Source organism: Zootoca vivipara, chromosome 3, assembly GCF_963506605.1.
Source record: "Zootoca vivipara chromosome 3, rZooViv1.1, whole genome shotgun sequence".
Lineage (NCBI taxonomy): Eukaryota > Metazoa > Chordata > Lepidosauria > Squamata > Lacertidae > Zootoca > Zootoca vivipara.
Genome location: NC_083278.1, coordinates 95,731,448 through 95,840,875, shown reverse-complemented (window position 1 = coordinate 95,840,875; position 109,428 = coordinate 95,731,448). Strand labels below are relative to the sequence as shown.

Sequence of the window (109,428 nt, the reverse complement as noted above, 5' to 3'; positions counted from 1 at the left end):
CTTTCCCCTCCGTCTGTCCCCTCTGCCCGGACTCGCCTCTCAGCCTCCTGCACTTCCACGCCACCATGCCTCTCAGTCTTAGAGCCAGCTTGTGCTGAGGGTCGCCCTACAAAGTGCTGGCCCGTCCAGAGTGTCCTCTCTGCTTGTCCAGCCTCCGCTCCTCTGGCTTGGCTGTGTTCCGAGCTGCTCGGTTCACTAAGCTTGGCTTCCCCTGTGCCCGGGTGCCTACCTGGTGCTTGAGCCGTTCCATAGTTGCAGGGTGCTGGCAACTCATGCCAATCCTCCCTCGGCATCTCTCTCTTCTGCTTTAGATGCTGCCAACTTCATGCCGGCTGCTACATTTGCAGCCCTCTTCCCTCGGGGTAGCCATCAAGAGATTGTGGGCTTGCTGTCACAGATGGGGTGTTGGCTACTCCCGAGTAAGCACTCCACATATCCTCTGGATTTTCATAGTTTTATTGTGCATGCTATATACAGTGGTGAGATGTCTCAAATCATGTCTGCTCTGCATGGGGCAGAAGCCCACAATGGCGTCTCGTGGGCTCTGACCCCCCTTTTAAGACTCCAAACGCCCCTCCTCCTTGCTCTATGGGTCCTCCGTGGTCCCAAACCAGGCTCCTGAGGTGCCGTTCTCTCTCCTCCCTCCTTTCCAGCCCCTGCTGAAGCTAGCTCCTCCCCTGCTTCCCTGCTACCAACCTGGAGCTGAGCCACCAGGACTCTGCAGAGCCCTGGACCCGTCTTAACCCTTCCTGTTCCTGATTTGAACTCCCAGACTTGCTGCTGCTCTCCCATCTGGTGGAAGTAAGCAGAGTGGGCTGCTCTCTGCAAGCCCTCTCTCTTACACTAGGGCTTGCCGATCAGAAGGTCGGCAGTTCGAATCCCCTCGACGGGGTGAGCTGTGGTTGCTCGGTCCCAGCTCATGCCAACCTAGCAGTTCGAAAGCACGTCAAAGTGCAAGTAGATAAATAGGTACCGCTAACCACAGATCCTTGGGCTTGCTGATCAGAAGTTCAGCGGTTCGAATCCCCGCGACGGGATGAGCTCCTGTTGCTCGGTCCCAGCTCATGCCAACCTAGCAATTCGAAAGCACGTCAAAGTGCAAGTGTAGAACAGAGCAGGAGCAATTCAACGGTATGCACTAGTGTGCTGCTTGTTCATAGTAAGTCATAGTTTAGGGCTTGCTATGATGAGGGACACAGATGGCGCTGGGGTTGGGGTCTAAACCACAGAGCCTAGGGTTTGCCGATCAGAAGGTCAGCGGTTCAAATCCCCATGACGGGGTGCGCTCCCGTTGCTCGGTCTCTGCTCCTGCCCACCTAGCAATTCGAAAGCACTTTCAAACAACAAGTGGATAAATAGGTACCACTACAGCGGGAAGGTAGGGACCCAGGTGGTGCTGTGGGTTAAACCACTGAGCCTAGGGCTTGCTGATCAGAAGGTCGGCAAATCCCTGTGACGGGGTGAGCTCCCTTTGCTTGGTCCCAGCTCCTGCCAACCTAGCAGTTCGAAAACATGTCTAAATGCAAGTAGATAAATAGGAACCGCTACAGCAGGAAGGTAAACGGCGTTTCCATGTGCTGCTCTGGTTTGCCAGAAGCGGCTTTGTCATGCTGGCCACATGACCTGGAAGCGGCCAATAATGCGAGATGAGCGTGCAACCCCAGAGTCGGTCACGACTGGACCTAATGGCCAGGGGTCCCTTTACCTTTACAGCGGGAAGGTAAACGGCGTTTCCGTGTGCTGCTCTGGTTCGCCAGAAGCGGCTTTGTCATGCTGGCCACATGACCCGGAAGCTGTACTCCGGCTCCCTCGGCCAGTAAAGCGAGATGAGCGCCGCAACCCCAGAGTCGGTCACGACTGGACCTAATGGCCAGGGGTCCCTTTACCTTTACCTCTGAATGATACCTCTTCAAGTTTTCTGCCCAATTATTTATGTATCAGTGGTCACTGTGCACTTGGACTTTTGCATCCCTGGTGAGGAGCAGCTATGGATGAGATGGAAAACATTATTGGTCTTCAGGCACTGTATATCCAAGTGGTCATCAAACTGCAGGAAAGGTAAAGATTAGGTCACATCTGGAAAAGTTAATGAGTGACAGAATTGACACCCTTGTGGTCTTGGCAGGAGTTTCTGTGCCTTTAATTCTGGGTACTTTCAGATTACCTGTTCATTGAGCATTCATCTTGATTTATTTGGAGGGAGATTAGATGCTGGCTAGTTAATGAACATTCACTGGAATTTGTTTGCAGGGAGGATAGCTGATGTTGCATCAAAGCCAGGGGTAGCTCACATTTTCTACTGTGTTTTCCTGTGACTTTCCTTATCACAAAAAGTTTGATCCTTTTCGGAAGCAGGTCTGTTGCATCAGACCTCTCAATCAACGATCAAGCTGGAGGTTCCCTTAGATCCCAGGTTCTTTGAGGCAAAGAGCTGTCTTTTGTTATGCTAACCTGTTAAGCACCATGTCCACAGATCTGAACAGGAACAGTAGCACATTATGTTTATTGGTAGTAACTAAAAATGGCAAGGGAGTTAACTTCGGTGATTCACTGAAATTCTCTTCGGGTTCAAAAAGTGGGCCATGGTTTGGAGAGGAAAACAATTGGGAGAAAGGCCCATTTGACCCAGTGAGCCTAAGGATAATTGTTGCTATTTTGAGGTGGGATACAACTGCATATTGGCAAAATTAGGTGTGCGATTATAGCGTATTGTGAGCCCTTGTGCCACAAACCAGTTTCCCTAAAAGATCAGACGTGTGTGTGTGTGTGTGTGTGTGTGTGTGTGTGTGTGTGTGTGCAATAATGCTTATTTAAATGAGCCACCATAGCCACGAGAGGGCTGTGAAAAATTGTGCCCTGGGCTTTTCAGGCACCTTCATGTGTCCATTCTTTATGGCACTGTTTCCCAAACTTTCTTTGTAGGGTTTTAGATCAGTGGTAGAGCACATGCTTGCATGCAGAAGTCCCAGGTTCAATTCCTGTAATTAAGAAGATTGCATGTTCCCTGCTGGAAGAGCCTCCCATTCTCACAGTGACCAATTAGATAATAAAATAATAATAGAATAGTTGAGCTGGAAGGGACCCTGAGAATCATCTATTCTAGTCCAAACCCCTGCAATGCAGGAATATGCAACTCCATGAGGTGGACTGAGGCAGCCGCCTCGGGCGGCAGAACACCAAGAGCAGGCACCCTGTCCCTCCTTGGCCGCTGGTGGGGAAGTGGTGGCAGCAGCATCTTCAAGGTCTCACAAGATCTCGCCAAAATCTATCTTGCAAGCTCTCACTGAAATCTCACAGGATCTTGTGCATGCCGCGAGATGTTGCAAAAGCCCTGCAAGATCTCACCAGAACCCACCATCGCGGCTGTGCAACCCAGAGAAGTGAGATGGGTTGCCAGACTCAATAGAGGACAGGACTTCTGTGCCTTTAATTGCCCTGCTCTCTTTTGAGTCTGGAAACCTTAAAGAGAAACCAGCAGACCCTTTGTTTAATTTCCAGGCAAAGGATATGCTGGTTTCTCTTTAAGGTTTCCAGACTCAAAAGAGAGCAGGGCAATTAAAGGCACAGAAGTCCTGTCCTCTATTGAGTCTGACAACCCTAGAAGGGAGCCTTTGGTGACAGCAGGGGGGAACCTTCCCATTTCACCTCAAGTAGCGGAACAGGATGCTTCCCAAATGTGATTCCCAGTAGCTGGCATTCTGGAGAAGGAGCATAACCTTCGGGGGTAGTAGCCATCAATAGCTTTATCCTTCATGAATTTGTCCAATCTTCTTTTAAAGCCCCACCACTGCTTTAATGGGAAGTGTTAGGACAGGAAGGATTTTTAAAATATTTTTTTCACGGGAAATGTGCTTTTGGGATTGGTGTGGTGCAGATCTAGGAATTCTTTTGTGGCTTGGATTTTAATCTGATAATTGTAGGTCTTTAAAAGGTTACCTCCGCTATCCTGTGCTTGGGGAACTAGATGTTGTTATAAGAATTTTGAGGTCATATATATATATATATATAATAATTGTTCATAAAACATGTACATGAATGTACAGTACAGGCACATGTCTGAAGCAGCACAGGAAGACAGGCCTTTCTGACACCATTTTGACTCTCTCAGACCTGGCGTTCCTCTGCAAGGAAGAAGGGGGGGGAACCTTCTCATTGTCTCAGGAATTAAAGTGATAACCTTGGCATCCTGATACCTGAGTGCCAGACAAAAGGGTGTGATTAACTTGGCTGGGAAACAGGGAAATGTAAATATCTCTCAATTTTGTTGATTAGGTTTTGGGGGCAGGGGGCAGGGTCCAGACTGCTCAGATTACTGCCACCAGACCTCCCCATTCATGATGTACCTATGATGAATCTAGGGAGGGGGGGTCTTGGGCTACACCCCTTCTGTGACATATGGATGATGCTTCTGGGGGGTGGGCTGAAACCAATTTCAAATTTCTTTTTAAGGGCAAGACATCTTTGTTTGGGGGCCTTCCTTGTTCTCCTGCGTGAGAGGAAAGACCCTGTTGCAACAGCGAAAATAAAAGTGCCTTGCTTCGTACGTCCTGGTTTGGTCTCTGTTATTTGGTGGGCAGGAGACGCTTAAAATTGTCTGCTTGCCTGGATCCTTGGGCTCTCCCTGGGTCAGGATCCATTTCTCTGGGTTCATAGGAACCAGCTTAAATTTTACTACAATGTGTTGTGCATATACAAACCCTACCAAATTCTGACCACCACTCCTGTTAGGCGGTAAGGAGGGATATATGAGGCAGGGCCAAATTTCCTGCAGCTAGAACAGGATTCCTAACCAACAGAGAATGAATGAGGCAGGCAGCCAAGCAAATAAATAAGTAAAACTAGTCATGTGACACACTTTGAGTCTGTTTAAATTAAATATTATTATTTTTTAAGTATTTACAAGTACGTGAGCACTTAGGCACCAATATGCTTTGCAGTGAAAATATGGCCATCAAATTAATCAGGGACACTGAACAATCAAGTCCAAACTAACAGACAAACATTTCAATTACTTGGGGTCATATAAAACAGCAGACATCAACATGAATTTGCTGCAAGCAATGACAACGAAGAAAATCTCAAGTTTCCCATTTGCCAAATGACTCGAGGGCTGCAAATTAACTTTGCATGCTAATCATTTAATGCGTATGAACAGCAAGCAACCTGGGAAGACGATTGTAAGTGCTGGTTCCATAAATCATGTCTTGTTCCATTTTGTTTGAAAAAGCCAAACAAATGCTTGATGTGGATCTGTGCAGATACTGTATACACAGTGGACCAGGCCCAAAATCACAAGCACTCTAAATTCCATCAGCTTCAAATCTGAATCAATATTTAGTGACACGGGCCTGTTACTGATGGTCACAGAAAACGACTTCCCAGAGATTATATGCAGGATTAAGTCAAAGAAATTCCCAAGCGTGGCCTTTATCCTTCTGCACCATCCTGTGTCAGATACAGGCAAATCTTTGCTGTTATCATACTAACTTTCCAGTCTTGTTTGGCCGAAAAGATTAAATGGAAAAGCAGTGTAAATGACGCACAGTAGTAATGCAGTATTAATATCAGCCTATCAACTGTTCCGCAGTCGTAAAAATTAATATTTAATCTTTGGCTGTATTCTAACAGTGATCTGAAATAACCTTTAACAAATTAAAGCTATAATCCACCCTATAAACACTTATATAAGGATAAATCTCATTCAACACAGCGTTTGAAGTACACATGTATAGGATGGCATTGCCTGCCTTCAATGGTTTATGACAGGAGGGGGATAACCCGCCAGAAGTTGCAGAACTACAACACCCATCATTCCTAGCTATTGGCCATGTTCGCTGGGGCTGATGGACATTGTAGTTCAACATCTGAAGAGTCAAAGGTTCCCTGCAGCTGCTATATATGTACATATACATACATACATACAGGGCAGGCCTATAGATGTCTGCTCAGAAGTAAGTCCCATTGACTTCAGTGGGACTTTCTCCTAGGGAAGTGGGTATAGGATTGCAGCCTTAACCTGGAAGCCCCCTGGAGGCTTGCTCTGGAGTAAGCATACCTATGCAAATTCAAACTGTTGACCTTTAAAGCCCTAAATGGCCTCAGTCCAGTATACCTGGAGGAGCGTCTCCACCTCCATTGCTCTGCCCGGACAGCGAGGTCCAGCTCCGAGGGCCTTCTGGCGGATCCCTCACTGCGAGAAGCCAAGTTACAGGGAACCAGGCAGGGGGCCTTCTCGGTAGTGGCACCCACCCTGTGGAACACCCTCCCACCAGATGTCAAAAAGAAAAACAATTACCAGACTTTTAGAGGACATCTGAAGGCAGCCCTGTTTAGGGAAACTTTTAATCTTTAAGAAATTAGTGTATTCTAATATTTCTGTTGGAAGCCACCCAGAGTGGCTGGGGAAACCCAGCCAGATGGGCGGGGTATAAATAATAAATTATTATTATTATTATTATTATTATTATTATTATTATTATTATATGAATTTCTGTTGGTTTTGATTAAAACTACAATAGGATTGAATGTAACCATTTCATTTTAATGGTCAACATTGGGGCCTCCCCCTGCATTTCCTTGGGTTTGTGCCTGCTGACATTCTGACTGCTTCAAAGATTTGCACATTAAGTATACAATATGGGAAGATTTTGCTATTATGGAGGCTACAATTGTATGCACACTTAATCTAGGAAAGGAACACAGTAGGATTTGGTCCTGCATAAGCACACATAGCAGTGGGGTGCAAGTCCCATGGAAAACAATTGAATGGGATAGGCAATTGAATGGGATTTGCATAGGGGTACCGTGGAAATTCAATCAGAGGTAAATCTCTTTCAAGACGGGTGTGAGCCAACGTAACACAAATGTGCATTGGCTCGGGCAGTGTGCCTTCTCCTCACAGCAGGATTGTGACTGTAGAAGAGCGTGTGATTTGCATGCAAAAGGTTCCATGTTCTGTCCCCTCCTTCTCCTGGTAGGGCTGTGACACACACATCTGAATGAAGCCCTGGAAAGCCACTGCCAGTCAACAGACCCAATACTGAGTTAGATGGACTAAAGGTCAGATGCAGAAGGAGGCAGCTTCCTCTTCTGCCCAGTGCAGCTGCCCCTTCCACAAAATCTTCCCTCGATTGGGCGGGGTGAAATCTCTGGAGCAGATTTTGGGGTCACGTGGGAGTTCTAGGGAGATGGTCCCTGCTATCACCAGGTGCAGCAGGGACCAGAAGTCCTGTTGTGCAAACAGAAAGTGGGCAGACATTGGATGGTGCCCAAGGATGTTTGCTTCCAAATGTAACCTTGGAATACAATGGGACTTATTTCTGAGCAGACAAGCAAATCCTCAGCAGGAGGTAGCAGTAGCATTGCTGGCTTGGATGAGGACCCTAATCCTAGACTCCCTCAGCCCATTTCTGCTGCACCTGGAGAACAGCTTCCTGTTGGCCAACTAGCCACACCCACAAAGAGCAAGAACTTTGCTACAGCTGTAACGAGTTTTCTGCAGAAAGCCTATTTATTCTGAGGCCACGATAGGCTGGTGAATACTAGTCTTAGGCTCCCCAGCCTTTCTTCGCTAGACCATAGGATGGCAACATGGAGAAACCAGGTTTGGTAGGTTGGTTAGACCTGCCACTGAAGAGCAGGAGGTTTGCCACAGTTGGTTGTGGGTTGTTTCTGGGGGTGCAAGGGAGGGTAGCTGCCATTGCCCCTTTGGGCTGATGTTAAAGGAACACCTCATGGGGGGTTGCTTGTGAGTGGGTTTGCTCCTAGGTGAGAGACTGGAACGGATAGGGTGAGATATTATTTCCCCTAGGTACCAAGACCAAGGTGGAAAGCTGGGGAGCTGCTGTGTGGGGAAAGCATAACTGCAGCTCATGAGTGGGATTGGTGGGTGTTCCAGCACTGCTTTTTCTAGAAAAATAGCACTAGATGTAAAGAGTACTGCAAGGGTTTGGAAAACCTAGCTATTCAAGTGTCAGTGGAACATGTTGCTATAACAGCTTAAAATTCACATTTCCAGTTACTTTTGTACAGTAGTTTGTAAACTGGTATGCAAAGGGGAGGCACAAACCAATGGAAACCAAGCACTTATCTGGCATAGTTCTCACTGAAGATAGATAAGCCATTTCTAGGCTGTAATGCAAAATTTTGTGTGTGTGTGTGTGTGTCCATGTGTGTGAGAGAGATTTAAGTCAACAAAAAGCCTGCAACTCATGTGCCATGTGCATATGACCAGGCTGCAATGAAGACAACAGCTATCCCATTAATTCAGAACATGCATGTACAGTGGTACCTCGGTTTACAAACACAATTGGTTCCGGAAGTCTGTACTTAACCTGAAGTGTACTTCCCCATTGAAAGTAATGGAAAGTGGATTAATCCATTCCAGACGGTCCGTGGAGTACTTAAACTGAAAATATTCAAACCAAGGCGTACTTAAACCAAGGTATGACTGTATTTCAGAGGAACTGGGTGGCCAAGCTTTTCTAAAATAGTGTGGCATGTGAATATAGGTTAAAGCTGAATGCATGGGCCAAATTTATTTGACAGTAAGCTCTACTGAAGCAGAAAGGAGTTAATTTCACATATAGGCACTTGCAGCTGAGGCATAAGTCTGGATCACCACATCAACAGAGCAAGTGCACCATCTTCAGGCCACTATAAAATTAAGCTATTTAAATTCGATCCAAAGTTTTGGATTAATGAGAGACCAAAAGTGGCTTCATACATTCATCACAAGGTGCGAAAATGACAAAAAGGCATAAAAGACTATTTACACTTCTGCTTTTAATAACATGTTGCTTCATCCAACGAGTATGTATGCATCCTGACCTCTAAAGTCCACATATCTCCTGGGAAATTTATGACCTTCCTTCAGACGTAAGAACTCATATACAACCATATTTAATGTATAAAACCTCCCATGAGAAATGAATCTTTAAACAAAAGGCTACCTGTAGATTCATTTCCTCCAGTCAAATTTTGGTATCTACTCCGTTCTGTGAGGATGTCCTGGAACACATTACATACTTGGCTCTTTTTTAAACATTTTTCATTAAACAATGTAACATTACAGAAAATTTTGGAGGGCAAATAATTCAGCTAATTAGAAAGAAGGAACAGATATTGTGCTAGGTGCAACATTATGCTTGTAAAACATCCAACTATTATATGCATCTAAATTAGAGACTCAAAGAGAATCACTTCCTTAAATCTCATATCCAGTGTTGTGCTATTTGTTAAAATCACATCGTAATCATTAAAAAAAATCTAGCTAACCACACCATGAATATTTATATTTAGAACTGGCCTAGCAATGCAACACTAGCAAGCCAAATGCACAAGAATGCAAACTCTAAGGAAAAGAGTTACTCGCATACAACCACACAATTATTTACATTTATTTACATAGAGTTTAAAAGACTATTTTAGCACCTTTTCTAAAACAATCCTACTCAGATTTTCATCATAAATGCCACAGGAAACATCAGCTTAAATGACACTATTGAAAACATCACAGTTCTGTACACGATACGCACAAATATTCAGCGCATTCCGAGAAGCTGGCGGCTTTTGAGCTGGTAATGTTTCTCCAGCTCACAAAGGGCTTGAGCCCGCAGATTGGCAGCATAGAGACGCTTCTTCAGATTACAACCTTTTTCTTTCGAGGGGAGGGAATTCTCCAGGCTGTCCTCAGAGTGAGCATTTTCTTTGCTTTCGTCACCAAACTGAACCTTCTTTTTTCTCGTAAGAAAGACTGGCAGCGCTTCATCATCTTTAAAAAACAGAAAGATGCTTTTCAAATACTAAACTCTCACTCACTGAATATTCATTTATTCTTTACTCTGGGGGTGGATAACTTCTGGCTCTCTGATGTCGTTTGGACTCCCAACTCCCGCCATTCCTTATTGGCCATTCCATGGAGCTGGAGTCTGACAATGTCTGGCAAGCCAGAGGTCAGCCACCTCTAGTTCACTTCCTTCCATTTTGAGTTTTCAGCAAAGTCTACAAGTGTTCATACCCCTCTACAGGGCGAAATTTTGATTACAGTGAAGGCTCCACAGCTGCCACACTCCTTGTAAGAAAAAAATTCACCGAGATCACTGCCTTTTGTTTGGGGAAGTGTGTGTACCATGCTAGTTACATGGGCAAAAGCATTCAGTACTACGAATACTGAACCCAGCCAGATGTGCAGGGTATTATTATTATTAGTAGTAGTAGTAGTAGTAATTATTACTAGTAGTACTGGTAACAATTGCTGCGGATGCTGCTGCTGCTGCTGCTGCTGCTACTACTACTACTTATACCCTGCACATCTGGCTGGGTTCAGTATTCTTATAGGGCTCATCTGGGAGAAAGTGCCTTCTAGACTGTACACATTATTGCGAAGGGAAGGATTATCATATAGAGATCTTCTGTGTGTGAAAGACAGAAATAAATCTTGTTTGCCTTAGGAGAAAGAGCCAACGGATGAGGGGCCTTGTTTTTTACTTTTAATTCACCCCTGAAGGACAATATTGGTCAATGCACTTTTATTTTATAAAACGGAAGCAATTTGCAAGTATGAACCAGTTTAAAACCATGTCAAGTGGGTGCAGCATAAACATGCTTAGTTGAAGAAGCTAAATTTCATGTGTGGCAATTGTTTATACACAAGAAATTGGCAAGTGAGCACTTTTCATCATGTATATATTCTCCTTACACCCACAGTATATAACACTGCTCCTTTACTGAGTTTTAGTGTTATGTGTTTTTATTATTTTACACTGCACAGGAGGCTACATGTTCCAGATAAAAGGGTGGTTTCACTGAATGCTACAGGTTTTGATTTTATTACGTTTATACTCTTCGTAGTAACTCAGGCCACATCCACCTATACATTTAAAGCAGTATCAGACCACTTTAACAGTCACGGCTTCCCCCAAAGAATTTTGGGAACTGTAGTTTGTTAAGGATGCTGAGTCGTTAGGTGATCCCTATTCCTCTACCAGAACTCCAATTCTCAAAGTGGTTGACCAATCAATTGTTCTTCCCACAGAACTCTGAAAATTATTGCCATTGGAGGAGATATGGGGAGTTCTCCTAACAACTCTTAGCATCCTTAACAAGCTACAGCTTCTAAGATTGCTTGGAGGAAGCCATGACTTTTAAAGTGGCATCATAGTATTTTAAATGTATGGTGCACACATGGTCTCAGACTGCATACCCCCCCCACACACACATGGTCACAACCAGCTTGGGAGACAGTTTATGCCAAGAGAAACTGGCCCACGATTACTTAGCAAGTTTTGTAGCTGAGGAGGAATTTGAATACAGGTCTCCCTGTTCTAAGAGCTAGAAGTCGAGCAACATCTGGAGGTTCCCCATCCTTGATCTAAGAGCAATGATTAATCATGGTATAAGTATCTCAAGCTCAGACTTCAATTTGGAAGCAGATTTCTTCTCCACTGGTCAAGGGAAGTGTCAGATGTCAGCAATGATGGGCAGCTGCCAATGCCCATGTCCAAGGAGAGCACCCCACTGCCAATGCATGGAAGCCTCAGGCCCACCTTCAGCTGTCATCTTCTATTAATGATGCAACAAGGAGAGGTAACATCCACTGACTTCATCCTCTTCTTTGGGGAAACTAAGGGAGAGGTCAGTAATTTGGCAGTTTTGAAGGAGTGTCTAGACCCTGGAAGTAGCACTGACCCTGCTTATCAACTGATGGACATAACCTAAGATTCTACTGGAAGCAGCAGCAATAATATTTTTATTTATTTGTTCAAGTCATGAGAGAACTGAAGGAAATTGGACAACTAGAAGGACCCAGGGGAAAAAACAGCCCAACTTTCCTTGCGTTAGGTAAAAGCAGTCTTCTCCAACCTATTGCTCTCCAGATGTTTTGAACAACTCTCAGCTGCCAGCAGCATGGTCAGAGATGATCAAGTTATAGTCCAACACTCCTAGTGAACAGCAGGTAGGAGAAGGTCCCAACTCTGAAGATACTAAATACTATGCTCTCATGTCTGTTCCAGAACTTGGGAATGCACTGCCAAACTGTGGCTACAGCATTATATTTGTCTTTATCCCCAGCCAACCAAACCCCAAGTGCATGCCATTGTATTTTTTTTCTCCCACTCATCCATCCCTTCTCTGACCCACCTTTGGACAATGTACCATTTACTTTGATAGTGTCAGGATTTTCTCCTTTATTTAAAACAAAAAACAAGCCCACAAATTGTTCAGCTTCAAAACCCATTCACCCATGGTATGTTAGCCCGCTTCAACTGCAGCATATATCTAAAACCTGAAAGTAATCCCTGCACTATATGTCATGGAACCATATCTAGATTTTGGGTACATCTAGACAATAGCTGAAGATCAGTAATAAGAAAAGCACCAATAGCTGCCTTTACTATGCCTCTTTTTGAGGAGTCACTGGGCCTCATTTGCACATCACAGTAAACCATAGTTAACAGTTTATCATGAGCATGCTGCTCCAGGGCACTTTGCTCCTTGATGCTAGAAAACAGGAGAAACAGACCATGCTCTTTAGCTTAGCATTATGCTAAGACAGATATGTTGGTCTGCTTAGCTCCAAGAAACACGGGATTAGTAAGCCAAGAACAAACCTAACTACAGATCTTTACTTCTTAGGAGTGAAACAAACTATGATGCCTGACTTGAACATAACACTAACTGTGGGATTGTGGAAGCGCAAGTGGAGAGCAGCTTGCTCATAGCAAACCATTAACTGTGGTTTACTGTGATTCACAAGCTGGACCAATATCACAAAGAATTGCCTGAATGTAGAAGTAGATATTCAAACAGGCAGACTTATGCGTTGAGCTGTAAACAAATAAAAAGTAAGGCTTGTTTAAGGCTGCTTGTGTTTTGCTAGTCTGTGGCAGCCATTTGCCAGAAACCATGGGCAGGGTGGAAGTAAGATAAGAGCATTTTTCTTTCCTCATTTGCCTTTTGCAAAGTTTCAGAGGGCTTTGTCGTCATTTTAGGATCAGAATTCCATGGTTGGCAACGCTTTAGAATTTTTTTTCAACAAGAATCTATAGCAATCGTTGACCAATTACATGAACACTCACCTAACAAATTATTTCCTGAATATGCATTGTGTTTGGAGAGTGGAACTGGTGGGTATACAGCTTTGCTTACCATGAATGTTTTGGTAGTAATTTAGCCAAGCAATTTCTCACATCAAAAATATATTAAAAAGGTGACTAGTGGGCATGAAAATGAAGATATTTTGCAAGTTAAGGGGGATTCTTATGTTAAAAGAGCCTACTAGTCAGGCCTCCTTTACAATAGTTTTGAATAGACTTTAATACCTCATTGTAAGGCACAGAATACCTTTTTGATGCAGCTTAACTGCAATGCTTTCAGATTTCTTTGGCCACAGGAGATGTGAAGGCCCAGAAAACACTGGGAAAACTCAGCAAGCCCACCTTTGAAGGACTTTCAGTCAAAGTCCCCCCCCCAACCAAAAATTACATATTTTAATGATAAGTAAAGCCATAGAATGCAGCCTACATATGGAACAATAAAAGGCTACTATATGCAAGAGCTGTATTATTACTGGACAGCATCCAGCTAGGTAATATTCTGAATGTACTCCCTGAAATCAATGGACTTAAAGCCCATTAGTTTCCAAGGGGCATCACCCAGATAATGCAATTGTTACATTATTACTCAAGTCAAGTGGGTTTGCCCAGTGATGCAGGGCTGGAGTGGAAAAATATCAGTTGCAACCACAGTGGCTTTTTTTTTTTGCAGAAGCTTCATTTTGATTTGAAGACTACAAAGAAGTTCACTTCCTGAAGATGCTTTGATACCACACCATTCCTTTTTGATAAGTCAGATAAATAAGAATTCTATCATCATTTAAGTTCGTGGTGATTAGCGAAGACCTGTTTGTGATTTTGAAGGGAAAGCCATTACCCACAAAGAAAAATGGTATTTTAAAGAGGCTACATTATTTGCTGGATTTCTTTACTACGAGTATTGCTCAAACAACATACTAGAATTTGCGTTTTGCATTGAGTAGACACCCCTTGGCAGTTACTCTGGTAGGCTTCCAGAAGTCCACACAGCTAGCTGCATGGGGTTTTAGGCTTCTGTTTATTATAAAGGAGCCACTCATGCTGCCTAACAGCTTTTGAAATGAAGAGGGAGGGGGGGTCCCAAAGAAAAGTAAAGGTTAAAGAAAAAAAATCAAGCTGCATCAGTTCATGGTATCCCAGACTATATGCCTAGAAAACAGCATAGAACCTAGAATTGCAGTGTTTTAAAGCAAGATATATGAAAATTGACTACAGTCAAAGAAAAGCTACCTGTATTTTGGCTGCTTTTGAATGAGGCTTAAATCCCCATCTAGTTTGGATATACATTAGGATGTACAGCCCATTCTAAATGGCCTCCAAGAACAAAAACCTACTAACTAGTAAGTCACCACCATATAAACCCCAAGGTAGCCTAAATTAGCCTCTTTGCACAGCCATTTACAAAATGGTAAGTTAAAATATATTTTATTTCAGGATTAACTTTAGAATTCAAGTAAGCCAAGATTGGCTCCAAATCGTAAACACGTAAGGTGACAGAGGTATAATGCACACACATAGATCTGGCACTAGAAAGTGACAGCTGAATTGTAGAAAATATTCACTGTAGTCATGATGCCTCCCATCTTGGGTAGCAGTGGTATCTAAACTAGGCTTAGCAGTTAAGTAGCAGCAGAGGCAAAGAGAAGCAGAGGTTTAGGTTGTCCAACTGTTCATTTGTCTGAGTGGCAAAGATGTTAAACACCTCTGCCACTGACCAAATCTTCAAGGAATTCACAGTATACAGCACTTCAGAGGCCTCCTCTTAAAGTCATGGTTTACCATACAGATGAGAAGCATCAACAGCTTGAAGTATCCAGCATTTACTACTGACAAAGGGAAGTACCACCACAGTGGGCATCCAATCTGGCCCCTTCATACACATATTAAGCCCAACCTAAGCTGCCGCCGGTATTAAAACATACTGGAGCTGCCAGGAAAGCTAGCTTAATATCCACCATAGAAGGAGTGTTACTAGAGAGGTCACTAGTACTAAGGCTGGTAACATCTGGGGATTCCTGGTTTAGCAGTCCGTTAAGAGCTTCCAACATCTTCTCCTACCTGGGCATGTCGCTGGCTGCAATAGCTTCTGGTCCTTGAATAAGTTGTAATTCTTCACCATGTTCTCAGCCCTGTTTAGAAAGGAGCTGGTTAATAAGAGAAAAGCCTTTATCCAAATAAGACACCTTTAGACATTTTAAACCAACCTAGCCAGTTTTTCTTCTGCCAGTCTCTCTCGAACACACAGTTCCCGCTCTCTCTCTGGAACAAAAGACAAGCCATGTTATCCAATTGCAGACAATGTGCACCCATGACAGCTTTTTATTTTGACCAGTAAATGCCCATAGGGAAAGCAGCATGCAACCTGCATAGTATGTGAAGGCCCTCTGCTTCTATGAAGTGTGTCCTTGGCTTATTATAAAAGGATGAACAAGATCCATAACGGAAAACACACGCAAGCAAAGTAGTGTCACTGCATCCATGTTTAGGCACCATGAAACTATTAGTTGAATAGTGCAGGTGCATTCCAAGTTACATATGACTTAACCCTCATTCATTCCAAATGGGCTGCCACATCATGCATGCAAGAAATGAGGGAGGTTGCAGGTGGTGCTGTGGTCTAAACCACCGAGCCTCTTGGGCTTGCCAATTACAAGGTGAGCAGTTCAAATTTGCAAGGCGGGGTTAGCTCCCGCTGCTCTGTCTCAGCTCCTGCCAACATAGCACTTCGAAAGCATACCAGCGCAAGTAAATAGGTACTGCTGCAGCGGGAAGATAAATGGCGTTTCCAGGCGCTCTGGCTTCTGTCGCAGTGTCTTGTTGCACCAGGAGTGATTTAGTCATGCTAGCCACATGACCCGGAAAGCTGTCTGTGGACAGACTCTGGCTCTCAGCCTGAAAGCGGAGATGAGCACTGCACTCCATTGTCAAATTCAACTGGACTTAACTGTCCAGGGGTCCTTTGCCTTGCAAGAAATGTATTAACGTTTCCTTCATGTCACCAAAGGGAATGCATCCCACTCCCCATTGAAGGCACTGCCGGAGCAGGATGGAATCCAAACCCCCGCATCCCATTGCTGCATTACTTCTTACGTTCTAGCCTGTGTTCTCTCTCTTTTATGGCTCGCTCCCTCTCTTGTAGCTGCTGCTCTTTCAGTTTCAGCTCATTCACTGGAGTTCCTGAAAGTCTTTCTACTTTATCTTGCTCTCCTGATCGCCGCCCTCTTCTCTCCACGTTTCTCCCTTGCTCCTCCAATACCAGGTTGGCTATCAGAGGGTTCTGCAGAATTTCTTCAACTGAAGGCCGACAGTAATCCTTGAAATCAGGGAGACTTATTATAGTCACTGTGCAGAAATGTTACGTTTAAAAAGCCATTACAATTCTTTTTCGGGCAGCAGCACATTTGGGGATCAAATTACCTTTAGGTGCAGCATCTTTGTGATGAGTTCATTCAGCTGATCTGAATAACGGTATGGGATCCGCCTGAACTTCCCTTCCCTTATCTTTTCTGCCAACTCTTTTTGGTTAAAGGCTGTGAATGGAGGCCTAGAAAGAGTGAACAAACATGATCTTCCACTTCACCCCAGCATCAACTTGAAATGAATTCTTATTTATTTGTTCTTTCTAGAATGTTTTGGTGCCCATGTTTTGATTTAGTTGCTTCTTCTCAAGAGCATGACAATACTGAGAAATGAGTTTAAATGCTGCCAAATACCTGCCTAGAAACTTTTGGCTGGTACTATACTTACGACAACGCACACAACTCGTAGAGAAGACATCCTAAAGACCAGATGTCAGATTTCTCATTGTAGGACATGCGATTTATTTGTTCCTAACAGGGGGGAAACAGAATATATTAGTTGTTGTTGTTGTTGTTGTTGTTGTTTAGTCGTGTCCGACTCTTCGTGACTCCATGGACCATAGCACATAGCTGCCAAGTTATCCCTTTTTTTAAGGGATTTTCCCTTATGCTGAATAGGCTTCCTCGCGAGAAAAGGGAAAACTTGGCAGCTATGCCATAGCACGCCAGGCACTCCTGTCTTGCACTGCCTCCCGCAGTTTGGTCAAACTCATGTTCGTAGCTTCGAGAAAATATATTAGTATTAGGCGCTTAATAATTAGTTTGCAAATTAGATTATATGTGGCCCCAAAATTGGTTACCAGTATGCATTCTGGAGTATTACTTAGGAGTTAAGCATTAAAAAAACACATAGTAAGTATAATAAGATGAAAAAATATTTTTTAATAATTCCAGTGGCACCTTTAAGATCAACTAAATATAAGCTTTCAAGGTATGAGCTTTTGTGTGTAATAAACACTTCTTCAGATACTCTGAATCCTACGTAGTAAGTAGCATTCCATAATGGCAATAACACTTTTAGTGCTAACTCAGACTTGCTGCTTACTGTATTTTAGGACTGTCAACTTGTCCACCTTTTGACTTGACCATGTCAATATAACACTGAAAGAGCAAGGTCATATTGGAATTCAAACCTGTCTCCAGCAGTTGGCGTTAAGAGGGTTAAGGCTTGCTTTTCTTAGTGAAATTTACCACCATTTTTTCCCTTTTCTAGAAATGCATTCTTTCATAAAATTAGTAACAATGAATGATACGAAACCAATTAAACTGAGCAGTTTCTAAGCTGCAATTCACTTTTAAGACTCCCCCTAGGAAGCATATATTAGTATGTTAACATTTAAATATTAAGAGAAGATTGAAGGCTCCAAAATCGGTTAAGGAAGCACATGCAATTAAATTTCCATGACTTTATGAGTTGACATGTTTTAAGCCCCCTGCTGATTTTAGGTATGTTTTGCATTTTTAAAAAAATTACCTGCTTTTAACTTTTCTTATGGACAATTCCAGTGTTGTTCTGTTTTTTTGTAAACTACTTAGTTTTTTATGATCAAGCTGCATATAAATATTGTAAAACAACCGTGTCAGTATTTACAAGTTTTACCATAATTTTAAAGCAGAACACAACATTTAAACCAGTGTAATTTATTTAATTCTTCTCTATTAAATATTTCAGTTGTTATTTCTGCTCTCTGAAAGATATTCTGGTGATATTTTACACAGTATACAGCATGGTATACCTTGACTTGTATTTTGTAAACAGAACAAAACATGCTATATACCAATTAATTTAAGGCACTGCTGCTGAAAGGTAACTTAGATCTGGCAATCACAAAGTAAAAATGCTCAAAATGCAAAGCAGTTGCTTTCATCTTGGGACACTTACTGGAGACATATAATATGGTGTGCCAACAAATGTTTTTGCAAAACTGGTATCATGGTGAAGTATCCTGGCCAGGCCAAAGTCACCAAGCTTCACATTCTTCTTGCCATCAAGGAAGATATTTGCTGGCTTTAGGTCCCGATGAAGCACAGTGTGGCCACCATCACTCCTTCTGTGGCACTCCTTCAAAGCCAAGGTCAGCTGGGTGAGGACGCGAAGGACAAAGTTTTCTTCCACATAATGTCTTTTGAAAGAGGAAACAAGTGGTTATTTTGAGTACCTTTAAGCCAAAATCCATTCTCTCACTTTCAGCCCATTTTCAAATATTCCATTACTTTAGTAAAGAAATTCGTGTTCCCCAAGTGCAACAATTTTCCCATAGAAGTGAATGGTTGCCATTCATTTCTTTGGATAATGTGCTTTGGATATATGTGTTTTGTTCACAAGCATACATGAAAGTAACTGAAAGCTAACTATAATCCCCTGAAAGAATCCCACAAATATTGCCTTGTCTTATTATCTAAATCCCATTTGTCCTTGGTATTATCTCCCTGCTCCCTAGTCCTTTCTGAGGCAGGAATTTCCCAATTATGCTAACACTGAAGAAAAGAACAGGAGACATTCTTGTTTCTCTTTGCCACATTGCTGAACCTCTGAAGACCTCCAGTACTCGTAGAGCACTTGGAAGAGAGACAGTCTTATCTAAATCTGCATACATGCCAGACAAGGAATCTCTCCTTTGCTAGTCATTATCTTATTCAAACTTCCACACAAGTGAGAAAAATCCCCACCTCTTTCCCCAAGTCCAAGAGGCAGACTCTTGTCTCACTTGCACAGCTGTTCAGAGTAGATCAGAATCTAAAGTTGCTGTTTATTTTTCTACAAACCCAAGAGAAGCATGGCTGCTGCTCCAGGCCCTCTGACAAAGAATTTGGGAGACAGCTTTTTCTAATATTACTCACCCAAGCATGGAACAGGTAAAACTGCAGATCACTGGTAATCCTCATTCTATTATCCCAATGCCAAAACTGTAGCTATCCCAAAAAGTTTAAGTATAAAGGATATTCTATCTCTGGGCAACTACCTGAAAGCCCCCACAATCATTTCATTACTTGCTAGGCAGATTAAACTTTTCACCAGTTTTTTTTTTAAACACGGGAAAAATGCAGTGCCAAAACAGAAGGATTCCAGCTCAACAAATTAGACATTTTATTTATTTAATTTTATAAAGCCAAGTGCAAGACATTACAACTTTTAGGCTATTTTACAGAGGGACATGGGTTCCTTGTGAGCAAACTGTAAACTGTATTTTTTAACTCTTAAATCAAAGATTTTGATGCATTTCAAATTTAGTACATCATGTTGTAATTTTAGGATTATCACAACTGTATTGTAGTGTTCACTACTGACAAGGGTGATATCCAAGGCTAAAACCCCTCTCACTGTATATTTTTTTAGTTGCCAGGACAGTCAAGTTAATGTTTTAAAATGCACAGGACATTGTCCTCATTTCCTTGATACTCTCTTGTAGATTTCCTATTCTAAAGCAAACAAACAAACAAACTGAAGTAATAAAAAAATAAATAAAAGAATGCACAGGAATATTCCTCCTGAGGATTACAGGGAATAAAGACAACATTTACTAAGTATGTAATTACTTAGGAAAGCGGTCGTCCGTGTCCAAGCAAACTGTTATTTTCCCACAAGCAGGCAGTTTGTGTAGCAAGTAATCTTATTTACCACATGGTAAAGCAAACTACTTGGTTGCCTGTATGGTTTAACATCTAGCCAAGTGGAAAAGAAAATTTCGCCAGTGTGGTAAAAATGGTCATCTCTGCTCAGCAATAATCTTGCACCTTTAATGACAGTTGGCTCAAAAATTAAAAATCACAATTATTTCCGGTTGCTGGCTTAAAATACCTGTGACCTCTCATAACTAATTTAATAACCTACAGCACCAGATAATGTCATGATAATCCAGAAGTTTTACATGCCTTTCTTTTGTACATTTTGCAATCAGAGTTGCCAGGTCTCCACCTTCACAGTATTCCATCACAATATAAAGTGTTGTATTTGTCCTGTCAATTATACGGTCATAATAACGGACAATATTCGGATGTTTTAGTTCACGAAGCAAGTTCACTTCAGAAACAAGCATTTGTTTTTCAGATTCTGTCATAGATCCATAGTCAAGTTCTTTCCAGACCAAGACCTGAAAAAAGGAGCAAGTCATCTCTAGACAATAAACATATAAAAAAACTTAAAACAATACAATGATTTAAAAGCTCAGTGGACTAGCATCTTACCGTACTTTAAACCAATATAAATCTCACCCCCACTCCCGCACCCAACAGCAGCAAACCTGACCTCATCTCTCCACTGCAAGAGATTCACACCTCATTTTATTAGTGTATTTTATTACTTGTGGTAGCTTTGTAATTTGAGATTTTGCTCATGGCAAATCTTCCCATGCCAAACATACTAATAAACGAAATCTGCAACTTCATTCTAAACATCTAGCCAACCTAATGCACAACTGCAGAATTAAGAGCACAACACAGTACAATGTTCTAATGAGGTTGGGGAATCCTTTCATGTGCCAGAACCAATCTGACGCTTTTGCTAGTGTTATAAGAATTTTGAGGTCATATATATATATATATATATAATAATTGTTCATAAAACATGTACATGAATGTACAGTACAGGCACATGTCTGAAGCAGCACAGGAAGACAGGCCTTTCTGACACCATTTTGACTCTCTCTCTGACTAGGTGTTCCTCTGCAAGGAAGAAGGGGGGTGGGGGGAACCTTCTCATTGTCTCAGGAATTAAAGTGATAACCCTGGCATCCTGATACCTGAGTGCCAGACAAAAGGGTGTGATTAACTTGGCTGGGAAACAGGGAAATGTAAATATCTCTCTTTTTTGTTGATTAGGTTTTGGGGGCAGGGGGCAGGGTCCAGGATGCTCAGATTACTGCCACCAGACCTCCCCTTTCATGATGTACCTATGATGAATCTAGGGAGGGGGGGTCTTGGGCTACACCCCTTCTGTGACATATGGATGATGCTTCTGGGGGGTGGGCTGAAACCAATTTCAAATTTCTTTTTAAGGGCAAGACATCTTTGTTTGGGGCCTTCCTTGTTCTCCTGCGTGAGAGGAAGGACCCTGTTGCAACAGCGAAAATAAAAGTGCCTTGCTTCATACGTCCTGGTTTGGTCTCTGTTATTTGGTGGGCAGGAGACGCTTAAATTCGTCTGTTTGCCTGGATCCTTGGGCTCTCCCTGGGCAGGATCAATTTCTCTGGGTTCATAGGAACCAGCTTAAATTTTACTTCACTAGCATATGTATATTTATTTATTTATTTATATTTATACCCCGCCCATCTGGCTGGGTTTCCCCCGCCACTCTGGGCAGCTTCCAACAAATACCAAAATACATTAAAATATCACAGATTAAAAATTTCCCTAAACAGGGCTGCCTTTAGGTGTTTTCTAAATGTCAGGTAGTTGTTTATCTCCTTGACCTCCAATAGGAGGGCATTCCACAGGGCAGGTGCCACTACCGAAAAGGCCCTCTGCCTGGTTCCCTATAGCTTTGCTTCTCGCAGTGAGGGAACCGCCAGAAGGCCCTCGGCGCTGGATCTGTGTCCAGGCTGAACGATGGGGTGGAGACGCTCCTTCAGGTATACAGGACCGAGGCCATTTAGGGCTTTAAAGGTCAGCACCAACACTTTGAATTGTGCTCGGAAACATACTGGGAGCCAATGTGGGTCTCTTAGGATCGGTGTTATGTGGTCTCGGCGGCCACTCCCAGTCACCAGTCTAGCTGCCGCATTCTGGATTAATTGCAGTTTCCGGATCACCTTCAAAGGTAGCCCCACGTGTTGTGGTGCAGTAGTAAAAACAGGAAAGGGGAGGGGGGAGCTCAAAGAAATGTTTTTTTTTTTTTGCACCAGGGCTGAGCTCTAACACTGAAGACTGTTTCTGATTCCAAGCTTTATTTTGCATCAAGCTTTCTTTGGTGGTATCCCTATGCATATGTTTTAAGACAGGGATAGTGAATTTGTGGCCTTCAGCTTTCTTTAGACTCCAACTGCCTTCAGCTCCAGGCTACATGAGCATTGATAAGGCTATCGATTCATCATGATGGCTGCATGCCACCTTCAGTGCCAGAGACAGCATATCTCTGAATACCAGTCACTGGGGAACAATAGCAGGAGTGGCCTTGATTACTGGCTTCCCTGAGGTATCCCATTGGCCACTATGAGAGAAGGACACCGGATGAAACCCCCAGCAGAGAAAGGAGCAACAGGAGCAACTGCAGGGCAGATAAAACTTCTTCCTGCACTGTATTTGCTGCTCCTACTGCTATGTTTGCATAAGAGAGCTGCTGGACTATTTTTGGAGAACGATACCCCTGCTCTAATTTACAGCAGCTGGCCTTGACACTGGAATTCTGGGTGTAGAGACCTATCTGATGACATATAACTAAATACTGTAAATTCATCATCATCATCAGTGTTTTTTTCTGGGAGGACGCAGGAGTATGCATATCCCTAAACATTTTGTGAATCTGTACTTTTGTCCATTTACTGTTTATTTTTCCTGATTTGAACTATAAAACGGTGATTTTCTTGAGTCAAAATGAATAGCCCTAAACATTTTAAATAGGGGGGAGCATTGATAATAACACTAATAATATAATATGGCCTTTGGCCTTATCCAGTAGGGCTCTTCTCATGCTCATAGAGAATCTAGGGAGTTGTAACACAACAACATCAGGGGAAGCACAGCGTTCCCACCCACTGGCCTAGCCCCCGCCCTTACGCGGGGCATCAGAAGGGCTCCCACAATCCTCCGGGTTTCCCACAATCCTCCGGGGCTCCCCCCTCCCCCCGCTCGCAGCCTCTACTCACCTTGCCGTCCGACCTCCGCCGCACCTTCTGGCACCTGCCGTAGGAACCGGCGCCAATAGTGAGAAGCACCTCGTAGTCCTCCGGGCGGCTCGGCATCGCTCCGCGCTCCGCGGCGGCCAAACAACCCAAACACAGCGGAACACGCAGCCGTCCCCCAGCGCAAAAGACGTTTAAAACACGCCGCGCCTGCCGCCGATTGGTCTGCCGCTGGCTACGCCCGGCCGCCCGCCCTCTTTCCAATTGGCACGCGCGGCTGCCGAGGTCACGTGGCTCCCAACGGCTGCTCCTCTGCCCGGTCGCTAGGCAACCGCAGCTGCCGCTGGCGCTCGAGGGCGGCGCGAGAAAACTTGGGGCTGAGGTATTTTGGGTACGTTGCTTGGCACGCGGCGGAAGCGGGTTCCAACTTGCGCTTTGATCGTGCCCTGCCAGTCAAAAGACGTCATCAGGCAGGCGACGAGAATATATTTTTACCAAACCGAACAAACCCAAGAGTCGCACATAAGTCGTTACTTTTGGTTTCATATCGCAGGCATTCGACTGTTCGAGTGACCTAGTCGCTACTATGGACAGAATGGAATATAAATGTATACTGTATATTGATCATACCCAGAGTAGACCCATTGAAATTAATGAGAATGTCTGCTAATTTCAGTGGAGCTACTCTGAGCAGGACCCTAACGACCCAGGGAAGGCGAAACCCCTTTATTTTTAAATGACACCCTTAGTCTCTCATGGAAAGGCAAAATCAAGTGCATGTAGCAGGACATAAGAACTGAGCCAGGGTAAAGTGGACAGTGGGAATCACTATCTTAGTATATTCAGCCACCTCTCTCTCCCTCCACCACCCTCATTTGCCTTTGGGGTGCAAATAAATTGCTCTTAAATAATCATAAGCTGCCGTTTATTGTTCCTTCCTATCACACTTCCTTTCCATTTTTAAATTGATTACTGTACAGTTTTCCTTGCATTAGCCAAAAAAGATACAGTATTCCCATTTTCCAAATGGAATGAAGGCTGGGAGAGAGTTTCATGCTCCACCAACAGCTATGGGTTGCGACTTTGTGATTTGTCCACAATCAGACACAACACCGTTCATGAGACTGAAAATGGCTTTTAATTCCCAATTTCAGATCCCAATTTCTTTCGGAATTCATAAAAAAATTAGGAGCTAAAGTTTTGCATTTAAGCAGACCTGGCTTAGATGCAAAGCTTAGAACTGCAGTAAGCAGGACAATGCACTGGCAGTTTGCTGCTAAGTGGTTACATCTCTGAAGACACTGCACTTTTTGGTATCATTGCAATCATCAGAGGATGGGATTTTAGCCACTTAACCTTGATTTGCTGCTAATATGCTATGGTAGGTTTTCAATCATTGCAAGTTGATATCCCAAAAGTAACCCGTTGTATATACGGTATCCTGCAAAGGGGGCACAAGAAAAAAATGAAGAATGCCAGAGTAGGTTCTGAAGGAGCAAGATCCATGCCATATCTATTTTCCCACCTTTGCTCTAAACATGGAAATTATGTTGATATCACTGATTACCAGAAAGAATGTTCTATTGGGGAATATTTGGGAGTGGTCTGTAAGGTGGTTTGGTCATACTGATTTCAGTCAAACAGATTTACTGTATTCGAGTCTAATGCGCCATCAAATCTAATGTGCTTCTCAATTTTCAGAACCTTGAAACCAAAAAAAGTATTTGCTGGTGAAAGTAAATGTGCTATCAAATCTAATGTGCACCTTAATTTTCACAACGTAATTTGGCCAGAAAAGGAGAGCATTAGATGTGAGTAAATACAGTAAATGCAGTCACTTTGGGACTTAATTAATTGTGAATTGAGCTGAAAATCTGAAAAACTGATCTCTTGAAAAATAATGTTAATGAAACCTTTGCTGGTTTAATATTGGATGCTGTGCTACAACATTTCCATTAGATGGCACTTGGCCATCACTTCTGATATTGAGGGAAAACAGCAAAATTGGCACTTTCAGGATTTACAGATTTATTGTGGCATGAATTTTTGTGAACTCATTTTTTTAGATGTACCGTGTGCCCTTACACGTGTGTGTATATCTCACCTACACAGATTGAAAAGTGAGGTCAGAATGACATGAAATATAAGAGGCACAGATGATCTGTGACATTCTATGGAAAAGCCAAAAGCACAAAAGATGAATGCACAGTGAGTCATTTACAACAGCAGTCATAGGTCATAAAACTTGTCTTTTCAACTGCTTTGCTGTTTTAACACCTTTGGCCATGTTAGCACTGTGCAATTGATTGAAGTTGTGAATGGGTTACTGTGCTTCCGTCTAACAGTTTTCAAACTTTTATTTACCGTGGTCAATTTGAGATCTCAGTGTATCACAACTTTACAAATCAATGCATGTATGTAACTTATTTAAGTAACTATACTTTAGTCTTTCTAATTCAATGGACGAAGAAAAATAAAACAGCAACATTGCATTACCCCCCCCCCCTTCAGCACTGGCATCGTTATCAAAGCCAGCATCAAATTTGTAGATGCTAGGCCAGGCTACTGAGAAAGGCTCTTTTAACTGGACCCTAGGCAGTATTGGTCTGTTTGATAATCCAGACCTGCTTAAAACAGCCTTGATATATTGTCCTATTAAAAAATCAAATAGAGAACCAGGTACGGATATTATTGACTGCTTCACAGCCTTTTTGTGGTCCACCTGAATGAGACTCTTGCTCCAGAAGTTTGAAAACCTCTGCATTGGCATGGTACAGAAACAGCACAAACCTTTTTCAGCTCCTTGCATTACCATTCACCCCTTTGAATCCATGTGTATATTATATCTGCCAAAGGCAGTTGGGGAGGGTCCTAATCCACAAAAACTGCTACCACACTCAGGATTGCGATCTTATACACACCTGGGGGTAAATTTATTTGAACTTATTGAAGCTTACCACTGATGAGACATGCATAGGATTGCAGTGTAAATCTGTTTAGTCTTTAAGATGCTATAAGATCCTGAACTATTTGTCTTCTGGAAATGATCCATAAGGCAAGATTAAATACATATGAAAGCTTCACATTTCATAGCTGAATAGCTTTGTGTATTGATTGGGTTAAAATGCTTTTCCTGTAAAAAAATTACATAGCATACTTTCTGCCATGCTGCAGCTTTAACATGTTTGTGTTTGTATTAACATACATCATAAATGGTCAAATTTAATTAAAAATATACTAACAAATATCAGTGATTCTCTTAAAAATTATTTTTCCAAACAGAAAATGTCTGTATCACATTTGCTGTTAAATTTATTGCAATTTGTTTCCAGGAGAATGAAAGTTCATAATAACATATATTGGAATAAATTAGATAGTAAGATATCTCAATCTCAGCCAAACAATACTGCTGTGTCTCCTTCCTGAATTATGTGTGGGGTTTGTGTGTCTCCTTGTTGCAGCATTCTCAGAAACTATGTGAAAATATTTGTGAAATGTAGCCTTGAATTCATAATGGCCTGATTCAGACAATTTCCCAAAGCCTGGACCCATGCCATGAAATATATTTTTTAAAAAATCTCCGCAAACTATGGTTAGAGCTTTTCTCCAGGCAGAATCAGAAACCCATGCTGAATCCCACTGGGGAAGGCAGAGCCATAGCTACGGGAGGGATGTTGAGTTTTTTTTTTTGCCGTGGGTAAAGCCTCCAGAGGGGCATCATTGAGGCTCCCAGCCTGTATATACATGGGTGGGTGGGTGCCAAATTGGGTCTTTGACCTGGGTGAAATAAAGCCTAATTTCATCCCTGGGGAAGGGCTGAAGCTCACTGCTAGCACATCTGCTTTGTATGCAGAAAGTCCCAGGTTCAGTATCTTCAGGTAGAGCTGTGAATGGTTCAACTGAAACCATGCTCTAGATCAGGCATCCCCAAACTGCGGCCCTCCAGATGTTTTGGCCTACAACTCCCATGTTCCCTAACTAACAGGATCAGTGGTCGAGGAAGATGGGAATTGTCGTCCAAAACATCTGGAGGGCCGAAGTTTGGGGATGCCTGCTCTAGATGGATCAACTATGCTCTAGAATGGATCACTGGTCTGACTCAGTATACAACAGGTTTCTATGTTCTATTAAGTTCAATAAGTTGTATTCCAAAATAAGGGTCCTTCAGAGTACAGCCTCAATTATGCTAAAGGATGCTCTTGCAAGATTTTTATGAAGTCGGGAAGGCTGTAATTCTACGCATGGGTATTTGGGCGCAAGCCCTTCTGAATGCGCTGGGATTGACGTTCCAAGTAAGCATGCATAAGGTTGTGTTATCTGTGCGTTGCTATTATTGCCTACAGCTGTGGTCCTGAACACATTTTCCTGGAAGTAAGCTCTTACCGGATGAAGGCCTTTATGTTAATGATATAGGTTAGCACCTCCACACACCCATGCTCAGCTGGTTGGAGCGTGGTGCTGACAACATTAAGGTTGCAGGCAGTGCTATTTTTCTAGGACAAGAGGTGGCAGAACTCACCAGGAATGCCTCCCTTGTTCTCTTATAATGGCAATAGCACCCACCTGAGAGGTGCCGGAACTGAGTTCTGGCTGGAAAAAAGCCTGGTTCAATCCCTGTAAGGGACAGCTGCATATTCCTGCAATGCAGGGGTTGGCCAAGATGAGCCTCAGGATCCCTTCCAATTCTATGATTGTATGAGATATCTATGCGTGTGTGTGTGTGTGTGTGTGTGTGTGAGAGAGAGAGAGAGAGAGAGAGAGAGAGAGAGAGAGAGAGAGAGAGAGAGAGAGAGAGAGATTTGGATATATGGTTATAATTCTGTTGTTTAAATGCTTTCAGACAAAAGTTGTTCCAACCACAGATCACATGCTTGGGCAGAAATCCTAAATACACTTACTAGGAAATGAAATTTGTTTCAAAGTAATTTATTTAGGAGTGGCATGTTGAAGCAGTAATTGCACCAAGACCCAGAGCATGGCCATAGCAATTTGTTCAGACCTTAACTGCCACTCAGTTAAAAATAGTTTGCAATTTCACAATGATGAGAATGTGAAACGCACATTTCAGATTGTCTTTGAAAGGAAGAACTTAAAAGGTTTCTTGGTTGCTGTTGCATTGCTGCAGCTGGGTAATGGGTGAATCACTGACAATTCTGGTTATAGTGACCTTACAGAAAGGAGGATTGTCTTACCTTATTAGCATCATAAATAGGCAGTGCCATTAGGAAATGAAATTACAAAAACAAAACTTTACCACATATATCTGTCAGGTTAGATTAAATTGTAATGGTCAACTTTAAATATATAGCTTTAAACGTCTCCCATGGAACAGAATCTCAAGTGTGATTACTCAAAAGTAAGCCCTATCTGAGTTCAATCTGACTTATTGCCTTGCAGGTGTGCTTAGTATTGCAGTTTGAGCTCATCAAAAACCATGATTTATCATGATGGGAATGAGCCATGGCAAGTCTTAGCTTCGCACACTCCCCACCCCCTTCCTCTTCCAGTGAGGCCAGTAAATATTTGAAAGCTTTTAATCCCGTTTTTATTATTTCAACCTGACAAACTGTGAGCTTGCAGTATCTCCAAATCTGGGAGAGTTGTGTACAGCTATTAACCAAATGAAAAACAACAAAGCCAGTGGACCTGATGGGATACCTGCCGAAATCTTCAAAGTGGGCGGAATTGAATTTACACAACAACTTCACAAGCTCATCGAAAAAATCTGGGACAGAGAAGAAATCCCAGCAGACTTTTGGGATGCCAAAATTATCAGTCTCTTTAAAAAAGGTGACAGAACTGATTGTGGAAACAATCGAGGCATCTCTCTATTAGCTGCTGCCGGCAAAATTCTTGCAAGGATCTTAGCAAACTGTCTCGTAACAATATCTGAGGTGACCCTTTCTGAATCCCAAAATGGTTTTCGGCCTTCTAGGGGGACAGTGGACATGATCACTGCTCGACAGCTTCAAGAAAAATGCAGAGAGCAAAACCAGCCCATGTATATGGCGTTTATTGACCTGACTAAGGCTTTTGACACTAAATCATAATGCCCTATGGACTGTCCTTCTGATAATTGGCTGCCCAGGTAAATTTGTAAACATCATTCGGCTCCTCCATTATAATATGACAGCCACAATTGCAGATAACAGTGGCTCTCAAAGTGAACCATTCACAGTGGGATCAGGTGTTAAACAGGGTTGTGTTATTGCCCCAACTCTATTCATTATTTTCATTGCCATGATCCTACACTTTGTCAAAGGGAAACTCCCCACCAAAGTAGAAATCATATATCAAACAGATGGAAAGCTCTTCAATCTGAGCAGGCTAAAAGCAAAAAGTAAGGTTACCGTAACTTCCATCATAGATCTTCAGTATGCTGATGACAACGTAGTGTGCGGACGCTCAGAGGATGACCTCCAAACCATCCTAAATATATTTGCAGAAGCTTACGAAAAGCTTGGCCTATCACTCAACATCCAAAAAACTGCACCAACAAGTACAAAATAACCCCTCTGCAGTGCCACAAATCCAACTCAGTGGTGTAAAATTGGAAAATGTTGATCACTTCTCCTACCTTTCCACAAGGGCCAACATTGATGCCGAAATCCAGCATCACCTGAGCTCTGCAAGTGCGGCTTTCTCCCGATTGAAGTGCAGAGTGTTTGAGGACCAGAATATTCGCAGGGAAACCAAAATGCTTGTTTACAAAGCTATTGTACTACCAACCTTACTATATGCTTGTGAAACATGGACCACTCATAAATGCCATCTCCACCTCCTCGAAAGATTCCATCAATGGTGTCTCTGAAAAATTGTACACATCACTTCGGAAGACAGGCAAACTAATATCAGTGTACTGGAAGAAGCAAAGATCACCAGTGTCGAAGCGATGATTCTTCAACATCAACTTCGTTGGACTGGTCATGTTGTGCAGATGCCTGATGATCGTCTTCCAAAGCAACTACTCTATTCTGAACTTAAAAATGGAAAGCATAATGCTGGTGGTCAACAAAAGAGGTTAAAAGACTGTCTCAAGGCAAATCTAAAAAAAGTAGTATAAACACTGACAACTGGGAAACACTGGCCTGCGAGCGCTCCAGTTGGAGAACAGCCTTTACCAAACGTGTCATGGGCTTTGAAGACACTTGATCTCAGGACGCAAGGGAGAAACGTGCTAAGAGGAAGGCACACTTGGCAAATCCACACTGTGATCAACTCCTACCCGGAAACCAATGTCCCCACTGTGGAAGGACGTGTGGGTCCAGAACTGGCCTCCACAGCCACTTATGGATTCATTGTTAAAACCATGTTTATGGAAGACAATCTTATTCGGCTACGAGTGATCGCCAAAGAGAAGAGAGAGAGAGAGAACCTTAACCATGGTTTGTTCATAAAGATTAACCACAATGTAGAATTTGAACAGAAAGCTAAGCTATCATTGATATAAAATAATTGAAGTGAAAGCTTCTGGTCTTACTGGAGGAGGAGAGGAGAGTGGGGAGGTGCACAACCCCAAGGCTCACTTAGATTAATTCCTGCTCACAATAAATCACAGTTTAGCACAACGTCTGAACACAGCTCCTTTGTCATTCTGCTTGTATCTCTCCATTTATTTGCTTCAATCAAACCTTTATCACTGGACATTGCAACTTCACCTTCATAAACTGGTAATTATTAACTGCAAGGTAGTGATAGCTCAGTTGGTAGAGCATGAAACTCTTAATTTCAGGGTTGTGGGTTCAAGCCTTACATTGGGTGAAATATTCTTGGATTGCAGAGTGTTGGATCAGATGACCCTTGTGGTCCCTCCCAAGTCCCAACCCTATGATTCTATGAAATCTATATTCATGCATGCACACGAAAGCTCATACCAAAATAAAAACTTAGTTGGTCTTTAAGGTGCTACTGAAGGAATTTTTGTATGAAATCTATGTGCTTTTTTAGACTGCAGAATAGGGTCCAGTGGGGCTGCAATTTTTTGAACATGGTAACTGTGCCTTTAACAGCAGTTTAATGGGCAGACTTTGACAGGCAATAATGTTTTATTTCCTCGTGAAAATATTCACCCTACTGTGCTGGCTGGGGCTGATGGGAGCAGCTGCAGCCCAAAACAAGCCCAGTTGCAGCCCAAAACAAGCACCAAAATGAGCTGTGCTCTTGTCCTCAGTTTCCTTCTAGTGAAAGGCAAATAGAGCAGACAGCCTTAGGGCTGTCGTTTGGAACAAATCTAGTTTATTATCCTTTGCAGATACCACCAGGCAGATTCACCTAGCATAGAAGAAGTAACTTGCAAATAAGTACCCTTTATATAAGAATTTGTTGATGCATAAAGCCTAGGACTGCCAACTGACAGGCTGGATGGTGGGGGGGGGGATGTCAGGCTACTCTGAGACCTTTACAAATTGGCCTCTGAAACCTTTCACAGCCTGAAAATAAACGTTATCTCCGTCTGGTGTCTGTACATAAGACTTATGTTAAAGATTCTTCAGTGCATATTTAACCCTAATAAATACACAGGCTTGCCTACAGCACGTTATACTAATGACATTCCCACCCCCGGGGGGGGGGAAATGTTTTTGATATAAGAATTTTAAGGTCTTAGATATATAATAAATGTTTGTAAACGTACCAAGCAAACACGTACATAAATATATAAACCACATGTCTGAAGCAGCACAGGAAGACAGTCCTGAAACCATTTTGACTCCCAAGCTGACCAAGTGTTTCTCTGCAAGGAGGGAGGTGGTGAAAAAAACCTTCCCATTGTCTCAGGAATTAAGTAATTACCATCTCAAAGGAATGGCCAGACTACCAGGAAAGGCAATCAGATAAATCAGATAACCTGGCAGACAGGAAAAACAACAACATTCAAATTTCTGTTGTAGACCTCCTTTTCTGTGATGTATGTATGATGTTTCTGGGGGTGGTCTTGGACTCCAGGGTGGGCAATTTAAAATGTCTATATAAGGGCATGCACACCTTTGTTCTGGGTCCTCCTCCTCTCTCCTGTGTGTGTGGGGAGCACCCTGTTGCAACAGTTTAATAAAGATCAGGCTTACTAGCTGCTTTGCTTCTCAATATTCTCTGGTTGGCCTCTGTTATTTTCTCCTACTGATGGAGAACCTACAAAGGACTCTATAAGGGCTCTTGTGTACCCCATAAGGGGATAAGGGCAGATTTTGTTTACAACAGATTTCAAGAGTATTTTTTAGAGGTTGTAGAGATGCAAAAATGGTAAGACAAAAGAGCTAGCCCAACAATGTAGGTTCATACCAATTTATCAAGCGATAGCATTGTGCACCACATTTGAGCAAAAATGTCAAGAGAGCTGGGAAGATAATTTTTTGCTTTCGGAAGTTGATTAAGATATGTGACCTGTTGTCCCCAGTACTTGGAAGCCTGCCTACCAGAACTTTAACTGGGAAAAGGAGGAAGTAAATGAAACAGATAAAAAGCACAAAGCAGGGGTTTTTTTTTAATAGCATGAGAAAAAAGATTAGAAACCTGTACAGAGGCAAACGAAGCAGACATTTCCCTTAACAATAGGCATGTAGGTTTTTGTTTGTTTATTCCCTGACCAGTTTTTCTTGTTTGATCCTCTATTATTTCCAGGTACAGTGATCTCAAAAAACAGATATAGGATAACCATCCCATTTAAACCAGTAGAGTAGGCTTCCCCAGCCACCTGCCTCACCCCAAGGATTCCAGACAAAGAGTTGTTTAAAACCAACAACATAATTATTTGAATAACACGATCCAGCCATCCTCTTAGCTCCATTTTCTAAGACGCACTGCTTTAGATCCATTTACATCCACTTCCATCTTCATAATCTCCCACAAGGGCTATTGTCCATTGTTAAAGCACACGTCTCAAATTTCTGTTTTGCCCTGGTAATGCTGAGGAGGGAGTGGGGATGTCTCCCTGAGACTTTAGTTTCAGTTCATTTCCGTGCACAATACAAAGTGTTGGTGCTCACCTTTAAAGCCTGTTATAGGAATTCTAAGGTCTCATATATATAAATCATATGTTCATAAACTTACAAGGCAAACACATACATAAGTATATAAGTAATAGTATAGGAGAGCAATCCTGAAGCCATTGTGACTCTTCCAGTGACCTGAAATATTCTCTGCAGTAAGGAAGGAAATAGCAAAGCTCCCCATTGTCCCTTTGCTCAAATCCTGTCTTAAGGACGTATTTGTATATGAATAGGGTGAGTTTGTGACCTGGATTCAGGAACTAAGTATTTAGCATCTCAAAAGGAATGGCCAGGCTGCCTAGGTGGAGCAATCAGTGACCATTGTCAGGTATCCTGACAAACAGGATTTCTGTGGTAGACCGCCCTGTTGGAGACTGCCTCCTTCTGTGATGTATGTACAGTGGTGCCCCGACTTACGAATTTAATCCATTCCGAAGGCACCTTCGTAGGTCGAAAAATTCGTAATTGAAAAGCGCCGTTGGAAACGTGATTTCCCATAGGAATGCATTGGAAACGGAAGAATTCGTAAGTCGAAGCAACCCCATCTAAAAATTCGCAAGTCGAAAAAACCCTATCTAAAACCACCGCGGTTTCCGTTCGGATGTCGAGAAATTTGTAAGCCTGCGGCCATTTGCCCCATTTGTAAGTTGAAAAATTCAGTTGTCGAGTCGTTCGTAAGTCGAGGTACCACTGTATGATGTTTTTGGGGTGTGGTCTTGAGCTACAGCGTGGGCAATTTCAAAAAGTCTATATAAGGGCTTGCACACCATTGCTTGGGGTTCCTCTGCTCCCTCCCTGCGTGGGTTTAGTGCGGGATCCTGTTGCAACAGTTTAATAAAGATCAGGCCTATTAGCTACTTTGCTTCACAATATTCTCTGGTTGGCCTCTGTTATTTTCTCCTACCGATAGGGAATCTACTCTATACAGGCTCTTGGATACCCCATAAGGGAAAAGGAGCAGTTGTTTTTTTTTCTTATAACAGTTCTAAACGGCCTCAGCCCAGTACTGTATACCCAAAGGAGTGTCTCCACCCTCATCATTCAACCCAGACACCGAGGTCTTCCTCTGAGGGTCTTCTGCTGGTTCCCTCATTGCAAGAAGCTAAGTTACAAGGAACCAGGCAGAATGCCTTCTTGGTAGTCATGCCCGCCCTTTGGAAAACCCTCCCTTCAGATGTCAAGGAGATTAAGAACTACATAACTTTTATAAGACAGTTGAAGGCAGCCCTATATTGGGAAGTTTTTAATGTTTGTTGTTTTATTATGTTTCATATATGCTGTAAGCTGCCCAGAGTGGCTGGGGAAACCCAGCCAGATGGGCAGGGAAATAATAACAATTACCGGTATATAAATAACTAGCTGGCCCTGCCACGCGTTGCAGTGGCTAATCCCTGTGACTGCCCCCACCCTGTCCCGATCCATGACCTATTCTGTTCCTTCCCCCCCCCCTCCCCGGCTCATCCCTGTGAATCTCCCAACTCTGTCCCGACCTACATCCCATCCCCTCCTCCTCCAAACCCCCACCCAGGTGAGTCAGTACCTCCATTCGGCCTAGTCTCTAAAGGCCTGTTTTTAGTTGGTTGCTGTGGAATGTTGTGATGTCACCAATCATCTGAAGCCAATGGAGACTCTGCTTCTCCGTTCTATTTCCCAGCATGCACTTTTATCTGTTTGGTGTGTTCTGAAACATGGGGTTTTGGGGGTTTTATGTTGCACAGGTGTGACATCTGTTTTATCAAACTTTATAGGAACCTTCGGACATTTGCTTTGGACATTGTGTCAAAATTTGAGCGCAAGCGGTCAAGCGGTTCCGGAGAAAAGTGGACAGAAACCCACATGCCCTTTTTACATTTTTATATATACAGTATAGATAATAAAATATAATTATTATCATAACAATAAAGGTAAAGGGACCCCTGACCATTAGGTCCAGTCGTGACCGACTCTGGGGTTGCGCGCTCATCTCGCATTAACAATAGCCAAGCCTTTTTTTGGTCTGAGGGCCACATTAATCTTTGGTCAGCCCTCCAGGGGCCACATGCCAGTAATCAGCATGGCCAAAACAGGCATGGGGCACCCCACACTCTCACACAAACACACTCATATGCCTCGTACAGATCAGGTCACTACAGGGAGTGGATGGAGAATTGCACCCTCTCCTCTCATCAATCGTCATTTTGGGCGCTGTGATCTTACACGATTTCACACAGCGTTTTCCCCCTGGGGAAAAAATAACACATTTTGGGATGCCACGCAACGTCATGGCCCCCTAAAAAGCACTTTTTCAAGGGGGATCATGGTGCGAAGTTGCCTGAGATCATGGCACCAAAAATGGCTGCATAGCTGCCAAGTTTTCCCTTTTCTTGCGAGGAAGCCTATTCAGCATAAGGGAAAATCCCTGTAAAAAAGGGATAACTTGGCAGCTATGAATGGCTGCCATCTTCCCACAAGAAAAAAAGAGGGATGTCTCGTTTTTCCCTGGGACGCTTATGGGGTATGATATTTTTGAAGTGCTACAAGATCCAACAACAGCAGTGAACCCAGACTGGTGCCCCCATCCTTGTGCATTAGCTGTTGGGGGTGGGAAGAGTTGAATTCTGCATTGTTCTGGCGCACAAGCAGTGCAATGGCTACACATCACTAGGACTAACCCTGGAAAATCACAGTTCTAAATGCACGGGGAACCTACATGGATACAAAAGACTCCACATGAGTTTCCACAGCCCACCCCCCAATGTTTATATTAGCGTAACTGTAGGGCCTGAAGAAAAATTGCATCAAAATGGGTTTCTCACTTTTTTAAAAAATGGAAACAATGGGTTGGTTCACAAACACACCATGAAAAACTGCCAGGTAGCCAGCCTTCTCTGCTCTCATTAATGCTGGAGGCCGCAAGGAAGAAACATTATTAGATTAGGGTGACCCCCAGTCTGCAGAGCACAACTTAATCATAACATTTCTGTGAAAAATCATTACAAGGGATGGCAGGCAAATGAAGTCAGGCTAATTAGAACGTTGCCAGGCCACTTAGCGCTGCATAGCACGCACGCACACACACACACACACACTTAAAACTCAACAGCAAATTTACGGAGGGTGGGTTGGAGGAACTTGTTCTAAACCACAGTGCTCTGGAAAAGATTAGTTCTTACCTTCTTTTAAGCTAGAGAGAGAGACAAAAAAGAGTTTTGTCGGGACAAATAAAGTGGTAGGATGGTGTCAGGAGTCAGGCATAGGTCAGCAATAAAGCACCCAGTGTCGGTGATGGTAACACTTTATTCAAAGAAACAAAACCAGCTCAGTCCTAGTGCTCACAGCAACCCATCCCAGGAGGTCTTGCCCCATTGAATCCGTTGCAAGGACCGCTCCCTAAGGCTTCTCTCTCAGTTCCTCAGAAGGCTAAGGTTCTGTTGCCCTTGTGGTTCCATCCTCGTCTCCCTCTGACTGTGCATTATTGTCCCATCATCAATCCCCTGGGCTCTGAGCCTTCTTCCCTTGGGGGTTCCCCAGCTGGTGTCTCCCACTACTCCTCAGCATCCAGCCACTCCATGACAGCTAGAGCTGCTATTGGTACCGATGGCTTGCGGCCATCTCACTCCATCTGCCACTGGTTCTAGTTGTTGTTGTTTAGTCGTTTAGTTGTGTCCGACTCTTCGTGACCCCATGGACCAGAGCACGCCAGGCACTCCTGTCTCCCACTGCCTCTCGCAGTTTGGTCAGACTCACGTTGGTAGCTTCAAGAACACTGTCCAACCATCTCGTCCTCTGTCGTCCCCTTCATGGATCACTGCCTTGTCGTGGCGAAGGGGCTTGAATAACACAGAGAAGCTATGAGCTATGCCGTGCAGGGCCACCCAAGATGGACAGGTCATAGTGGAGAATTTTGACTAAACGTGATCCACCTGGAGCAGGAACTGGCAAGCCACTCCAGTATCCCTGCCAAGAAAACTCCATGGACAAAGACAACAGGCATATAAAAGTTATGACGCTGGAAGATGAGCCCCTCAGGTCGGAAGGCGTCCAACATGCTACTGAGGAAGAGCGGAGGACAAGTACAAGTAGATTCAGAGCTGATGAAGCGGCTGGGCCAAAGCTGAAAGGTCGCTCAGTTGCGGATATGCCTGGAAGCGAAAGGAAAGTCCAATGATGTAAAAGAAAAATATTGCATAGGAACCTGGAATGTAAGTACCATAAACCTTGGTAAACTGGTTCTAGTAGTGCTCCAAAAAGTACAAACAGGCTCTTCACTTTAAAAAAAGGTGCCTAGCTCTGCTGTCCATCACCGTTCCAAACAAACTGGTGGATAAATTTGTGCAGTGGCAGACCTTGGGTTCTCAAATTTCAGCGGCATAGGATCGCTGCCTTAAGAATCTTATAGCTGCTATTCTGGTTTGTCATAATGAGAGCTTGATGATGGATTGCAACAATGAAATCCTGAGGCTCGACGACACCAGCAAGCTGGCAGAATCATAGATCTGTTGCCTGCATGCCTCTAGAGCGCAGGCGAGAAATGGGTGCCTGGATTCTACCTGGCTGCCGCAGCACAACTTGGTTTCAGCCGTAAGTCTCCATGTCTCGAGGACCCAGCTCCAGAAGTTGCTGTACGATTCCCATCACCCTTGGCTGAGTTTGATGAGAGTTGAAATCCAAAAGATCTGGAGAGCCACAAGTTCTCCATCTCTTCTCCGGCTTGTACAGTGCAAAGGTCTGGGGCTCAATGGCAAGTGGCAGCAGTCATTCCTCAACTCCTGAGCCATAATAAACTTAGCTTGAAACCAGTGTTAGCAATTTTGGGTTAATACATTCTTCGGCCAATTCCACAGCCTATGGAGTATGTCTAATTAATTTAATCATCACCCTTAGCAAGAGAGCATATTAGCTGCATGACCTCTCAGGATATCAGGATTAGCAGATTGCATAGAGGAGTTGCAGGGCACCGAGGAAATTGAATTAGCAACGCTAACGAAGCTGGGGACTTTCCACACTCGTGAGCATTAGGGGGTTCTGTGCCTTGGGGATCAGGGACACCAGGCGTATTCTTTGCCAGATTGTGCAATGTGGATACTTCCTTAGGGATGGGGAGTAAATGTGCATTTGAGTTTTGTATTTATTGAGCAGCTTGTGATTCAAATGACCTAATTAACACACACACACACACACACACACATTCAAATGAAAATACATACAGATCCAGGAACCAATCGGCAGTTTCAGATTCAGCTTAATAAAGGATTTTAGTTTTCTTCCCCCCCCCCTTGACCTAAACAGTGCACCTGATTCTGTCTAGCATAAAAATTCTATTCTGATTTATGCCCACTGAATGAAGGTGGGTTAACTCTTAAATTCTGGATCTCAGAGGCATGCCAATAATCCGCAGTAGTGTTTTGACACCCTTGCACTGCTACTAGGGCAGGCTGTCTTCAGCAAAAAAAAACCATATTGTGGCAGGACAGCAGCAGCACAGTGGGGAGAAATGGGCAAAGTTGGAGATGAGAGCTGAGGTGAAACTTTATCCTTGCCTACGGCTACTTCCTACCCCAGCGTTAATGTAATGTCATACCTTGCAAAAGAGGTGCTATAAGTTAAAACCCTTCACACCATCCACTGGAAGCACCTCAATACTGCTTTAGCAGTGGTCTCTTCCAATCTGTTAGAGCAATACCTCTTCCCAGGAAACACTGGGAATTGGTCGATGGGCCTGAATCTAGGGCACCATGAGGTGCCTCTGCAGCTGCCTCAGATGGCTGGGGGAACATAAAAAAGGAATGTGCTAATTAACAAAAAGACCCAATGTTTTCTGATGGGTGCTTTTAAAAATTTTTTTATTTTAAATAAGACATTTTAACCGAGCACATTCCAAATTAAGATGAGGGCAGCACAGCACAGCTCATCACAGCACAGGAAAGGAGGAAAAGTTGCTGGTACAGCAGCGGATATTGGAAAACAGCAGCAGAGAGATTCAAGAAAAAGTTACAATTTGGAGGATTGGGGAGGGAAACTCTGAAAGCACTACTTCCAACCTGAAATATGAAATGGGAGATTGTTCAGTTAAGTCCTGAGGGCACAGAGAGGTTTATTACGGTCATCAGCTGTGTCCCATTTATATAAAACCCAGTAATTATATTATCTTGTCTGTGCACCGAAAGCATGCCATCCACTGTTCAGTATTGTCGTGTTGTGGGCATGGCTCCAAAGCTTTTCTGGCTGCCAACCACGTTCAAGGTAGGCAAGAGGTGCAAGGTCATGCATTGGCTCAATATATTGGACTTTGGCTATAGGAAAGCTGAACTGTAGCTACAAGGCAAAATAAATAAATAAATGCTAGTACAGTGTTATCATTTTGTTCTCCATTGAGTGGTGGGAGTTCTCTTTAATCCTCGTGAATCTTTTTAAGAGTCAAATGTTTGACCCATGCATCTCTAAGAGCAACTTAATTGTTCTAGAAGCTGCACAGTGCCACCCTGGGACCTGTTACTTGGACACAGTCAAATGTGACACAATGTTCATTTATTAATTTAATTTATAAAAATATTGATAGACCGTTATTCTTTTTAAATAAAAAATACAAACAAACTGAAACAAACCATAGCGGCTTACAACCATTGTACACAAAACCATATAAAATGTTAAAATCAGAAATCAGCTAACTGTTGTATTCTTAGGTAAAGGTAAAGGGACCCCTGACCATTAGGTCCAGTCATGACCGACTCTGGGGTTGCGGCGCTCATCTCGCATTATTGGCCGAGGGAGCCGGCATACAGCTTCCAGGTCATGTGGCCAGCATGACAAAGCCGCTTCTGGTGAACCAGAGCAGCACACGGAAATGCCATTTACCTTCCCGCTGTAGTGGTACCTATTTATCTACTTGCACTTTGATGTGCTTTCAAACTGCTAGGTTGGCAGGAGCTGGGACCGAGCAACGGGAGCTCACCCCATTGCGGGGATTCAAACCGCCGACCTTCTGATCGGCAAGCCCTAAGCTGTGTGGTTTAACCCACAGCGCCACCCACGTCCCCGCGTTGTATTCTTAGTTGCCTGCATAAGCCCGATGGCATAGAAAACTTTTCAGCAGGCATTTAAAAGTTGGAACGAAAGGTGCTTGCTGAATCTTTGTTGGCAGAGTATTCCACAATACCGGGTCAATGACACTAAATGCTTAGTTTTGTTGTTGTCAAATGAGCCTCACCAACTTGGGGAACAACCTGTGATGCTCCCCTGCGACTGAGCTGGAATATAAGGGTTCAGGTGGTCCATTGAGGTACCCTGGACCTAAGCTGTTCAGGGCTTTGTAAATAACTATAAGGACCTTAAACCTGGTTTGGTAATAGATGGGCAGCCAACACGCTGTTTTAACAATGGGGTCACCTGCTCTGATGCTCCCATTGGCCACAGCCTGGCTGCCACATTCTGCACCAGCTGAAGCTTCCAAATCAGGCCCAAGGGCAGCCCCACAGAAAGCGCATGGTAGTAATACAGCCTGCTGGGAACTCTCTGTTATACATTATTATGAGACAGACAGAACAGCCACAGTTAGGCTTATCTGCTATGAAACGAACAAGTTTACAATTGTGTTTGAAGCTGGCCATAAGCTGAAGTCTCATAAAGATGAAAATGGAGAACGCATCTCTTCCACATTCTAATTTCACCCTCTTTCCCCACAGCAGGTAATGAAATTATCTGCGAAGCTTCATGGTAATAAAAGGTTCTTATTTAATTAGCTGTATCTAGAGATGTGATATGCCTCTTGCCCAATCCCCCACCCCTCTTTATGTCAAGACAGAGGCTGGTGTTTTCAAGGTTGACGTGTATTATATAAAAACAGCAGAAATGAACAAATCCAGACACTCTGGTGTCTTCGGCTGAAGCAGTTCGCTAAGAATGAGCCAGCCGAAGCTGAGCACATTGAAGATTTCAGATGTCGTATTGCAACTTCCGAGCATTGGCCAGGCTTGCTAGGGCTGATGGGATTTGGAGTCTAGAGACACCAGGAGAGCACAGGTTCATCACCCCCAATGTAAATAATAAAGCAAGTTGGCATCTATCTGTTGACTTCACGTAATTGATTCTTCTCTGACTAGCTATGGCAAGGGCATGATGCTTCATTTTTTAAAATTAAAATGGCCCTGGAAGTACAGCTACTTCATTTTCTGCTCCTTTATTTCCTTTCCAAGTAACAGTCAAAGAAGGAAAAAAGATATTAACATGTTAATCTTCAGAAAATAAAAGGTCGGCTTCAATATCCCGAAACCATCTGGGATCCATGTTTTCAAGATCCAAGTGTTCTTGCCAAAGCACAGGGTATGTCAGCTTCTGATGTCAGTTACCCTGCTTTGACTTGTCTTCTAGTTCAGCTGATACTGGAGTGGGGGGGGGAACTGTTCAGGGCTAAACCATGAATAACTATTCCTCTTCAGCTTTAGGGAGCCAGCCCTATAGGGCTGGACTCAGGCGTAGGTCCACAACAGAAACAATAAATCGCCCGAGACCCAGTGCAGTCAAATCTTTATTCAAGGAAACAAACCACAGCTCAGACCTAATAGTCTCAGCAACACTTTCTATGTGATCTTGCCCCAATGAGGCAGTTGAGAGCACTTAAGGTTCCCACCTTCCCAGTGTCCACCAGGACTCCTCCTCTTCTGGGTCTTTCCCATGCAGTCTCAGTCTGTGTCTGCGCACAACCACCCTCCTCCTCTCTGCGTGTTTCGTTTCCCTGCAAGTTCTAAGAGACCAGAGAGGAGAGGAGCTGGTCACAGCAGGAGGGGGAGACTCACTGGATTCTTCAGCAGCCTGCCTCATCTCTGTGTCCTGGCCCCTCTCCCCTCCAGCCTCAGGGTCTGAACTGCTCTCTGCCACAGCCTCTTCCTGCTCACTAAACTCTGTTGCCTCTCCAGCTTCCACCACCACCTCCTCCCAGTCTGCTCTCTCTTTTCCCTCTGGCCATTCATCATTGTCTCACCCAGTGCCGAATTTACGTATAAGCTAAACAAGCTATAGCTTAGGGCCCCACTCTCTTGGGGTCCCCGAAAAAAAATTGGATTCCAAAATACATTTCCAAAATATAAGATAAAAAACAAATAAAATAAAACCTACATACAGCAACAGTGTTTTGTGCTGTGTAGGCTCCTATGATGTAAGTAATGGGCCCCGGCTGCTAGCCTGCTCCCTAAAATATCACTGGTTTGCTCATTTCTGTATATAGGGTGCCTACATTCTGCATGTGCAAATGGCTTTTGATACCTATTAGGTTCATAAATTACCATATAACATATATTCAACACAAAAAACAGCAACAATTTGGTGTTGACAAAGGACAGCTGGACATATAAAGGGCCCATTACCTCCAGTGGCTTAGGGCCTGATCAAACTGTTATGTACTGAGCTGAATCATAGAACAATAGGATCCAGAATCAGCAGTCTGATTGGTCCGCAGGAGCCACCCAATCCAGCTCCAGGTGGAAGTGAATCCGCAACCTGATTGGCCTGCAGGAGCAGCCAATCAGGCTGCTGGCAGAAGTCAATCCACAAACTGATTGGCCCACAGGTGTAGCCCTGAAGTAGCCAATCACGCAAAGCCCATTGTGTAAATAATGTATATAAGCAGATGGTTTTGGGAATACAGTAGGGCATTCTTCTCCTTGATGACTACGAGCTGAATAAAGAGCATGAAATTCACTCTCGACTCCGAGTATATTTCACAAACCTAAATCCGGCTCTGGTCCCACCACCAATCCCCTGGCTCAGAGCCTTCCCCAGCTGGTGCCTCCCGCCCCTCCTCTGCATCCAGCCAGTCCATAACACTGCCTTCTTACCTACAACCAATCCAGGAGGCAGTACTGCCTATCAGCTTCCTCCTTCATAATTCCATTGTTTTCCTTTTTAAGCTCAGCAGAGAAAGATGGGGACAAAACTGGAGTTAATTCGGTCTGCCTGTCACTGGCTCTGACTATTGTGGGCCTCTCCGCCTTCTACCCAATGGGCACCAGCCATTGCTGCCTCCTTAGAATACAGAAGGGAAACGAATCTGTATGCTCCCATTTCTACAATATGGAGGTGGGCTGGGCATGCACTCTCTCCTGTACAACCCCTTTCCCCCATTTAGAAATAGAAAATCTCGGAATGGGAATCAAGGGAGCTTGTATTTCTTCATTCCAGATAGTGCCATAACCCCTAAATTGCAACTCTTCTGAGCATGCTCAAATATGACTCCAATACTGTTATGGTAAGTGTAGCACTGATACCAACTGCAATTTATTTCCTTTTGCAGTCACCTTTAACATTGTACAGAGGGGGCCTTATAGAAAATGTGGAAATACACTTATGCATTATGTTTGTAGCTGGTGTGCCCAGAACACCTATTGCCATATTCCATACATTGTGGTCAACTCATGTTTTCATACACTCTGAAGATTTTAAAAAGTGGAAGAAAACAGCTATAGGAAAAAGCCATCCTCTGAGGCTTCCAGACTGTTTTGACAGCTTGACCATCCTTTATCTGTTTGCAGAAAAGTGTGAGGAAATCAGCCGGCAGCTATAATATTGGGCAATATACAAATATTTAAATGTCGAATCCAGAATGAAAAAGAACTTGTACCTTGTACCATTTGCCAGGACAATCATGGTGTTAAGTCAGTGTAATGTAATGGTTAAAGTGTTTGAATAGGTCTTGGGAGACCACAGCATTCAACTCTCCCTTCGGCCAAATAGCTCACTGGGTAAACTTTCGCCATACAGTTTCTCAATCTAATGCCTTTTATTGGAGGAAAGCTGGAGTGTAAACACAATAATCTACTCTATATTTTGGGAAGTTGTTTGTGTATCAGATGAGGGAGCAGATTTTCATCTATCTTTGAATGGGTGCCGTTCTGAATCAAGGTGATGGAATGGACCTTTCAAAACGGCATTGATTTTAACTACAGATTTCAAAATTGCCCTGATGGCTTGGTTTCCTGGAATTTTCCCAGCAATGCCTGGTATAACGTTGCTAGTAAATAAATAAGCAAGCAATCTGGATGTTATCCCCAATGACCCCATGCTTCCTATTGCTCGATAATGTTATTGTTATTTATTTATTTTTTAAGATAACTGTTACACATTTACAAAAAGAGAATTTTAAAAAGAAACAAAGTAACCCTCAGTTTGAGTCTTGGAATTGGTACTTGATAGTATTGTATGGCATTTTCACATGCTACATATATCTCGTTTTTGAAACCACATGCAGCCTAATTAAAAATGAGCTACTTTCTTGTTTGCAGCTTTACATTTAACTTCTGAATAAAACACAATGATAAAAATAGACGTGCTACCTAAACTCCCTAAATGGATGTTTGCATAAACAGCAAGAAGCATGTGACTGTGTTCTTAAGTCAGTGTTGGTGCTAATTATTCCAACTGGTCTCCTGACTTTGCTGCATGTACCTTTAACAAACACTCATGTTTTGCATTAGGTTTGTCCTTCCTATCACATCAAAAAGGCTGAGCTAAAAGACTTGATGCTTTAAGTTTAAAGGATTTAACATTTCAACCACTTATTCTCCATGTATTCTTCTACCTTGCATTGGATGCCCCCATCATCAATTAAATGAGAATCTACCTTCTCTTCTTGAGTGTAATGACACCCAGAAGCCCCACTCCAAAATAGGCACATTGGTCATTTCCATACAGTTTCAGTTTATTGAGCATTAATCCTGGTATGTTTGCACAAACTTTGTAGGGAGGTTCAGCAGCACCGGATATTTATTAAGCATGCCTTTGGATTAGCTGGCGGGGAGATTATAGGACATTCTGTGGTGGGGAGATTATATGACGTTCTGAGAGCCAGTGTGGTATAGTGGTTAAGAGCAGTGGACTCGTAATCTGGTGAACTGGGTTCGATTCCCTGCTCCTCCACATGCAGCTGCTGGGTGACCTTGGGCTAGTCACACCTCACAGTGTGTTTGTTGTGGGGGGAGGAAGAGAAAAGAGATTGTTAGCTGCTTTGAGACCACAGAGCCTAGGGCTTGCCGATCAGAAGGTCGGTGGTTTGAATCCCCACGAGGTGAGCTCCCGTTGCTGGGTCCCAGCTCCTGCCCACCTAGCAGTTCGAAAGCATGTCAAAATGCAAGTAGATAAATAGGTACCACTCCAGCGGGAAGGCAAACGGTGTTTCCGTGCGCTGCTCTGGTTCGCCAGAAGTGGCTTAGTCATGCTGGCCACATGACCTGGAAGCTGTACGCCAGCTCCCTTGGCCAATAGAGCGAGATGAGCGCCGTAACCCCAGAGTCAGTCACAGCTGGACCTAATGGTCAGGGGTCCCTTTACCTTTACCTAAGGAGAGTGAAAGGCGGGATATCAAGTCTAAACTCTTCTTCTCTCCAGCAAGTGTTACCCCACACACAGAGGCGTAGGGGGACGCTGCGACACCCGGGGCAGCAAATTGCCATGCACCTGGGGGCACGGGGGCGCTACGTAACAACGCATGCGCCGTTATGTAGCGCCAGATCTAGCGCGTGCACAGTCAGCACAGGGTCACGGTGACCCTGTGCTGACTGCGCACGCGCTGGATCCGGCGCTTGTGCAGTCCAATCGGGGTGCCGCTGGCCTGCAGCGGCTCCACGGAATACCGCTTGTGCACAGCATCCCATTAAGGGGTGCCATGTGAGAGCGACACCCCGTAAGGGTTGCCAAGCGCGTCCGGAACACCGTGGAGCCGCTGCAGGCCAGCGGCACCTCGATCGGACTGTGCAGGCGCTGGATCCAGCACGTGCGCAGTCTGATTGGGGTGCCGCTGGCCTGCGGCGGCTCCACAGAGCACCGCTGGTGCACGGTGACTCGTTAAGGGGTGCCACCCCAAACGGACTGTGCATATGTGGGCGGAGGCGAGCCAGGGAGGCCGAGTGTCTGTCACCCCCCCCCCCAGTGTCTGTCACCCCCCCCGCTTGCTCTGCCCCTGCCCACATTCCAGGTGCAATGCCCCATTTCTTTCCTAATTTCAAAGTGTCTGGATATTTTTTTTTTGGGGGGGGGGAAGCAAGTTTGTTGTGCAAGTGTGCCAAAACAGCTTTAATTGCGCAACCTGATTTTGTTGGTGTTGTGATTGAATCTAACCCAAAAATAACAACAGTGCAGAATCCCCCCTGCTCTGTTACAATCAGGACACCTATTTGCAGAGCTTTGAGGGCATGGATCAAGGATAGATACAACTGGCAACAAAGGAACATAACAAATTTCTCAGACTTTATGTCTGTCAACATATAAATACGCTTCTCCCTCCTTTGTTTTGTTTGGCACATCTATGCACTTAGAATTGCATTGCACAGGCAGCTACAGTAGGCCATCGATTCAGGGGTTTCAGACCTAGTCTCTCAAAAAATGGGTGGCAGTAAAAGGGAAACAGGAAGTTTAGCAGCATTGCCTATTGTTGCTGTTTTGGTACTATGGTAACTCATGAGCGCTAATCCTTATTTCTAGTCCACGCGGAGTAACAGTGATCACAACGGGAGTTTTCCCTTCCCCTTCCTGAACCTGTAATTTTAGAACACCGATCATCTACAAATATGTTTGAGTAATTTATCAGTGGTGTAAAAATGAAAGTGAATGCCCCTCCTCGTAGCTCACTCCTTTTCTTGGTTCTCAAACGCCTAGGATCTCGAACAACTTGAAACCCAAACACTGCAAACCCGGAGGTGTTCCGATTTGCACTTTTTTCAAAAGCCGAATGTGCTCTGTTTTGAGTTTTACTCTTCTGATTTGAGTGCCACACGTTTTGAGTGCCACACGTTTTGAGTTTTACTCTTCTGATTTTGAGTGTTATGTTTAGGTCTGTTTTTGCTATTTATTTTGCGTTTTTGCAGGCGGTTTTGTGACTGTGGAACCCAGTTCAGCTACTGATTGTGTTACTGCAGGACATTGTTTATTGCTTTCATTTTATGGATTAATGGTCTCATTAAGATAGTAAAATTTATGTTAAATTTCTCTTTTAGGGGTTATTTTTAAAAGTCTGGAACAGATTAATCCATTTTGCATTACTTTCTATTGGAAAGTGCACCTTGGTTTTGGAACAGACTTCCGGAACGGATTAAGTTTGAGAACCAAGGTACCACTGTGCTTAGATCTAGACTGGCTTGTAAACTCTGGCACATACTTTCCAACTTACTCCTTTGCAACCTCTAACCTCATTTCCACTGTGCTCTTTGCTATTTTTCCAATGCCATTCTGGTACTCGAGTCAACAAATTTGTGTTAGTTTCTGGCCAAGGTTCATTACATAATTCACATGACCTGAATCAGTACATCACTTTCTCTCTGCCCACATGTTGGAGCATGCCAATAGATTACCCAAAAGACCAAGCACAAAGAGTCCTGAGAGGTATAAACTTTATTGATTTATATCCAATCAGCATGTTATGATATGATCACACCTGCTCATACAGCTGACATTCTTACAGCCAAAAGACAGATTCCCCCCCCTTTTTTAAAAATACATATTTCCCCCCTAGCAGGAAGGAACTTTACAAACATTATTTATATTAGGAATTAAAAACAATGGCTTTTGTCAAAGACGTGCAGAACAGGGCTGGTCAGCACTGGATCTTGTAGTGCTTTAAACTTCATTCCCCCTACGTTTTGATTTTGATTTAAAAAATAACACTTTCATCATCAGCACAAAGAACAAAATCCAAACCCAAACAAAATCCAGAGGTGAAACAAAGAGGTAGACAGTAACCACAATGCACAGTTCTTTGGGCTGCGCAATGTGCTTCGGCTCGCTCCTAAGAGTTCCATTTGTTTCTACTTTCCTATTACGGCCACTTTGCTTAAAACATTGACACCACTTGACTAAGGGTTCAGACTAATGGCATCTCTGTGCAAACAAGGGCTTCCGCCAGGTTTGTGTAGGACTCAACCTCACAATGGTGTTCTTATAGCACGCCCTACCCAGCCACATGCAAATCTGAGCTACAGTGGCAACTCACAAAAAGGGTCGTGTAGTTGCATAATCACGGCCATAGAGGCAACCCTCATTTGCGCTTGCAAAGTAGTGTCTCTACAGAAGTTCTGTCAGCTTACAAAGCCACACCTTCTCCCTGTGGTGTTGCTTTTAACCTGAACCAGGCCTTAGTGTTACTAGAGCGCTGCATCGCAGGGCTGTAAGTCCATGGCACCATGGCACCCTGTATTGCTTATTTTAAGCTAAACGTTCTTCAAAGTGGTTGCATACATTTCAAACAAACAAACAAACAAACAAAGATACGTTATGGCAGCAGCCTTCTTCTTTCCCTTAAGCAACTCTGAAATGTTCATACCTTTATATTGGTCACTAGATCCCTGCAAACATCTATGCAGTTATTACTGTGACTGAGTTAAAATGGCAGGTGACAATCCAGTCCCTTCTTGCAGAAAAAGACGAGTCTCTATGCTATTCCTGAGAACTATAAATAGAACTATTCCAGCTGGAAGCAGAATTAACAAACCATATATTTAGCTAACACACATACAAACTTGCAGCAAGAACAAATAACACAACCGATTCAATGTTTTATGGGAAACAAAATGAACCCAGCACATTATTTCCCTTTCTTGTCTATTAACAGCTGTAATATGGAAAACAAAAACTCCAAACCCAATAATGCCATATATTTGCCTGCGAAGATGAAAGCATTTTTGGTATCTGCAGAAGTATAAAAAAGAAGAATGTTGATTGGTTATTTATTTTGATAAAGAAAACGTTTCTGAGAGAAAAAAATCAACTTGAAGCACAAAATCCAAATGTGACCAGTCCTTTAACAGAATCACCCCATGGTGCCTGTAGTCATTCCAATCACATATGGCATAAAATAAAAGGGGAAGAAAAAGATACACAAAAGAGAAGGCAAGAGACCAAACTAAAGAATATGGCATCCCAAACCCCATCATCTTCATCACCATCAAGGAGGAAATTCAATGCAAGATTTTACTGGACATTTAAGAAGTATAACAATAAAATGCATAGACTTTCTCAAAGCCACCATATGTTTAAGGAATTTTCGTAGGCAGGTATTCAACAGGACAACCTACAAGTTTTGTACAAGAGCAACAAAAGTAATTCACAACTAATTGTGATGACCTTGCAGTTTAATCTTCCCTTTCCAACTCCCTCCTTACAAAACCAAGCGTATAACTCTGCAAAACATGGTTATTTCATATGTACTTTTTCATGTGGCTCCCCACCTCCCCTCGCCAGTATGGTAGCTTCAGCTGTAAGCTTTGTTGTGTTTGTTTTTGGGAGAAACAGAAATCCACGGCCAAAGGCCAAGTGTCAATACCATTCATTCATTCATACCAACCTGTATGCTGAGAAGTCCAGAAAGAAATTCATTAACTTTGGTCCCAAGTGCATGTAACGTTTTATCTAGAGGAAATTCTCAAAGCCTGAACTGCTGCCCCACACAATTGTTTGGTATCCTTGTTTCCAGAAAGCAGCTTTGGGGCACAGAACACCAAGTGCTGCAGCGTTAGGATATACTGTAATAAGGGGGTCCCCATTAAAATGAAAAGAAGCCGTGGAGTAGATATAGGTAGGTTAGGCATGGTTTGCATAATTGTATTAGACTGGCCCAGTTCACAGACGCATGTTCTATCTCTCAATGAGCCATCACTGACCACAGGCTCAACATTACTTCGCAATGCAATGCTTTTCCATAAAAGCAGTTCGCACATTCAGTTATGAGTCACGTGCTGAACAAACCAAGTCGCAAAAACGAACGTTTGCAGATCAGACCTGACATCCACCATATTTTGGCTGGATTTCAAAGGAGTATGGTCTTGCTTCCTGAACACCACAAGACCTTTGGATCTTTATAAAGTAAGGTTTACAATTGTAACTGTAACAGAAGTTCTTGCTAAAAACAGCATAACGCGCAAACGTTAAGAAAGCTTGCAGAACAGTGACTTTCAACTCAAAGAGTGGGGAGGAAGGGATCTGTGTGAATGGCACGCATCACCTTAAAACGGTTAAGGCCATGATGGTTTCTTGTTAATAAATGGTTAGCCTTCAAAACGCTTAAAATCTTCTTCGGTTGATGTTTTACACTACCTAGTCAACATACTGATGCAAAATTGCAAGACTAAAAATAGGTTCAGCTGAATCTCCAACACCCACACCAAACCTGAGAAAGCATCGTAATTTTTATCCTTGTGTTTTCTACTGTTCCATAATGTTGAAATGAAACTGTCTCATGTAAAGCAGTTAGATTTGTTAAAACAATGTTCTGCTGGGCATATTATTCTACACAAACTATTCTGGATAGAAAATAAATACGCAGGGCATAGTAAATCGAGCTTTGTGAGTGGGTGTTTGCCATCCACCATTCAGGCTTTGCCAAAGAAGCCTTCATTATCGTGGAATGCTCTCCCTAGGGAGGTTCAGCTGGTGCCTTCATTATACACCTTTTGGCGCCAGATGAAAGGGTTCCTCTTCAACCAGGCCTTTGGCCAACTAACATCTGATGAACTTTTAAGTGTGCTCTGTGCGTGTGTGTGGGATTAACAGTTTGTTCTTGTTCTTCTTTTTATCGTGTACTTTGTGTTCTTTATGTTGTAATTCTACGGGTGAAGGGCAGTATACAAATTTAATAATTAATTTTAAAATAATTATGATTCAGAGTCTAACATTACATCCTCCAGTCACGCTGATGAAAAATGCATGTGTGTGTTAGAGAGTCACAATGTCTGAATTGCCAGGAGAGTTTTGCATGATGACCCCAACGCATCAAGGTATGTCCCACAGCCACCAATCCCCGTATGATGGCATACAAGTATGGTAAGCTTCAGCATGGGATGAGCTGGCTCTACACTATGTTTTTGGAGAGAAAGCAAGGGTGCCTATTGAAGTAGTTCGACACAAATTAGTGGTCCCTTTCTAATCTTCAACTATTCTGATACCATTATATAAATGCACCTCTTTCATTGTATGCTTACACAGAGGAACATGAATTGTAATGTGAGCTAGCTGCTGCAAAGATGGAACTGCGAGGTGCTCATCTAGATGACTCGAACCAATGGATTCAAGTTACAAGAAAGGAGATTCCAACTAAACAACTCTGATGTTTTATTATGTTTTTAGATGTGTTGGAAGCCACCCGGACTGGCTGGGGCAACTCAGATGGGCGGGACTTAAATAATAAAATTATTATTATTAATATTAATATTTTTATCATCATCAAGAAGAACTTTCTGATGGTAAGAGCTGTTTAACAGTGGAACGGACTCCCTTGGAAGTTGGTGGGCTTCACTGGAGGTTTTAAAGCAGAGGTTGGATGGCCATCTGTAAAGTGTGATCTAGTTGAAATTCCTGCATTGCAGGGGGTTGGAATTGATGACCCTCGGGGTCGCTTCCAACTCTACAATTTGGATACAGAATTGTAAGATACTGTCTTATGTCGGATTAGGTGATGCAAAAGATGTTGAGGAAGTTCATTATATTCCAATGTGCAATGAATCCTCTGTCTCCTCTTTGTAAGAGGCAGACAACCCAGGACAATGTCCACTCATAAGAACAAAAGAGCCTGCTGGAACAGGCCAATGACAGCATCCTCTGGCCAACCAGATGCCTATGTTGAACCCTCACTCACTATGAAATACTTCATTAAATGGAAGGCTCAAGCCAACATTAACACAGGGCGTTTTCAACTGAACTACTGTACTCAAAAGGACACAGGCGGCACTATGGTCTAAACCACAGAGCCTAGGGCTTGCTGATTGGAAGGTCAGCAGTTCGAATCCCCACGACGGGGCGAGCTCCCGTTGTTCAGCCCCAGCTCCTGCCAACCTAGCAGTTCGAAAGCATGTTAAAGTGCAAGTAGATAAATAGGTTCCACTCCGGCGGGAAGGCAAACGGCGTTTCCGTGCGCTGCTCTGGTTCGCCAGAAGCAGCTTAGTCATGCTGGCCACATGACCTGGAAGCTGTCTGCGGAAAAACGCCGGCTCCCTCGGCCTATAGAGCGAGATGAGCGTGCAACCCCAGAGTCGTCCGTGACTGGACCTAACGGTCAGGGGTACCTTTACCTTTACTGTACTCAAAACTGGACCAACCTACTGCGTATATACAGCATTTCATGTATATATACACACATTTTAAAAATGTTCTCTTAACTAACTTTCCATTTTTCTGTATTCCGCAAACGTACTCTGGATTTGGTTCTGATGAATTCAATGCAGCTATAGCAGAACAAACAGGAAGTCTGATGAAGCAGCACAATGCATACCTAATTTTCACTACCTACATTTAGATGCAAGCATGGGCATAGCCAAGGAGGCAGGGAGAGCAGCAGCAGCAGCAGCAGCAGCAGCACCCACCCCCACCCCCGATCAAGTAAAACAATAGAAATACTTAACTGACCAATCATGTCGGTTCTGCCTCCCCTAACAAAAGTCCTCCCCCCCCCCACAAAAAATCCTGGCTACGCCCATGGATGCAAGTCTTTGTTTTGAGAATAATCACGCCCTTCCTAAAATAGGTCGTATGTCCAAATAAATTATACACTAAAACAGCAGCTGCTGCTTTGCATCCCAGTTCAAGATGTTTGTCATTCAGGATCGAAGCTACATACATCAGTACCAGAAATGAAGCAAACTGCTTGCTATAACTCAACAAGGCAAGGAGGATTAAAAACCAAAGAACTCTGGCCACTCCCCCCCCCCAAAGGCTTCCTTCTGTAAGAAGTGCTTTATTTAAAATGGATTTTATTTCTATGTTTTATCCTTAAGTTTGCATGAAGTTCAAAAAGCAGGTCTGAACTGCCAACTGACTTTTCCCATTGTATCTGCAGTGGTCTCATTCCAGTGAAATGTACTGGAGTTATCTTCTAGAATGAATGGCGGATGTTGCCATCATCCATGCCAAAATGCATTTCATTATTTAAAAACACTATTCGCCTGTATTCGGTAAGGTGACGTTTCATTCCCATAGCTAGGGGAAATTCATCTCTTCCCATTCCCCCTCTTCCCCACTCAAAGCAAAAGAAAAAAGGATGATGCTGTGGTTTTATATTTTTATTTTGTATACTACTCACCAAAATTGGTTCTCATGTGACTTTGGGGGGGGAAACCAGGAGAATATATACCTCAAACTTAGCACAGACAACTACTGTTGGCTTGGCTTGGCTCTTAGAAAAACTTACAGTCCATAAAAAGACAACATTCTGTCATTCAAGCTTCGTTTGCGCGTCTGTATGTGGAAATTAGGAACTGTTTCCTAGGAATGGTTCTTTTTAAATATATCTTCATATAGTCATACAGACAGGATGCCAAACGTTCCAAGAGTGATAGGTAACAAATATATTTCCTTCAAAACCATTATAAAACTGTAACGTTATTACCTGAAATCCTGCTTTAGTGCCAGTCTGCCTCTTAAATTGAAATTCCCTTTCTATGACAGTGACATTTTTCAGCAAGATGGCAGATTTCGTAATGCTCTTCATGGTTCAGAGAATTTTTACATTAGTTGAGGATGGTAAAGCAAACGTTTTACCCAATGACTAGATATACTGTTTCATGACTCTGCTAACTTCCTTTTATATTTCCCCCCTATAAGCAAAGAATTGTGGTGCTTGGCATAAACCCTCACATGGATGTTCCAGTACTGTTGTGTCAAATGGAAAAAGGCCTCTATAAAGGTTAAAAACAACGCCCACCCATATCACCTGGGCTAGACTGTGGCAACAGGTACACTTTAGGGATGGCAATCCACAGACCTTTCTGAACTGCTAATAGCTATCAAGAATCCAATTTGTCATGGACAGCATCAAAATTCCTTTCAAGCTATGCTCTTTTCTACCACTGTATTGCATTTTCAAAATTGTTTTGCAAAGAAAGAAAGAAAAGATCCCTACCAATTTACAAAATGCACCGTAAAACCAGAACGGAAAGCGGGTTATGTGATGTGCCATCTTTGAAGTACCTTTACACAAGGAAAGACAGAAAACATGGTAAGAACAGATGGGTCAATGAGGTATGCACAATTTCTTCAATACTTCATGGCACAGTAATGCCTTTTGCAGAGCGCTTTTCCTTTTCTAGCTTTCCCATACAAGATCTCACTGAGATATTTTTTTCCAGAAGAAGAAGAAGAAGAGAGAGGTCTCTACTAAACAGGTAACATGGGGCACTCACAATACCATAACCAGGTCTGCAGAGTACATTAAACAGATCCAGCATGATTAATTACAATACAACTTGAGCTTGTGCAGATGAGGGATCTCTACCACAAGACTTGCAGTACAGACTACTGGAGAGAAAGTTGCTGAAGATTCCAAGTTTTTACTAATGCTGAATACTACCTGCGGTGAAAGCAATCTTGCTGCAGATGTTCACCTGTGGTGGTTGTATAATTGTATCTCCTGTTCAAACACCGAATTTGCTGACGTGGATGTGCGAGGAAGACACACCCTTTAAAAATATGGACAGTTCTTAAAATACATCATTAGGTTGCTGTGTTACTGATTCTCTCTCCTAGCGGAGTTTAAAATTCCCGAAGGGGGAGAAAGTCCATCCAGTAATGTTCCTTTATCCTGGTATATTCACATTTGAACATAACATGATGCACTCTGTAAAGTACCAAGTTCCTCCTTTTGTTCTTAGGTCCCATTCATTCACCTTTTAAAATAGGCATTGATAAAAATACTGAAGAACACAGTACCACATACCACCTGACAAAAACGCAAACAACTGTACGAGTATCAGCCACAAATTGCTAAGGGTCATCTCCCGGGAAACAATTTCTGTCTGTCCCTGCAAAGGGGGGAATGCTCCTGGAAGAGAAGGAACAGTCTGTTAGTTACACATTCAAGCTGCCTTTTCAGTGTGTTGCCACATCATGGACAGAACAAGAACTCGGTGCAATGCAGATATAGCACAGCACTGCTCTAATTAATCAAGATAAGGGTTACTCAACAAGCCATCTCATAACATAATTAAGTTTCGCTAGTGTGTTTTCTTCTTCTCTGCAGTAGGAGAAAAGGACAGATTTGGATCTACAGGATTGCAGATTTGTTTAGCTTCTTAGGCCCTCCATAATTTCCCCGAATTTCAAGTGAAATTAAGGAAGCAACAGCTGCGCCATTTTTGCAATGAGACAGCATGACAATGGCTTGGCAGATTTGTATACACATTAATATACTGGGTGCGTGGCATATGTAGTAATTAGAAACATAGAACTGTAGAGTTGGAAAGGATCCAAAGGGCAGGTAAAGCTAATTATTTGTAAAGCAGCCTCCACCTACAGATGGTATCAGATTTCCCTAATGTGCATAGGGTGGAGAGCTGATTGCTTGGATCTTCCTAGTAGACCTAGAGAAAAAGGGCTCAATCGGTTAAGCCAGGCTTCCTCAAACTCGGGCATCCAGATGTTTTTGGCCTACAACTCCCATGATCCCAAGGTAGCAGGACTAGTGGTCAGGGATGATGGGAATTGTAGTCTCAAAACATCTGGAGGGCCGAGGTTGAAGAAGCCTGAGTTAGGCTTTCAGAATGAGATTTGTAAACATTTGTTAAGAACTACCTCGGGCAGCATGGTAGCAGCATATAAAGTTAAAATAACATGTGCATTTTAAAATGCTTTAATTCTCACTGGGGAATCTTCCTCCACTTCAGCATTACCACTCTTTACAAGTTATGCTTTCCCCTCTTCACATGTCAGAACATTCCCTCCAGCTACTGTGGAAGGAGAATTTTCCTGTTGCCCTTCCCAAAGGCTCATGCCGCTCTGTATCTCGACTCCCATGCAATAGCATCACGAAGTGCAGCAAGACGGTAAGAGAATATGTAACGCCAACTTTTGCAATACCCGCATGGCTGATCCCATGCCTGCAATCTTAAATTCATGCTGCAATAAAAGCCCTACTGAATTCAATGAGGCTTACTTTTGAGTAGACATGTAGAGGACTGGGCTGAAAGTGGCACGTTCAATACTTTTTAAAAAGAATCATTTTTGAATATGTTATTTATTAACTGGCACATAACAAAGCCAACAATACAAAAAGAAAAAGAAAAAGTTGCGCAAAATTCAGGTACATTAGAAATGCAATGCCCAAGGCCTGAGATGATAACTAGAGATGGGGTGGCTTGGGGAAAACCCAGAAAAATTGGGAGAAACCATAGGGCTTTCCCAATTTTTCTTTTTTTTGGGGGGGGGGGAGGGGGAACAGGAAAATAGAAAAATTGGGAGAAAACGTCCACCTTCACATCTCTAATTATAGTGGAAAGCTTAATCCTGGACTTCTAATTAGTTGAACATTAAGTGAAAACATGCATGAAAGGAGCCGAATTTTAAAAATGCTTGCTTTTTATCTTAAGAAAGTGTTACCTGTTTTGTAAAAGTGTGACAAAAGATCCTCCTTTTCGATGAACCGTTGATACAACCAAACGGTGAGGGCTGCAGGCTCAACAGGTACATCTTTAATTGGAAAAATCCTGCATTTCAAAGACAGACAGAACAGTACACTAGACATATGGAATAATTTTCCATTTGTAAGGTGAATCAGGTGAACTCTGGAACAGGACCTGGCATATTCTCCACTACAGCATTTATTCATTCTATTCTCAGAAGAACTGTTTGCATAACTTTAAAAAGTGACCAATTTGTTGGACTCATCTCTTACAACAATATTTAGGGGCACACTTCAAATATATTAGATTCAGGTAGGTAGCCGTGTTGGCCTGACGCAGTCAAAATTTAAAAATTGTCCAGTAGCACCTTAGAGACCAACTAAGTTTGTTCTAGGTATAAGCTTTCATGTGCATGCACACTTCTTCAGATACACTTCTTTTTCAAATACCTTAATTAGTCAAGTGCAATCAATCTGAGGGCATGTCTAAGCAAAAGATTAAAGAAAGAAAAAGTCATCACCTGTTGGTAAAAGACTATAAAGAGGAGGCAAAACAGTTCTCCTTAGGAAGGAAGATGCAGTCAGTGCAGCCACTAAGAAAGCTCTTCTACCACCTTGTCAATGTACTTTTTTTGGGGGGGGGGGAATGCAGACTCTGAAAGTTCTTATATTCAAACATTGGTTCCCTGTACCAAACCAGTCCAATTCATATTTCACAATGAGGAGCGTCCATCAAGCATATTTATGTTGGCACATTTCTTCTCCAACTTTCCTCTGCTCCTTTCTCAAGGCCGGTTCCCATTGCATCTTCAACATTTATAATTCTATTCATATGTAAATAAAACATGTCTGCACATATGCAGTGCCTTCTGTTCCTGAACACATTCTAGTTCCCTGGATTCAGAATTTCAATTTAGTAAGCGAAGTACGGACAACTAGTATTACCCTATATTCCCTCTATCTGCTGCAAAGGAGAGTGTTGGGGGGGGGGCAATTGTGCACCAAACAGGACTTTTCCTTAATGTCAGAACAGCATCATTTATGCCACAACAGCCAGGGTCAGTCCTCAAAGGAAGAGCCAGGGAAAAGCATCCTATTGTGCTATCACTATAGCACTTAACTCTATGCCTCAAATACTCCAAAACACAAGATCAAATTGCACCCCCTCAAGCCTTCATTATACATATCATAATAGGATGGCTAGCTAGAGGAACATCGTTTCATTGCCCCATGACAAAAAGTTAATTTACTGAATGGAAAATTTCACGCTCACTTCAACCGCCAAATATTTATCTTACTCATTTCACCAACAAATTTCCATTCACATCATCACGGCCTCTCTTTTTCTCCAGGATCTTGCTATTACGTTTTAGCTTCAACAAGCCTGGAAGATATCGAAAGGTCAAGAAAGTAGCTGCTCTCCATTCTCATTAGCGATCTCTTTAACGTAAGTGCCTTTTGGCTTCTCTTACGTAAGACTGCTGTGCATTGGCCTTCCAGTTAAAGGCATGAAATGACTAGTTGAGTTTAGTCTCCAAAAGAAAAAGTCTTTCATAATAGGATTCTGTTTGCCATTCCACCTTTCATTCGCCCTTCCTACACTGTTATGTTTTCATTACCTTCAGCAGATTTCTGAGTGCTATTTAAACTCTAATGCACAACACTGAAAAGATTTTCAGGAACAGGCTGCAGCTGTGTGTGCAATGTTTTATATACAATACATGTTCTCAAGGGGGACCTGGGAGGTGACTGAATAGGATTATGAAGTGCCAGGTCTCAGCTCTGTTCAAATGTTCTCCCCCACCCAAGCATTTCCCCCACTGATCTGTCATCCTGGTCTCCTGGATTCACAACTGCATGCATACCAGTAGATTCCTGACTTGACCTTTGGTCTTACCTCTCTCCCTTAATGCTTCAAGTGGAAGGTTCACCTTTTTAATGTTTAAAAACTGCTGCATGCATTTCAACTGTCACCAAATAAAGCACAAAACTGCTCCAGGGGTTACATGGGAGGGTAAAATGTTCCTTGATAGTATCACAGGCAATTTAAACTGTGCACAGCTGGCTTCTGCTGAAATTACACAGAACATTTTCTATGGAGCTGAACTCTGGAACGGTAAGTGGACTTGTCACAGTGGCCGGAGTGGACTACTTCAGAGTAACGACGCTACGCAGCTCTGCATTTTATTCTTTTATTGGTGCTGCGTATTTACAGTGCTCAAGTCATTGCTATTTACACGGAGCGATGTTGTCAGTCGGTTTCAGAACCTCCTAATGGCTTTTGGCGCGTCTTTCTCCAACACAAAAGCTTTGGCAGACCCATCCTCTTGCCCCTCCTCTTCCTGCGTAATTCTGGAGTTGGGGGGATGGGTCTTCCCCCCTTACTTGCCCCTTCCTGTCCCACCTGGGACCCTGGCTCCTCTACCTTGCCTGAGCCTCGGACACGACTTCCTGCTTCCCCACTGGAATCGGAACTCTCCCTGCTTTCCCCTTTGCTCGGGGACGGGCTTGAACTCAGGAGGGGAGGGACTTCGCGATATCCCCTGTCCCTCACATCCACCCCCCTCCCAAGCTCTCCTTCACCCCTCCCCAGGCCCCCCCCATGTGTCGGTGACGACTGGAAGCCTAAAAACTCGGTGCTCTCCGAGCCCGTTGGTGTGAACACCTCCCCCCAGTCCTGCGAGCCCCCCCCTTCCGCCTGGGAGGACGGGAATCCCAAAAAGTCCGTGGCGTCAGAGCTGGTGGGGGTAAAAATGTTTTGCCAATCTGCTCCTTCCTCTGACTGGGTGGATCTTGGCGACACCCATACCTCATCCTCTGGTTCCTCAAACTCCGCTTCCCAGCGCCATGGTGAGCTGTTCTCCCGTGCCTCCTCCTCCTCCCCCTCCCTTTCCATGTGCCAGGGCTTGGGTCTGTGGGGAAAGAGGGCGTGAAATTCTTCCACCAAGAATTCCTCCTGTATCTGCGTGGCGGGAACCCATTCATTCTGGGACGGTGGAGCATCCTCCCATGCCATGAGGTACTCCAGGCCCCCCACCCCCCACCTTGAATCCAGGATGGCCGTGGCCTCATTGAGTTGCTCCCTGCTTTCCCTCTCCCCCCCTCCCTCGGGGGTTTGTTCGCTGTCTCTGAGCCTGCTGCTTTCCCTGTACGGCGACAGCAGCGATCTATGAAACACTGGATGCACCCTCATGTCCTCTGGCAGTGCCAGCCTGTATGCCACCGGGTTGACCTGTTGCGTGACCGTGAAGGGGCCCAGCCATTTGGGTGCCAGCTTTTTGCACCTCCCTCTGGTGGGAAGGCCCTCCGAGGACAACCACACCTTGTCCCCCACCCTGATGACCTCCCCTTGTCGCCTGTGGCGATCTGCCCCCTTTTTGTACGCTTCCTTGGCCCTCTCCAAGTGTTCTCTGAGCTGCTGGTGCACCGTCTCCAGTTCCTCTGCCCAATCCTCAGCCTGTGGGCCCTCCTCCTCCTCCTCCCTCTCCCTCTCTGGGAAAGATCTGAGGTCGCGCCCGTAATTGGCCTTAAAGGGCGACACCCCTGTGGAGACGTGCACTGCATTGTTGTAGGCAAATTCTGCTAGTGGCAAGCGATCCACCCAGTCCGTTTGCCGCTGGCTGACGTAGCATCTCAGGTACTGCTGCAGAATGGCGTTGACCCTCTCCGCTTGTCCGTTGGTCTGCGGGTGTCTAGCCGTCGACAAGCTGACCTCCACCTGCAGGAGGTTCATGAGCCGCCGCCAGAACCTGGAAACAAATTGGCGGCCACGATCCGAAATAACCCTTAAAGGCAATCCATGCAGTCTGAAAATGTGATCAACAAACAGTTTGGCTGTCTCTTCTGCCGAGACTGCCCTGGCACACGGTATAAAGTGACACATTTTGGACATGAGGTCCACCACCACCAACACTGCAGTCTTACCCCTGGACGAAGGCAGATCTGTGATGAAGTCCATGGACACCACTTCCCACGGCCTGTGTGGTGTGGCTAAGGGCTCCAGCAACCCTGGTGGCGCTGCTCTGACCACCTTCGCCCGCTGGCAGGTGGTACAGCCCCTTACATAGTCTCGAACATCTTCCCTCACCCCTGGCCACCAGAAGTGTCTCATGACTAGGTGAGTGGTCTTGTCCCTTCCAAAATGCCCCGCTGTAGGGTTGTCGTGCATCTGCTTGAGGACCGTACGTCGAAGCTGGGTGGTGGGTAGGTACAGCGCACCCTTGTAGAAAAGCAGCCCTCTGCGTTCTGCAAAGTCTTTTGCCTGCTCCCTCCCCCCTCTCAGTTCTCTGAAGATGCGGTTGGCAAATTCATCCGCTGCCGTCAGTGCTGTGAGTTCTGCCTCGCTCACCACTGCTGCTCCGCAGGACCATGCCGACGGGGGGAAAATGTGCCTTGGGGCTGGTGGCGCCTCCTCCTCCATGTACTCTGGCTTGCGGGAGAGGGCATCCGCCCTGACATTCTGCTCTCCTGGGATGTAGTGTATGGAGAAGTTGAAGTTCGAGAAGAACTCCGCCCACCGTATCTGCCGCTGGTTGAGCACCCTGGCAGTTCTCCAGAACTCCAGGTTCTTGTGGTCTGTGCACACCTGGATGGGGTGCTTGGCGCCCACCAGGAAGTGTCTCCAGTGCTGGAACGCCGCGTGGATCGCAAGAAGTTCCCGATCAAAAACTGTGTAGTTTCGCTCGGGCTGGGTCAACTTCCTGGAGAAGAAGGCACAGGGTCTCCACTCTCTGTTGGCGTCCAGTTGCAACAAAATGGCGCCCACAGCCTTATCAGAAGCATCTGTTTCAATGCGTAGGGGCGCGTCCTGAACCACGTGGAACAGGTTCTGGTCTGAGGCGAACACCCTCTTGAGGCTTTCGAACGCTGCTTGCGCCTCTGGTGTCCACCTGAACTTCTGCTTGCCTCTCAGGCAGTCAGTGATGGGAGCCGTAACTCGAGAGAAGTTCTTGATGAACTTCCTGTAGAAGTTGGCAAAGCCTAGTAGGCGTTGGGCATCTTTGCGCGTCCTGGGGCTGTGCCAGTCCAGGATGGTCTGCACCTTGTCCTTGTCCATTGCCAGCCCCTTGTCTGACAGCTTGTAGCCCAGGAAGTCCACCTCCTTGGTGTGAAACTTGCACTTCTCCAGCTTCACATACAGGTGGTTCTCCTTCAGGCGCTGTAACACCTCCCTGACGTCCTTCACGTGCTGCACTGGGTCGTTGGAGTAAATAAGGATGTCATCCAGAAAGACCAAGCATTTCCTGAAGAGTAGGGACCCCAGGACGTGGTGCATGAAGGCCTGGAAGCATGCTGAGCCCCCTTGCAACCCGAAGGGCATCACCAGATATTCAAAAGAGCCCAGAGGCGTGAACATCGTGGTTTTCCACTCATCGCCTTCCCGGATCCTGATCAAGTTGTACGCCCCCCTCAGGTCTAGCTTGGTGAAAATCTTGCCTCTGCGTGCCGCTGTCAGGAGATCATCCACTCTGGGCATGGGGAAAGCCACTGGCTCTGTCACCGAATTCAGCCGTCTAAAATCCACCACAAGACGGCGCTGTTGCGTGTCTTTCTTGTCCACCCAGAAGACCGGGCTGCCCCCTGCTGCCTTGCTTTCTCTGATGAACCCCCGCTTGAGGTTCTTGTCGATAAAAGCGCGCAGATCCTCCAGTTCCTGGTCTGACATGGCGTACAGCTTGGCTGGGGGTATAGTTGCCCCAGGCACCAGGTTGATCTGGCAGTCAAAAGGCCTGTGTGGGGGCAGGTGGTCGGACTCCGCTTCACTGAAGACCTCCTGCAGGTCCCAGTATGGTTTGGGTATCGCCTCACCCCCTTTGACGTGCATGGTGGCCACCGTGGCTATCGGAGGCCCCTCCCCTGGTTGGTGCTGCATGCAATGTTCCAGGCAAAAGTCCGATCCAAAAGTGATGCATCTCTGATGCCAACTTATGGAGGGGTCGTGGCGCGCCAGCCAGCTCATGCCCAAAACGATTGGGGGGTCTGAGATGGTGGTGACGTTGAATGCCAGTGTCTCTGAGTGCCTTCCAACCGTCATTCTCATGGGGGGGGTTTGATGAGTGATGGCCCCTCCCAGCAGCTCTCTGCCGTCAATGGTTGCCACGTGCAGAGGAAAATCCAGCTGCAGAAGCTGGATCTGGTGCTCTACTGCAAAGTTTCTCGAGAAGAAGTTGGCTGAGGCACCACTGTCAATTAGGGCGAGGACCGTCAATGGATAGCCATTTGGGAGCGTGAGCGTCACTTCTAGAACCACTCCTGCTCTGGGAGGGGTGGGCTGGCTCTGCTCCTCTCTGTGCGGGTGGGTGGGCTGGGGCTGTTGTCTGCTGACTGTGCCTGGCTGCCGCCCCTTGTCTCCTGCAGCCAGGCTTTCCCGTTTCCCTGCTGTGGTGCTGCGTCAGTGGGGGAGGGCACAACCGTTCCCGCCTTTCCTTGCCACTCCCTGCAATGTGGGCAGTCTCTGACGAGATGCTGGGGGGAGTTGCAGAGAAAGCAATTCCCACCCCTTCCCTCCTTGCGTCTTGGCGCCGCTGGGGTTTGAAAAGCCCGCGCGCGCGCGCTATCAATCTGCATGGGTTCCTGGTCCTGACTGGCCCCAGGCGTGGCTTGAAAGGGTTGTTGAGGGAGTGGCTTCTCCTGCGACCGTGGGAACCAAGCCCGCTTTGCGCGCGTTGCTTGCTTGTCGCTCCATCTGGATTCCTGCCTCACCCCCACCGCCAGAGCCGCTTTGCTCAGTTGATCCATATTACTGGGCTTTGGACCTCTCGAGAGCTCATCCTTCACCTCCTCATGCAACCCCAAGTAAAACGCCGCTTGCATTGGGGCAGACTCCAGATCCCACCCCAATCTGTGCACCAGCATGGTGAATTTCGCCCAATACGCGCGAACTGTCATATTTCCTTGGCGTAAATTATGAAGTTCCTCCTTAGTCTGGTCCATATGACTATCGGACGAATACATCGTTTTCAAACCTTCTAGAAATAGTTTGACATTCTTCATGCAAGGATTCCTTGTTGCAATTAACGGTCTTAGCCACTCCCTGGCCGCCCCTGTAAGGTGCTCCACAATAAACGCTACTCTGTGCTCATCATCAGGGAACTCATCGTGGTGCAGCTCAAGAGCATACACAATCTCAGTCTCAAAGCCCTGAAACTCCTTCGGGTCTCCATTGAACTTGCTTACTAGGGTCCCGGCTCTCCTTCCTGGCAGCACTTGGACTTGGGGTGCCCCTCCCGCCTTGTTTTTCTCTGCATCCAGCTTGTTTTGGAGGTCTACCGCCACCGCCCTTAAATGCTGCTCTTTTTCCTGGAGCTCTCTCACCTGTTCCGCAAGTTGTAGCCGGTCGTCCTGGACCTTCTTAGTCTCCTCTTTAGCTGCCTTCAATTCTCCCTGCGCCTGCAGCGACAGCTGTTGCAGTTCTAGCTGGGCTTGCTCAGCGATCTGCCGCCACTTCTCCGCCTCTGACACGCTCATCCCGGCAACTCCAAAGTAGCCCAAAAATGATTAGGAGGTTGCTGTCACAGTGGCCGGAGTGGACTACTTCAGAGTAACGACGCTACGCAGCTCTGCATTTTATTCTTTTATTGGTGCTGCGTATTTACAGTGCTCAAGTCATTGCTATTTACACGGAGCGATGTTGTCAGTCGGTTTCAGAACCTCCTAATGGCTTTTGGCGCGTCTTTCTCCAACACAAAAGCTTTGGCAGACCCATCCTCTTGCCCCTCCTCTTCCTGCGTAATTCTGGAGTTGGGGGGATGGGTCTTCCCCCCTTACTTGCCCCTTCCTGTCCCACCTGGGACCCTGGCTCCTCTACCTTGCCTGAGCCTCGGACACGACTTCCTGCTTCCCCACTGGAATCGGAACTCTCCCTGCTTTCCCCTTTGCTCGGGGACGGGCTTGAACTCAGGAGGGGAGGGACTTCGCGATATCCCCTGTCCCTCACAGGACTGAAGAAAAGGGGGAACATACATTTCTAAATTTTAATAAATCCACTTGACTATTTTTGTATCAAATATCATAACCCTCCTTAAACCCTTCTCTCCTTCCGCTGTGTGCCAGCTTCAGCATGAAGATCTTGGCTTGTTCTAAAGCAGAGCTTTGCATTGCACAAAAAGTGGGGGAATCTGGCTTAATGCAGGTCAGGATCTTCATGATGAAGCCAGAGTGTGATGGAAGGAGCAAAGGGGTAAGGGAGGGAGGAGCACTTGTTACTGGATTCATAAACAAGACAGGAATGGTTGTCCAAACTGGACCCGAGAAAGAGAGAACAGAAGAAAAAAGTAAATGCTGACCCTTCTCCTCTTCCAAATATATTTCTCCCAAGCTATTTCAGGCAACTCAGGCAGGTTAGCAGCCAGACTTAGTGACAGGTCACTGTGGAAAGGTGGGCTCAACCCCCACTCTCTAGCCTGCACTCAGTGGTCTGTTAGTTGTAGGCTGTATGCATTAAAACTAAATGTAATTGGCCCCCAATATTCAGTAAATTTTCCAAAGCCTCTATCTACTTGCTTCGTGCCATTATCTGAGGACCACTTTATGCTGTGTGTGGCAAATCCAGGCTAGATACCTTGAAAGCGAGTCTTGTAGTAAACACCACTATTGTTTGCAGGGCAAATACATGTAAACGCATGGTGGGCATATGGCAGGTGAACGCAAGACTAACCAGACTTCTTTGGCAAATGTGCATGACTGATGTCTGACGTCACACCTGATGGGCAGAGCCAAGTCAGATCTGGCCAGCCCAGCTGCCCCACACAGGTCTTGGTGATACACCTGCTCATCCATGATCAAAGCATGGATCCGCATGGTTTATTGAAGACTGACTTGGCATTCAGCATTCTTCATTACAGAAGTCATGGGCAGACCCAGTAAATGTTTGCCACACTTGCAAGGGCCATATCGTATGATGGTATGTAAGATCACCATGGATGGGTAGATAGGGTCTCTATGTCCAGTTATTAGCCAAGCGAGGAACAACTTCCTTGCTTTGGTTTTCAAAAGACACATTTGACTATAACTGAAGTACTGGCTTTAATTCAAGGAGTATGCTGTTATAGTCTGACTTTCTTATGCTATTGGGAGGTAAAAAAAACCTCACCTATCCCCACAGCAACTTCTATCTACCATACCAACATACCCCCCCCCAAGTTACCTTATTGAAAGTAATTTGCCTGTCCAAAAACAAAGAATAAAGTAATGTGAAAATTTTATTTCAAGCCAGTCATATTCCAAAATGTCCTACAAGTACCTAACGTATTTGTTCCAGGTCTCGATTCAAAATTAACAGAAGACAAACATATTTTTCCTACCTGTAATGTACATGTGTAATTGTTGGTCGCCTGTAGCCAAGAATCCAGGTCTGGATGTCTAGGGGTTCAGCTTTGGGATATGCAATGGTTGTATCTATCACCCACTGAAGACCTTTTGATTTACTTTCTAAGAAAGGGAATTACAGAACAAAAGAAAGGAAACAGAAAGAGTAAGATTTTCAATTGTTAGTATCCTACTTCTGTTCTAATACAGTACATCACGCCAACTCATTTGATAATCTGCATTCTATGATTTGATAAAGTACCATCCTACCCTGTTTCTCCAAAAATAAGACGCAGCCATAAAATAAGCCATAGCAGGATTTTTAAGCATTCAAGGAATATAAGACATCCCCTGAAAATAAGCCATAGTGTGTTTTTTTGAGGAAAAATAAATATAAGACGGTGTCTTATTTTCGGAGAAACACAGGTACTACACGATGCCAAAGCAGGTTATGTTCAGCTCTTACTTCTCAAATTAGAGAATTAGCAGAAAACTCCCTTATATTCCAAATCATAATATAAAAAAATGGCTACCCTTGATCATGACTTCATACATTTCAATTACAGTGGTACCTCTAGTTACGAATAACTCTACTTACAAATGTTTCTACTTACGAATGGAGCTCCGTCCGCCATCTTGGATGCAGTTTAGATAGGATTTTTTTCTACTTACGAATTTTTAGATAGGGTTGCTTCTACTTACGAATTTTTTCTCCCAATGCATTCCTATGGGATTCGACTTACAATTTTTTTCGACTTACAAATGTGCGTTCGGAACGCATTAAATTCGTAAGTAGAGGTACCACTGTATTTAAATTCTGGTTATCCAAAGACCCCACTCCATCCCCTCCCCAATCCCTCTCGCCCTGTTCTCTTACACAAAATCTACCGTGTATCCTCCAAATAGCCCTAGGAAAGAATAATTCAGGGTATATTATTAGCACTGCTGCTTGCTTTAAAGAACTTCTCTTATTGAAATACATAGATGTTTCTATGGCTATATGTACATTAGTAGGATTATTCAGATGTACAATGTGAGGATGCTTTAATAACAACATAGAATCATAGGATTATAGAGTTGGAAGGGAACCTGAGGATCATCTAGTCCAACCTCCTGCAATGCAGCTGTCCCATACGGGGATCAAACCGGCATCCCTGGCATTATCAGCACCATGCTCTAACCAACATGATTTAAATTATCAATAAGCATTAAAGGCACACCATTAAATATCTGGCATTCTGTCAACAAGTGAGATGCTAATTAAGCCAAGCACTTAAAAAGCTTAACCTAGTGCCATGTTCGGTGTAGGAGCACTTTCTCCCTGGGCAGAGGAAATGACATACGTCTGATACACTGCTGAAGCCTGCAAGTGCTTGCAACCTCTGGTCTCAACAGGCTTAGTACACAAATCTGTTTTCAATACCAGGATCAGCATGGAATGTATGAAGTAGTATCAAAGAAGACATGGCAACCTACTAATATATTTGTTTTGGCATAAGTTCTCATCGCCTAGAGACCTTTCTTTTCTTAGTTACTCATTCTGTTTCAGGCTTTCAAAAGCTTCTTCATCACACTTTCTCAATGCAGACTGAGCCCTTTTCAAAATATTTTTTAGCAAACAAAATAGTGGCTATTATTTAATAACTCTTTAACACAACAATATATAGATACACATTTTAATTTATAGCCCATTTACATCAACACTTCATTACTATTTAAGTAGAGGTTTTAAATCACAGGAAACCATATATTCACAATCAATGACTAGAGGATATTCTCACAATGCCAAGGAGAAAACCATCACCATACCTAAGAAAGGAAGTCTTCATAGAAACAAGAACCAAAGTACTATATGCCAACTTGGTTTATGACAACAAAACTACCATGAAAATATTAAAAGAGAGCAACTGAGATAAAGTGAAGCATGTTTTATTTTCACCCAAATTAATTGGCTAACTTATTTGAAATGTTTATATGTTGCCTCTCAGCTAAATAGCATTCAAGGTATCTTAGTCACAAAATAACTCAACCACCATAAAAAAAATACAAAACAGGAGAATAAAATACAGGTGGCAACCATTGTGTGTGGGGGCTTCCATTGCTGGCCCCCACATATGTCGGTGGAGTGCACAAATGCCCTCGCTGCCCTGTTCTGTCCACCGTTTTGCCCTTTTCCAGGTCCAAAAGGACCCCTTCATTGGCACTCGTGTGTCAACTGGACACACGCAAAGTTGTCACAGCCTGTAGTGCGCAGACATAAAACTACGGACAAAAGCAGCAGTTAAAATAATATAAGCATGTGTCACATTTTAACTGTATGCTTTATTGTCCACATAGTGCACTGGCCCGTAACTCTGTGACATGTATGCCTTTCAAATGCATATAATGGACTGCTGAGAAACCTTAGGCCAATTGACAGGTTGATTTGTTTCCATAAATATGTGCAATACATTAGGATTTCTGCCAAGAGCGAAGACGTTGCAACAGGAAAGAGATGGTTCCTAAACCCCTTCCTTACATTCTTGACACAGAGATCTCAAGCAGCCAAGCTATTTTGATCTTTCCAATTAGAATACTTTTGCTCTGCATTAGAAGACACTGAGAGTTTCTTTTCAGCAAATGGTCCAATTACCCTGGTGTGCTGGACTTAGCAGCCAGCTATGTACATCAACTTTCCTCTCCAGGGACTGCTTGCTTTGCTTCAGGTTTCATCCTGGCTTTCACTTCTTCCATGCTATATATGTTGATATTCAAGCAACCCTGGAAAATTCCCCCAAGGATCCTCTATACACATTGGAAGCCAGTATAGGCTACCTTGCATTGCAGGAAAAAAATTACAGCATGAAGAAAGTAGGTCTCATCACTCTCTCCATTTCTGTTCTTAAAACCAGAAGATAGAAAAGGAGGTGTTGCAAGCAACACTAGCTCCAACCTACATGTACACACTCTGCAAACAGTTGAGGGTGTCACTATAAAAGCAATAGCCACAGTGCTGAAGTGCCCTGACCAGTGACCTGATCTGCACACTCTGTCTCTGCCAGAGGCGAAAGGGGAAGAGCGTGAGAGAGAAAGAGCACACATGCACAAGCTCCATAGCCACACTGAATTACTGTACTTCCCCAACTAGAGAAGCAAAAAGAACGGTTGCCACATCTTCCACGCTCTTCCTCTTTTCTGAAAGCAGAGAAATATCTGTGTCCTAGTGTGCAGTGATGGGGACCATGAATGTAAGACGCTGGCTTATACAGAGTCAGACCATTTGTCCATCTAGCTCAGTGCTGTCTGTGAGACCAGTGGCATGTCAAGGCTGGACCACAGGCAGTGAGTGGCCTGGAGAGTCAGGATTCGAGGACCATCAATACCTGAGGGCAATCCAGAAAGCTGCACCAGGGAACAAGCCAAGGGTCTGGACCAACAAACAAGACCACAGAGGCAAGTTGTGATAGAGTCAGGTAGACCTTGCGGTTTGAAAAAGGGTCAAAAAATCATTGATTTTTATCCACCCTGGATATCCTGCTTTATCACTACCGGAAGGAGTCTCAAAGCGGCTAACATTCTCCTTTTCCTTCCTCCCCCACAACAGACACCCTATGACGTGGTGGGGCTGAGAGACTTCAGAGAAGTGTGACTAGCCCAAGGTCACCCAGCAGCTGCATGTGGAGGAGCGGAGATGCGAACCCGGTTCCCCAGATTACGAGTCTACCGATCTTAACCACTACACCACACTGAGTCTTGGCCATTCCCTCAAAGGTTGCATCTGCTTGCATGGGGTAATTCTTATGCTTTGAGGGCCAGGGGTGCCCTGACTTCAGTCTTGCAAGGTCTTTTTAAAAGGTCAGATTGCCCACGGCCCACCAATTTGTTTTACAATTACAAAGCATACTTTTTTGATTATTTGATTTCTATGCCATTTAATATATTAAAAAATACCTCTAAGCAGTGTACAAAAAACTGAAGCAACAACAGACAATTTAAACAAAATATTGGAAAAAGACATTGTTGTTGTTGTTGTTGTTAATACATATAAATCAGTACCAATTCAGTTTTCTCCTAACACACCCTACCTTTCAGCCTTCGGGTTCTCAGCCAGGGTCCAATCAAACCCTCAACTCACTCATAGAAAGCTCACAACGAGAAGTTGTGGAAACAGTGGATTTTATCCTAGTCTCTCACTCTAGACTTGCTTTTGTCCTCTGCCCCTCACCCTGCCCCTAGTGTGTGTGTGTGTGTGTGTGTGTGTGCGTGTGCGCACCCATCCCAAGCAGCACAGAGACATGCTCTACTGCTGCCCCTTGGCTCTTAGCGCCCTCACCTTTCAATTCTCATGCCCCTGCTTGCCTCCTTCTCTCACTGTGCAAGCACCTAGAGGGCCAAGCAGACGTTCCCTTGGCAATTGCACCCTGAGTGCTGCAGCGGCCCTGCCCGCCGTGCTACAACCTCAGAGGAGAAAGTGGAGAGCAAACGAGCCAGGCAGCACGAGCCAGAGTGTGGGCCTGGCAAGGGTGATGGGGCATAGGCCACATGGGCTTCCACCTCGCTACCGCTGTCGCCATGATGCTGCCATAAAAAACCTGGACATTTTGCAAAAAAAAATATATGAAATTAAAACTCGCTTGGAATCTTTAACCTAAAAAACGAAGACGTGTCGGGGGGTGGCAGACACATGGCAACCCTACCATAGGTCCCAAATAGAGGTGGGTCCCCTGCCTGCCTCCTCCCAAAACACCTGAGAGGGTTCAAAAAACCCTGGACAAGGCTTGGTCGTATGTGCTACTCTTGGCCAGCTAAGGCCCAAAATTTGGAGAGATGAATGGAAAGAAGTGGTTCACCAATTATTCCTCCTCAGTCCAGCAAAGAAGTACTTAAAATTAATTTGGGGCCAAAGGAGGGCCAAGGCTGCTCATCACTCCCCCCCAATCCTTCCACTTCAGTCCATAACTCACTGTAGGGTATATTATTATTATTATTATTATTATTATTATTATTATTATTATTATTATTATTTACATTTGTATACTGCGTTTTGTCCAAAGATCACAGGGCGGTTCACAATATAAACAAACAAAATGAGAACACAAAATACAGAATAAAACAAAAGCAAAAGCAAACCAAAAGACCCCCTTATTGTGTCCTTAGCTTCTGAGCCCAAGACAAACCTGTGCTATGGCATCAGAGCTGAAGGAGACAAAGGAGCAAGCTCACCTCTGTGGCCTCCAGCTTTTACCACAAAAGTGCCAGAGTAAAAAGCGGATCAGAGACTAATGCTTCTGAAGAAATCCCAGTTGTGCTCCCAGAAGAAATACAATTTTGTAAATACTTCAGAGACTATTCCTAAAAAGATTTTTTTTTACAGCGTTGCTCCACTTGAGAATACTCTTAGCCTTCTCTTCCTCTGGAAGCAAGTAAATTAGCCCACGGGGATTTGAATGGAAACCCTGCAGGCTGCGGCATGTATTTATCTATCACTCTCTACAGGCCCTTCCTTCCCTCTGGGTTCCTTGCAGTCAGGGGCTGCCAAGTGCAATAGCTTGGCCTAGCAGTTCTGAATGTACTCTTCAGTAGGGCTGCTTTCATCCAGTGCCAAGGCAAATTCTCACAACACTCAGAGCAATCAAAGAAACAGAAAAGGAAGAAACATCTTTTAGCATTCGAGGGTAACATTTTGGGCTACACGAATCCCAGCCAAGAAATAAACAAATATATAACACACATACACAATCTCCTTTTAGAAGTTTAGCAACCAGAAAAGTAAGGCATCTTTGTGCCACCACCAATATAATTTGGAAAGGAGAAAAGGTGTAGTATTTATTAAATACAGCAATAATAGATATATTGCTTTTCTCCCAGAAGCCCATCTGACACTTAACAGTATAGCTCAGACCTCATCTAAATGGAAGCATTTGATTTAAATAAATTCCTGTGTCTTGATATTAAAAATCTGCCAAAATATTGTGGGATAAACACTGAATTGACAAAGTGACAGAACTGCTGGCATCATGCCCTGCTTGTGGGTTTTGTGGAAGTGAATGTCTGGTCTAATGCTGGACTATAAGGTGGATTCGTGGTCTGATCCAGGATGTTTCAAAAATCATTTGCCCCTTTGAATATCCAACATGATGAAAAGATTTTAAAATAATTATAGTTGGTTGAAATAAAAAGATATGGTCTCACTCAACTCTGTTTCTCATTTTGTGGGACCTAAATGCTTAAAAGCACACAGTGTGGGCTGTGCTTGATATCTAGAGCCAGGATAGGATTCATTGGTTATGCATGCTGACAGACCAGAAAAAGCAAACTCAAAATCTTAAAATGAAGAGCATATTTATCTTACCACATAAATCAAACAAGACACCCCTTCAGTTGTGAACTGCAGTGAAGATTACAAAATGTATTCTACCTGCATTCAATGGGTAAACATCAAATTGATGAATATAAATAAGCCAGCAGATTATCCAATATCTGTCTATCATTACCCAATTTTATCATTAAAAGCCAGCAATATTTAACACTGCATTTCAAGCGAAAGCTCTAAAATATTAACAAACAAATAGCCGGGCACATCCTAGCCCCATCTGATACGATTCAGGAAGGCATATAGCATATTGCTGCTGCCTATAGACCAAAATAGGTCATACAGGTGTTTTAGACTGGATATTCCATTCATTTGTTCTACAGGTGGCAGTAGCACATTGTAGCAGTGACTTGAATGTTTCCCTATTAATTTAGATTTCTCAAATACTGTGCCCACTTCTCACTCAAAAACTTATCTTATTTCCTACTCCTTCACCTCCTGTACTGTCCATTTCTTATACTATCTCTACTTCTCACTCCTGGTTCCTCTTCATAGGCTAACTCCAGCCAAGTAACTTAGAAATATTGGGCTGATGCTCTTTGCAGGATTAGAACATAAGCAAAAGGTACTATGAGTCTACAGAACAACTAGGGCTGGGTTCATAAAGGTAAACAATTAATTTTAAATCAATTAAGCCTGGCCAAAACTAGAATTAGGCAGAAAGCAGCATGTTCGAGGGTGAGGGGGCATATATGCATCTATCTGCATGCAGTATATAACAAACTCACAAATTTAAACTGGGTCAGCTATTGCACACAAAAGAAAACACTTCTATAAAATGACACCAGAGTTCTATCATATGAGGTCATAATTCAATAAATAACACATGCCGATCTATGTAAATAAGATCTATTCATTATCTACATTAATAAAAACTTGCATCGGTATCAGCAAGTTGTGCATTGCAACAATTTTTTGTGAACTTCAACTATTTCATTCCATTGTACCTCTGTCACTGAACACTTAATTGCTCAGGTTCAATGTTAAGGTAACTGCAAGCCCATTTTGATCCAATGAGGATGTTACTAATGAGACTTTCTATCGTAACACATCAGGAATAATGCATACACACAATACTCCAAAAGCAGGTTTACAACAACCAGTAATCACAATCTTTAGCAGAAATGTGCTCCTGAAAATTGACTCTTCAATGTGATCATTTTAAAGAGCCCAAATGAATCATGACACACAAAGGCATATCTTTAAAAAAATGGACAACTACTGGAAACTGCTTATACTGCCAAAGTCCAGTATAGTTTCTGTTAGTCCACATTGCCATTAAAAAACAAGATAAACCTTGAAGCAGTGACGTGTGAAAACCAAACTTACATATACTGTATCAGACACTATAACCATGTAAAATGCTGTCCAGGTGAAAAACAGAAAATTCTCATCCTGAGGAATCCTATATAATAATGTCCAAGATATCCCTGCGTCCAAGCTGTCCCGTGTGTCCCTGGGTCACTGCGCATGTGCCCCAGGGATACAGGGATTGGACAGCAGAGACTGCGCGCGCGCACTCTCCCCCCCCTGCCTCCTCCAACCGCCGCTCCTGCCGGACACCGCCTCACTGCAGGGCACGTCAGGGAAGCGAGGGTGGAGGCCGGTGAAGGCCTCCTCACAACCCTCCCTGGCCGTGAGGAGCGGCGGTTGGAGGAGGCGGGGGAAGGACAGGTCCCAGGGTTCAGAGAAGCGCTGCGCAAGCGCTTCTCCGAACCCTGGGATGTCTGCTTGCTGTCGGCGGCTGCGGGAGAGGAACGGAGGAGGAGAACGCAGCGCTTTCTCCTCCTCCGTTCCTGTCCCCCTGCCGCCGACAGCAAGGACAGGTCCCAGGGTTCAGAGAAGCGCTGCGCAAGCGCTTCTCCGAACCCTGGGATGTCTGCTTGCTGTCGGCGGCTGCGGGAGAGGAACGGAGGAGGAGAACGCAGCGCTTTCTCCTCCTCCGTTCCTGTCCCCCTGCCGCCGACAGCAAGGACAGGTCCCAGGGTTCGGAGAAGCGCTGCGCAAGCGCTTCTCCGAACCCTGGGATGTCTTCCTGTCGGCAGCTGCGGGAGAGGAACGGAGGAGGAGAATGCAGCGCTTTCTCCTCCTCCGTTCCTGTCCCCCTGCCGCCGACAGCAAGGACAGGTCCCAGGGTTCGGAGAAGCGCTGCACAAGCGCCTCTCCGAACTCCAGGATGTTCTAGCGCCTGTTATTAAACGGGCTGAAATACACTAGTATCAAATAATTGGCTATGTATGCACCACATTCTTGACAAGATTAGGATATCCTGTAGAGTTATATAAAACAACGAAAGGAAGGACTGTAGACAGGACACTGCTGGCAAGCCCAATGAAAGTGCCAAGCAACTACAATATGCTTCATCAAATACTGCGCAAGACCAACTGTCAATGTCAAGGTCTCAAGAGAGAAGAAATCGCATTTGGTGTGCCAGAAGCTGGCCAGGTAACAAAGAACTGCACGCAAATGAATGAATATGCCTTTTTCCTTGTAAACTCACATTCCTACAGATACCCAAATTCAGCTGAGTCTCAGATCTTAAATAAGTAATTTCACTTACATGGTGAACATAAATTGCTTGTTAAATTCTGCTGTATCTCCAAAAAGTCAGAGACTGTTTTGCAAAGCAAAATGCAAAGAAAGCTCCCCCAGTTTCTCATATTAATTTTGAACACAGCTGAATTTTGGAAAGCATACCTCTAAAGCCCCATTAAAACAATGCTACAAATTCAACACACCTTCACTCTGAAATAATTAATGTAGAAAAATAATGTGGAAATTCTTCTTCCGATGACAAGGCCACGCACAAGTAACATCCACGCTACATTACTATAATGTGCTGTACAGGAATTGCCAAAACACAATCATTATATGCTCAATTGGTGGAAAAAGGAAAGTTGGATGTTGCCAGTATGTGGATAGTTGTAACTCAAATAATGTACAAGCATAGCAAGAGAGAAATATATCATATGTTTATTAAATTTCTACCCCCGTTTTCTTCTGGAAATTCAAAATAAGTAGCAGCACAAAGGTACAAATAATCTAGGCAATATCAAACAGCATGATAAAATATCATAACAATGGAATCGGCAAACACAACAGATTTATCAGTTCAGTTTCGCACAAATACTTCTTTAAAGAGCCAAGTTTTCATCAGCTGCTGACACTACACAGGCCTCTCTCTAGGGAAGAACATTCTACTACAGCATCAGCACAACCAAAAGGGCCCATGAAGAACCCATCTAAGAGAAGGTGGCAGTCCTTTAGATGCACTAGGTTATGAGTGATGGAATAGAGGTGGCAAAGAAACATACCCAAAAGGCTTCCTTTGTTCTTAACACGCAAAGCTAATTAACGGATATGTTGCATCCAGAGAAGCCTGGCTGCAAAGTGTGAGTGTGTGTGTTGCTTTGCAACTGAGTGGGAAAAAATAACTTTCCTTCAGCCCATGTTTCTTCTTCACCCCTGGTCCAGAATTAATTTGTTCATACAAAGATGCCCAGACAGTGTTATTAAACCAATGGAAAAGAAATTTCTCTTTTTAGGGGAGTTAACGGAAACTTATTTTTAAAGAAGTTGTTTCCATGAGATAAAGTCGGCGCTTTTCATTTTCTAGCCCACAGGCTCCATGGTGGATATCACTCCTGTAAGGTAGGAGGAAAGGAATGCAGTAGAAGTGTTTTAAATGCAGCCTACAGCAAAGAACTTTGAATTCTGTAACGCTGCAGGTGAGAGCTATATATTCTCCTTCCGGCAATCAGACTTATAAAAGACGCACAATAGGGGGAAAGTCAACAATATAGAAGTAGTAATTTGCACTTCAGTCTCTAACACACTCACAACTTCCCCTCCTACACTAATAGGTGTATACAGTACTCTTATGATCCCAGAACAGTTAAATGTATGTGGTTAGATAATCCAAGGAGCATGAGATATTTTAAGGCATTTTTTTCAAAAAGGAAAAAAATAAGCATTTGTTCATTCTGGGATGACTTGAATTTGCTATAGCTTGGAAGTGCTATATATTTTTGGATGGTCCAAAAATCCCCCCCAAAATCTATTTTTTAAAACCGTTACATTAAAAAATACCTTTATGTAAAACATAAAAACTAACACTCATTTTGACCTGACGCTGATTCTGAGATCCCAATCAGCTGGCAACTGGTTCTTTAAAAAGTTTAAATGACCCATACCTGCTTCTGGAGCATCGCCACCTGCCAGAGTTCCATTTTCTTGCTGAGCTATCAGGTTTTTCAATATAACTTGTGTGGCCCCCAGTCTTGGCAGTGTAACATGTGTAAGAAATGGCAAATTGTTTTTCTTGCCAAATGCCTGACTGGTTTCTCTTCTTTTTCTAAGAAAACCACCTTCTGGAAACAATACAATCCACTTCCGATCGCGGCTCCTATAATGTTTTTCTAGATGTTCTTGGAGAAGCAAAAGCTGCCGGTCACGATAAGCTTTTCCCTAAAATGCAAATGATAAATAGGGACATGTAAGTGCAACTTTCTAAGAAAGTTTATTTTCATGATGCTATTGTTTACTTAAAGAAGTAATAATTTGTTTGCTAGATATTCAATAAACCATTTCCATTCTTTTATTTAAAAAAAAAGTCATCTTGATTTCTTATTCCTCTGATAAGTTTCACAATTTCTGCGTAATCCATAAGTTTTTGTATCGATTCATCTCTCGTCAGGATTTCATTGATGAAGTTTGTATATTCATATCACATCTCAGAGGATGATGATTAGGTCAATGCTAGCCATTTTTTACGGACATGTATCCCACAATATCCCACAAGCAACACAACCTTTTGCTTCAGACATCCCTCTTCACCAGCTATGCAACACTCCCAGATCCAGCAATTCTAGTCAAATGGCTAGATCAAGCAGCTGAATTTTACTGACTTGTAGCTTATGTCAGTCAAAAGGTCCTATCAGTAATACCCCTACCAAATTAGGTGCAATTAGGCTTGAAAGAATATTGCACCTGAGGAGGAAGCGTTAGGCTTATGCCTGCTCATACCATGCCTAAATAGCCCCAGAGACTCTATAGCAGGCATCCCCAAACTTTGGCCCTCCAGATGTTTTGGACTACAATTCCCATCTTCCCCGACCACTGGTCCTGTTAGCTAAGGATCATGGGAATTGTAGTCCAAAACATCTGGAGGGCCGTAATTTAGGGATGCCTGCTCTGTGGCCCTCTACGTGTCATTGGACCCCAACCCACATTATCCCTGATCACTAGCCATGTTGACTGGGGCGGATGGGAGTGGAGTCCACTATGTGGAGGGTCACAGCTTTCCCACATCTTCTCTATAGAAAGTGTTGACTACTTTCCAGGAATGAAGAGGCAGGCTCAATTGCCCTGAAGACATTTCTTTACATTCCATTTCAACTACTATATATTTAGGTATTGCCATATGTTTCCTGCATTCTCTCTTCTCCCCTCCCCTGTTCACATTTAGCCACCTGAAGAATTTTTGGGAACAAGTAGGATAAAAGTACTCCTAAATAATATATTATCGTTGAAACATTAATTTGGGGATAAACAGTTGGTTTTGTGCCAAGGTACACTGTGGACATGTTTTTATACACTATGACTACCTAGCACAGTCGATGAAATGGGTGACCACTTCGAAAGCAGGTTTTTTTAAAAAAACAAAAACAAAAAAACCCATTACCTGTCTTATAAAGAAGTCTCCATGAATTAGAGATACAATTCCAAAGTTTGTATATTTAAAAATATGATCCATCAGCCACATCATCTTACGAACAACCTGGGGAAGTTCAGACAATAACCCTGTCAGTGCACTCCAAAGTAACACAACAAATAAACAAGCCAATGTACAACGTAAAACATGGTAACCCTTCAGAACCCATTAGCCGGCAGAAAACCATTTTCCTTACTAAGAAGTCTGAATATAGATGCCATCATCAAGAATATCTCTGTACAGATGTAACCACTAAAAGACCTTTCAACAAAGTCTTATTTGCAATAACAAAATCTCCCAGAATTCTACTCCCACTCAATCCAGTATCTTCACTGTTTTCATTTTACAGAGGGGGGAAATACAGATTTGATCTCTATTTGTTAAACATCTTGGGTAAATAATTTGATTCTTGAAAAAAAATATCAGTCACTTCCAATTAAGCTGTATTAACAAGCTTTTACTATGACTTTCATATGCACTTTTAAAAAATTAGTTTTAATAGTCCTTACTTTCAACTGAATACATTCCTTGAATTGGTTTGATTAAACAGATGGGTTTGCTTTCTTGCAAGGGGGAGCAAGAGAATATAAAGGAAAAAATCTAAGATGGGATTCTCATGATACAAGAACAGCACCTATTCAATGAATTATCTATTGTATTCTCATCCAATGTATTATTTATTTTAAAAACAACTCTAAGAACAACTTTAAGACAGAAATAACCAATTTTTGCTTCATTATTAGAAGTTTATTTGGTTTTTGTTATACTTCCTTTCCTGCCTTTTTGTACTTGAAATAATTTAAAGTCAGGAAATATAAACATATCACGTTTAAGCAATTATCAAAAATAATAAACTCTGTTTCTGTAGATAACCAGCTTTACCTTATTGTGCATTAAACTAACATGATGGTATGAATATTGCACTGTGGGTTTTCATGCTTCTTTGGAAAAATGGTTCATTATTGACTTCAGTGAGGATTTCTTTAAAAATGGCTCTTTGATGAAGGTTTGGTCTTTTCTCCTTCTTCTCATCTTTCTGCTTCACGTCTGCTGCTTTTGCAGTTGCTGCATGATATGTGTGCTGGGAAGCCCCAACTGAGTTTTTAAGGGTCCACTGGCTACATCTTTTGGTATCTGTGACAGGTTCAAATGAACATTCTCTGTTGTCAGATTATTTCTGCTGCCTGTTACAATCCTTCCAGCTGTGCTGAACAGACTCTCAGAGTGGATACTGGTGGGAGGGCTAGCAAGGGAGCCCAAAGAAACAGTGTGTGCTGAGCGCTGCAAATGCCACTTGTGTCCCTGATAAAGCATATAGGTCCTTAGGGCTTTGTTAAATTCTGGCAAATCCTCCCCCTCGCAAGTTCCTGCCTTGTCGCTGCTGCAGCTTCATGTCTGGTATAAGGTGAGGAATCATTTTCATTTACGAGTCCCAGACAATCCACCTGGGACTTCTGCAAGACGAATGAGGGATCAATCTCAGTGTCTCTGGATGTTGCAGAGATTTGTTCTGTAACCTTTGAAAAATTGCTACTGAGTGCATCAGATACTTTATGCTGTACCTTACAAACACCTAGTGCGTTTCAAGACAAGCCATCACAGTTTCTCCCACCAGATACTCATTCATCCTACCTAACTTCTTTTAAACAGGACCTTCCTCCCTATATAGTTAACGAATCTTGGGGTAAGGTAACCAGCAGTCCACCAGATAATCTCCCCCTGAACTGTCTTGATATGCCTATTAGTCAGAAAGCTGCTTGTGAGAAAGGTCCTTTATTATTCCTATTGCCTTGGAATGAAGGGCAAGTTGTAAAAACAACTGATTTGTGTTGTTTGCAGAGGTACAATACCACTTGCAGCTTGCTGTTCCAACTTGTAGGGACATCCTGCACAGTGGTAAGTTGTGGTGGTGGTCTCCATCTTTCAGTCTTGTTTGTGAAGATACCGTTTGCTTGAATTAATCACTAATACTCCTTGCAGTTTTAAGTGTGGCCTGCCCTTCACAACCATGTTTTAGCAATGAGGTATGTTGGAACCTACCATCATAGAGTGTCTTCATAACGTTTGTTGCACTGTCTGCTTTGAAATCCAGGCTGGGGAATCAGCACTCAACTGAATGATTGCTGTCAGTTTGCACGCAACACTGACTGCAGCATGTACACAGCCAAATCCAGGTATGTTTAGAACCACCTGTTGTCTCACCAGACTACCCATATCTGCAACTGTAAACCAATGAGTAGGAATAGACATGTAGTCTTGTACTCATTAGCTATTGCAAATATCTATGGTGAGATGTATGGTCCCACCAATGCCATCTTCAAAGTTTGTACTGAAAGCGGGGTATCAAATCCAAACTCTTCTTCTGAGAGCATATTGTGAAGAAGAAGAAGAAGAAGAAGAAGAAGAAGAAGAAGAAGAAGAAGAAGAGGAGGAGGAGGAGGAGGAGGAGGAGGAGGAGGAGGAGGAGGAGGAGGAGGAGGAGGAGGAGTAGTTTGGATTTAATATCCCGCTTTATCACTACCCGAAGGAGTCTCAAAGCGGCTAACATTCTCCTTTCCCTTCCTCCCCCACAACAGACACCCTATGAGGTAGGTGGGGCTGAGAGACTTCAGAGAAGTGTGACTAGCCCAAGGCATAGCTGCCAAGTTTTCCCTTTTCTCGCGAGGAAGCCTATTCAGCATAAGGGAAAATCCCTTTTAAAAAAGGGATAACTTGGCAGCTATGGCCCAAGGTCACCCAGCAGCTGCATGTGGAGGAGCAGCTGAAAGTGCAAAAAACTGCTGTTTGAAAAGTAGTTCCTTCCAGACAACTTCTCATGATGGATGAATGCTCCAAAATACAGCTTATCAAGAAGGGATAATGGTTCACTCCCATGGTGATTAACTATATAAGCCACATAGACCATAGAACTGTAGAGCTGGAAGGGACCAGGAGGGTCATCTCATCTAACCCCGTGAAATTATTGAGTTCCACTGACCTGGGGTCATTGGGATACCACGTTTGCTTCCTAGCTAGCATTTGATGCAGACTGAACTGAACTCCACATGCTACAATTTTGTGTGGAGATGGTGTTGGGGAGGACAACAGGCAGGAATATATGCAAGTACCTGTACTGCAAAAGGCTGAACAAACAGAGACTGCACTGCCTTTCTCATCTCCTTCACAGTGCCACCCAGAACCCGAGGCAAGTTGTACTTTACTTACCAAAACAAAAAACGAAACTTTATATTTGATACTTTTTTGTGGGGGATCAGTAGTAATGTAACTAGCTGGAGAAGAAAAGAATGCCCAACCACGGGCAAGAAAGAAATGGCGCAAATCAACATGTCTGATTCTCCAAAGTGATTGATGGTTCTATACTTTCAGATCCAAACCTTTAAACTGCTTTGCTATACTTTGTCAAAAGAACCAAAGTGGTAAAAGGAAAATTTCTCTGAACCTGTACAACATGGCATATTTTCATCACCTTCAGTAACTAAAGGGTTACAAAAGGCAACATCTGAGCTTGCTAAAAGATGGAGTTCCACGCAGATGACAGAGGCACAGAAAAGAGAGTTTAGCTTGTAATAAATTTCACTGGCTCCAAGTCAGGGTTCATTATGCAAACAGGAATTATAAACCTGCTAGGTTTACCATTTGAACAGACCAGAATTCTGGTATCATCACAATTACACGCACGCACACACACACACATACACACACACTACTGGAAGCATTTTCATTTTTGGACTGATGTTCAGAACCATTTATTTCAACCCACGTTCATTTGATTAAAAAAAACAAATGGATGGCATGTGTTCCCTTTTATAGCCTTGCACTAACTAGAAATAAAACACTAAATCAAATGCTTCCCATTTCAACCATCTTGAAATAAAGACCATAAATATTCCTAAACAAATATTGTTTGCAGGCCATATCCCATTTTCAGAACTGAAGATAATGGGAATTCCCATTTTATTACCTGAACATAGCAGTCAAGGTTTATGAGCATTTTATCATGAAAGACTAAAGCAGTGCAGTGCGTTTTTATTCAGCAAGCAGTGTCTACAATATATGAAGGCAAAATTAAAGGGATGTTTGCTATCCTTGAATGCCCCCTGCTTTGCTTTCCATTCCTGGGTAACATTCACTGTGCAACTTCAACTCCTTTCCTCTCCAGAGGTGGAAATGGGGAAGCATCTCTTACTTTGTGCCTTTCCTCAGTCACTTAATTTGATCTGCTTTTCTGGGCCACTTGGATTGCTAAAGGATTCCTGCCCTGCAAACAACTCTGGTGTTTGTATGCCCTGCTTCTATAGCACAGCCACCTGGAGGATCTGGGCCACTCTGCAGGGGAAGAAGGGCAGCTAGATCCATTAAATGGATGTGAATTTGAGTCTCAGGACTAGGTACCAGACTTGGCAGTCGTCTCCAGTGCTATGATTCGGAGCATATTCTAAATATCGCCTACCCAGTATGAAACAGCAGTGAATACAAAAATAGCATACCGTGCCTTTGTCCTGAAGGCACATCATTAGGGTGCAAATGTCTCCTGTTGCTTGATGGTTCACCAACATCACAGCTTCATCTTCTGAGATGGTATTAATATCATCTCCCCATTCTATGACTATTTTGAAAAAAAGGGAAAGAAAAAACTTACTTAAAATCACATGTTTCTAAAAGTTACAAATTCTTTTAAAATGTTGTTACAAGCCAAGTTAAACTGGTTTTATACACACACACACACCATAGTTGCCAAGTTTTCCCTTTTCTCGTGAGGAAGCCTATTCAGCATAAGGGAATTTCCCTTTAAAAAAGGGAGAACTTGGCAGCTATGACACACACACACACAAAAATTATTTTCTTCAGCACAAAAGAACCAGTCAATTTCATTCAAAAGGCATTCTAGCAGACCACGTTAACTTACAAACTTAGAAGAACAAACATAAAAACCCCAATAATCTTCAGCAGTAAGATAAAACTGAATAGCAGTTCCCGAATTAAACATCAGGAAGAACACATTCACAAATCAATACACTGGTAATGAAGTAAGGAGGACAATATTGGTTACAGAGCATACTATCTTTAAGTGGGGGGGATCATTATAAAATTGACACAAGCACTTTAAACATGTCAATTCAGAAACAGGGATCGGTATTCTGACACCTGGATTTTAAATGCACTAGATAGCAGAAAGGATACCAGGCATTGCCTAGTGTTGCACGAGGAGAAGAAATCACAGTGACCCTTGGCCTTGTAGGCTCCCCTCTCTTCCTCTAAAGTGGACTAGTTCAGAAGCTTTTCACTTCTGTTTTTACTTGTTAATGTAAAGTATGTTTGGTTTAAAACAAGCCAACTTAACCACAGTTTAAGGCAGAGGTGAGTGAACAATGATTCTCCAGATGTTGTTGGCCTACAACCCCCATCACTCCAGCCAGTGTGGCCAAGGGACAGAAGTGATCGAAGCTGTAGTCTTGCAACATCCGGAAGGCCACAAGTTTCCCAGTCCTGGTTTAAGAGTTTGGCTGCCGTGTTGGATGTGTTTAATGGAAATCAGCAGCTCACTGCAATCATGCCAGAGAAGCAAAGGGCAGCAGGTAAAAGGTCCCCCCCCCCAAGGAACTATTAATGCAGGGGGGGGGAGACTCGCAATAGTATAATTCCCACACTTCTTGGGGACAAGACAGCAGTAGCAATCACAAATAATTTATCAGCTACATCTAATGCACAGGCTGTGCTCACTCTTGGAAAGGTGGGACCCCACCATTGTTTTCCATTCTTTTGTAATCACAATGATCAATTTAGTATTAAAGTACTGTAAACAAACAAACAAAATACAGCAAGCCCACAACTTATGCTCCTTTAACTTGTGCACAGTCAGCATTATGTGCTTGGCAAAAAATAATAAATTTAAATGAGGGGGTGGGGCAGAAAGGAAACGGGCATCCGTGTAAAAAGACTTTGACAATCTCACCCGCCACTGAACCCAATGTGTTTTGACCATACGTGAATTTTGTTTTAGGCACTATTCCCAGAATGCAAGCCCCGCATAGGTTATGGGTAGTGATATGAGGTGAGAAAATTCTCCGGAGAATGAGAATATTCTCAAGTATATTCTCTGCTAGAAAATTCTCTGGAGAATATTCTCCACAAATTATAAATTCTAATGTAAGAACCAGTTTTACAACCCACATTTTAAAAAATCTAGTAAATAATAAGTCAAGCTGTGATATTGCCAATATAAGTAATGAATAATTATTTTTTGATCCAGTTACATTACTGGGCATTGTGGCATTCACCATAGGCAGTTCTGAAATGTGAGCTACAGAAAACATTTTGACGTTTCTATATTTTTATTTAGTGCCAGTAACTGGTTTTTGCAGTGCCATTCAGTGGTTGTTGTTTAGTCGTTTAGTCGTGGCCGACTCTTCATGACAGCATGGACCGTAGCACGGACCATAGCACACAAGGTGCCATTTACCCGAGAATGACATACTGAAATATATTATCATATAATGATAATATATTTAATGTTAATGGCTTCTTTTTTATATGTATGCATATAGTTTTGTTAATCAAGCTGTGTTTTAGTCACCAAAACAGTTATTAAGTGTTAGAACTATTAGACGCACAAGATAGTTTATTACAGTTTTTGGTTGCCATCTGAACAAGTTTACCCATGAATAAACATGTATATTAACTAATTATATCATTTTCAATGCATTAAAATGAAAATTCTCTAATATTCTCATTAATCAACAATATTCTTGAGAATATTCTCCAAAAGATTATTCTCGAGAATTTAACATCACTAGTTGTGGGTACTGCAATACGTTCTGTGTATATTTGCCCTTGAAACTAGCCTGAAAAGGATAATGGTCCAGAATGCTGTGGCAGATAAACATGTTTAAGCAATATTGCAAAAAACTTGAGAACACTTCATAACCTGGGAACTTAGCAAGCACCTCTATCTGCCTATTGTCATCATTATCAACAGACCAGATTAAGTGAAGTAAAGGAATGTGGTGTTCGAAGCAGGGCCCCCAGTGGTGACTCGGGGCTGTGGAATGACCTCCAACAGGAATTCTGATTGTATACCTCCCTCTCGGCTTTCTGTCAGTTATGTAAAGCTCATTTATTTAGGAAAGCTTGGGGGCATGAGGAATTGATGGCTTTAAAAAAAGTCACTCCTGAGTTTTACTCTGTAGGAAAGCTTGGGCTACGTTTCAGCTGCACTGCTATTCTGTGTTTATAGATGTGATGTTCCCCTAAACCTTGATTGCAAAGCTGCCTTAAGCAGTTTTAGAAAGGTGGGCTAAAACAGTAGTTTAACAAACAAACAAACAAAAGTGCCAGAAAGTTGCTGCAAAAGCCAGAGAGACTATTGTGGCACCTTAAAAGCCAACACATTGATGACTGGACAGGTCAGGGGTTCTCAAACGTTCTATCCTCAAGTCACTTGAGATGCTTACTAAGGCCCATCAGACAGAAAATGGAGATACAGGGGAGAAGCCAGTCGCAAAACAGTGGCAGGTGGAGGCAGAGCTTGGCATAATCAGCTGGCAATTACTGACACCACTTGTCATGGCTCTGTGGTCAAACCCTCCCTTCCACAATGTCATGCTCGCAAGTGACCCTTTAGCCTTCAGACCACTGGAGCAAGGAAAACAAACATAGTTCGAGAGATGTTTTTTGTGCTTCTTTCCATGCATAAAGGCGTAAAAAAACAAAAACCTCAATCTATCAATCACCATGAGTGCAGCAACTAAACAAGATGTGTTCCCCTGTGAAATGGCCAAGGAGCATTCAGAGGTAAACAGTTTAAAGGGCTACTGAACAAGAACAAGCACTTCCATTACAAATTGTTCCTATTGCCGGACATTTGAAGACTGCGCCTACAATCAAGTAATAAATTACAGTACACCAAAGAGAGAGAGAGAGAGAGAGAGAAATGTCACAAATATTTTGGTTTTTGTTTATTTGTAACCATGGACCTGAGGGCAGGCAACTATAGCTCTGAGTTCAGGTGGCTCACAACAGAGGCGTAATATAAATAGATCCATGAACCAAAAAAGCAAAATAAGAACATTTTCAAATACAGTATTAATGATTTAAAATACAGATAGGCAAAGTGGGGAAGGCCACTCTCATTTTTTGCCAGGTGCTTCTACCTTCCTCACCCTCCTGCAATTTCTTGGTTATTAAAGGTAAAGGTAAAGGTACTCCTGACCGTTAGGGCTAGTCGTGGACGATTCTGGGGTTGCGCGCTCATCTCGCTCTATAGGCCGAGGGAGCTGGCGTTTGTCCGCAGACAGTTTTTCCAGGTCATGTGGCCATTATGACTAAGCTGCTTCTGGCAAAACCAGAGCAGCACACGGAAACGCGATTTACCTTCCCGCTGTAGCGGTACCTATTTATCTACTTGCACTTTGACGTGCTTTCGAACTGCTAGGTTGGCAGGAGCTGGGACCGAGCAATGGGAGCTCACCCCGTCACAGGGATTTGAACCACCGACCTTCAGCAAGTCTCAGTGGTTTACACCACGGCTCAAAGTGGAGAGGTAAACTTGATGAGAGAGAGGACTGGAGGTCCATTATTAGATCTCCCACGGCTCCCCCCCCCCAAAAAAAACCTTAAGCAGCAGGGAGACTGGCCCAAAACATTTTGGGACCTGAGGCAAACCACAAAATGGTGTTTCCTTCCACCACAGAAGAAGGGATGAGTGAAGATCTACATCAGGAACAAGGATGGGAGGAGACCAGTACTGCTTCCTATTTGCCAAGAGGCTTGGGGGGGGGGGGGGTTTGCTGGCCTCTATTGCTGCCAAGGCAGTGGCAGCGGTGGAAGGTGATACATTCCTTAAAGACCAGATCTTCTGCCCCTGTGGATGCTGCCACCCGAGGTAGTAGCCTCACGTTGCCTCATGGGTGGGCCAGCCCTGGAGTGGGGAAATGGAGCTGCAGGATAGCAACTTTTAATATTATTCCCCCCTGCATATACCTACGTGCTCGCTCCTATCTCATTATAGCTCAGTTGGTTAGAGCATGGTGCTGTTAATGCAAAGGCTGCAGGTTCAATCCCCATGTGGGACAGCTGCATATTCCTACATTGCAGGGGGCTGGACTAGATGATCCTCAGGGTCGTTTCCAACTCTACAATTTTATGATTCTATGATCAGTAGTGTAAATAGCAATGGGGGCATTCAATCCCCCTTCCTCTGTGCAGCAACCCTGGAACAATTACTCCATCTTGCCTCATTTGAAAACTAATCTTTCTAAAGTTCTCAGTCAAAAATTAGTTATTCACTCAACTCATTTGTAACCCTCTACTCCAGGTAGGGCAAACTCCAGCCTTTATCAGTAACTATTTCTGAAACCTCCCTCCCTGTATCATGTTATAAATGTTAATGGTTCTGCCTTGGGCGATTTTTGTGCTATTTCTGCCTAGTTTGACTTTCTTCCTCCCACCAACCTTCAAGCTCCGTAAGTCAAAGTCCTACTCTTTTATTACAAATGCAGGCTGAGGGTTTGAGGAATGTCTTTCATTCCTACCTGCCTTGAAACGTATGCCATCTCTAGTCTCTTCTCTGTTGCAGAGAGGAAATAAGAAGACAGCTTGCAGCCAACTTCCACAACGCTCCCTAGCTCTCGAGTCTGATTTACTGTACACACAGAAAAATAAGCTCCCGAGAGGAACCTTGCTTACCCATATGTTTTGACAAATAATTTCTTCAATTAAATGTGCTCTTATTCGTTAAGTTTGTCCTGAGAAAAGAATTATACTGTGCAGCAAGCAAATGTTTATAATCCTTTTTTAAAAAAAGAGAAGCCCAGTAGTTTGAACAAGCTATGAAGGCAGAAGTTCATATCCAACTGCAATTAACAGTTTTTTAAAAATACCTAGCTAACTAATAACCCTGATTGCTCAGTGAAAGTCACAACATGTTTAAAACCAAAGCATGAAAGTAAAATATAATGTTACAATTCTTTGTATGAACAAGGAAGAAGGCTAATGGTTATACTGTATTACTTATTCAGCATATAATTAGAAGCATGTTAAAAAGATCGACTTTTAAAAGGATTCATGTTTGAATAATGGATCAGCTTAATGCATGCTACCTATTACAGTGCACATAATACAAACTGACCCAGTTTGCACTCCACATTAAACTAGAATTTATATACTGCTTGACTGTAAAAAAAGAAAGAAAAAAGCATCAAAGCAGTTAGCTAATGGTTTACTATGTATGCACCTATCTGGCCTGTTTGTCTTCTCTTCATATTCAATTTAAAACAAACAAACAAAAAACGATCTGAACCAGAGATTGTGGTTTTGTTTCATTTTTTAATTACTGGTTGTGATTTATTAGAACAAACTTTGCCTAGAAATCATGATTAGTTGGAAGCAGAATAATTATGATCCCTTGGTGTGGACATCAAAGGGATCGTGACTTGTTTTCTACCAGTGCCCAGCTAACATGAACGGGGAGGAGCAAAATAATGTTAAGTCATTGTTTACGTTTGTCACTGTGATGGAGCATAATGAGAACATAATGAAAATACAGAACACAAAATAAAAACCCGAACCAGCTCTTTCACTTCTCCAAGAAGTCCACATTTGTACGACACAACCAAAGGAATTGAGAAGATTTCCTTAATTCAAGTGGACTTTGCCTCCCTGGACTTGCTCTACATGTGGTCTGAGAGATGCATTGCAAAATTTGGAGAAGATGAAATCTAAAGCAGAATTATGTTCCAATTCATGGATTAGTGAGGGAGATGTGAATTATATCAGTTCACTTAAGAACACAGACCAAGCAAAATTCTACTCTATCCCAAGATTTATGTTTTTAATACCGTATTGTGGATTTTAACACTGTATGAGCACGGTTCTGAAAAGCATTTTAAATAAAAATAAAAATAAAGGCATAGTATATAAATTCTGAAAGAAATACTGTCTGCTGCTTTGGTTTGAAATCAAACCAAAAAGGGAAAAACACAGCACTCTGGAAGCCTCAATGAATCTGATCATCGGTGCTTGCAGAGTCCAGTGCACAGGGCTTTGCAGGCATTGCCGAACAGCTGAATAATGGTCCCTGCAAACCCCTTTTGGCCAAAGTCTGTCTTTACCTGTCCCCACCTGACATCATAAATTACATAAGGTGCAAGTCAAGTGGGCGTAACTTGATCAAAACAGTCCGGTATATTATTTATTTATTTATTTATTCATTCATTCATTCATTCATTCCCTGCCCATCTGGCTGGGTTTCCCCAGCCACTCGAATCATAGAGTTGGAAGAGACCACAAGGGCCATCCAGTCCAACCCCCTGCCAAGCAGGCGGCTTCCAACAAAATATGAAAATACAATAATCTATTAACTATTAAAAGCTTCCCTAAACAGGGCTGCCTTCAGATGTCTTATAAAAGTCTGGTAGTTGTTTATCTCTTTGATATCTGATGGGAGGGCGTTCCACAGGGCAGGTGCCACTACTGAGAAGGCCCTCTGCCTGGTTCCCTGTAACTTGGCTTCTCGCAACGAGGGAACCGCCAAAAGGCCCTCGGTGCTGGACCTCAGTGTACAGGCAGAATGATGGGGGTGGAGGCGCTCCTTCAGGTATACTGGACCGAGGCCGTTTAGGGCTTTAAAGGTCAGCACCAACACTTTGAATTGTGCTCGGAAACGTACTGGGTACACCTTATTATACCTGATCTATGGCAGAATATTTTTAAATGCTTCAATCCAAGTTGTTCTACGATGTTTACCAAATGTTTGGTTTTTTAAATTAAGATGTTCCATGTAAAAAGGCTTGAAATTCTTCTATCAATGCAACAATTGAAAAGTTCAGTGATATACAAGCAGCTAGTTATTTAAAAGCTTAGTTGCAGAACAAAGTTTACTTTAGTCTTGACTTTGATCTGCTTCCAACCACATCTTGCTATTGGTATACCAACCTTTGGCATGGCCCAAGTTCTGGCTGCTCATTAACACTTGGGTTGCTCGACAAAATCCTGAATGAAATAGGTCAGAGGTCAGTTTCTAATCTCCCAAAATCATTTGCCTTTTAATTGAATATAACTGTAAATGATGAACTTTCAAAGAAGCAGCAAAATACATATAACTGGGAATGCAAGAGAGGGCAATGACATTTTAAAAAATAATCTCCTTTTTCAGCCACTTCCTATCTGCTTTACACAGTTCTTTTCACTTCCATATAGATCTGCATAGTCCAGGGGAAGCCTACATGCTACCCTCCATATCTTGTTGTATTCCAACTCACATTAGCTCCAGCAAGCATGGCCACTCACCAGGGATGATGGGAGTTGTAGTCCAACAACATCAGAAGAGCATCATGTTGGCTTATCCTGAGGCAGGCCTTCCTCTCTCCTAATGTTCTACTTTGCAAATGGGACAGATCAACTCTCCTAGCGTGGGTGGCAGTATCTCAAATAAGCTGTTTCTATTTCTGTTCATTGATAAATAGTGTGATGAATTTGGTTAGACCAAATCATCAAAAAGTGCATAATATGTAATTTGCAGGATATGGCTTTCCAGGGTGCAGAACTTTGCTTGATTTGCACTTAGTAGACCAAAATTTGTTTCAGTCTAAGACAGGCATCCCCAAACTTCGGCCCTCCAGATGTTTTGGACTACAATTCCCATGATCCCTGACCACTGGTCCTGTTAGCTAGGGATCATGGGAGTTGTAGGCCTAAACATCTGGAGGGCCGCAGTTTGGGGATGCCTGGTCTAAGAGTGCAACCACACCATACATTTAAAGCATGCCTTCACCCGGGGGGGGGATGGGAACCGTAGTTTGTTGAAGGTGCTGGGAAACGCAGTTCTGAGAGAAATAAACTACAGTTCCCAGAATTCAGAGGGGTAGGTGCTTTAAATATATGGTGGGTTCAAAGACCAAGCCCGCCTCAATCACATATAAAGCAGAGACCAGATTAAATTTTTAGAGGAAAGGGGATTAAACCCATCACTCAAAGCTTACCTCATCACTATAGAGATTTAAGTAGCAAGCGCAGGGTTCAGAGCTGGTTTAAACAAAAGGTTCTGCCACTGTCACATCTAGTTTGGTTACTGACCGTCATTATTCAGGGCTATTATCAGATTTGCAATGTAACACTGTTAAGTAATATTTGCCCTGTACTGCAGTGTGATCCAAGGGCTTAAGAGGCAGCCTAGAAGAGATTATGTCTTTTTCTCAATGTAATATGAAGAGAACAAGGTTCGGATCACAATAATGTAAACCATTCATCCAATAGTCAAGAGATGAAGATAAAAAGAAAAATAACAAAGCACTAAAAAAAAAAAGCTAAACCACTGAACGCGATGACAACTTCCACAACAAAGATGAAGAAAACTTTTTTTATACAGTAACCGTTAAAATAACCCGCCTATCAGAATAACAAAGAGATATAACAACAACAACAACAACAACAACAACATAAACAATTTATTATTTATACCCCGCCCATCTGGGCGGCTTCCAACAGAAAAATAAAATAAAATAATCTATTAAACATTAAAAAGCCTCCCTAAACAGGGCTGCCTTCAGATGTCTTCTAAAAGTCTGATAGTTGTTTTTCTCTTTGACATCTGATGGGAGGGTGTTCCACAGGGCGGGCGCCACCACCGAGAAGGCCCTCTGCCTTGTCCCCTGCAACTTGGCTTCTCGCAACAAGGGAACCGCCAGATAAAATCAAGTAAGCCCATTCAACATTCAAATCCAAGATGTACTTTTTAACATTGTGAGTGCATAAAAGAAGCTTCCAAGCCTAAACCATGTTCTTTCTACAACTGCCTCAAGATAGCTCCAGTTTTCATTCAACACATGGCATGTACTCATCATACCAAAACTGAGGAACAGCAGAGGAGTTCAGTCTATTATAAAAAGGCAGCAAAATACAAAACTAATTCCACAGCACATTTCATCCCTGACCTTTCCAGAAGTAAGCAATTTATTCTAAACACAATGATCCATGTCAGCATTTCAATAAATTTATTGAGGACCAGGTCTTCCTGGTGAGAGCTCCCCTGAAAAAGTTATGCTTGCTTTTAAAATGTACAGTGGTACCTCTGGTTACGAACTTAATTTGTTCCAGAGGTCCGTTCTTAACCTGAAACCGTTCTTAACCCGAGGTACCACTTTAGCTAATGGGGCCTCCTGCTGCTGCTGCCGTGCGATTTCTGTTCTCATCCTGAGGTAAAATTCTTAACCCGAGGTACTACTTCCGGGTTAGTGGAGTCTGTAACCTGAAGTGTTTGTAACCCGAGGCACCACTGTAAATGAAATTACCTTCAATCCTGGAAGTCAGGGGAAAAGGATAAACTGAAAATTACAAATATCTATATTAAAAGGCGTTAGGTATATTTTATCTATTTTAAAGGGTAAAGGGACCCCTGATAGAACGACTCTGGGGTTGCAGCGCTCATCTCACTTTACAGGCCGAGGAGCCGGCGTTTGTCCGCAGGTTTTCCGGGTCATGTGGCCAGCATGACTAAGCCGCACGGAAACACTGTTTACCTTTATCTACTTGCACTTTTTTTGGCGTGCTTTCGAACTGCTAGGTTGACAGGAACAGGGACCGACCAATGGGAGCTCACCCTGTTGCAGGGATTCAAACCACCAACCTTTTGATCAGCAAGCCCAAGGCTCAGTGGTTTAGACCACAGTGCCACCCACGTCCCACACTTATCTATTTTATCTAAGTCTAATAGCTGGAAGACTGCTACAACAAAATAATCCTCAAAATGTGCCAGGTGTACTGCAAAAATAAAATAAAACCCAAACAGCCACCTTCAGAAGTTAAGCCGCCACCATTCAATGTCCCAGGGATAATGGAAATAAAGTTGAAAAACCAAAACGGTATATCGGCAATTAGTTATGGTAGCAGTGATCAAAAAATAGGGATTTCAAGTTTTACTATCATGGAATTAGTTTACAATGGATATCAGAATAGAAAATCCAAACACACTAACTATCCAAACAACAAACCTTTTGTCCAAATTTTAAGCTTCTTTAGGATCAAGCTCTAGATCTAAGCTTAATTGGCATCAACACCTAGTATTAATAATAATAATAATTACGATAACCACTACAAGGAATCTGGAACAGATGTAGAATACTTAATCTAGAATTAAATTAAGTCAAGCTTAAATTCCTCAATTGCTGTGATTGCCTGCAAATGTAATAAATAATAATAATAATAATAATAATAATAATAATCTGCAATACTGATTTCAACCAAATGTTATTTTTATGAATATACATTGTAGCAAGAGAATGCCTTCACATATGTAAGATCTTCAAGCCTCAACAAATCACTGAGGTATAATTATATTTGGGAAATCAAAACCTGTATTGGTTTTAATAGTTACAATTCACTAATTACTGGTATATAAGCAAATTGTAATGTAAGCACTTTCAGGTGAGGAAATTAAAATCTGAGTTCATAATAGATAATGGTAAACACATTTGGTGTCGCTATTTTATTCTTTAAAATGCAATTCTCCTGTAAAATGAAACAGTGAAAGAGATTTATGATCCGATGAGCCTAAAGAGAAAGGCATCATCTAAACTAAGCCTTGAGCATGTATTTAGAACCACTGCAATATGTTTTCATTATTTGCTAATCTGAGCAAAATAGTTATGACTAGATGACATACAATACCTTATAGCAGTGGGATCAAAACTCTCCACCACTCACTAAAATGCTGAGGTTCTTGGCAGACCACTTACAATATTTTTCTGCCTTCTGTAATGTGCTGTGGTAGAGCCTGAGGCTGTATAATATTCTACTGCTTGTGGTCAACTGTTCCATTTTCACAGAAATGTTAATAAACTGAAAACCTAAGTTATTCCTCATTCCTTTCCCCCCTCCAATGCCCCCTGAATTTTTGAATTTTACTGATATTAATGCCGTGTTTTATGTTGTATTTTATGCTGTTTTATACTGTTTTTAAGTCGCATTTTAATCAATGTTTTATATTTGCTGTTAGCCGCCCTGAGCCCGATTTTTAAACCGGGAAGGGCGGGGTATAAATAAAATTTTATTATTATTAAGTTCTATGGAATTCAATAGAATTTAAAAAAAAACTACAATCAAAACATACAATTTTACAAGTACATTTCTGCTACACCCATCCTGTCCTGTGATCCTGCTTGCTAAGTAAGGCTGCACTTTATCAATAGAGTCTCCTCACGAAGAACGCCCTGGTATGTTTTACTCATAGAGGCAAATAATAAAAAGATTTGCACATTTTCTTCTTTCGTGTCATTTAAGCAAAAGTCCCTTCAGTTGTTTCTAGTCTCCATTCTCACATACTTCTCATCCCAAAAAGCATGCTGAATTACAATTTTTCAGCCAGAACTCAGTTCCGGCACCTCTCAGGTAGGCGCCATTGCCATTATAAGAGAGCGAGGGAGGTGTTCACGGTGAATTCCGGCACCTCTTTTCTCTAGAAACATAGCACTGAATAAATCCATTATTAATAACATGAGAAATCGTTTGGTCCCAATTGCCTGACAAGGTAAAAATCATAATCCTTGTCATAACTGAAGTACTTCTTGTTTATTCATATAATAGTGCAAGAAGTGGCAACAGTAGAACACTTTGCTTCCAGTAAGAAATGCTCATCTAACCACAGGACTATAGAAAGCACAGCTTAATTGGTATCACAGTATGAATTCACTCGCATCATTTTGTTTAGTACAGATTTAATTGGATTCCCCTGCAAGACAGACATAAAAACAATACAGATGCAGTTTGTGCAAGAGAACCCTAAAAATCTGCCAGTCTGGACGCACCCCGACAGAATCAAACAAGTCATAATTTAGTTATTGCCAACTGTCTATAAAAGCTGTGGTTTTAAATTGGTGCCCATAAAATCCATTAGAACCATTGCACTTACATTTCCTGTGGCAGGCATGGTGTATTGTAGCTGCAGGAAGGCAGAACAACAGTAGGACTGCCAGCTATGACTCCATGCTTTTCTGAATTTCTGTTCTGCTCTAGCTTAAAAAAAAACCCAATCTGCACGCAGAAGCAGGCTTTCATGCATACATCACTTAGATTGAAAACTGTAGTGTACACTGGATGAATAACCATCCATGCATCTAAGAGAGAAAGCTGCCTATTCACGCTGCATTGCTTTTAACACGACATGCATTCCAATACGCATCTTGTAGCAACCTGCCTCACATAACCTAAATTGAGCTTAATATTTGCGATCAGTTTTTGAAAAATGCTATCAACATCGCAACCCAAGTAATAATCTACAACATCCACTCCCATAGGTATGGTAGGAGGGAAAGCATAGCTGCCAAGTTTACCCTTTTCTCACGAGGAAGCCTATTCAGCATAAGGGAATATCCCTTTAAAAAAGGGAGAACTTGGCAGCTATGGGGAAAGCCAGGAATGAAGTGGTGGCTGAGGATAGGGAAAGAATGCCAGAAAGGGAAGGCTTGACATTAGGAATGTAAGCCAACAGAAGAAGGGAGAACTGTGGCTGAGTTTCAAGGTGATGTATAGAGCAGTGAGAGTAAGATAAGGGGAAGTGGGGATTTCTTGTGCTAGAAACCCTTTTGCTTTCTAGCTGTCACTAACAGCTGCCCCTTCATGGATCCAGACCCTCCACTTCTATGTGTGAAGGGAGATCTGGATTAGGCCACTGAGCAAGCAAGCAAGCAAGCAAACACAAAGTAATACAAGTTCACATACATTATATTCTATTCAATTTAGATAATTATTTGATTTTATATTATTATTACATGCTGTTTAATCTGTACTGATCTTGCATCCATGGCATCAACCTGAAGGGTTTGATCCAAAGAGGTGAAAACAGACCTCTGTACATGCAAAAGGATTTTCCCACCTCTCTGCTCTACTGAAGCCCACTTGAAGCCTCTGAAAGTCTGTTTGAAGGACAAGGGTCATCTAGAACAGACATCCCCAAACTGCGGCCCTCCAAATGTTTTGGCCTACAACTCCCATGATCCCTATCTAACAGGACCAGTGGTCAGGGATGATGGGAATTGTAGTCCAAAACATCTGGAGGGCCGAAGTTTGGGGATGCCTCATCTAGAATGATGTCCAACGAGATAGAGGAAAACTGGTGGAATTGCAGAAGTGCCTATTTGCACAAAGCACCTTTGGATACAAACAGAAAGCTGCTTGGGCCTAGAGATCATCTAGTCAAACAAAGTTAATCCTTTGTGTCCTTAACCTGCAACTGACCCTGGGGGAGACAGGTAGACATGGCTGGGAAAGGGAGTGGGTTAATTTGGCCTGCGTATTTCCTTCTGTTCCAACCCTCCTCAGTTGTCACTTGAACTCCCTAAGGCTTGTGCTGTCGCCATTAATCTTTCTCTTGAGTACACAGCTAGCCCCCCCCCCCGGAATAAATAGGGTGCACACATGCCCTGGGTGAGCCAAGTGACAGCAGAAGAGGAAGAAGAAACAGAGGAGAAAACATGTCCAACTAATTCACTCCCTTCTATTCCAACCATCTCTCCCTCCCTCCCTCCCTCCCTTTTTCTTCTCCCAGGCTTCTAAGCAAAACTCAGCAGTATGACTCACTGGGGGCAAGTCAAGTGACAGCGGGGAGGATGGGGGGAAACAGCCCTAACAAATAAATGTTTCTTTTCCAAGCCATTTTGGATGTCAAACATCTGGGTGCAGACAGCAGGCACAGGTATGCAGTTCCCTTACAATCCAGGTGAGAAGAGAACAATTAAGCAAGTTGTGCATTCCGGATTCTGTGTAATGCACATCCTCAACTACGGCAATTTCTTTGTTTTATTATTCTGCCCTATTCTGAAGCTCACAGGTTAAACATGTTTGTTTGTTTTGTTTTTTATATAAAAGGTAAAATACTCTAAAAAAGAAGCTCAATATTATTCCTATTTTGCAAATGGGGAAATTTAAGGATGAGAGACAACAACTTGCCCACACCTTTTCCCCTAGTGACTCAAAGCAGCCACACACACAGCCTTGAGTGTGGTATCCATTCTAGGAAAGAATGTGAAATTTCAATGTTCTGAAATATAGCTACCCCAACCTCTAGGATACTGGATGCTTCTGAAAGAAGGGACAATCCTTCAAAATTATGCTGCGCTAAAAATCTTTCAGAATAGCAGTAATATCATCCTTATCATTGTGTGGAAGCCCTTTTATTTTCTCACCAATTCAACTCAAGTGTAACTCCCCTGGGCTATAATCCATACACAAAAACTGAAGCGGATGCCAGCAAATTTAAGTGGCAGGTCCCTGCCAGAAAAAGCAAAACCAATAGCTGAAATCCTGATATTCCTCCTTGGAAATCAACTTGTTGCCGAAGAGTTTTCTGTGTGCTGTAACCAAATACCTCAGTTGTGATTTGTTGTGTATTACCCTTTCTACAATCCCAGCAACAGTGTCCCCTTTGACAACACATGAAATTAGATGTACCACACCCGCAGTGGATAATATGGTTCAAATGCAAACTTACCCTTCTCTGTATGTATACCCCTTACTCTTTGGAGATGAGATATTCCATAGAAAACAGGTGTTCATTTTATTTAGCCTCAACGTGAGGTGGCTCTAAGTACAGACATAGGCAAACTTGGCCCTCCAGATGCTTTGGGACTACAACTCCCATGATCCCTGGCTAACAGGTCAGGGATGATGGGAATTGTAGTCCAAAACATCCGGAGGGCCAAAGTTTGGGGATGCCTGCTCTAGTATAACCAAAAATGGATGTGCCTAAAGACAAATGCAGTCCTCACCCATGTGACCCCCCAACCATTCAGGGACACTTCCTGAAGGCATTTCCCAACTCCACTTCCATTTTCCAGTGCTTCATCTAATTCATGTCTACCCCTTTCAAATGTTTGTTCTCAGAATTTTGCCAGGGTTCCATAGCCCATAATTATCTATTTTGTCCATTTATAGATCACTTATTGTTAACAGATTCCAAAGCAGTTTACAATTAGGAAATCAAAGGAAATAATCAAAATACAATTGTATACATTAAGACCTATTAAAGCTCTAGAACTTTATGAAAGGTGTATATGCCACCTCTCTGCTAATGAATAGGTTACATGGCTCTAAGCCTACCTGAAGCCTGCCTACACCACAACTCCAGCAAAGTTTGAAAGAATAATAAGGAGTTTCCCTTAGAAATCTAGGAGGCAAATACAATGTATGGATTGCTATGGTAACCTCCCTCCGAAACTGCTGGAGAGACCTGAGCTGTTTCTTAATTTCAGCAGGGACCAAAGTAGCCTTCTGAGTTGCACAGCCCACCTACTCTAGAACTCAACACTTTGTCAAGTGACAATTACATAATCACATTTTTTAGACGTGAATTCCCTTTAATATTATAATCCCATAGACAGGGAAGAAAAATCCTCTGATGATTTATTCTTCGGTAATTTTACTGCAACACATTCTAATTTTTATTTTTGAGATTCTAGCTTTAAATACGAATAAGAAAAGCACTGTAATAAATAAATAGGCAAATTTATTTCCCCATCTTTTTTCCCAGCTAACCCAAAGGCTCACATCTTACACAATATGAATAAGGTATGGTAAATGTGGGTGAAAAGCTAAAAAAAGTCAGAGGTTACCACGAGATATTTTTGCATAGGCCACAACTGTAACACACATTCACTTTCTTTTATGAATTGTTTTAAATAGACAAAAAGAAAGCCATGCTTATTATTTTTCCAGCTGTGTCATTTCCCACCCACAATTAATCTATCAGAAACTAGGTACAGCCTAGGAAGAGAAAGTACTGCAGAAAGAAAAACTGTATACCAGGCATCCCCAAACTTCGGCCATCCAGATGTTTTGGACTACAATTCCCCTCTTCCCCGACCACTGGTCCTGTTAGCTAGAGATCATGGGAGTTGTAGGCCAAAACATCTGGATGGCCGCAGTTTGGGGGTGCCTGCTGTATACCATGTGTGCATAGTCAAACCACCCTCCCCATGTTAACAGTTATTGAGCTCCATCTTCTATGCATGATGTCAATAATGGGTCTCTTCAGTAGCGGAGGCAGTCAACGTGTTTCCCCAAGGCACTTGTGCTAGCTATACTGCCTAAATAGTTCTTTAAAATCCTGAGAATCAAATAATTCTATTGAAGAAAAGGAGCGTTTCCACCTCACATGACAGTTTTGAAAATATACTGAACACTCAGAAACAAGGACCAAAAAAAAGAAATCCAACTGTATTACGTTTTTCATATTGCATTATTCCATGGCAATTACAAAGTTCACTCTGGGGTGTTTTACTACAACCCAGTCAATCCTGTTCCACAACCAGATAGAGGTAAAATTATAAACTATAGTTGCATGCTGCACTGAACTTTGCACTATTTTCCCCATGAACATCATGTTACCAGAGTCTATGAACTCACTTCCACTTTGTCCCCACACTTCTACTTTGGTCTCTCAGTCTCTTCTCTAGCTGGAAAGAGCGGCTCTCCAGGATAGGCTTTGTTTGCCAAGCCACTTGTTACCCTCTAATTATATGGGAGGAAAGAGCAGCCTGGTCTTTTATGCCTCAGCTTCTTGGATGCACAAAAGACAAAGTTATCTGTAACCTAATGCAATGAGAACAAATTACGACCTATTAATGGACAACAGAAAACTCCAAGTTCTTGTGTGACCTCCCAACAAACATCAAAACACTCTTGGCTTACCAACTGCGGCTTGTTTGGCGAGAAATAAACCAAAAGCACTAGTTCACAGTAAGCCAACACTGAGTTCTGTTGGTCCTACCTCCCAGCAGTGTAGAACAGAGCAGGAGCAATTCAACGGCATGCACTAGTGTGCTGCTTGTTCATAGTAAGTCATAGTTTAGGCCTTGCTATGATGAGGGACACGGGTGGAGCTGTGGTCTAAACCACAGAGCCTAGGGTTTGCCGATCAGAAGGACAGTGGTTCGAATCCCCACGACGGGGTGAGCTCCCGTTGCTCAGTCCCTGCTCCTGCCCACCTAGCAGTTCGAAAGCATTTCAAAGTGCAAGTAGATAAAAAGGTAACGCTCCGGCGGGAAGGTAAACAGTGTTTTCGTGCGCCACTCTGGTTCGCCAGAAGCAGCATAGTCATGCTGGCCACATGACCCGGAAGCTGTCTGCGGACAAACGCCGGCTCCCTCGGGCATGTAAAGCGAGATGAGCATGCAACCCCCGAGTCGTCCGCAACCGGACCCAACAGTCAGGGGTACCTTTACTTTTACCTATGACGGGTGAATGGGCTCAGTATCTATGCTTGGGTTTTCCTTCTCTAATTCTACTTTCTTTCTCCCCTTTTGAAACTCTCAAGCAAGTTCTGTCACCAAATGAACTGTTATTTACCTCCTAATTCCTCCTTCTTATTCCAACAGGACTCCCTTTGTATCTTCATGGCACCAGTCACCCTTCCTTTATTTGGTGTCTTTTTCCAACTTCTCTCAGCATCGGCACATCCCTTCTTCTCATTCTATCTGCCCCAATCTCTTCTGTTCTCTATAGATTTAACCACATAGTTGCCACCCAATCTAAATGATGCCTTTCTTATTCAGTGAACTTTTCCCCTTTCTTGTAATAAACCATGTACATAGACATTTTATATCTCTCAGTCTTGATCTCATCACCAATTCCTTTAATTAGAGACTCAATTTTCCATGGCCCACCATGACTCTTGGGTTAAAGATCCAGACAATATGGTTCCACCTGTGACCTGTTCATGAATAATCAGTGATGTGTAGATGAGGACATGCGATAATACCATTCCTATTATGATTTCATCCACTTAGTACTAAGAATAGCTCAAAGCAAAGAGTATAGTTAGTTTTGATATATATAGTTTTCTGGGAAGACCCGTCCCAGGAACTGGTCACAGAAAATAAGAATTCTCAGTTGAACTTCATCCTACCTTACTCTTATGTAGTCTGTTGCCCAAATTCCTTTATCTCTAAACCCAACTCCAACACCAGAAGTAACCAAGGACAAAATAAAAATGCCTATGACAATACTGAGAACCTGTTCAGCTTTCCTCACATGTGCACCTCTTTTGGTGTTAAAAAAAAATTAGACACACCCACCCTTCAGTTTATTCGTGAAGGGTGTCATGCCTAGTTTGGCCTTAATATTGAAGCCTTATATTGAAAACAGAAAACAAAGAACAATTTGTTAACAAGAAATTTGTGTTTTCTTTTGAGTGTCATTGAAGAGCACACGTTTAGAAACAGCTTGAAAGCAGAAATATATAACCAAGCATAAATTGTGGCACTGCGGGTTAAACCACAGAGCCTAGGGCTTGCCGATCAGAAGGTCAGTGGTTCAAATCCCCGCGACGGGGGGGAGCTCCCGTTGTTCTGTCCCTGCTTCTGCCAACCTAGCAGTTCGAAAGCATGTCAAAGTGCAAGTAGGTAAATAGGTACCGCTCCGGTGGGAAGGTAAACAGCGTTTCCGTGTGCTGCTCTGGTTCGCCAGAAGCGGCTTTGTCATGCTGGCCACATGACCTGGAAGCTGTACGCCAGCTCCCTCGGCCAATAACGCGAGATGAGCGCCGCAACCCCAGAGACGGTCACGACTGGACCTAATGGTCAGGGGCCCCTTTACCTTTTTACTCTTATAATAGTAGACAAGCCAGCTAATTACTAGGCCACAAAACTATTTCTGGGGCTTTTTCTACACATGTAGCAAAACCAATTTGTCACCATAAATAGAAAATTTAGGCGAAGAAGCAGTCATCTGAACTCTGCATCACAGTTCCACTCTGTTTTAGCACAAGAATGCAAATAAATGTTGACACCTGCTGAGTTAAAGACAAATGCTTGAGCAAATGCTAACAGATGACATAACTGTAAAGCACATGGTAAAAATGTAAAGAAAGAACTGAAAGTTTTTCTTTTTTTAGGGCCACTTTCTAAATCTTCCTGAATATGTGATCTTATGCAAATAAGCATTGGCACTTACCTCTAAACATTAAGGAGCACATCAAGTCTTTAAAGTACATATTCACAAGTATTATAGGTATATGGAATGCCTGAGGTTATGATATTTGGGGAGGGGAGGGAAACAGGGAATAAGAAACTTACTTCTCCTTTCTTAACACAAACATCTGCAGGAAAAATTGCACTGGCTCCTACAATTTCATATGCTCAACTAATTTCTTCATGTATAGCATAAACAGAAGGATATCACCACTTTGTTGACAATGGTATAGTTTGCATGAGCCAAAACATTAGTGTGAATGAACAACATGTGGGCTCCCAAAGAGATGATTACAACTACAGTACTTTTCTTCTCCTCTGGTCATTCTGCTGCTATAGCCATGGTTGGAATAATGTGTTGTCTGGACCCATGCTTGTAAGGAGCTGTAATCAAAGTTTGTCCTATGGTTTACAGCTTGTGGTTTGTCTAGAGAGCACTAAACCTTGAGCTCAGGTATGGGTGACATGCTAAGCCAAACCATGGTTTAAATCAGCAGAACAACTGCAGGAGCAAAGTGGTTAAGTCATGATGTACATTATTAGCGTGATATGCTAACAAGGACCATTTATGAATCCTAAACCAACCTATACAATTTTTAAGTTTGTAAAGGAAAAAAGAGCTAATAGGTCTGTCATAATTTCAATGGCAGATTATGAATATACCTCATGCCAATAATGCCTTTCACACAACAGGCAGAAGAAAAAACCTTCAGAAGAAATGGACTAAAAACAAAAAAGCCTTTCAGAACCACTAACATCATCTAATATCATAGAACAATTTGCCTGAATTTTAACTAAAATTGTCATATTACACCCTCAGGATGATAACCGGGGTCTTTAACCTCATCATTTTTACAGTAAACTTCACATACCTAACACAGTACAGCATCAAAATCCTCTTTGCTGGAATAATTCTTTGCTGGAATAATTTTTCTTCAATGTGTGTGTGAAGGCCTCAGATGGAACCTTTCCACTGTGAATACTATGTAGACTGTTTCTGAATAGACACCTTTAAAATCTACAGCAGGAACAGAGTATCTGAATAACCTCTATAACGGGGAGAGCACTTCTGAAGCACTGCGATACTCAAGAAGCCCCAAAGATGTGGGATGCTTTCCAACGTAGGGGCCTTAAAAGCACCTCTGAGCCACACTCCAGCTATTTGTGGCTTTTGTGAATGTTGCTCGTGAATGACAGAAGACTAACAAAAATACAAACTTGCACCGCAATCACATTCACATTTCTGTATAGGCCAATTAAAACTTTAGTGAGAACATTCTATAATATGAACAAGAGCTGGAATCACTGGATAACTAAAAGCATCTGGGTTTTTTTAAAAGTTTTACTCAGAAAAGCCCATGATAGAGTAGACCATGGCATATTATTAAAAAGAACAGCTGTTCTTGAAGTCTACTTTGCAGAGAAGTGAGGAAGTATACTGACAAGGACTCTAATTAAAATATACTGACTAGGAACTACTGGACACCCCCCCCCAAATAAACATAAAGACAATCCTCTTTTCGCATGGGGTTTATGCTCTGGACACCAAACACATCAGTGGAGGCCTACCCCTTCCCTTTTTGTAATGTCTTTATGACATTTTTGGGGGGGTCACTTCTGGGTTCAGCATCATATATGATCGTTCGCATGTCAGTATACCTGAAGGAGCGTCTCCACCCCCCATTGTTCTGCCCGGACACTGAGGTCCAGCGCCGAGGGCCTTCTGGCGGTTACCTCACTGTGAGAAGCAAAGCTACAGGGAACCAGGCAGAGTGCCTTCTTGGTAGTGGAACGCCCTCCCATCAGATGTCAAAGAGATAAACAACTACCTGACATTTAGAAAACATCTGAAGGGAGCCCTGTTTAGGGAAGTTTTTAATGTGTGACATTTTAATGTATTTTAATCTTTGTTGGAAGCCGCCCAGAGTGGCTGGGGAAATCCAGCCAAATGGGCAGGGTACAAATAATAAATTATTATTATTATTATTCAGATGCGCCTAAAGCAGTTGTTGCCTGCACTTAACTCAGGTTCTTTAAAAGTCCTACAGTATTAGTTTCTAGTTACAGGTAGGTAGCCATGTTGGTCTGACGTAGTCGAAACAAAAAATAGAAAAATTCCTTCCAGTAGCACCTTAGAGACCATCTAAGTTTGTCATAGGTATGAGCTTTCGTGTGCATGCACACTTCTTCAGATACACTTCTGTGACTTCTGTTTCAGTGTATCTGAAGAAGTGTGCATGCACACGAAAGCTCGTACCTATGACAAACTTAGTTGGTCTCTAAGGTGCTACTGGAAGGAATTTTTTTAGTATTAGTTTCTGTTACTGCTAGGAGGCAATATGATCATGTCTAAGCTCTACAAAAAGAAAAATATATATATCAGTAGATAAGAGAACATTTTGTAGCATAGCGGCATGGGACTTTCTGTAGATACTGAGTTATCTACCTCTTTTTTCAAACTGTGAGCATATCAATATCCAAAAGCTACTATTACACACTGTTCTAACAAACAAAAGCAAGCCAAGAACAGTCCTCATGCATCTCTATAGTTCAGGAAGCCATTAGTAAAATGGAAGTCACTTATTAAGAATTTCAGAAAAAGCAAACCTGTCTAGTCAAACTATTTATAATATATGTATTATTTCCCCTTTTACAAACGCAGACAAGTGATTGTTGTTCACTGGCATATCCACACATTTTGATTGTCCAAAATATGGTAAATGGTAAGAGTCAAAGAAATATGTACATTAGTATTCACGAAATGTATCTAGAGCTGTCAGCATTCATAACTGAATGCCCATGTTTTCCAGTTTGGACATTTAATACCGGTATCATTCACTCACATGTGCACATATAATTCATGCACATAAAAAAGCCAGTTCCCAATATTCTGTCACACTTTATCACAATCACAAGACACAATCTGGGATAGAGCTCAGGAAGAATAAAACCTGTGAACGTTTACTATTAAGCCATATGGAAAACAGCAAAGTACTGCTGTTTTGAATTGGGGGCAAAATGCACCTACCACACCTGATGATGGAGTTCTCACCGATATAGATCCCATAGAAGGGCATGAAGTGTCCTACTATTCTGGAAGCCTTATAAGTATATATTATGTTTGTATTTACTTTGCAACAAATCTCACCGATTTCAAAAGGGCTTCCTCCTTCCCCAGAGAAGTCAACCTGTCCCACCCCTCCTCCCTTTGGCTAAGTGTGCCTTTAAGCCAGTGTTTCCCAACCAGTGTGCCTCCAGATGTTTTGGGACTACAACTCCCATCATCCCTAGCTAGCAAGACCAGTGGTCAGGAATGGTGGGAGTTGTAGTCCCAAAACATCTGGAGGCACACTGGTTGGGAAACACTGCTTTAAGCCATAATTCTACTATTCGGCAAGCACTGAATATACATCTCTATTAATACTTAAAAAGAATTTAGGAGACATCCACATATAGGTTTACTTCTGTATACATGCATAATCAATTTCAAGTAGTAAGTTGTTCTTACCTGTATATCCTGCACACCAGCCCCAGGAAGCCACCATAGCTAAAAGCCATTTAAATAATACTCCTTCAATATACCAGAACCGTTTACTATCCAACAATCGGAGAGGTTGCAGTACTATTAAATACAGAATGTAGGACGGAATAGCGACAAGGTTATTGGCAACCATGAAGCCAAATCTTAAGAGTGCTTTCAGAAATATATAGGCCGCCCTTCGGGCCTGTTCTAAAGTCACAGCCATTCTCTTCACACGGGAGTCTGTAGTCGTTTCCTACAGAATAAGAAAGAGAGAAATTACTCAACACGAAGAAGACAACTTCCTGCTTACCAATGTCCAATAAGGCCTTATTTCAAAGAAACAGTTATGTGCTTTGTATGCATTGAGTCACCATAGCAAAGATTTCCCCCACTAATTGGCCTGTTTGCACACACATCATCTATTGAGTCACAACTATCTTTCCATCCTGATAAGGAGCTGAAGATTTTTACTTGGGTCTACCGCACAGAATACATATATCCAAGCTTACTTTTAAAAACTGACACACAAAAATCTACCACGCTACAAAAGGATCACTTGTATTAGTTGTTAAACTATGTTTGCGGAGGTTGTAAAGAAATCTCACAAAACCCTTCCCCGGGGACCTAGGATTTCACTTTGTTTTTACAGACACACATGAGTATAATCACATAAATAAACTGCAAATGGACTACATCATCATAATTCAGTCTTGTAAAGTTATTGCACAGATGAAAAGGAAACACACATTCGTACATTCCATGCTGCAAGAAGACAATCAAATGCAGTAACTGTACACTAAGGGGCAGCCCATTTGTCTGCCCCCCCTTCAACAAACAAAGTGGAAAATTATTATGGGTTACACTAAAAGCAGGGTGACAAGGGGAGGTAGCTGAGGGGAAAACAGGCAACCACCAGCTGCATTGAGAGGACCTTTTAGCAGTTACAACCAATAAGCATTGAAGCCAGACATTAGAATACCTGAAATGGCCTCTCTAGCCTTCAAGTTAGTCAGTAAAGAGTGGACACCCAAACATATTAGGGGGCAGTCAGTAGGTAAAAGCAGAGATAAATAGGAGAGGGAAGGGCAGAGGTGGCAGAGAATCCCAGGCTGGAAATGGAAAGCAGGAATGGGGAGGAGAGGGAGAGGGAGAGGGAGAGGGAGAGGGAGAGGGAGAGGGAGAGGGAGAGGGAGAGGGAGAGAGAGAGAGAGAGAGAGAGAGAGAGAGAGAGAGAGAGAGAGAGAGAGAGAGAGAGAGAGAGAGAGAGAGAGAGAGAGAGAGAGAGAGAGAGAGAGAGAAGACTAAAGAGGAGTAGGAAGTGGTGGGGGGAACACGCCAGCAGCCTGTGGAAGGCAGGAAAGGGATAGTGAGCAACCACAATGCCAAGCGAACCAACGGGACTCCGCGGATCATCACTCACCTTCTGCTGCGCAGAGGGAAGGAGATGGCAGGGCCGAGCAAACTGGGCCCGGCGGCGGCACCAATGTGCGCCCTAGTTGGCAGCGGCTGCTGGTGAAGGAGGCGGCGGCGGCGGCAGCTCTGACAGGAGGGCGGCGGGCTCATGGACACGGAGGTGGCTGGCCTGGCCCCAAAGTAACGGGCTGGGAGCCGGCTCCCTATTCCGTCTGCAGCTCCCTGAGTGCGGTGAGGGGAAGAAAGGCGCGGAGTGAGCGAGCGAACGGGAGAGGGAAGAGAGAAGCGGCGCCAACGCCGGGGGCTGCCAGCCCGGCGAGGGAGGTCGCCGGCAAGAGGATTTGTCCCGGGGTTGCGGCTAAATCCGCCGCCGCCGCCTCCTCCTCCAGTCTCGGCTTTCAGGGCCTATCGCGCCCGGCTCTCCTAGGCTAAGCTTGTCGGCCAGCAGCCCCGCGGGTGGCTGGGTGGGTGCCCCCCGCATCTCCCACCGAGGTGGGTGGGGTGCAAGAGGGCAGGGCAAGAGGGCGGAGGACGAAGAGGAAGCATGCGCGACACCTGTTGGGGTACAGAGGCGCTGCGAGGAAGGAGAGGATAGAGGAGGTCTCGGGAACTCCCCGCCCCGTTACCTTTCTGCTCCTACAGGTGGGGGGCACCCTCTGAAAAGCCGGGGAAAAGGGACGCCTCTGCGCCCCATTCAAATATGGAGAAGAAGGAAGAACTCCGCGGTGCTCTTCCTGCATGCGCCCCACAGAGGGGAGGGGCTCGGCAGCTCTCGGAAGGAGTCTCGAAGTTGCACGCCGGAAAGCTTCGATTATTGTTGTTGTTGTTATTGTTGTTATTGTTATTATTATTATTAATCCGCTGCCCAACCTCAACCTATCCCATAGGTTGTCGCAAGGGCGACAAGAGGCAGATGCCGGGCAATGCTGGGGAACATCCAGGCTCTGATCAGAGCACCAGGCATGACCCACATGTCGACTATTCACCCACTGGGAAAAGGGGCGGGGGGGGGGGGGTCCTCGGGATGGAAGGTCCTCTCAAGGGCAGAAACGGTGCCATTCTGCTCCTCAGTAAGGTGGGCTCTCAGTCTTCCCACCATAAACGAAAAGAAGCTGGGATGAGGTCAGGCTGCCCCCGAGAAGAAGTCCTGTCCTTCCCTTGTACTCCCGCCTTGAGTTATCGGTTTTGGGAAGTGACCTTTTCCAGAGCCTGAAACTGCCCATTCCCTTCTCTCCCCGCCACCATGCGGGGAATTGTCTCAAGGGCACCCGAAATAAGGGGACTTTCCAAAAGAGCATCCATAGGGCAATGACTACCACCGCCATGCACTCCGTGGCGTCAGTGGGGCGAGTTTCCCGGTTGTCGGGAAAGAGAAGGATCTTAAGGACACCTCCTCGTGAGAAGCCAGCCTAGAGAGGGCTGGTCTCTCAAGGGCACTATTGGGGTGACGGGCCCCCGCCGCCCCCTCAATCCGAATTCATAGGGACGAATGTCCGTATTTAATCTGCCCGAGGAGGTGGTATGTTCACCCCCCTCTCCCAAAATGGGCGTAGAAAAGCAGCAGCGAGGAAGGGGGCAGGAAGACCCCATACCCTTTCAGCCTGAGGGGGGAATCCATCTCAAGGGCGACAGGGGGGGAGACCCTTCTCCTCCCCTAGAAGAGGAAGGATCCCGGGAAAGCGCCACCGGGAGCCTCCTCTCGGCCCGCGCGGTGGCTGTGGAGTGGGGACCCTCTCAAGGGCGCCAAGGGGCGCGGGAACCCGTCCTCCGCTTCTCCTCCGGGGGGAACTGCCTCTCCAAAGCCCCAGTAGGCGAATGAACGGCGACCCCCCCCCACGCACACACATGCGTGCGCCGCTCGCTTCTGCTTTCCCTTTTCCCGCCACCCCCCAACCAGCGCCCCATTTATTCTCGGGTAAGCGAGGACGGACGCGGGGGTGTTTCCGTACCTCCGGCCGGCCGGCTGCCTTCCCCAGGCCGGCTCCCAGGAGCTCGCGGGATGCATAGCGGCGGCCCGGCAGCCGCCGCAGGGCCCGGCCAGCCCTCGCCCACCTCTCGTGCCGGGAAGAGGCTCCGCCGCGACAGCCCGTCGCCGCCGCCTCTTCGCCTCTTGGCGCTCGGAAGGATCCCTCTCGCTCGCTCCCTTTCCGGCTCCCGAGGAGGCGGCGGTGCTGGTGGCAGCGAGCGAGGCAGGAGCGGGCCCCTCACTGCAGCAAGCGCCGCTCCCTCCGGCCGACAGCTCCCTCTAACGAGCCTCGGAAAGCTGGCAGGCTCAGGCGGCCGAGCCGAGAATCCCCCCGGCGGCGGGCAGGGCCTCGGCAGGCCGCCTCCTTCGCTCGACCCCCGCCCCGCGCCCGGAAGGGAAACGCGCTCGGCGTCGCCCTTCCCTCGGAGGGGAAAGTAGGGGGAAGGCTCCTAGGTCGGGGTGGGGGGTTCCCCTTCTCTCTCTCTCACTCAGAAGGGGGAAATGCAGTATTATAAATAGCAGCCCTATATATATATGCTGCTATATGTTTGCACATATATACAGTATATATATATATATGCAAAAGGAGGGACAATAGGTGCCCACCCCACACACTTCCTCTTGCCTCCTCCTCTTACTGAGCTTGAGCAA

General features: G+C 43.5%; 2 protein-coding genes across 3 annotated transcripts; both read right to left on the bottom strand.

Annotated features, from left to right (window-relative positions):
- Nucleotides 1-8,774: 8,774 nt before the first annotated feature.
- NEK2 (NIMA related kinase 2) lies at nt 8,775-23,416 on the bottom strand. Its single transcript, XM_035110547.2, has 9 exons — nt 23,254-23,416; nt 20,327-20,544; nt 18,336-18,576; nt 16,842-16,924; nt 16,512-16,638; nt 16,185-16,407; nt 15,299-15,353; nt 15,153-15,223; nt 8,775-9,772 (listed from the first exon to the last, which is right to left on the bottom strand). The coding sequence occupies exons 1-9, from the start codon at nt 23,347-23,349 to the stop codon at nt 9,543-9,545; spliced, it is 1,344 nt and encodes a 447-aa protein (XP_034966438.1). The 5' UTR covers nt 23,350-23,416; the 3' UTR covers nt 8,775-9,542.
- Nucleotides 23,417-46,122: 22,706 nt separating this feature from the next.
- On the bottom strand, nt 46,123-109,074 carry LPGAT1 (lysophosphatidylglycerol acyltransferase 1). Of its 2 annotated transcripts, none has more exons than XM_035111280.2 (9): nt 108,761-109,074; nt 106,819-107,033; nt 105,384-105,651; nt 82,409-82,527; nt 77,892-77,987; nt 76,402-76,675; nt 65,853-65,979; nt 56,529-56,635; nt 46,123-54,975 (listed from the first exon to the last, which is right to left on the bottom strand). In XM_035111280.2, the coding sequence occupies exons 3-9, from the start codon at nt 105,619-105,621 to the stop codon at nt 54,824-54,826; spliced, it is 1,113 nt and encodes a 370-aa protein (XP_034967171.1). In that variant the 5' UTR covers nt 105,622-105,651; nt 106,819-107,033; nt 108,761-109,074; the 3' UTR covers nt 46,123-54,823. The 2 variants fall into 2 exon arrangements, with proteins under 2 accessions (XP_034967171.1, XP_034967170.1); XM_035111279.2 differs by lacking the exon at nt 108,761-109,074 and adding an exon at nt 107,438-108,696.
- Nucleotides 109,075-109,428: the final 354 nt, after the last annotated feature.

What these genes read in the sequence shown, in the direction of transcription:
- NEK2 (XM_035110547.2), bottom strand. Translation starts at nt 23,349, where the DNA reads ATGCCGAGCCGCCCGGAGGACTACGAGGTGCTTCTCACTATTGGCGCC. An exon ending in CAAAGATGCTGCACCTAAAG is followed by an intron (nt 16,408 to 16,511) that starts GTAATTTGATCC and finishes CCTGATTTCAAG; the next exon opens with GATTACTGTCGGCCTTCAGT. An exon ending in GCAGCCAGCGACATGCCCAG is followed by an intron (nt 9,773 to 15,152) that starts GTAGGAGAAGAT and finishes TGTTTTTTAAAG; the next exon opens with ATGATGAAGCGCTGCCAGTC.
- LPGAT1 (XM_035111280.2), bottom strand. Translation starts at nt 105,621, where the DNA reads ATGGCTGTGACTTTAGAACAGGCCCGAAGGGCGGCCTATATATTTCTG. An exon ending in GCCTTCAGGACAAAGGCACG is followed by an intron (nt 77,988 to 82,408) that starts GTATGCTATTTT and finishes GAACTTCCCCAG; the next exon opens with GTTGTTCGTAAGATGATGTG. An exon ending in GAGACTTCTTTATAAGACAG is followed by an intron (nt 76,676 to 77,891) that starts GTAATGGGTTTT and finishes TTTGCATTTTAG; the next exon opens with GGAAAAGCTTATCGTGACCG.